This window comes from Oncorhynchus tshawytscha, linkage group LG23, assembly GCF_018296145.1.
Source record: "Oncorhynchus tshawytscha isolate Ot180627B linkage group LG23, Otsh_v2.0, whole genome shotgun sequence".
NCBI classification, from domain to species: Eukaryota; Metazoa; Chordata; class Actinopteri; order Salmoniformes; family Salmonidae; genus Oncorhynchus; species Oncorhynchus tshawytscha.
This window is the reverse complement of record NC_056451.1, coordinates 11,878,881-12,023,059: the sequence shown is the minus strand read 5'-3', so window position 1 is coordinate 12,023,059 and position 144,179 is coordinate 11,878,881. Positions and strand designations below refer to the sequence as shown.

General features: G+C 42.4%; 5 protein-coding genes and 2 long non-coding RNA genes across 18 annotated transcripts in view; 4 read left to right on the top strand and 3 right to left on the bottom strand.

The window, feature by feature from the left end:
- The window catches only part of LOC112222960 (myocyte-specific enhancer factor 2D homolog), a 79,723-nt gene extending 56,226 nt beyond the window's left edge, over window positions 1-23,497 (top strand). For 2 of the 9 annotated variants that reach the window (XM_042304604.1, XM_042304605.1), the window contains exons 5-13: window positions 3,641-3,848; window positions 7,790-7,846; window positions 10,699-10,877; window positions 11,470-11,499; window positions 12,744-12,855; window positions 13,203-13,395; window positions 14,260-14,328; window positions 16,811-16,861; window positions 19,806-23,497. In XM_042304604.1, coding sequence (XP_042160538.1) covers window positions 3,641-3,848; window positions 7,790-7,846; window positions 10,699-10,877; window positions 11,470-11,499; window positions 12,744-12,855; window positions 13,203-13,395; window positions 14,260-14,328; window positions 16,811-16,861; window positions 19,806-20,229 — 1,323 coding nt within the window. In that variant the 3' untranslated portion in view covers window positions 20,230-23,497. The remainder of the gene's footprint in view (window positions 1-3,640; window positions 3,849-7,789; window positions 7,847-10,698; window positions 10,878-11,469; window positions 11,500-12,743; window positions 12,856-13,202; window positions 13,396-14,259; window positions 14,329-16,810; window positions 16,862-19,805) is intronic. The other 7 variants (XM_042304610.1, XM_042304611.1, XM_042304606.1 and 4 more) reach the window with 6 other exon arrangements.
- A 6,633-nt stretch (window positions 23,498-30,130) lies between these two features.
- On the bottom strand, window positions 30,131-39,034 carry nes (nestin). The gene is made up of 6 exons (XM_042304392.1): window positions 38,027-39,034; window positions 37,026-37,150; window positions 35,317-35,390; window positions 32,877-34,649; window positions 31,056-31,280; window positions 30,131-30,606 (listed from the first exon to the last, which is right to left on the bottom strand). Exons 1-6 carry the CDS (start codon window positions 38,840-38,842, stop codon window positions 30,131-30,133), a joined length of 3,489 nt encoding a protein of 1,162 aa, XP_042160326.1. The 5' UTR covers window positions 38,843-39,034.
- Window positions 39,035-43,175: 4,141 nt separating this feature from the next.
- Window positions 43,176-47,377, top strand: LOC112222625 (C-type lectin domain family 9 member A-like). Its single transcript, XM_042304603.1, has 6 exons — window positions 43,176-45,006; window positions 45,355-45,462; window positions 45,549-45,851; window positions 46,210-46,370; window positions 46,676-46,797; window positions 46,901-47,377. The coding sequence occupies exons 1-6, from the start codon at window positions 44,817-44,819 to the stop codon at window positions 47,040-47,042; spliced, it is 1,026 nt and encodes a 341-aa protein (XP_042160537.1). The 5' UTR covers window positions 43,176-44,816; the 3' UTR covers window positions 47,043-47,377.
- Window positions 47,378-50,526: 3,149 nt separating this feature from the next.
- Window positions 50,527-53,548, top strand: LOC112222962. The gene is made up of 5 exons (XR_002949209.2): window positions 50,527-50,630; window positions 50,712-51,017; window positions 51,320-51,492; window positions 52,608-52,735; window positions 52,994-53,548. It is a non-coding gene; the product is annotated as an uncharacterized LOC112222962 (long non-coding RNA).
- A 2,438-nt stretch (window positions 53,549-55,986) lies between these two features.
- Window positions 55,987-61,229, bottom strand: LOC112222963. Of its 3 annotated transcripts, XR_002949214.2 has the most exons (6): window positions 60,913-61,224; window positions 56,940-57,042; window positions 56,795-56,806; window positions 56,451-56,563; window positions 56,256-56,281; window positions 55,987-56,090 (listed from the first exon to the last, which is right to left on the bottom strand). It is a non-coding gene; the product is annotated as an uncharacterized LOC112222963 (long non-coding RNA). The 3 variants fall into 3 exon arrangements; XR_002949212.2 differs by having other exon boundaries at window positions 56,451-56,806; window positions 60,913-61,229; XR_002949213.2 differs by lacking the exon at window positions 56,795-56,806 and having other exon boundaries at window positions 60,913-61,091.
- A 5,688-nt stretch (window positions 61,230-66,917) lies between these two features.
- Window positions 66,918-103,698, top strand: LOC112222964 (platelet endothelial aggregation receptor 1). 2 transcript variants are annotated; one of them, XM_042304602.1, is made up of 24 exons: window positions 66,918-67,132; window positions 70,632-70,718; window positions 91,164-91,274; window positions 91,532-91,633; window positions 91,727-91,827; window positions 92,019-92,111; window positions 95,078-95,324; window positions 96,755-96,860; window positions 97,047-97,183; window positions 97,418-97,630; window positions 97,904-98,078; window positions 98,261-98,381; window positions 98,852-99,015; window positions 99,368-99,470; window positions 99,749-99,895; window positions 100,041-100,172; window positions 100,322-100,450; window positions 100,593-100,718; window positions 100,972-101,181; window positions 101,367-101,473; window positions 101,602-101,725; window positions 101,884-101,946; window positions 102,210-102,413; window positions 102,912-103,698. In XM_042304602.1, the coding sequence occupies exons 3-24, from the start codon at window positions 91,168-91,170 to the stop codon at window positions 103,052-103,054; spliced, it is 3,054 nt and encodes a 1,017-aa protein (XP_042160536.1). In that variant the 5' UTR covers window positions 66,918-67,132; window positions 70,632-70,718; window positions 91,164-91,167; the 3' UTR covers window positions 103,055-103,698. The 2 variants fall into 2 exon arrangements, with proteins under 2 accessions (XP_042160536.1, XP_042160535.1); XM_042304601.1 differs by lacking the exon at window positions 70,632-70,718 and having other exon boundaries at window positions 66,919-67,132.
- A 60-nt stretch (window positions 103,699-103,758) lies between these two features.
- LOC112222965 (lamin-A) lies at window positions 103,759-133,013 on the bottom strand. The gene is made up of 14 exons (XM_024385852.2): window positions 132,845-133,013; window positions 127,659-127,794; window positions 125,219-125,610; window positions 109,706-109,862; window positions 109,146-109,271; window positions 108,666-108,839; window positions 108,305-108,430; window positions 107,890-108,110; window positions 107,392-107,728; window positions 107,070-107,177; window positions 106,759-106,878; window positions 106,506-106,562; window positions 105,949-106,152; window positions 103,759-105,763 (listed from the first exon to the last, which is right to left on the bottom strand). The coding sequence occupies exons 3-14, from the start codon at window positions 125,572-125,574 to the stop codon at window positions 105,728-105,730; spliced, it is 2,022 nt and encodes a 673-aa protein (XP_024241620.1). The 5' UTR covers window positions 125,575-125,610; window positions 127,659-127,794; window positions 132,845-133,013; the 3' UTR covers window positions 103,759-105,727.
- Between the last annotated feature and the right edge of the window lie 11,166 nt (window positions 133,014-144,179).

Here is a 144,179-nt window from a genome sequence, read left to right as displayed (position 1 = left end):
CTCAACAGTCTGATTGAGTGGTCGCAGCCAACCATTTAGGAAGTAATCGTAAAGACTTCATAAACATGACATAACCGGTCTCAGGAGTCATTCATAAGCTATTGGCAGATTTCATAAAGACTACATAAAAGTGCCATAGCAAACGGGGCATAACGCATTCAAAGCAATAGATCTCATTATGCGTTGTCACCCCTTTGTTAGAGTGAGAAGAATCATACAAATTAATGCTTTTCAAGGGTGTTAGTTTTACAGATAAAGTGTGACCATCTAGGTTCGGAAAGGCCGTTCCTCATTTTCCAGGGTGTCAGTCAGACACTCTCCAGGGCTGCCTTATAATTGGCACGCTGCCACGGTTTATCGCCTCTTTTATTCCTCTCTCCGGTGCCAATTTTTTTATGATTCATTATTTTCAACCAGGGCTCAGTAATGTCATTAACGTCAGTTTAATGAGAAGCACTCAATTTACAACCAGGCTTCCTGTCTGATCTGGCCTCCCTATTGGTCACGAGGGATGGGACTTTGGCCCGAGTAGAACTCGATAGACAATGTGAAGGACTTTACTGCTCACAGGATGAGCTGAACTGGAGATATACACACCTATCCCTGATTTAAGCCCTGGTTTCTTAGAATGTATTATACAACATGTACTACAATGTATTGCATAATCTGCATTATGTAGGATATTGTCACTAAAACAAAAAAAAACTATGTTGATGGAAAGGTTTTGTTATCCAAAACTGATAATATTATCACACAACCAACCACTCAGTTACATTGAAGCAGCAGTTCAGCAAAAAAGTTGAATGTCTCTCTATCGAATCAATTCAGTAAATACCGCTCATTTAACCTAAGCCTTATCTCCAACACTTTGATGTTTGTGGTGAGCTGAAATGGCTCCTAAAAGCATTTCTGAGTAGAAAGAAGAAAAATAGAATTCAATCTGCTACCCCCTGGAGAGTGTAGCTCCCGCCCAAGTCGATTGGAAGCAAGCAAGCCCCCATCCCCCACCTTGCCCGGCACACCTTTCACAGGGCGCACTGTTGCAAACGGAAGCATACAGCACCAATCTCCCTCAACAGCATCATAATCCACCAACATAACAGCTAGGGGGCTGGGATATACACGCTTAATCCCACTCGTACTGCAATCCCCAGAGTCAAGTAGAAGGCCCTAGGGAGCTTAGGGAGGCTAGCTATACAGTCTACAGGCATGTACAGAATTATAAGGAAAGACTGGAACTTGCCAATTGGTGACACAGCTGATTTAGCTTTTCAGATTGAAGTGATGTTACTTGATATTGTTTGCAATGTTATGCGTTTCCTGTTGTTTTTTGAAATAGGCTGTCACTGTCAAATTTGTACTAAAAAGAGAGACAAATTTTGTTTATTTCTCCATCTATTGAAGTAATTTTAGAAATGTTTAAAGCACTCGTTTTCCCTCCTGTATTCCAACAATACTAAGATTAAAGCTGAGCATTATTTTTGGTTAACGATTCAATCTAATTGCATTTTACAGAGTATTCACTGGTGAGATCAACATTGTAGTCAAATATCAAGGACCTTTAAAGGTCAACAGAACATTGTTTGAAAGTTGTTTTTGTGGTTTTAATCCATCACTGCTAACAAATAGGATGAGACATTTCCTAAAGTTGAAAGGGAACTTTCAAAGGCTTCTAGGACAAGAGGGAGGGAAGGAAAGTAGGGCATGAGTTTAATTCATTCTGATACCCTCGCATCTAGGAAATACACCAATGTAGCGCTCCGCTGAGAAAAATAGGTTCATTTTTTGTTATGCCGTTGGAGGCCTTGAGCTGCCTTCAACGAACCCACTTAGCCCGAGGAAAAGCTGAATGACTATTATTTATCCAATATGATTCATTTTAATGCCTTTGTAATGCCATGTACTTGACACAATGAATGAGCCACTCTACTCTAATATTAAGATTATGCCCACTGGCAGTTATCTGACCTAATGTAGCAATACCACTGAATAACTTGTTATCCAAGAGACATCTGACCAAATGGCACAGCACAGTTTAGTGTACATCAGTATTTTAATGAGATAAGTGTATGTAGGGAGTGCTGTCCCAGTGCTGTATGCTCCACGTTTCCACACCTCTGCCCCCTCACACTAACCTCACCGCCATCCTTCCATCCCTCCCCCCATCCATTTCTCCCTCCTCTCTGCCTGGCCAGTGTGCAGTGCTGTAACCTTCTGCCTTATATTGTAGACTACCTCCCCAGATTCCAGAACTAGCCACCAGCATGCACAGTAGGTTAACCCATTTGGTCTTTCTCTGTCTTTCTCTTTTTCTCTTTCGCTCTTCTTTTTCTCTCCCCTACCCTCTCTCGTGCTTTCTTTCTTTCTTTCTCTGCCTCTCTCTGTTTCTGGTGCTCTGGGATTTGAGACATCTCTATTATTGTGGAGTCCAAGGCAGATTGGTTTTGTCACCATAGTCCCCTGAACATTGTTGCCATATGCAGCATATTGAGGGAAGTTGTGTACGTGACATGACACCCTCACGGGTCTAATGGGTCAGAGGAGCTACAGCACTAGTGACAGCCCGGATGCCTTTCTGTCTTTACGTTACCTAACACTCTTGTTGTTCGGCACTAGAACAGGATAATGCAGACACAGACTACTATTCAGTATACTAAAATGCTATAAAGAAAGGAAAAGGACACACTCCGTCTCCCCACATTGACAAATGGTTTGTCACAAGAATGACAGGACTCTTATCAGATTAAGTCAGATACAACACAAAGCACACAATACCAAAACAACTTAGTCCTCCCTGCTCCCCTTTCTTCCCCTGTATAACATCACACACACATCCCAGATGTAAACTTGTGGAATAGACTGTAGGCTAACGGGAAGGAAGGTTGATATGATGGACAGAGTAGAGCATCTTCTTTCTCTCTTTTAAACTGGGTCCCACTCAGCACATACAGTACCAGGCCACGCTTGGCCCATATTCTATATATAGAGGCCCTGCCTGCTTTCTGACATGATGAGGAACAGGGTGAAATGGGTTACAGGCAGAAGAGTGGACAACCCTGGCCTGGGTCCTGTCTCTGACTAGGACCTGGTGTTGGGCTGGGTCACACGGCTAGTATTATTTAGCTTACTCGGGACCTGTTCAAAGCTATTTGCTAACTACACTTCTTATACTTTAAGAAAGCACTCCTTGATACTTTAGAGAACGTTTTAGTGGCTAGATATATACATTTTTAAGGGTAAACATTTACTTCCAGGTAAAAGTAAGCAAATTAGCAGTCAACTTCTCAGGTTGAGGCTACATATCAGATACTCAAAGTTCCAAGCTCTGTGCAAAAAAACTTTTTTTTCTCCAATGGTTTCTCTTCAATTATCCCTGCAATTAAAGATACTATATGACATGTCACCAATAACCAATGCAATAACAATCCCATGTAGCTTTTATGATGTACACATAATCTTGCATGTGATCACTTTTTCAGCTTCTTATTTCCACAAGTCAGTTTGCATGCTAACAAATATTGTGTGATAGTATGTGTGTGTTCTTGTGCATGCACATGCTTCTGAGAGTGTGTTTTTAACATTATACATGTGCCAATCGTGCGTTTAAATTTCTAAGCCCCTCTTCCTGTCTCTCCTCCAGTCAGCCGTCCCACAGCCCACTTTCTCCATGCCCGTCACGGTGCCAGTGTCCAATCAGAATGCTCTCCAGTTCAGTAACTCTGGCGGCCTGGTAACCACCTCCTTCGTCACCTCCACCCTCACAGACCCCCGCCTGCTTTCGCCACAGCAACCATCTCTCCAGAGGAACACTGGGTCTCCAGGGTTACCACAGCGACCGGCCAGCGCAGGTAAGGAACAGAGTGGACAGTGGTTAATGGTTGACTTCATCACAAGTTCAAGTTTTATTTGTCACATGCACAAGTACAGTGACATACTTAACTTGCAAGCCCTACACAACAGTGCAGTACATTTGAACTAATAATACAAAATAAAAAACAGGAGAAATAAAAAATAAGAGGAAGCTATATACAGGTGCAGAGCAAGTACAAAATGTGCAGGGATACTGGAGTATTTGAGATGTACTGTACATGTAGGCAGGGATAAGTATGGCATAAGTTGTGTGTGTGCGCAAGAGTGTAAATGAAGGCGTGATAGGAGGTTTATACAAAACATTAATACCACCATCCTCAAACGGAAGGTGGAGGAGTGCAAGGTCTCTGACATCCACCAGCTCCCTGATGTCGTCATGGAGGAGTGGAAGAGGACTCCAGTGGCAACCTGTGAAGCTCTGGTGAACTCCATGCCCAAGAGGGTTAAGGCAGTGCTGGAAAATGATGGTGGCCACATAAAATATTGACATTTTGGGCCCAATTTGGACATTTTAACTTAGGGGTGTACTCACTTTTTTTGCCAGCGGTTTAGTTTAGTTTAATGGCTGTGTGTTGAGTTATTTTGAGGGGGCAGCAAATTTACACTGTTATACAAGCTGTACACTCACTACTTTACATTGTAGCAAAGTGTCATTTCTTCAGTTTTGTCACATGAAAAGATATACTCAAATATTTACAAAAATGTGAGGGGTGTACTCACTTTTGTGATATACTGTGTATTTAGTCAGCCACCACTTGTGCAAGTTCTCCCACTTAAAAAGATGAGAGAGGCCTGTAATTTTCATCATAGGTACACTTCAACAATGACAGACAAATGAGAAAATAAAATCCAGAAAATCACATTGTAGGATTTTTAATGAATTTATTTGCAAATTATGGTGGAAAATAAGTATTTGGTCAATAACAAAAGTTTATCTCAATACTTTGTTATGTACCCTTTGTTGGCAATGACAGAGGTCAAACGTTTTCTGTAAGTCTTCACAAGGTTTTCACACACTGTTGCTGGTATTTTGGCGCATTCCTCCATGCAGATCTCCTCTAGAGCAGTGATGTTTTGGGGCTGTTGCTGGGCAACACAGACTTTCAACTCCCTCCAAAGATTTTCTATGGGGTTGAGATCTAGAGACTGGCTAGGCCACTCCAGGACCTTGAAATGATTCTTACGAAGCCACTCCTTCGTTGCCCGGGCGGTGTGTTTGGGATCATTGTCATGCTGAAAGACCCAGCCACGTTTCATCTTCAATGCCCTTGTTGATGGAAGGAGGTTTTCACTCAAAATCTCACGATATATGGCCCCATTCATTCTTTCCTTTACAAGGATCAGTCGTCCTGGTCCCTTTGCAGAAAAACAGCCCCAAAGCATGATGTTTCCACCCCCATGCTTCACAGTAGGTATGGTGTTCTTTGGATGCAACTCAGCATTCTTTGTCCTCCAAACACGATGAGTTGAGTTTTTACCAAAAAGTTATATTTTGGTTTCATCTGACCATATGACATTCTCCCAATCTTCTTCTGGATCATCCAAATGCTCTCTAGCAAACTTCAGACGGGCCTGGACATGTACTGGCTTAAGCAGGATTTGAGTCCCTGGCGGGGTAGTGTGTTACTGATGGTAGGCTTTGTTACTTTGGTCCCAGCTCTCTGCAGGTCATTCACTAGGTTCCCCCGTGTGATTCTGGGATTTTTGCTCACCATTCTTGTGATCATTTTGACCCCACGGGGTGAGATCTTGCGTGGAGCCCCAGATCGAGGGAGATTATTAGTGGTCTTGTATGTCTTCCATTTCCTAATAATTGCTCCCACAGTTGATTTCTTCAAACCAAGCTGCTTACCTATTGCAGATTCAGTCTTCCCAGCCTTGTGCAGGTCTGCAATTTTGTTTCTGGTGTCCTTTGACAGCTCTTTGGTCTTGGCCATAGTGGAGTTTGGAGTGTGACTTTTTGAGATTGTGGACAGGTGTCTTTTATACTGATAACAAGTCCAAACAGGTGCCATTAATACAGGTAACGAGTGGAGGACAGAGGAGCCTCTTAAAGAAGAAGTTACAGGTCTGTGAGAGCCATAAATCTTGCTTGTTTGTAGGTGACCAAATACTTATTTTCCACCATAATTTGCAAATAAATTCATTAAAAATCCTACGATGTGATTTTCTGGATTTTTTTCCCCCTCATTTTGTCTGTCATAGTTGAAGTGTACCTATGATGAAAATTACAGGCCTCTCATCTTTTTAAGTGGGAGAACTTGCACAATTGGTGGCTGACTAAATACTTTTTTGCCCCATACGAATGGTAATGGCAATCAATAATCAGTGAACAGCAGCGTAGTGGTAGTAATAGATCTAATCAATAATCATTTTAACAGCAGTGTAGGTGTGAGGGGGGGGCAGTAGTTGTTAGCCATTGAACAGTCTTATGGCCAGGGGATATAAGCCTTGGTAATTTTTCAAGCCTTTCTCAAACAGCTCCTAGCATGTACGCCCTGGATGGCTGGGAGCTCACCCCCATTGATGTACTTGGCTGTCTGCACCGTCCTCTGTAGGGCCTTCCTGACGAGGGTGATGCAGTTGCCATACCAGACAGTGATACAACCAGTCAGGATGCTCTCGATGTTGCAGCAGTAAAAGTTCCTAAGGATCAGCTTCTTATGGGCAGGTGGGACGGTAGTGTCCCACTTGGCCAACATCCGGTGAAATTGCAGAGCACGAATTTCAAATTACAGAAATATATATATATTTCACATTCATGAAAATACAAGTATTATACATCAAAATAAAGCTTATCTTCTTGTTAATCCAGCCGCTGTGTCAGATTCCAAAAAGGCTTTATAGCGAAAGCCCACCATACGTTTATCTGAGGACAGCGCCTTGCGTAAAAAAATACGAAAAACATTTATCAACCAGGCAGGTGCGACACAAAAGTCAGAAATAGCGATATAATAAATGCCTTACCTTTGAAGATCTTCTTCTGTTGGCACTTCAAAAGGTCCCAGTTACATCACAAATGGTCCTTTTGTTGGATAAAGTCCTTCTTTATATCCATAAAAACTTCATTCAATAATCCACCGGTTTCCCTCCTTCAAAATGCATACAAAATGAATCCCAAACATTACCAATAAACTTATCCAAACAAGTCAAACAAGTACCCTAATACGTAAATAAACAATAAAATTTAAGACGGAGAATAGTATGTTCATTACCGGAGATGAATAACAAAGAGCGTGCTTTCACCCATGCGCATGGAAACACTACAGCCAAAATGGAAAACTACAACTTCTACCTAATTTTTTCCAAAAACCAGCCTGAAACTCTTTCTAAAGACTGTTGACATCTAGTGGAAGTCATAGGAACTGCAATCTGTGAGAACTTCGCCTCATAATAAACATGAAAGCCATTGGAAACAGTGGAAGGCCGAACATCTTTTTTTTTTGGATGGTTTGTCCTCTGGGTTTTGCCTGCCATAGCAGTTCTGTTATACTCACAGACATCATTTTAACAGTTTCAGAAACTTCAGAGTGTTTTCTATCCGAATCTACCAATTGTATGCTTATCCAAGCTTCTGGGCCTGAGTAACAGGCAGTTTACTTTGGGCACACTTTTCATCCGGACGTGAAAATACTGCCCCCTACCCAAGAGAGGTTAAGTATTGTTGCCTACTCTTACCACCTGGAGTTTACCCGTCAGGAAGTCCAGGATCTAGGGAGGTGTTCAGTCCCAGGTTCCTGAGCTTGGTGGGCGCTATGGTGTTGAACGCTGAGCTGTAGTCGATGAACAGCATCAATGTTATGGACTCAGCATTATTCATGTTCATGTTTTCTTTGCAATTCTTACAATTCACATCAACTCGTATGTTTCAACTTGTCCTTTTCAACATGGCCGCTGTCTTCTGTTCTTCCCTCCACAGGTGCTCTATTAGGAGGTGAACTGAACAACTCCAACGGAGGATGCCCGAGCCCTGTTCGTAAGTGACGTCTACTTCTGCTAAAATACCTAGTTGAGTCGTTTTTACCTAGCAAATAAGATGATACTGTATACACAGTGAACTGCGTCTCTCTGTTGTAGCTGTGACAATAGATCATTAGCTTGTTAGTTTTTACCCTTCATGGCTTTCCTTGACGTGATGGGAGTTGTGGGTTATAGTAAAGCATAAAATGTGTATGGATTACACTTTGGGACAGACTCCACTGTTTGATGGAAGAGAAAAAGATGTCACGATAGCTGGTCGATTGCAATCCCCACAAACACTGACACTGGCACTCATGTACTCAAACACACACACAAACACACCTGTTGGCCAGCGACAGCTGAGGGTCACAGGAAAGCCGCTTGTAAATAGCCCAGGGGGTTGATGGGAAAGAGAATGAAAGACTGAGGAAACGAGGGAGAAAGAGAGGTGTAGAGCGAGACCTGAATGACATGAACACTGACCTAGCATCTTCACTGTCTCCTCACCCCCCCTTCTTCTGTCTCCCCTGACCCCGCTTTCTCCCTCCCTCTCTCTGTCCTTCTCTCCCTCTATCGCAGCTGTTCCCCCATGCCCCCCTTTATATACACACACACACACACACACACACACACACACACACACACACACACACACACACACACACACACACACACACACACACACACACACACACACACACTCCTATCCCCTGTGGTTCAAACTGTACCTTGTCTTGGCAGAGCCATCTCCTCAGAGGTGACTTTGACACCGGCCAGAGCCTCACTTTTAATCTAATTGCTCAAGGCATGCAGTCATCGGTAGATTACAATATTATCAGATATTGTGCTACAACATCTTCCCCAAAAATGAATGGCTGTATTATTATTATGTAGAGCAGAATATGTTTTTCTATTTGTGACTTAAGGCACTAAGCAACAAATCTTAACCTAGATTTTGTGAGCATAGGTTCGGCTTTCACATTGATATCAATGAAAGACTCGTACGACAATGAGTTACACAATCCTATCTCAAGTTTCAGAATCAGACCCAAGTCACAAAGTCATGGAACAGGGACCACAGTAGTCACAATGCCTTTCTCTCTCTAAACCGGAGTTGTCTCAGTAACCCTCCAGTGCAGTAAACAGTGCGGTGGTCCCAAGACGCAGCTCAAGTGACTCACCCTGCTAGCCCGCTGACTCTCTCTCTCTTCCCCCTCCTCCCTCCAAATCCTCCTCCCCCTCGCTCTGTCGTTCTCAGCTGTTGAACACAGACCCAGGCTCTGGGCTCAGGGAATGTCACCATTGACGTCACCCGACATTCCTGAGATTCCCACACCCGGCACTGGGTAATAGGAGTAGAGCCTGGGAGAGCGAGTACACACACACACTCACAGGTATACACTAAAATGCATATGTTGATGCATGCATACATACAACACATAAACACATACATGAACATGTACTTACACAAACACATGCATGGATAAGCATTCACACAGACACATAATGAGTGTGAATTCTTACACACTAGAGCCCTGTTGTTCAAAGAGCCCAGGGCCTGGGGCCAACATCTGACTAACACATGTTCTTTCTCCTCCTTCATCTCCCTCTGTTGCTGGGGTAGATGAGTGAGCGTCCAGTTTCTTAGAGGAAGGACTGAGCGAGTGTCTGTCTGCTAGGTCAGGTACAATGCAAAAATCCACCATCGCCCTGTTCCACTTTTGCCTCGGCTGTGGCTCACACTCACGTGAATTCACATATTCCCATCCCAAAACACCTCATAATAAAGTAACCTTCACTGGCGGCCCAGAGTCCTCTATCCAGTTGTGAATGGCGCGAGCAAAATTATGGCAACTGTTACGCATTTGTATGTTTGATGGAAGTAGTGTGTTATTGATACTGCTGACACAAATGAGTCTGGAGCAAACATCTTTCTCTCCTTGCCACTTGTGTGTGTGTGTGTGTGTCTGAACTGAAGTATGTGTGACTGAGATGAAACGGTGTCACATGCTGGTAGCATCTGGGACACGTCATGGAGCAACTTTTATCTGCTATCGCAGAACCCTGCCCAGCTCTAGGGAGTGTGTGTGTGTGCGCGCGTGTGTAGTTGTGCGTCTGACTGTGTGCATGTCTCTTTGTATATCTCTCTCTCTCTGTTTCTCTCTCTCTGTCTGTGTGTGTCTACTGTCTGTGTTTGCCTGGTTGTGTTCCTGACAGTGCTGGGAAAGTCCCCCGCTCCCCCATCCACACAGTGAGCCTGTCTTTCTTTGAGTCAACTGCTCCTTTTAACCAAGTAAGGGGAAATCAGGCTGAGGGTCTGTCCCATGGCAAGAAGGAATGCTGTTGTCTGAGTAGCTTGATGCTGTCCCAGATTAACACTGCTCACCATTGAGCCGTTCATTGGCTAGACCTTCATAATGAGTGAAACCAAAACGAAGCATACGCTGTTTGATTTGTAAACTAATTAAAATATTAGAGGTATTTATTATTATCTTTTTTTTAATTGTGTCTTATGAGACAACACATTAGGAGGTTGGAATGTCTTGAGTAATAACAAAAGGTTGTTTCTCTTAGGGATGTGTCACATGGCGTAACCGGAAGGGGACTGTCTGAATGTTGACATAGGGATGCCGTAGGGTTGACATAGGAGTGACATTGCTCCTGTAGTGAAAAGCTATGAGGTTTTGTCAGTAGTGTTACAGTGTAATGCGTGAAAGGGTCAAACGAGAAATGTTTACGGATTCATACTAATATTCACAGCGTTACAGTTGTCCTACAGTAAGTGATAGGCATACACACACCACACAAACACTCCTTCCATTCCTTAACACCATATTAATATCTCCTCTCCGTCTCCCTCTCAACCAGCGAACGGCTACATCAGTGCCAGGGCCTCCCCCGGCCTCCTCTCCGTCTCCAACGGCAACAGCCTGGGGAAAGTAGACCTGGCCAAGTCTCCACCTCCGCCCAGCACTCAGATGGTGAACAGCCGCAAGCCTGATCTCCGGGTCATCACCTCCCAGAGCGGCAAGAGCCTGATGCAGCTGGTGAGCCACAGAGAGATTCACTACGGGGAGCCCTACTGGCCCAAACTGAGTCTGTTGTTTTCTCACATTGATAAATGCTTAATTGGTGTCCCGCCAGACACAAAACAATGGGCTGCTGAATCTTTATAAATCTCTATTCCTTCTGAGATAAACATTTAATACCAAAATGAAGCATATGCTGTTTGATTTGTAAACGGTTGAAATAGAGGTATTTATTTTTTATTGTGTCTTGTGACTCAACACATTTTAGGAGGTTGGGATGTAAAGCAATTGTTCAATAAAGCAATTGAACAATTAATAGGACAGCAATTATAATAAGATTAAATTGAAAGGTTGATTTTGGCACGCACTGAGTGCGGCTATAGACTGTGCTAAAGAAGGATTGACTTCAAAATGCATCTCGTCATTGCCGTTCTGAATTTGATATTTTCGTGAGTGTGTGATGAAATATCCCCCCAGAAGCTGATCTGAGTTCAGTTTTGCATTTCCCCTTAATGAGGCCTATGGTTAAGATTAGGAATGGGGCTGATCCTAGATCAGCAGGTTAGTACAGAGCTGTAACCCGTGTTCTCTGTCCTACTGCCCCCTGCAGACCGATGAGGAGCTGGAGTTGGTGAGTGAGGTGAATAGAAACTCCTAGACTTGACTGTGGTTGCTGTGTCAACACTGTGGTCTCACAGGCATGAGTGTCATACTGGTATACTGTCGTACTGGTATATTAGTAGATAATTAGTATACAGTATTTACAGTGTAGTATCAGTCGAATAAGAGCACAGTACAATGTACAGTACCAGTCAAAAGTTTGGACACCTACTCTTTCATGTTTTTTAATTTTTTTTTTACTATTTTCTACATTGTAGAATAATAATGAAGGCATCAAAACTATAAAATTGCACATGGAATCATGTAGTTACCAAAAAAGTGTTAAACAAATCAAAATATATTTATATATAAATATAATATAACAAAGCACACCTGTTAATTGAAATGCATTCCAGGTAACTACATCATAAAGCTGGTTGAGAGAATGCCAAGAGTGTGCAAAGCTGTCATCAAGGAAAAGGGCTGCTTTGAATAATCTCTAATATATTTTGATTTGTTTAAAACTTTTTTGCTCACTACATACTTCCATATGTGTTATTTAATAGTTCTAATGTATTCACTATTATTTTACAATGTAGAAAGTAGTAAAAAATAAACCCTTGAATGAGTAGGTATGTCCAAACTTTTGACTGGTACTGCATGTTATAGAATAGTGTGTATGCATACTATGTGTGGTAAATCCAAAATGGAGGTAAAGCTCTATGTGAATGCATTGTATGTATTTTGGCATGTGCATGTGTCAACTCCATGTGTGTGTGATCCATGTTGGGATGGACAGAAGGTCATTGTGTATAGGCTACAGTACTCTCTGGAGTGTGTGTGTATCCATTGACTAGGACAAACTGTTTACAAGGTGACACCAATGGCACAATGACCTCCACCTCTGGAGAGTCTGAGCCCCGACTCACACACTTATCACCACGCACCAACACACACACAATCACTTTGTCGCTCACTCTGGTTGTTCTGCCCGATGCATGCCTCTCAAGCAATCCGCATGATTCTCAATTTGAGTGGAACACTTCCGAACACCTCCACCAACTGTTCGTTCACGTGGCCGTGAATATTGGTGTTTCCGTGTCATAGAGAAGTCCGTACAGGCCATGAACCGTACAGGCCAGGATGTCCTCACCTTCGTTTCTATTTGATACTGTTAGCGAATGTCATGGTACTGCTTGGGCACAAACCTTCTGGTTTAAAATAAGTCTTTACTTCCTGCGTCCTGATGTTCAAGCGTCTTTCCTGTGTCCTCTGTCCTCCCAGAATGCTCAGAGGTTAGGCGGTTCACAAGGGAACCTGTCCACACCAGTGATTTCCGTGGCGACGCCCAGTCTCCTAGCCCCCTTCTCCTCCATGCAGACGGCCTACAACACCGGTGAGTAAAAGAGGAAAAGGGTACTCGCTGCTCACGGGCAAAGCTTGCAGAATATTGGAATTGCATACACACTGTATGTCTGTGTAGTATGTCTTAAAGCAAGTGTATTATGGCCAGTGGATGACAGAAACACAAGGGTGAATACTTTTGATTAGTTTCTTCAGTTATTTTCTTTTTGTCAGTCTGCTCTGGAATTACCCAAATTGGCAAAGGCAGAAAATAACACAATTTACCACTGTAAGTGAATCGTGTGCATATTCACTTTGATCAATGTGTGAGTATTTCTCCTTCTCTCTCCATTTCTCTCCCTCCCTCTCTTCCCCTCCCTCCCCCTCCCTCCATCTCAGAGTACCAGCTGACAAGTGCAGATCTCACAGCACTCCAGACATTCACACCATCAGGGTTGCTGCCTAGCAACATGTCCACCTGGCAACAGCAACCAGTAGTATCCCAGCAGCAGCAACAACAACAACAGCAGCAGCAACAACAACAGCAGCAACAACAACAACAGATCAGCTTGGCGTCACTCAGTAATTTGGTGTAAGTACACTTCCCCGGTCACCCTATTGTATAAGTGTAGCTAGCTGCATCTTAAACTAGTGGCATTCAAAGTTGGGGTCGCGACCCCTAGTGGGTCCCTCCATATTGTTAATAATAATAATACAATTAAGAGCACAGATTATTGTATGGAACAATATACAAAAACAACAGAAAATGCAATTAATTGACGGTTGTGTCATTCGATTTTAACATTGTGTTGTTAGATTTGGGTTGGGATGGGGGAAATTCATGGGGGGAATGGGGTCCCCTCTGAAAAAGTTTGAATACCCCTGCCCTAAACCGATATCTGCGTTGCTCTCAATTCATGAGTTGTAGTTAAAGGGAATTAACCCAAAACTTTCCCCATACTATGTGACCAATCATTGAGCAGTAACTTCTCACCCATGCCATACAGACTATCCCTCTGTACTTACCTGTTCTTTAGCCCATAGACCCGTAAACACACATGCACTTACTGTCTGCACACAATTCCATCAGCAAGTCTGACTTACTAAAGCCGTGCATCATTGGCATTTGCCATGAAATTAAGCATTTTTCCTCGAGAGAAGCATAGCATGGTTGCTAGCTACAATAAACTGCGACCCAAACTGAACACCTCAGACCGTCACTGGTATCCACTTGCTATAGTATGCATCAGAGGAGTCTGGTGGGAGGAGCTATAGGAGGACAGGCTCATTGTAATGGCTGGAATAACCACCTGCTGTAGGCTAATGCTAGTTAGTGATCTTCATTAGCTCTCAGCTTTGTCTCTTTACTAGCATTGTTAGAGTTAAATTGTGGTGGCTAGGCTAGCCGCGGGGTAGCTGTATGTAACCGCTTGTTTGTTCTCCCCCTTGTCCACAGCATGTGGGGCGCAGAGAAACAGAACGGGGAGATGGCTAACTGCATCTCCAATTTCGCTGCTAACCTGAGGTGAAGGAATTAGCATCTAGCGCTACATGTGTGGTTATCATCATGCATTTACTGTTTGTCGTATCAAATTAAGTTTGTGCGGCTCTCAGGTTGGGTTCAATTCATAAGAACATAATGAAGGTATAACAGTTTAGATTTCATGTAACTTACACTGTAAAACATTATTTATATATTATTACTTTCCCCTTTTCCCCCCCTATTTCATGACATCCAATTGGTAGTTAGTCTTGTCCTATCGCTGCAACTCCCATACAGACTCGGGAGAGGCAAATGTCGCGAACCGTGCGTCCTCTGAAACACAACGCGCCAAGCCACACTGCTTCTTGACACACTGCTTGATAAACCCGGAAGCCAGTCGCACCAATGTGTTGCGGGAAACACCATACACCTGGCGACCGTGTCAGCGTGCATGCGCCCTGCCCGCCACAGGAGTTGCGAGAGCACGATGGGACAAGGACATCCCGGCCGGCCAAACCCACCCCTAACCTGGAGGACACTGGGCCAATTGTACGCCGCTTCATGGGTCTCCCGGTCGCGGCCGGCTGCGACACAGCCATGTATTGAACCCGGATCTGCATCTTTCCTCTTTCTTTTATATCTTGTTTCTGAGGCTTGTTTCTGAGTGTTGGAACCAAAGAGAGAAATATGGCAGCCGCCCAACGCTGTGTACGTCAGTCTCACAGGACCGCATTGACACACACCAAGAATGAGTAGTGTAGTCCTCCTTTTTTGTCTTGAAGCACAGGTCTATTAATCTCTCTCACCTGGATGGCCTGATAGTAAGATCAATAGTCAGATTTCACTCATCCGTACTTCATATGATCAGTGAAACTGCTGCTTCAAAGTAAGGCACTTGATCAAACCGTTCTCATTTTGCCCTGAAGAGCACGTTCCACCCACGATTTGTTCTCTCACACAAGCGTTTGATTACATAGGCTATACGTACAGTCCCACTGTTTTTGTTATTTATTCCCTTGCACAGTAGCTGCAGTGAGCAGACACTTCCAATCAAAGGTGATTGACGGTTTTTCACTGCAAACCTCGCGTTCCCTGTCAGCCCTGGTTACTCGCCGGGGGAAATGATTTCTGCCGGTTTTTTTTTCTCCACTTCCTTCTCTTGCACTGAGTGGCCAATCATTCCAGAGCCTCCTGTAAAGACTCACTGCAACTAGCGTGCACCTGTTGACTAGCACACCAATCTAAATGTTAATGCTGTGTCAAGGGCGTCCCGCTAGCCTTCCCACGGTGACTTGTTTATTGAATCGTTTTCCACACGTCAATTGCTGCCTTCAGCCTTGCAGGATGTGTTGGTCTCTGTGTTTGAGGAACCCAGCTGATGCATTCAGGAGAGAAAGGGTCTGAGTTGAGGAGGTTTAAGGGGTTTTGGAGAAATGCTTCCTGTTTAGGGAACATGTCTGTCTGTCTCTGTCTGTCCTTGCATTAAGGACATGTCCTTTTGCATTGGAGAAATGGTACACACACACACACACAACTCGCTACCTCAGTATGTTGCTATCTGTCTATCACTTAACTCACTCTCTGTCTTTCTCTTCCTTTCAATATCGCTTTCTGTCTGTCTGTCTGTCTGTCTGTCTGTCTGTCTGTCTGTCTGTCTGTCTGTCTGTCTGTCTGTGTCTCTGTGTCTCTGTGTCTCTGTCTGTCTCTCTGTCTGTGTCTCTGTCTGTCTCTCTGTCTCTGTCTGTCTCTCTGTCTCTGTCTCTGTCTCTGTCTCTGTCTCTGTCTCTGTCTCTGTCTCTCTGTCTCTGTCTCTGTCTGTCTCTCTGTCTCTGTCTCTCTGTCTCTGTCTCTGTCTGTCTGTCTCTGTCTCTGTCTGTCTCTCTCTCTGTCTCTGTCTCTGTCTCTCTGTCTCTGTCTCTCTGTCTGTCTCTCTGTCTCTGTCTCTCTGTCTCTGTCTCTGTCTCTCTGTCTCTGTCTGTCTCTCTCTCCAGCTGTTTTGTTCAGGGAAAGGCTTACCTTTATGTGTCTACCTTATGCATGTTTTACAATGTACACAGAAATGAATAGTTGTTTGTGTACACACTGCTGATTTGTGTGCTGTGCACATAATATCCTATTTAGTTCAGAGAAAGCTCCTTTCTCCTCAAGGAATAGTTGTTTGTTTGCACAGGCGACAGGATAGGGAATAATTGTGTCAACACATCCACTCCAGCTTGATTACCCTACATTGCAGGAAAGGGAAAAATAATAGAATCGATAAAATAACATTTATTTAGGGACTACATTGATGTCTTGGTCAATAAATTCAAAATGATGAGTCTATAATGACATTTTATTTAGAAAATGAATACCCAATGTTTGACTAAGTTTGAATGTAGAGTGATTTAGTCATGTTTATAATAAGTATTTTCTAACTCTGACAAGATTTTGGGCTGTCTGTTATGTACATTAATGGAGAGCAGGTTTCTGAATCACCCTCCCTGTGTTAGTTTCTCAAACTTTCTTGTTTACCCTCCCTTTACAGCATGGCCTCTCAATCAAACTTGCTATTTGGCAGGGAAGAGGGTCTCTGCTGGTACTGTATATCTCCTCAGTCAGATGAGGCTAGTGGGATGAGCTATAGGAGGATGGGTTCATTGTAATGGGTGGAATGGAATGAATGGAACAGAGCTTAACATGTGGTTTCCAAATGTTTGACGTGTTTGATACTGTTCCATTCCAGCCATTACAATGAGCCCATCTTCCCATAGCTCCTCCCACCAGCCTCTTCTATCTTCAGTGTATAACTAGCCACACAGCATGGCACTGTTTCCCAAACCTGGTCTTTGAGGACCCCCATGCATGCCGGTTTTCATTTAAAACCAGATCCAATAACTATTCAACAGAAGCTACTGGTAATAATCATCCATGCAACTCACTATCAACTTAGTTTAAGCTCATTTATTGAGAGATTGGTTTAATGTGAAAACTATGCACACAATGGTCCTTCTGGACCAGGTTTTGGGAAATGGCGCTATACTGTACTGTACTGTAACCGTGTGCTTCTGACTGCGCCAGCTGTGTTAGCGCTCTGAGCTAACCTGAAGAGCGAGCCTTCATCACTGTCACCAGCCTGCTGACTCTAACTGTATTATTCTCCATAGCAACAGGACCCTTGTGACACTATAATCCATCAACCTGTACAAGTCCATAATGCCGGGCTTACACTTGATAAAGTGGTACATAGTGGCAGAGTAACACAGTCAAGGGTTTAGGGAGTGAGTGTGCACATGAGCGAGAGTATGTGTGTGTGTTGTAGGGTACAGAATCAAATTCTTGCATCTTTTATTGTGCAATTGTGAATATATAAAATAATATGAATGGGTCATTGTGCCCTATAAGTACACTAGCTTAAAGGCCCAGTGCAGTCAAAAACATGATTTACCTGTTTGTTATGTACAGTGAGCAAAAACAGTATTGGGACAGTGACTCATTTTGTGTTGTTTTGGCTCTTTACTCCAGCACTTTGGATTTGAAATGATACAGTGACAGAATGCAGACTGTCAGCTTTAATTTGAGGGCATTTTCATCCATATCTGGTGAACCGTTTAGAAATGACAGCACTTTTTGTACATAGTCCTACCATTTTATGGGACCAAAAGTATTGGGACAAATTCACTTATGTGTATTAAAGAAGTCAAAAGTTTAGTATTTGGTCTCATATTCCTAGCACGCAATGATTACATCACTGTTTTTGTTGTTTCACCTTATTTTGTGATCAATCATTTTGGAGTCACTTTTAGTGTAAATAAGAATAGAATACGTTTCTAAGCACTTCTACATTAATGGGGATGCTACCATGATTCTGGTTAATTTTGAATGAATCGTGAATAATGATCACTGAGAAAGTTAGACACACAAATATCATACCCCGCGAAAAATGCTAACCTCCCCTGTTATTCTAATGGTGAGAGGTTTGCTTGTCTTGGGGATATGCTATTTGTAACTTTCTCACTCATCATTATTCACGATTCATTCAGGACTATCCGTAATCATGGTAGCATTCACATGAATGTAGGGATGTTTAGAAATACATTCTATTCTTATTTGTGCCTAAAATGGGGGGACAAAAAGTGCTGTAATTTCTAAACGGTTCACCTGATATGGATGAAAATACGCTCAAATCAAAGCTTGACAGTTTAACCTCATAGTATCATTTCAAGTCCAAAGTGCTGGAGTACAGAGCCAAAACAACACAAAATGAGTCACTGTCCCAATACCTTTGGAGCTCACCGTATATTCCCACACTGAGGATGGAATAATACTGTGAAAAGGCCCTTTTAGTGTAGGAGCTGTTTGAAAATACTTTTGGAAAAAAAATGGCTGCTTGTTTTTGTGGGATGAAGTTTTTGCCTGCCTGGTGAATATCTTTTTTATTGGTCTATTCACTAATTTACCACCTGGTGATGTCCAAACCTCTCTGCCAATAACAGCTAGTTTTCAGTTTTCCACTCCACACTCATGAGAAATTGCTCTTTGCTAAAAAGCTATTTTTGTTTATTTTTTGACTATTTTAATTGAAAACAATCACAGTAACATATTTAATTGTTAGCCAGAAATGATTTGATATTGAGATGAAAATGGCTGCATTGGACCTTTTTGAAGGGTGATCTGATTTAAGGGTGAAGTGATTCAAGTGAGTTGGATTTTCCAATCGAGGGGAGTGGTGTGGGAGAGAGGGGGAGGGTGCTTGGGAGTGGTGTGGGAGAGAGGGGGAGGGTGCTGAGGGCTGTGTGAATTTACAGATGGGACTTGTTGGCGGGGTGTGAAGTTGGAGATGTCTGGGTACAATTGCATGACTTATTAATGCTATAGATAAGTGACTGTGGACACATGGCACAAGGCATGGGAGTGGTCTTTCGGAATCCAGAGTCCGTCTGCATGGCTTGTGGACCGTGCACTTCCGTGTGGCCTTTTCATCCAGTCTGTTTGCGCCTCAGTTCTTGTGTCTAACCTCAGTCCATCAACCTATAGTCGCTTTTAAAAGCTACGTCATGACACAGTGTTCCCTAAAACATTTAGCAGTAAAACATTACCTGTCGTTAGCAATTAGCCAAAACATGAGCTGTCAGCCCAGGGTGTGTATGAAGAGTAGGGTGGAACACAGAGCACGGCACATAGAATTGAAGACCTACGTGGTTCATAGAAGGGACACTTATCTACCTTTCCCATAAACAATTACATTCTTTCTCTCTGCAAGGTTCTGTTTGTTTTTCTGCTACTCAATTTGCTGACACATTTGTCATCTAGGATCCTCCCCCCCCCTCCACCTATTGTGTGGAGGTGTTGACTCTATGTTCCATCAGCGCTTACTACACTGTGTGCTGGTTAGCAGGTCCCTCTCTGGGATCCTGTATTTAAAGTGATGTTCGTGGTGATGTTGATATGTGTGTTTGTAAGTAGTGTTGCAGTTACCCAGGCTGACCAGCAGATGTCAGCACACATCTCACCATTTCTCTCTCTTTTCTCGGTCCCTCCAGGCCGGTGGGCCACTTACCTCAGGGCACCATGCTGACGATTAACACCAACCCCAACATCAGCATCAAGTCAGAGCCCGTGTCGCCCAACCGCGACCGCAGCACCCCATGCTCAACAGCTGGGGGTGGCGGAGGAGGGGGCCTAGTGACCATCACAGGGGCCCCTTTGTCAGGCCAGTACCCAGGGGCCCTGCGCCTGGAGCCGTCCACCCTGCAGGGCCGCTCACCCGTCGGCAGCCTGAGCAGCAACGGCAGCTCCTACGAGGGTGACCGGGACAATGGGGCCCAGGGGCAGGCCCAGGACTTCCACCACCAGGGAGGGGCCTCCTCGGCCATGGGGCTCCTGAGGCCCTCGTCCACTCAGGAGCAGCAGGAGCAGGAGGGGGCCAACGTGAAAAGAATGAGACTGGACACCTGGGTCACATAGATGTGTAGAACAAGAGAGTGAAGGGGAGAGATGCCCCATCCCACACCCTTTTACCGTATGTACAGTAAATGCTGACCTCACACCCATGCCTCCACAACACACAAACACACACACATGCACCGGACACGCCCATTTGCGCATGCTCTTATACTCTTGCACACACTCTTTCTCTCACAAATGTATGCGTTGACACAGAAGCTGCATACTGTTTTACACTATATTGTACTACACACACACACTTATACAAACACCCTCTATAGGGGCAGATTTACCGAACCAGGGATTACATGTCAACATAGTGTGTTGGACAAGATTAGGATTGGAATGAATGAGTTCTCTTTTGATCAAGCAGGCTCGGCCTCCTTTTCGTTTTGAAGGGACAGAGAGCAGCTACAAAACTGACTGACTATTGACTGACTAATGACATTGCTGGGTTTTCTCTTCACCCTCTACATCACATAATACACACCTGGTATCCTCCTGTCTTTTATCCACAGTAGGTCTCTAGTCCAGCTGCACTGCTCTGTTGAGAAACAGTAGAACAACCAAAATGAATCCACTTCTTTGTATCTGCCCAGTGGCACTGTTATATCCAGCTGTTGGTGTTTTTGTAAAGAGTATGAGATTGGTGAATGAGATTTTAACTTTTTTTTAAATATATTGCGTCCTCTCTCTGTCTGACTGTTGTCCATCAACCATCTTTAAATTTCTATTAACATTTCTGTTTTAGATTTGAGAACCCAAAATTCACTGAGTCAATCTGATCAGCTATCCATTTTATAAAACAGGATTTACTCTTCTAAAGTGGACGATCCTTGTTTTGTTTAGTTTTAGCCAGGTATTTAATCTGAAACATCGATACCTTATCTAGGTCAAATACTGTTTTATCAGGGAAGGGCTGCACTAGCTCTATGACACATGCTACAGATACCTACCGATCAACTTCAGATGCTGCGTGTGTTTCCTGTTCTGTGATATTTATTTCAAATGCTCTTTTTGTGTTTTTTTTACTACCTTCTTGACTTTTCGATTTTCACCACGCTCAAATCCATCCACACTCACACAAAAATATTTTTGTTAAACAATGCCTGTGTTTCAGAAGGCTCTGAATAGGAGATGTAAACTGGGAGAAAAAGTGAAGAACTGTGTATATAAACAATTTGTTCTGTTTCCTTCTGTATGGCTTTTGTATAGCAGGGACATCATTTTTTGAGGGTAAACATATAGAGCATATAAATATATATTTAAACAGCAGCGATAGCAGATTTTGAGAGTAAGTGATGAACTGCATACGATGCAGAGAAAACGATAGATGACAGGGATTGTATATAGAAATATATGTTCACATATGTTCAGCAGGATATCCCTAAAAGCTAATGTGTTGATTCTCAGTGGATCGGGTCTTTCTATTTATGTGTGTACATAAGTGTACTAGGTTGCAAAGCCAGGTGAGGGTGCTAGAGGGACAGAAAAGGAAGTAGCAGTGGATTGGACTGTTTGAGTAAGCAGTGGTTAGTACTCTGATGGAGCGCACTTTAACCCCTTCCTCCCCCCAAGCCCCCAAAATGCCCCCTCTCTTTAAAAGCCAGGTGTCCTCCAGAAAGGGACAGTCATGTCTGCATGTCCTCAGGCAAAGGCACATCAAACTCATTCAACACACACACAAACACATTTTCACACATTAGCCAGACAAGTATCCCCTGTGCTTTCTGTTAGAGGAGAGTTCCCTGGCCACATGAATTAATTACAGCATTTCACTCATTGAACCGTGGTGTAAACTCGACCGCTCCCTACCAGTGACTTAAGACAAGTCCATCTCACGCTCATTTGACCCCTGCCACTATCAATTTTCTGCCAAAACGCCTCATTGCTCCACACACACAAACACCATACTCGCATATACTCTGCACTCCGTCCAGAACAGGGTCAAATGACCTCCCATTGGCTCTTTATCGTTTTATATCGTTGTAGTTGTTGCCATAGGGATTGTGCAGCCTGACTCGTCAGGAGTCTAGACGATCGTCTAGAGGTGGATGGCAGAGAGAGAGAGTGATCACGCCTGCCGGTATATTCACACACCCTTAGACTGTAAGACTGTTGTGTCCTGAGCTTTGAACAAAACGTTGACCCTGATGTTTTTTAAGTTTTTTTATAATAATGGTAGCCATGTCTTGAATAGGGCCACATGCCATGAAGCGATGTTTCATACCTAGACTAAATGGTGACAGGCGGAAGCAGATGATGGGGTTGGTTAGTACTATGGACGCTGGCCAATCGAGGTGTTGTATAAAGCCCTGACATTATCCCAGAACAACACTAAGGGTCACTGTAATCACAAATGAAAACACAATCGTCATGACAATAGTTAACCTGCGCCCCCATATTCCCCATATATAATGAATGATGTTTAGAGAATCTCACTTTCCAGTGTTAATTTGTGCTGGTGACAGTTCTATTGTCTGTTTTTATTAATTGTTCTATGATAATTGCTATTATTACTGTTAATATTATCATTATTGTGACCATCGATGGTAATTGTAATGATGATATAGAAAAGGCCATTTTATTTTTTGCGGTTTTGTGTAGGTTAGGAATCTTGTTTTATTTGAATTTTATTTTATTATATATTAAAATATTTTTGTTTTGTTTTCATTTGTTGTTTAGTTTTTTCTTCAAAGGGTGTACTAAAATTGCACGATTTATGACGTAAAACAAAACGGCTGTAGTAATATTAGTACATGTGAGATCATGGAAGGTGGTAAACAAGTTTAATATAATAACCAGTTCAATGCTGCAATTTTTTTGTCAAATGTACAAAACTTAGTCTACAGATAGTAAAGTGAGGACAAGACACATTTAATTTATTTCTGACCAGACACAAAGATGTCAATGCATGGGCATAACACAAACAGAATGAATCCTATTATAGGAAATGCATATGAAATGTAATATTAATAAGAATATACATCACACAGAAATAAAATAGAAATTGAAGAAAAAAGTACAATTATAGCTAATATATTGTGTTCGGCTAGTCTGCTTTTTGTTGTAAACAAAATGAACTTTTTTGTTGTTTTTGGAGAATGATATACAATTTGTGTATATTTTCATAAATAAAGTATGCACTGATGTTATTACAAATTCTATACTGCTTTTACAAAAAGTGTTTGTTATTGTACCAAAGTATCCATTTGTCCCTTCTTACCCTCCCCTTTTTGCGTATGTTTTATGGTATTTTATATATTAAATAGACAAGTTGACCTACAAAAAGGTTTGGTTTGTTATTATGATTTACATTAGAATGTGCATTTGTGTTGTTCACCATCAAAACATATGATAATTTATCAATACAAACTTGTTTTCTGAAAAAAGTTTTCTGAAACGTGATTTATCAGCTATATTTGGTAAGTGACAGAAAATATGGGACTGTTGAGAGAGTAGTTTAATAACTGCCAGAGATCTGTGAAGTGGAATGATGTATTTTCACCATAAGATGTCATCACATGTGCTGGTAATGCTTTGGGCATCATTATCATGTGTTCAGATCTACTGAATTATTTTAAGCCTAAACCTAAACCAAATTTGTTCTGGTTTTCCTTAGTTTTATGAAATGGAAATGTTTCTAGAAATAATTTACTATTTCGAGTCACATTTAAAGCATTCCATTTTTCGCAAGCAAAGTGATAAACTTAATTGACTTAAACTGCATGTTATGTGAGACACTATGCCACGGTATTTGAATGACATAACTAAGATTAATACAAATAAAACTAATGTTGATATAAAATTCTTCTGTTTCTAAATCATAACTGTCATGGAAGGGAAAGAGAAAAAAAAAAGAGAAAGTCAAATGAACTTGGAAGGAGAGACTTGGTGGAGTTCTAATGGAGAAATGTTGTATTGAGGCATCTATTCACTGCATGATAACTTTTCACTTTTTAACTTTTCCACTGACATAATCGCTACTTATTTAAAGAAGTGCAAGATTTCAGTTTATAAATGTATCATTGGACATTTAAATTGCACAGTAAACAAATAGTTAATAAATAAGACCCTGTTTAGTCCCAATTTTCTGAATGAGAGAGAGATGAAGTAACGAGACAAGAGGATTGGAGCGATGCGGTGGGGGTGTAGTTTCCCTTCCTCCAGACAGTTGACCATAGTGTCAGCTGGAAGTGGCAGCTGTTCTGTCCTGTGTGGCCCATGAGCACATGTCTCAGACACACACTTCTGTCTCCAGTGGCAATGGCCAACTAATAATCATGTCTAATCCAGACCACTCAGTCTGTGGCAGTATACCTTGCAGGTTAGCGTTTTTTGTCATGAATCTTATTCTGGAGGCAGCTCTGCAGAGTGTAATACAAAGTAATACAATCTGATTTGAAACCTAACCTTAACCACACTGCTAACCCTAATGCCTAACCTTAAATGAAGACCAAAAATATCATTGTTGTTATTACAATTTAGCCAATTTTGACTTTGCAGCAAATCACTCAGTTCTGCCTCCAGGACCAGACTCATGACAATAAATGCCAACCTACTTGTATATCATCCTTTTATCACTATTTACAGAGAGCAAGCTACGTTGTGTGTGTGTGTGTGTCACGTGGCCAGCGATGAGCCAGGGTGTGGCTCCACTATTGCAATCAAGGTCATTGGCTGGACGTGTGTGATTATTTCTGTTACCCAGTTGCTGATTGCCAGACATGACCTTATCTCATCATAAGGGGACCTTTTTCTGTGAGAATGATTCACACATTCTTTGGAGCAGCTGATGTGGTTGTGAGAGAGCAGCTGGAGCCAAACCCTGTCAGATGCGGCTCTGTCTAAAGTGCTTTGTCGTTTGTCCTTGGTAAGTGGCACTTGTCCTTAGTGATGTATTCATACAATTATTTGAGTCTAACAGAACGAGTACATACTGTATATGCATCAGGTTGCACTGATTGAATATATCTTTCTATTCTGTTTACAACATGGCACATATAACATTTATTTTCCTTATAGCCCATTGTTTGCAAGGGGTGGGCCAGTTGAAACTTTAGAACAGAGAAAAGAAAGGCCAGCTAAGGAGCCACCCCTTCCTCCGTCTGATTTTACAGGTCTTCCGTCACATGGAGTAAATCAACAGAATGGGAATAATGGATGATAGATGGTTGTCGAAGGAGAGCACTCTACTCCCTGTAGAGATCTGGTATAGTTTTACATCCCTCCTGTGTCAAATCCACATACACACACCAGCCCTGCAGCTGAGCCCCTCCCCCCAGGTTAGCCAGAATGGCCCAGCTGAAATGGCGCCTCTGGTCGCAGCCGGACATAGTGACCAAGCACTTTCAGCCTCTTGCATCAGATATGGTCATCCTGGCTGTTTGTCAGGAAACTATTCTTCTATTAATAGCACTGGGCATGTGTTCCTGGGATAGACATAGCTTGTCCATCCACAACATCTCTTTCTATAAGTATTGTTATTTCATATACTGTAGATCATCTGGTGCCTATATAACCTAGTTAGTTTATTCTTATTCCCTGAACTGAATATATAAAGTTGTATTACCATAGCTAGTTATAAGGCTGACTATGAGCCATAGACATTAGAGAATAAGAGCATGCCAGACAGCTGCCGTAATGCCATTCCAGCACCCAGCCTTTCTCTCTGTGAATGGCTGTGGTTTCCCCCTTTATTCAATCAGTCATTGCACAGACTTGGGCAGTGAGCAGGCAACCGGCAGTTAAAATAGCCAACATTGTTCTGAAGACTGACTAATGAATGACAAAAAAAGGGGGAAAGAAGGCCGTGAGGCGGGAAGAGGAGGTGGTGAGGGGAGGTCATCCATTGTTCCTTTTGCCCATTTTATCCCTCGGTCTTCCCATGGGATGGTTGTTTGTTATGGAGGGCCCAGTGCGGCTTTGTTAGCTAGCCTGCTTTGAGTTCAGTAAAGCTGGGATGGTGCCAAATCTCACCTCCCACACCGCCCCCGGGTCTCACTCACTTTAATGTAATACACAGAGGAAACAGATCGATGCTGAGGGAGAAGCCAGCTGTTTTCTTGGCCTGGTCTAAGGGTATACTTTCCTCTGAGCTTCATCCAGATTTCAACACACTGGATAATTATTCTCAGAACCCGTTGTGCGCTGGTCTTTCCTCTATCAGAAGAGACACATACCCTGGATAATAGACCGTCCTTGTAAAATAACTGACAGTTTCTTAACTGACTTGTTTAGTTAAATAAACATTAAATAAAACAAAAAAAATGGACCGTGGTGTGTTTGTTTGTTTATATTTCTGTTTTTCTCCCTTAATTTTTCAAAAGCTTTTTGTAAATATTTCAATGTAGAGTAATATCAAATGTGCATCATGAAAAAAGTCTGACACAGTTCTTAAGCAAAAAATAAAATGTATAAACATATTTGTCAATTTGTTTTATTTTTCCATGTATGTTTTTTTTGTGTGCATTTCTAGAGAGAACACTAGCCAAAGAACAACACAAGTTTATTTTTGCTGTAATCGTGAACAAAGCATAACTAATATGGTACCATGGTGTTTCATTGTATGTTAGTTATACGTTGTGACACTGTGTTGTGAAACGCTTTCATAAAAGGAAGGCAAACTGTTCTTCTGGGATTTCAAACCATGCACTGCTGAACATCTAGTCAAATGGCTACCCAGACTATTCACATCCCCCCCCCCTCCACACCACTGCCACTCTCTGTTGTCATCTATGCATAATCACTTTAATAACTCTACCTACATGTACATACTACCTCAACTAACCGGTGCCCCTGCACATTGACTCTGTACCGGCATCCCCCTGTATATATTGTTATTTTTTTACTGTTCCTCTTTAATTACTTGTTACTTTTATCTCTTATTCTTATCTGTATTTTTTTAAACAGGCACTGTCGGTTAGGGGCTCGTAAGTAAGCATTTCACTGTAAGGTCTACTACACCTGTTGTATTCGGCGCATGTGACTAATACAATTTGATTTGATTTGCTGCTTAGTGTGTGAGTTAAAATATCAAATGATAAATCATAAATAACACTATTCAATGGAGTAAGTCAAGGGGTATGAATACTTTCTGAAGGCACAGCTGGAGTCCTTATCAAATGGACTTAAGATGTTAAGGTAACAGTTGCTGCTAGAAAAAACAAGCTTGCAGGTCTTGTGCAGTGAAATACCTTGGTTCTCACTTTGATTTCCTTCAATCAGTGCAATCAAATCAACTATCAATTAATGCCAGTTCAGAATGCTTTGACTTTCAAATGTCCTTTCTTTGGTTTTTAATTAAGTTACTTTTGTTCTTCGGGGGGAATAAACAAATGCTATTCAAACATCAATTTGTAAAACTTACAAAAAATGGCCCTCAATGTCTTGAAATGGAGTAGGTACACTGGTGGTTAGTGCCAGCAGGGTGTGCACCAAAGCACAACTTTTTGGTTTTTGAAAACAGCATAAATATTTGACGGTCTGTGCTATCTCGCATCCTTGGGAATCCCATTGAAGTTGACATTTTAAATGGTGTAGGTAAGAATTATGGTTATAGTTAGGGTTTAGGGTAGGGACATCCCAAGGATCCCGGAGAGCACTGAATTGTCATGACATTCTGTGACATAGTACATTCATGTTTGGATGAAATTATCATTTCATTTACTTTCCACTGTGAGGCTCAATGTGAATCAATGCTCAAATTCAAAGCCTGTAAAATGTAAATAGTTTTACACTCTCAGTAACACTTGTTACTTCTACTTTACTCCTTTATAAAAACCATGCTGAAATTGTTCCTATTCTTCCCCAGATGACCAGGAGTCTCCATCTTCAGAACCTTCAGAAGTAACATTCACACCCTCTACCACATCTTTACAAACCAGCTGCTTCACCTGTGAGGGCATCTGTTTGTCCTCTTCTTCAAGGGTGGAAGCTTTAGGTGTGTCGCTGTCCATCTTTGTGTTCCAATTAGTTGCCTGTGGATTCTCCAAATCCACCCAGGATAGGTTGTTAGCCAAGGCTAGGTTCTGATTGGGTAGCTCGGTCACATGGTCATATGGCTCATCCGGTTGATAGGGGGCTCCTGTCTCCAGATTGGAACCCCAGAAGTTGTTGTGTACACCAGAGCTGAGGAAGCTGTGGAGGTCCCGGGCTTCGCTGTCAGTTTTGGATGATCTCTCAGAGTATCTCTTGTGACCTGCAAAAGGATCTCCAGATTCCAGGTGTTTGTTTGGACTTTCTAAGACTTCCCATTCATCTGTCTGAAGACATTCATTACTTGCCTGATAGCTAGTGACCTCTTCTGCAGAATGTTCAATAAGAGTATTGCAATCCTCATAGTGAGAGACTGCCACATCTAACAAGTCTTCCTGATCTGCAGTTAGATTTGCTTTGGTGACAGGTTGCAAATACTGGCTTGCATTTGGCGACTCATCATCTGTGCTGTTGGACTCTTCTATATCCAAGTTGTTCTTGTCGGTTTGACTCTCAGGCCTGCTGTTTAAACTGCTGTAGATAGAATGGCTTTCAGTGAAGTCTGCATGAGTCGACATATAAAGGTTCTGGTCATCCTGTCCTTCTATTTTGTCTGGTACAGCTTCAGTTCCCAGTCCCCCACTGAATACCTTACCTTGAGCCAAATATTCTTCTTGGGATATTTCTACTGAACCTTCTCTAAGAGATGTGTGATCAGATGTCATTAGAATCCTAGAGTGCACCGAATACATAACCTCTGAGGAAATACACTCTTGCTCAGACTGATTCAGTTTCTCTGCACCTGGAGGTATACACTCTTGCTCAGACTGATTCAGTTTCTCTCCACCTGAAGGTATACACTCTTGCTCAGACTGATTCAGTTTCTCTGCACCTGTAGGTATACACTCTTGCTCAGACTGATTCAGTTTCTCTGCACCTGAAGGTATACACTCTTGCTCAGACTGATTCAGTTTCTCTGCACCTGAAGGTATACACTCTTGCTCAGACTGATTCAGTTTCTCTGCACCTGAAGGTATACACTCTTGCTCAGACTGATTCAGTGTCTCTGCACCTGAAGGTATATACTCGGGATCGGATTGATTCATTTTCTCTCTGTCTGAGGGTATGTGTTCTTGCTCACATATATCCAGTTTCTCTCCGCCTGAAATTATGTACTCTGGCTCGAATTGATTCAGTTTCTGTCCACCTAAAGGTATATTCTCTTGTTCAGATTGATTCAGTTTCTCTCTGTCTGAGGGTATGTGTTCTTGCACATATAGATTCAGTTTCTCTCCGCCTGAAGTTATATCCTCTTGTTCAGATTGATTCAGTTTCTGTCCTGTCTAAAGGTATGTGTTCTTGTTCATATAGATTCAGTTTCTCTCCGCCTGAAATTATATACTCTGGCTCGAATTGATTCAGTTTCTGTCCACCTAAAGGTATATTTTCTTGCTCGAATTGATTCAGTTTTTCTCCACCTAAAGGTATATTTTCTTGCTCGGATTGATTCATTTTCTCTCTGTCTGAGGGTATGTGTTCTTGCACATATAGATTCAGTTTCTCTCCGCCTGAAGTTATGTACTCTGGCTCGGATTGATTCAGTTTCTCTCCACCTGAAGGTATATACTCTGACTCGGATTGATTCATTTTCTCTCCGTCTGTTGGTATGTGTTCTTGTGCATTTACGTTCTGTTTCTCTCCGCCTGAAGTTATGTACTCTGACTCAGATTGATTCAGTTTCTCTCCGCCTGAAATTATATACTCTGGCTCAGATTGATTCAGTTTCTCTCCTCCTGAAATTATATACTCTGGCTCGAGATTCAGTTTCTGTCCACCTAAAGGTATATTTTCTTGCTCGAATTGATTCAGTTTTTCTCCACCTAAAGGTATATTTTCTTGCTCGGATTGATTCATTTTCTCTCTGTCTGAGGGTATATGTTCTTGCTCACATATATCCAGTGTCTCGCCGCCTGAAGTTATATCCTTTTTGTTCAGATTGATTCAGTTTCTCTCCGCCTGAAATTATATACTCTGGCTCAGATTGATTCAGTTTCTCTCCTCCTGAAGGTATCTTCTCTTGTTCAGATTGATTCCGTTTCTCTCCACCTAAAGGTATATTCTCTTGCTCGGATTGATTCCGTTTCTCTCCGCCTGAAGTTATGTACTCTGGCTCGGATTGATTCCGTTTCTCTCCGCCTGAAGTTATATCCTCTTGTTCAGATTGATTCAGTTCCTCTCTGTCTGAGGGTATGTGTTCTTGCACATATAGATTCAGTTTCTCTCCGCCTGAAGTTATGTACTCTGGCTCGGATTGATTCAGTTTCTCTCCACCTGAAGGTATATACTCTGACTCGGATTGATTCATTTTCTCTCCGTCTGTTGGTATGTGTTCTTGTGCATTTACGTTCTGTTTCTCTCCGCCTGAAGTTATGTACTCTGGCTCGGATTGATTCAGTTTTTCTCCACCTAAAGGTATATGTTCTTGTTCAGATTGATTCATTTTCTCTCCGCCTGAAATTATATACTCTGGCTCGAATTGATTCAGTTTCTGTCCACCTAAAGGTATATTTTCTTGCTCGGATTGATTCAGTTTCTCTCCGCCTGAAGTTATGTACTCTGGCTCGAATTGATTCAGTTTCTGTCCACCTAAAGGTATATTTTCTTGCTCGATTGATTCAGTTTTTCTCCACCTAAAGGTATATTTTCTTGCTCGGATTGATTCATTTTCTCTCTGTCTGAGGGTATATGTTCTTGCTCACATATATCCAGTGTCTCTCCGCCTGAAGTTATATCCTCTTGTTCAGATTGATTCAGTTTCTCTCCGCCTGAAATTATATACTCTGGCTCAGATTGATTCAGTTTCTCTCCGCCTGAAGTTATGTACTCTGGCTCGAATTGATTCAGTTTCTGTCCACCTAAAGGTATATTCTCTTGTTCAGACTGATTCAGTTTCTGTCCACCTAAAGGTATATTCTCTTGTTCAGACTGATTCAGTTTCTGTCCACCTAAAGGTATATTCTCTTGTTCAGATTGATTCAGTTCCTCTCTGTCTGAGGGTATGTGTTCTTGCACATATAGATTCAGTTTCTCTCCGCCTGAAGTTATGTACTCTGGCTCGAATTGATTCAGTTTCTGTCCACCTAAAGGTATATTCTCTTGTTCAGATTGATTCAGTTTCTCTCCGCCTGAAATTATATACTCTGGCTCGAATTGATTCAGTTTCTGTCCACCTAAAGGTATATTTTCTTGCTCGAATTGATTCAGTTTTTCTCCACCTAAAGGTATATTTTCTTGCTCGGATTGATTCATTTTCTCTCTGTCTGAGGGTATATGTTCTTGCTCACATATATCCAGTGTCTCGCCGCCTGAAGTTATATCCTCTTGTTCAGATTGATTCAGTTTCTCTCCGCCTGAAATTATATACTCTGGCTCAGATTGATTCAGTTTCTCTCCTCCTGAAGGTATCTTCTCTTGTTCAGATTGATTCCGTTTCTCTCCACCTAAAGGTATATTCTCTTGCTCGGATTGATTCCGTTTCTCTCCGCCTGAAGTTATGTACTCTGGCTCGGATTGATTCAGTTTCTCTCCGTCTGTTGGTATGTTTTCTTGTGCATTTACGTTCTGTTTCTCTCCGCCTGAAGGTATATGCTCTTGCTCATATTGATTCAGTTTCTCTCCGCCTGAAGGTATCTTCTCTTGTTCAGATTGATTCATTTTCTCTCCATCTGAGGGTATGTTTTCTTGCACATATAGATTCAGTTTCTCTCTGCCTGAGGGTATATACTCTTGTTCAGATTGATTCAGATTCTCTCCATCTGTGGGTATGTGTTCTTGTGCATTTAGATTCAGTTTCTCTCCTCCTGAAGGTATATACTCTTGTTCAGATTGATTCAGTCTCTCTGAGTGTATATACTCTTGCTCAGGTTGATTCAGTCTCTCTGAGTGTATATACTTTTGCTCAGTTTGATTCAGTCTCTCTGAGTGTATCTGCTCTACCTCCTCACTGTATAATATGTCTTGTGTCTGGGAAAGTTCAGTGTGAGACTCAATTTGAAGACTCAGTACTGACTCGCTCTCAATCATCTGCCCAGTAAAGTGTTCACTGTAACTGGATATAGATAAATTCTCTAGCTCTTGCTCCACCAATCTATCAATTCTTTCTTCATTATAGTCCTCATCAGAGCACACCATGGAGTACTCTCCAGGTTCTGTAAGTTCCTCATAGGATTGCTCCTCTTCTGCCTCCTGAATCAACTGATCTACAGCATTCTCCTCATCGTTCTCCTGTGTAGCATGCTCCTTTGTTTGGCTAGCATCCACGTCGCCTTGGTGAGTGGAGCCCATGTGACGTTCCTGATCTATGACATCTCCTTCTGACTCTTCATACAGATCCTCCATGGTGTCAAACTGTTTGGACTTGCCTTCGCCCCAGGTGTCTGTTCCTGTCTGGCAAACCTCCCTGTCCTCTTCACCATCACTGGAGTCGCTCTCGCCCATGTGTGAAGCCAGAGTGTTGACATCCGTCTCGTCACTCTTGTAACGGATCAAGGGGTGTGTGTCGGCTAGTGTGTTGTCCTGAGCATAGCTGTCGCCTTCTAGCTCAGCCCTCCATGAAACAGAATTATTTTGACAGTAGTTTGCCTCATCATGATCCTCTTTGTCATTGTCGGATATATTCAGTTTATCTCCGCCTGAAGTTATGTACTCTGGCTCGGATTGATTCAGTTTCTCTCCACCTGAAGGTATATACTCTGACTCGGATTGATTCATTTTCTCTCCGTCTGTTGTTATGTGTTCTTGTGCATTTACGTTCTGTTTCTCTCCGCCTGAAGTTATGTACTCTGGCTCGGATTGATTCAGTTTCTCTCCGCCTGAAGGTATATGTTCTTGCTCAGATTGATTCAGTTTCTCTCCGTTTGAATTGATATACCTTTGCTCAGACTGATTCAGTTTCTCTCTGCCTGAAGGTATTTGCTCTTGCTCGAATAGATTTTGTTTCTCTTCATTTGAAGGTATATACTCTTGATCAGACCGATTGGGTTGGGCTTCTCTGTTATTCCACATCTCTTCCTCTTTCACATGATACTTTGCTTCTTTCCAATCATCCATTCTTTCTCCAATTCCATTCTCTTCATTGTACCCTGCCACTCGATCCCATTCATCCTTTACATCCCCATTGGGGTTCAGTGCATGTTGTTCCTCACGTTTGTTAGACATATCATTTTCATCATCCACTTTTGTGAAATTTATGTCACCTTCCTCCACTCTTTCAACATGGTGAAATACCTCTTCTGACCAGTGAGAAGCTTGAGCAGATTCATATGAGATAATCTCCTCTTGGTTGAACTTATCGATTCTTTCTGTCATGTCATTTTCCTTAATGAATCCTCCCAATCTTTCACAATCATCGTTACCATACCCATAGGGGTGCAATTCATCTTCCAATTGCTCCTCATGTTTGTTAGACATATCATTTTCATCCTCTTTTGGGAGATGAATAACATCTTCCTCCAGTCTTTTAACATGGCGAAATGCCTCTTCTGAACCGTGGGAGGCTTGAGTGGATTCATATGACATATTGTCCTCTTGGTTGAACTCTATTGGCTTGTTGTAACTTTTCCCCGCCCCATACTCAAAAGCTTGACTGCTTGTGAAGGTTTCAAATGCTTGCTCTAGCACTGATGCAGTTTCAGATTCCAAGCCTTCGTTTCTCGCCCATTCAGCATCTTTCTTTGCTGTTTCAAGCTCTCTTTCCTCCGATGCATTCATGGGACCGTAAGGCATATCTAGTAGAGGTTCCTCTTTTTCAAAATACATTTCAAAAGGTACATCATTATCATCATTCGCTGAGAAAGCAGAATGTGCCCCTGTCACCGAACCTGCTCTCTCATAGCTCACTGAAGGGCTGTAGAGCTCTTGAGCATCAGTGCTGAACACAGTTGGCATACTGAAGCTGGTCTCGACCCGGTGACTCATGGCAGATTCCAGAACGGGTTTCTCTTCAGCAAACCAGGTTCTGACTATGTTCTGATCCTCTTCCTCCTTTTCCATATCCCACATGGATTGTTCCTTGTGGTCAGATCCAAGCAAAGATACAACATCAGCTCCTGCCTCTTCAGTGGGAGGTGAGAGAGGCTCAGCATAGTTGACTTCTATATGGACATCTTGGGGTCTGAAGTGGTGGACTGAAATTCCGTCCTGTGGTACTTTGAGGTAAGGCGTTGAACAACTTACCTGGTGGTTGGACCCTACGCCAAAGTCGATATGCTCTTCTGTCTTTCGACAACTCTCAGGTGTTTCATTCAGGGTTACCCGATTTTGAGTCCAGATTGGTGATGCGGACATCATTGTCACATTGGATCGTGGACTTGCTCTATGGATGGTAGAGATGGGCCTGATCATGTGACTGGTAGCCAGCTGTGTCTGGAAGCTTTGCTTAACCCCTCGGGAGCTGGGCACTCCAACTGTGAATGACATAGGAAGATTATTGAATAGGTACACCATACATAATGGTACTGGGTAGGCCACAGGCCAGGGACTATTGTAGATAGACATCAATAAGGTTGAAATGACACTGACAATAATCTTAACAATACCAGGAAACATTCACCAATGCTTTGATTGTAAGACAAAAAGCAATCTCTGTCTATTCCAAAATGTCTTCAGTTGTATCTTAGGTTGACAGAGATCTCGAAACCCCATCCCAAAGGCAATATTAGGAGACATGTTCTCCTGAACAGAGGTTAGACAGTAATGGAGAGATATTGATCATGACTTCCTTCCCCTCCAGTCTGAATTACCGGAAAGCAAAGCCATATGGCTCAATGACCTTTGGGGACCCTCTTAGGTAGCTTGTGTTACAGAGCACAAAGCGTCTAGCTCAGCCCCCTAACCAACCCACACCATCCCCCACTCGTTTTGGTCTAATGTGAATATATACACTGTACAGTACAGAGTCAGGACTCGCCCACCTTAAGTATGAGGAAGATTCCTTTTGGTTTACAGTACAATTATACAGTAACAGGAGTACATGTCATGGAGGTGTTGGCTTTGACACCTATCAATATCATGTTGTACTACAACACAGTCACTGATCTAACTGGCAGATTCCTGTATGAAGTGATCATTTACCAGAGATGTAGGTACTCCTTAGCTGATTTGTTGAAGAGAAATCCCCCTTCAGACTTTCATTGTCCAGTAAAGCGCTGAAGGAAAAGAGCAGACACAGACAAACGAGAGAAGGATTCATAAAGGGAAAGTGATGTAACATTTTTTTGCAACACTATCCAGAAAATCTTATATCCTGGTTAGAAGCAGCTTGAATACTAATGTGACGAATAACCAAAATAATTTGTACTTTGGCCACACTAGGGGGTATTCTGAAATGATGTGTCATAGGGTGGGGTGAGAGGAGTGAAATGGGAGGGCTTTTGTTGCCAACATGAGATCTGTTGTTATGGAAATGTGGGGACGACATTGTCATTTGACGAGCCATCTGCTGTGCATACCACTGCCATCAATTCCCCCTCTCACATACTCACAGCCTAAAATACAGGCATGCACGCCCTGACATTCTGATTAGCCCAAGCAGAACTAATACCATTTGTATTCACAGATGTGGACCATGCCCATTCCAACACACATTCAAACCAGCATCTCTAATGAAACAATACTTAGAAATACTTATAAACTGGTGCATATGTATATCCCAATATGATCCCAGAATCACATTCCAAGTGTTGCTCAATGTGTTCTATTGCGCGTTGGGATGTACTGTATAGGTTCCGATAATATGAATTTGATGCATTTACGAAATCTCTTTTGAGACTTGCTGTCTGCTTCTCCCCCTGCCTCTTATTCCTGTTCCTCTAGACTCCCATAGCTCATACGTTGGTCATTCCCTGCTGATACCTTGGGGTCACTATGGAGGGGGAAGAGACCAAGGGAAAGAGAAAGGCGCCACTATAGAGGCCCATATAAAGTTACCCTGCTCAAGACAGCTGAGACTGGCCTTTTCAAGGGGATGACCTTTTGGGCCAGACGGCTGAGCCCTATTGGACAACAGGCCTTGGGCATCTACATATTGTTCCACATTCTCACAGGGGGAGGGGTGATGGGGCTCAGTCTGAACTTCCAGTTGAAAAGCCATCTTTGAATGTGATAAACTAGACGTCTAAATCAGCATGGACATGGGGGCTAATAATGACGGCTTTCTCACAAATCGGTAGAAAAGTAAAAAGAAAAAGAACATGTTTGGAAAATAACTATTGGAAAAGAAGAGGAAGATCGTAGTGAAGATGGGATGATTGCGACATTTGCCTCAATTTTCATATTCTGATGGACAGGCTTTTTTGCAGACATCAAACATGCTTGGGCTTAGTGTCGCTTTTTCAGCCGTTGCCGCCTTCATCAGAGTTCAAACCAACTTGAGGTGACACTTTTATTTGAACATTCCCACGTCTCTCTTACATAAAAAAATGACACTACCTCTTATCACCTTTGGCTGTGTGCCAATAGTCTTTCATGGCTTCCTCCCCGTGTCTCCTTTCCCTCTACAGTTGATAAGTAAAATAGCTGGATGGATGGCCATCAACATACTTTCATCTGTCATGGTCTATCCGATCAGTGGTTGTGAAGATAAACAAGTTAGTTAAGACTGAAGTCCAACTTGAGATCGTTGTCTACAAGTAATGTTTTCAAGCAAAGCTCCAATTGACATCAATGCATGATTTACTAGTTATCCTTTAGCATTTGGCCCAAAATGTCTATAGTTTCGTGCTAAAGATATGATGAGAGCGGTACTGTAGCTTCTGATATATGTACTGTGACATGTACCGTACCTGTATGTGGCCACCTCCATGCCCAGAGACATCTTCAGCTGCAGCAGACCCCTACTTTCTGTCAGGAGAGTGTCAATCTGATTTCCCAGCGCCCCCTTCTCCATCTCCAACACATCCAGATGGGCCTGTGGAACAGGAAAAGGGAAGAGAATTGATTGGAAATGGCATTGATGTCATCCAACCATAGCACATGAACAGGTATTGAAGGCACCGAATTATGGTTCCTGGTCCCATGGCAAGAGCCTATGACCAGCATAGAACATAGATGCAGGGAACACAACATTGAACATTCTAATGGTTGGGCCCCAGTGTGGATTTTTGACCTTTCTGGACAAATAATGACCTGGAACTAATTCCCAGAGCCCCAGCCTAGGCCGAGTCCAACATGCTGTTTCTGTCCAAACATTTCATTAGCATTTCAAATGAAAGGGAGCACAATATAAGCCTTCTCAGAAATACTGTGTTGCTATGTTTCTACGTCATAGATATCATCAGACACCTAGTTTTCATAAAATTACCATATTGTTCCTGTTTTTATTTTGGGCCATGTCCATTTGAAAAACGTTCTGTTATGACTGACATTTGAAACACTTTGTTTTGCCCTGGTTTGCTCAACGGGACGCAGCTTTAGCCGTCTCGATTAACTGGCAAGATACACAATGAAGCACATTGTCATTTGTCTTTGGACTGAAATCATTTGAAGGTCCTAAATCCCAGACAGCAGTCACATTCAGACAACACACTCAAGATGTTTTAAACAATGCATGATTATTATAGCATAACTCGAAATGGAATTTAATAGTATGGTTAGGAATCTCACTTATATGGCTCAGTTCAGGTTCAGGAGAACAGGAGTTCTAAATAATCTAATTGACACTGTTTTATGATTGAATTGGCAAATGACACTGTTAACAAAGTTATGAGATATTGACATGAATAAACCCACACCCATAAATATGCCCACACCAAAGACCAGGGTCGGCTACTTTAACTGTTCTTACCTGCAGGTTTTGTATCTCTTGCCTCTGCATGTCTCTCTGTTTGGCCACACTCCTCTCCAGACACTGCCTTCTATCCTGGGCTGATTGCAGCTCATTCTCCAGGGCCTGAAGTTTCAGCTGGCTCTCATTCTTCTCCTGGCCCACCTGGGCCAACCGGGTTCTGGCCTGGTTTAGAGACTCGTCCAGGCTGTCCACCTGGCCCTGAAACACCATGGCCGCCTCATGCCACGCCCTGACTGCCATCTGGGAGTACTCCTCACCCAGCTCCTGGAGGCTGGGCAGCTGGGTGCCCGTTTGGGGTGGAGGGGGTGGCAGTGCAGGTCTGACATGGATTAGTGTAGCCTGGAAGCCGGCAACATCTTCCTGGTGGGTTTTTATCTGGAACTGGATTTGTTTCTCTAGCTGGCTCACCTTCTCTCCTAACCAGATCTGAGCCCTCCTCTCCTCCTCCATCTGCTTCCTGCTGTCTGCCAGCTTCTTCTTCACTTCCCCATGGGCGTCCGCCTCCCACTGTCTCTGCAGCCCCAGGACGTGGAGTTCTTCACCCAGGCTCCCTAGCTCCAGCTCCACCCGATCCTTCTCCCTCCAGACTTCCTCTACCTCTTGCCTGGCCAGGCTCAGCTTGTCATCCAGGCCCATCCGCCCCCCCTGGCCGCTGCCCCTCAGGGCCTGGATCTCCTGGCATAGTAGCTTGTTCTCCTCCTCCAGCAGCCTCACTCGGCCCAGGTAGGTCTCCAGGCGCTGGTTGAGGTTCAGCATCTGGAGCTTGTCGTCAGTCCGGTGGCTGTGGTGGTGTCGGAGGCTGTGGAGCTCCATGTCAGAGAGAGAGGACAGATAGTAATGCAGGTTGAGTAATTCAAAAAAATGTAAGTAAAGAATTCCTCACCCTGGAGTGAGCAGGTTCTGGCAATGTGTGTGAGGTGCTGATTCGGTCTCTCTCTCTCTCTCCCTCTCTCTCCAAGCCTGTGTGTGATGGTCAGAATGTGCTGTGAGGCTGCTTGCCTCCTGGAGTGTGACCGCTGGTGAGACACTCTCCTTTCATACTGGAATTAATGCAGGGGGAGGGCAGAGGGGAAGAAAGGGGAGGAGGGATGGAGAGGAGGGAAGAGAGGGAGGTGGGAGTGAGCGGTGATGTCATTTGGGGGTTAACTCTAGCTCTGCTGGGAATGTCTTTTTCTTATTCACTGGGAGAAATTCACATTTTGATTGAATGATTTCTGTTATCTCTCTACAAGTACATATTCAGTTGTAATTTATGAAATTATGTATTTCTTTAGACCATTTCTTTTTCTGATAAAAAAACATTGTGTAATTGTTAGACTACTGCATTTCGCTACACTCGCATTAACATCTGCTAACCATGTGTATGTGTCAAATAAAATTTGATTTGATTTGACTGAATGTAATATGTAAGGCTAAATGTCATAGCACGAATACCATACTCTAATACGGCACTGTAAATGAAGAGACTTGCCAGGAAGCCTAGAGGAAACATTTGTAGTTGGATTAAGACAACTCTGATTGTCACACGTGTTTAGAAACTATAGGCTAAATCAATCTAATTGGATAGTTTTTTGATAAAAAAAATTGTGATGTATCGACTTCTCAGATCCATTTTGACCTCACTACTACCCTCTGGTGACAGTATTTCAACATTGCAGCAGCCCCACGTCCATACAGTATCAAGTCCACTTCCATTCAAACTTGATCTTATGGTTGGGAAAGGGGGGTACTTAATCAATTGTGCATCTGAATGCCAACAACTGAAATGTGTCTTCTGCATTTAACCCAACCCCTCTGGCTTAATAGTGTCCTGAAGATCTATTGCAGACATATGGGAAATGAATTACAGACAAATGAGAAACACATTACGACATGTTCTGAAGTCTTAGCAAGCCAGGGTATTCCCTTTAACTTGTAAGCCAGTCAACCACAATGTGAATTGGCCAACTTCTCAAACTTCTCAAGCAACCACTGACAGGAGGGTATGGCATGTCTTCAGAGGTGTCCTCATGCTAAAACAAGTGAGCATAGAATGAGATACACTATGTACAAAACTACTTCTGTTTTCCATGCACAGTTGTCTGCCTATTGTTTCCATACAGTTTTTCATATTGAGTACAGGTGAATTGACAATGGTACGTCAACATGACTTCCTCTTCTCAGTCAGGTGAAATTGTTGTCTGACATGAGTAATGCATACCAGAGTCTAAGCAGAAGTACTAATACAGGTCCTAATTGGAGCCATCACCACTCGTATAGATCAATACTGGGTAAGGTTTCTCTGTACTTGTATCTCTAAGAAACACACTGTTGACAACTAAAGGATGTCAGAAGAGCTGCTTTATTCTACAGTGGTTTTCAAGAATCCCATATTTTTTTTGCTGGAAGGTGAGTCTTGGCCTTTCTTTCTCATCTCTTCATCAATGTCACTCACTTTTATTTAATTTCTTTCAGTTTCAAAAAATGTCAATTCCAGACTGAAGACTATAACAATCACAGTTGTTTGTGAATATTCCAAGTAAAGGGTCCATAAATCAAGTGAGCCAGATATGGCTGCTACAGTATGCTGAATCACGTTCATGTTTTTCTACTCTGACATTATGTTTTAATCAAGTACAAATTAAATTCTTAACCCAGGTAATCTCATGGGTCACAATAGCAAGAATATATTTTTTGTACTTTACAGGCTCTGGAGAAGTTAAAGTTGTATTTCTAATCAATGTTTCCACCTTACCAACAAATGTCTGTCCTGCTAGAGCTGCCCCGGTCAATTAAGTCCTGTTATTGTGAAGTGGAAACAATGAGGAGCAACAACAGCTCACAGAACAGAACCACCTAGTGATGAAGTGCATACCGCGTAAATATCGCCTGTTCTCAGTTGCAACACTCACTACTGAGTTCCAAATTGCCTCTGGAAGCAATGTCAGCACAAGAACTGTTCGTCAGGAGCTTCATGAAATGGGTTTCCATGGCCGAGCAGCGCACACAAGCCTAAGATCACCATGTGCAATGCCAAGTGTAGGCTGCAGTGGTGTAAAGCTCACTGCTATTGGACTCTTGAGCAGTGGAAACTCGTTCTCTGGAGTGATGAATCACGCTTCCCCATCTGGCGGTCCGATGGATGATTCTGGGTTTGGCGGATGCCAGGAGAACACTACCTGCCCCAATGCATAGTGCCGACTGTAAAGTTTGGTGGAGGAGGAATAATGGTCTGGGGCTGTTTTTCATGGTTCAGATTAGGCCCCTTAGTTCCAGTGAAGGGAAATCTTAACACTACAGCATACAATGACATTTTAGATGATTCTGTGCTTCCAACTTTGTGGCAACCTTTTAGGGAAGGTCCTTTCCTGTTTTAGCATGACAATGCCCCCATGCACAAAGCAAGGTCCATACAGAAATGGTTTGTCGAGATCGGTGTGGAAGAACTTGACTGGCCTGCACAGAGCCCTGACCTCAACTCATCGAACACCTTTGGAATTAATTGGGATGCCGACTGAGAGCCAGGCCTAATCGCCCAACATCAGTGCCCAACCTCACTCATGCTCTTGTGGCTGAATGGAAGTAAGTCACCGCAGCAATGTTCCAACATCTAGTTTAAAGCCTTCTCAGAATAGTAGAGGCTGTTATTACAGCAAAAGTGGGAGCAACTCCATATTAATACCCATGACTTTGGAATGAGATGTGTCCACACACTTGTGGACAATACATTGAATCCATGATACTCGAGGTAAATTAATTAATACAGAGTCTCTAATTTATAAAATACAGTACCAGTCAAAAGTTTGGACACACATACTCATTCAATTTATTTTATTTGATATTTTTTACTATTTTCTACATTGCAGCATAATAGTGAAGACATCAAAACTATGAAATAACACATATGGAATCACGTAGTAACCAAAAAAGTATTAAACAAATCCAAATATATTTCATACCTAATATTATTCAAAGTAGCCACCCTTTGCCTTGATGACAGCTTTGTACACTCTTGTCATTCTCTTAACCAGATTCATGAGGAATGCTTTTCCAACAGTATTGAAGGAGTTCCCACATATGCTGGGCACTTGTTGGCTGCTTTTCCTTCACTCTGAGGTCCCCAAACCATCTCAATTGGGTTGAGGTCAGGTGATTGTGGAGGCCAGGTCATCTGATGCAGCACTCCTCCACTCTCCTTGATGAAATGGGGGCGGCAGGGTAGCCTAGTGGTTAGAGTGTTGGACTAGTAACCGAAAGGTTGCAAGTTCTAATCCCAGAGCTGACAAGGTACAAATCTGTTGTTCTGCCCCTGAACAGGCAGTTAACCCACTGTTCCTAGGCCGTCATTGAAAATAAGAATTTGTTCTTAACTGACTTGCCTAGTAAAATAAAGGTCAAATTAAACATTTAAAAAAATAGTCCTTCCACAGCCTGGAGGTGTGTTTTGGGTCATTGTCCTATTGAAAAATGTATTATTGTCCCACTTAAGCGCAAACCATATGGGATGGCGTATCGTTGCAGAATGCTGTGGTAGCCATGCTGGTTAATTGTGCCTTGAATTCTAAATAAGTCACAGACAGTGTCACCAGCAAAGCACCATCACACCTCCTCCATACTTCACGATGGGAACCACACATGCGGAGATCATCTGTTCACCTACTCTGTCTCTCACAAAGCCACGGCAGTTGGAACCAAAAATCTCAAATTTGGACTAATCTGACCAAAGGACAGATTTCCACCGGTCTAATGTCCATTGCTAATTTCTTTGGGCCCAAGCAAGTCTCTTCTTCTTATTGATGTCCTTTAGAAGTGGTTTCTTTGCAGCAATTTGACCATGAAGGCCTGATTCACGTATTCTCCTCTGAACAGTTGATGTTGAGATGTGTCTGTTACTTGAACTCTGTGAAGCATTTTATTTGGGCTGCAATCTGAGGTGCAGTTAAATGCCGATGTCTGAGGCTGGTAATGCTAATGAACTCTGGCTCTTGATGGCCTGTCGTTTCTCTTTGCCTATTTGAGCTATTCTTGCCATAATATGGACTTGGTCTTTTACCAAATTGGGCTATCTTCTGTATACCACCCCTACCTTGTCACAACACAACTAGCAACTGCAAGCTAGCTAGCTAAATTGCCATGAATGTTTAATGCTTTTCAACCTGCCCCCAAATTAAGATAATTGGTTCAGAGTTTGTTTAGATATTTCAACCTGTGTGTTGTGATTGCGTTTGGTGTGTGGGACCAAATCAATTTGTGCGTGTCCGGTTTGGGCATGGTGTTTTGGAGGAAACGGCACACGCAGGGATGAGACGCCATACACCTCGTTCAATTCTCCCTTGTGCCGATAGGGTGAACTGGAGATAAGCCAACCTGTATGCTCTGCAAACAAAATTATAAGAAATGTTAGTCTGATACCGAAACTAAATCACAATGTATTTACAATGAGCACGCCCCATTATTGGTTAGAGAATGAGATTTCATGAATCATGATGCTGTCTGCGATTCGAACTCCTGTCGTCTAATCTAAATGTAAATGTGTTACCAACTTGGCAAACAGAGCTGATGATAAACATCATTATAAAATACTGAACACCTACCCACTACTGATATTAACCTTAAGCAATGTATAATCAAGCTAAATTTGACCAATAATTTAACTGGCATATCAGCTGCTGACTGGTCGAGTAACCTCTTCTGCCAGGAAGTCCTTCATATGGATTAGTGACACGTCCAATAAATACATTCCAGACAGACTGACAGGAACTTCTGACTGCATAATACAGCCACCATCCGCTGGGATATTGTGCTGTATCGCTACCATCTCTCTACAACACACACACTCCTACTCTAGCCATTACCTGGCAGCATCCCCACTCACACCAGTTTGTGTTTGCCCTCTAGCTGAGGTGTTTCAGGCGGCATATCTGTGTTGTTACTGCTACGAGAAGAAACTCTTTGATCTGGGGCAACGATCGGCTCAAACATGAACGGCTTCAGTAGGTTTATTGGCTCCCTAACTAACAATTATGTCATTCTCTGTAATAAACTCATTCTCAGACTTGGAGCTACTCTGTAAATTCAGACATTTTGGGGAATTCCAAAATGCTCTCTCCTGCCAGTGACGCAACAATGCCAATATGGTGATTTACAATTACAGTTAGATGGCATTCTTAATCATAGTGTTTCCATTTCCCTTTAATGATTTTCAAACTCCTCATATATCTTCTTACGAATCTTCTCATGTTTGGTCTGATGTCTGGTGCTAGGCAACCAATTTAGCTAGCTATCTAGCTAGCAATGGCAATCATGTTAGCATATTTCCTACTGAGATTACTGTTCTAAAATATGTACTTTGGTTTAAAATAATCAACACTGAAACTTTAATTTGACGTTTGAGTGGATTAAACATGTTCAATTGCTTATTCGTTTAAGACAAGGGTTTAGCTATCATGGAATTAAGAACAAATCCAATAACTTTATTTTCAAGAATCTAATTTCTTGTACACTTTTTGCTTAAGGAGAAACATAAGAAATAGTGCAATAACCTTTCCAATAACCTTTTTGAGGAATAGCAACTTTGCTTAACTTTCTTTAAGTCAATAATACATTTTTTCTTAAGACGATTTTGTGAATCTGGACCCAGGTGACTACCTCATGAAGCTGGTTGAGAGAATGACAAGAGTGTGCAAAACTGTCATCAAGGCAAAGGGTGGCTACTTTGAAGAATAGGAAAGCAACAGGGATGAGGAGTTTTGACAAAGAAACTGGGGTCTATGAGTAACAAATAGGAACATTTAAGGGTAGGATATGGATGTATCAGTACTTGATTGTTTCAATATTAGGGTATGGGGCATGTCTGGGAAAATGTAGGAACAAATGGGTTAATACTATTGAATATGTATGTGTCCCCTTTCTCTTCTCCACAGAGAAAAAAGAGGAAGAAACAGGATATGCTGAAGTTAAGGGAATTGCAGTCACTCAACGGAAACCTGCCACAGCAGGTACATTTGAGAGATACCGAACTGCGGAAGATCTGCATTATTGTGCAATTAGTCTCTCTAGATATCTGGGTTGCCTCCAACAATTAAAAAATGTTTCGCTTTAACATCGTCTGAACGGCAATTTGGCATAGAGGAATTATGTCACTGCCTATGCAAGTACCTTATCCGCTTGAATAAAATAAGAAATAGTAAAAAGCTAAATGTAGATATATTTCCTCAAATTATCTACCATTTACTGTTCAATTATTAGATTTCAACAAATTATGGAATAACGCTTACCATTAAATGTATACACTTATGCTAACAAGTTGGCTATAATAACATTAATCTTATTTTTGCTATTCCTAGTGGATGAGAGGCCTGCTCTCCACTCTCAACCCTTTCGAGGAGTGGCAGTGTGTTTGGGTGTTCTTTGTGTCCTCTTGGTTTCAGCCATTATAGGCCTCTATGTGTACTGTGAGTATGTGGATCATAACATAATATGGATTGTGGAGTGGTGCAGGATGACATCATAGAGTAAACATGTCCTTCTCTCTCCATAGTCAGCACTGCCCTGTCAGAGCACAACACAAAGTTGGTGAGGGAACTGGAGCAACTAACAGATGTGCGTGCATTCCTACTGGCGGCCAATCAGGACCTTACGAACCTCAACAGCAATCTGAGTACAGCCAATCACATTTTGCGGTGTGATTATAGCAAAGTAAGCACTGCAAACCAACGTTTAGCGGCTGAGAAAGAAGCATTGTCAAGAGAGAGGGATAGACTGAACTGGAATCTTAAGTACATATATCAGTTTGAAAAATTTCCAGTCAATCAGTATTGTTCACCAAAGGATGAGGTAGGAAGTAAGCCCCCTTCCTGTTGGCCTTGTTTTCATCATAGTGTACACCACGTGTCAAACTCCTCCCACGGAGGGCCAAGTGTCTGCAGGTTTTCGCTCCACCCTTGTACTTGATTGATGATTTAAGGTCACTAATTAGTAAGGAACTCCCCTCACCTGGTTGTCTAGGTCTTAATAGAAGGACAAAACTAAAACCTGAAGACACTCGGCCCTCCACGGAATGAGTTTGACACCCTTAGTGTACACTAAAGACAAACTTTACACTTTCTATCTTACTCTGTAATATTGATAACACGTATGTAGTACAATTACCTAATAATTACCAACTAATAATTATTACCTGTAATTCTTCATTGTTGCAGAGAGAAAGTGTAACCCTTGTCGAAGTGGGTGGATGTTGTTCCAATCTAGTTGTTACCAGATTTTATACCATTCCAGTCCCTGGAAGACCTGGGAACAAAGCAGAGAGAATTGCAAAAAAAATAATTCTGATCTGCTTGTCATAGGAAGTCAAACGGAACAGGTGGGACAATGCTACAGACTAGAGTTTTGAGGGACAGATTCATTTCACATTTAAAGTGGATCTCCAAAAAGTGAAATGGGAACTATATTATAATGTAGATATGAGCTCAAGGTAAACCAGTTGTTACTGAAAAACAAAAGCACAAAGGTCATTATACTGCTGCTACCTGTTATGCCTTTTGTTATTCTCGCTCATTTGGACCTGATTAGATACATTTATTCATAACGTTTAGACACTCTCTCCTGAAACTGTGGATTACCATATAAAAATGTTTTTACTTGTGGTTTCATTCATTTCACATTCAGGAATTCATTCATAACCACACTCAATACTACTTTGATATTCATCATGGATACTGGATCGGTTTGACTGACATAGCTAATGTCAACCAATGGCTCTGGGTTAATGGAAGTCACCAGACTGATGGGTAAGGACCTTTCATTCAATGTAAATACAACAAAGACGCATTATTAAATCATTATTTGACTCAGTCATTTCTTTTCATTCATGGCGGTGTTCTCTTTTCACAGGTTTTGGAAGAGACAAACTGGGGGGGGTAATTGCGTGTTAACTGTCCCAAATAATGCGCCTTTGGCTAATTGGAATGCTGAATCATGTAGCATGCAGAACCGTTGGATCTGTGAGAGTAGAGCCTTACCATGGTCAGATTAAGTTGCAGGGACACTCTTTTAAGAGGTATTCTCACATACTGAACTCATATATTATTGCATCTCCACTTGAGAATTACATTGAGTTTTATTCTTCTAATTTAAGGACCCCTGCATCTGTCTGTTGTGGTCAATTCGAATTCACTCAATTCAGGAAGTGATTTTAATTTAAAATTTACAACGGAAAACCTTCATTAGCTGACTTCAATTTGAATTGACCCCAATCTGGTTCTGTTTGTATGTTTTGAATCAAGGATCTGTAGTAATGTAGCTATAGAGAAGTTAAAAAATGTTCCGTTTTGACCTTTCATTATAAATCAGGCATATTTTCTTTAATGTCAATCATTTCACTTTGACAATAAATGTATGTTCTTCTATTGTCTTACTGTATTATGTTCGTAGTGTTTTAGAATAACATTTGTTTTGGCCTTTTCATAGATCAGAAATCATATCATATTCAGTTTACAAAGCAAAGCAGGACTTGTCTTCCAAGATTGTCTTCTTTTGATTTTGAAAGATCTTACTTAGTATATGAAGTACAAGTTTAATAGATGGAATGGAAGTTAAGTTAATGAAATCACTGTTTTATAAACTATACAATACTTCTAAATCAGCAGCTTTAGACACTTGATTAAATCTTTATTTAAAGCAGCAATCAGGAGTTGAAACCGTAACAAAGTACATCCCCACCCCTGTTTTGGTAAAAAAGAAAGGCTGAGGGATATGGCTGGAGAAATGTTACCACTGTCAAATTCATAGAAGGAGCCATGGATGCAATGCCTGACCATCCATGATATCAACATTATAGTTTTAACCGTGCTATGAGGCTATGTAGTGTTTGTTTCCATGTATTTTGATGACAAACATGCTTATATTTTTGGTTCTGATGGAGAATCACAGTTGAACGAAGCTCATGAGGCATTTATAAGTTATTCTTTAAGAATCAATGGGTACATATCATTCATTTAAGTCCAAAATTGATTCCTCTTTAAGCATCATGCAAATGTGTCACATCAGAGAGTAGTAAGGAAAGCTCATTGAGCAAAAGACGGGCTCCAATCCTTTATTCAGCCCATCAATTATCCAATAAGATGAATTTGATAAGATTACTACATTTTTTTACACAAAATAGTCTCAATCTTTATCAGATAAACTAAAAACCATTGTCCATATTTAATTAAATAATTGCAAATGTATATGCAGAGACGGTCTTCTACAAAACAGTATTGTCAATCAAATCATGAATTTCTCCAAGTGACTGACTCAGACACGAATATCAAAAATAAGAAGTCGTCCAAGAACCAAGAAGATTCAGCGGAGATAGTGTGTTCTAATGTAGAGAAACCAACCAATCAGAAACTGCGGTGGACTCTCCTCCGAAAAAGAAATTGGATGCAGCAAGAGGAGAGAGAGATGAAGGGAGAACCGTGGAGGAGGAACCTAAAATAAAAGGTAAAAACAAAAAATGCAAAGAGGACAAGCAGACAGTAGAGGACAGGTAACATGAGTCCATACCTCTAAAAAATAAATAAAATGGAACAAGATTGATGAGGACTTGCCTAAGATTGTTGGAGAGGCAAATAAGTCAGGCATTTAGGAGCTTGTGGTCAGAGCTCCAATGTTCACTTCATCTCAGACACATGAAACCACCATATGAAACACAGTATATTTGAATCTGACATTATTGCAAAACCATGAAAAAAGGATGCTTTGTTTCCTGTCAACAATCTACTTCATAGTGGAATGGATATTAGAAAGAATTGTGTGCATCAACTGGTGTTTATATACCGCTTCTTGTATGGTGGTCCTGTATTGTTAATATTCTCAACCTGGATGTTTTGAACAATGCTACATCAGATAAAAGGTTGCTAGATATGAGCATAGTAGTGTCCATGTTTATTTGGAATAAACAAATGGCGTAGCTATTTTCTCAGATCCATTTTGACCTCAGTACTACCCTCTGGTGACAGTATTCAACATTGCAACAGCCCCACATCCATATTGTACAGTAGCAACCCCGCTTCCATTCAACCTCCTAGGGTTGGCTCAATAGTGTACTGAAGATCTACTGCATTCATATGGGAAATTACTTAATATCTATTGCAGACAAATTGGAAAACTGATACATTTTTTGACATCTTAGCAAGTCAGGGAATTTCCTTGAACTTGTAACCAGTCAATGTGGCTCGATCTACTTATTTTTTAAGAATCAATCAGTGACTGGAGGGTATGGCAAGTCTTCAGAGATATGTTCACCCTAAAACAAGAGAGGAATGAAAGACAATCGTATTTCTGTTTCCCACAGCTATAGAGCTTTCCATATTGAGTACCACACAGCAATGTTACCATCATGACACGTAAACATACATTCCCCTTTTGAGTCAGATGTGTGAATCTGTACAGTGAAATGTCTGTCTGTGAAGTAACCTCATCGCCAGGCTCAATTGCTACAGTGACAGAGAGCCGGCTGGGTGGAGATTATCTGTGAGTAATTAATGCAGACGAGTCAACCCAGAAGTACTTATACAGATCCTATTGGGGATAACAACAGTAGTCGCACTTGTAGAAATAAAGCGTATCGAATCACGCTTCAGACCAGCTTGAACAAAAAAGGGAATCCCAAAAAGCCTTCCTCATCCCAGGACACTTCAACAGGTAAATAAATACCTTTAAATAAACTGAAAAATAAAGAAAAGGCGCTTATGAAGGCGTCCAATGACGAAACATAAGCCTGTTTGCTTTAAATGAAACAGATCAATGCAGACAGAGAGCTATTTTTCTTTATTTTCCTGATAGTCACCTGTTGAAAAGTCCTGGAGTAAGGAATGCTTTTTAACAGTAGTCGCACATGTATTTCAGACAATGTTGGTTATGGTTTTATTTGTATCTGAAGGATGCCAGAAGAGCTGCATTACTCTACAGTGGTTTTAAAAAATTAAAAAATGTCTTCACCAAAAGGTGAGTCTTAGCATTCTTTCTCTCTTCATCTATCTTACTCTCTTATAGTGCATTTCTACCAATTCAGCTAATTCTCACTGCCAGACCTAGCAATAAAACGGTTTTACTTAAATTGCCATGTTTTTAAATGTTCAAATTGATGGATGCTTAAAGCAAGCAAGCCAGTTATGGCAGCTATTTATTCCAGATTATTTGAATGTTTTACCAATTCTGTGTTGGAGAACATTGATGCCAAATTAATTGTAAATTAAGGTTTAATCAAGTACCTCTCTGTAAAATGTAATGAATAATCTCCCTCTCCCATGAAATAAAAGAGGAAAAGAAAGAACATATGCCATATATTGAAGTAAAGGCAAGGTGCACCCAGTCAACCGGGTCCTGCCACAGCATGTGTTAAATAAGAGCTCAATATCCACCACTTATTGTTCAATTATTTGACTCCTTCAAATAATAGCATACTGTCAGATTCACTAATGAAGTATATTAAAATGTAGCTATAATGCACTCCTATCTTTGCTATTCCTAGTGGAGGAGGGCCCTGCTCCCCACTCTCAAACCTTTGGAGGAGTGGCATTGTGTTTGGGGGTTCTTTGTGTCCTGTTGGTGTCAACCATTTTACCTCTCTGTGTCTACTGTGAGTATGTGCATCATAAAGACATAATAATATGGAATTTGGAGAGGTGCAGGTTGAGTAAACATGTCCTTCTCTCCACAGTCAGCACTGCCCTCTCAGAGCACAACACAAATTTGGTGAGGGAACTGGAGCAGCTAACAGATGAGCATATATCCCTACTGGCAGCCAATCAGGACCTAATGAATCTCTACTGCAAGCTGAGTGTAGCCAATCACATTTTGCAGAGCGATTACATCAAAGTGTCTACTGAAAACCAGCAATTGAAGGCAGAGAGGATGAACTTGTCAAGAGACCGGGATGGGCTCAACTGGACTCTTGGGGTCATATTTCAGTTGAAGAATTTCCCAGTTGATAACTACTGCCCATATGAAGATGCCAACACCAAAGGTAAAGTTTCCATCCTTGTTAATATTTCCTCATTCATTTGAATTGTTTCATATGCTGATGGTCTAGAATGTGTCAGTGATACTTTGTTACTTTAAATGTCAAAAACACTATGTAGCTGGTCGTAGTGGTCCTCTGTTGCCCAGTTGATAGAGCATGGCAATGCCAGGATAGTGGGTTTGATTCCCAGGACCACTCGTAGAACAAATGTATGCACGCATGACTAAGTCGCTTTGGACAAAAGCATCTGCTAAATGGTATATATTAATATTATTATATTACTTTGCATGTTTCATGTTGCACAGATAGAGCATGCAAACCTTGTCAAGTTGGCTGGGTGCTGTTCCAATCCAGTTGTTACCTGTTTCTGCACATTAAAGTCCCCTTCGGTCACCTTTGGAGGACCTGGCAAGGAAGCAGACAGCACTGCAAAAACAACAATGCCGATTTGGTTGACATAGGCAGTCAAGAGGAACAGGTAGGACACTACTACAGGTAAATGCTTTAAGGGAGATTCACACAGCCTTTAAAGGGTTGCTCAAGCAAATGTACAAAAAGTAGGAATAGGAACCATATTAAAATGTGATATATAGCTACTGAATGTTCATGGAAACACCCTCATAACATGAAGTTCATTAACACTGCTACAACTGTGCTCCTTGTTATACAGTATGAAAGTGGTACTTCCTGTTGTCTCGTTTTGTAGGCTAAGAATGGGCTTCAAATAAGACTTTTCTAACTTTTGGCAATGTGTCGTACTTCTTGAGCATCAAATATTTTGATAAAAGGAATCGGCTATGAGCTAATCAACATGAATATGAATAGAATTGTGTATATATATGTAATATATATGCAATACACTGAGTGTACAAAACATTAGGAACACCTTCCAAATATTAAGTTGCACCCCATTTTGCCCTCAGAACAGCCTCTTATTTGTCAGGGACTCTACAAGGACTCTACAAGGTGTTCGAAAGCGTTCAACAGGGATTCAGACCCATGTGGACAATTCTTCCCACAGTTGTGTCAAGTTGGCTGGATGTCCTTGGGGTGGTGGACTATTTTTGATAAACACAAGAAACTGTTGAGTATTAAAAAAAACAGTAGCCTTGCAGTTCTTGACACACTCAAACTGGTACACCTGGCACCTACCACCATACCCCATTCAAAGGCACTTCAGAAAATCTTGCCCATTCACCCTCTGAATGGCACACACGGTCCATGTCTCTAGGCCTAAAATCCTTCTTTAACCTGTCTACTCACCTTCAACTACAATGATTAAAGTGGATTTAACAAGTGACATCAATAAGGGATCATAGCTTTTCACCTGGTCAGTCTGTCATGGAAAGAGCACGTGTTCCTAATGTGCACTCAGTGTATTTAATTATATAAGCTTGAAGCCCATTCAAAAAAGCAGGGGACTGACAACAGAAAGTACTTTCATACTGTATTATCTTTCATTTGCACCAGATAAGGTACATTTATCCATAACGTTTAGACACGGTCACACTGCCTCACAAAACTGTGGATTACTGTTAAATGTATCCTATAATTATTTTTATCTACTTGTGGTTTCCTTAATTTCGTATTCAGGAATTCATTCTCAACAACACTCAAGCCTACTATGATGAAGATCATGGGTACTGGATCGGCCTGACTGACATAGCAGAAGACGGTCAATGGCTTTGGGTTGATGGACGTAATCAGAATCTGACTGATGGGTAAGGACATTCCAAAGAAGCATGATGCCTGAAACAATTCTTCACTAAGGGCTGGATTCAATTGGTATCGCAAAATTTTAAATCAATGTTCCCACGTTCGCAGACTGCATTCATGGTCAACGCTGCATGCCGGCCCAATTGGAAACCATTACCTTTAAATCTTAACGTGGCTCTTCCACGATACAGATTGAATCCAGCCTTAAATCATTATTTTTGGGGGTTATGTTTTTTCATTCATTGTAGGATTTCTTTTCACAGGTTTTGGAAGAATCAACCTGTATGGGGTCGCGATTGTGCTTTAACTAACCCAAACAATGAACCTTTGGCTAATTGGAATGCTGCATCATGTGGCCAGAGAAACCGATGGATCTGTGAGAGTAAAGCATTAATATGGTCAGGATAAATTGAGCCACGTTCACAGTCAAAAAAGCTATTGTATAGCAGTGTATAACCATTTTTAAATAGAACACTTGTGTAGGGCTTTTAGGTTCCGTTTTTTAATATATAAAAAAAAGCAGTTTTATAGCGATGCAACACTCTAAATCAGCAGCTTTAATCGTCACTTCATGTAAATGTACCTCAGAGTAGTTAGGAAAGTTAATTGAGCAAAGAAAATGCATTACTGTGCTCATATGTAGCAACCTCATATCTGATGTTGATATCACATTGTTTAAAACAGCCATGTTGAGAATATTAATACAAGACCACTAGACAAGTATAAAAACACCAGTTGACGCTAAAATACACTGCTCAAAAAAATAAAGGGAACACTTAAACAACACAATGTAACCCCAAGTCAATCATACTTCTGTGAAATCAAACTGTCCACTTAGGAAGCAACACTGATTGACAATAAATTTCACATGCTGTTGTGCAAATGGAATAGACAACAGGTGGAAATTATAAGCAATTAGCAAGACACCTCCAATAAAGGAGTGGTTCTGCAGGTGATAACCACAGACCACTTCTCAGTTCCTATGCTTCCTGGCTGATGTTTTGGTCACTTGTGAATGCTGGCGGTGCTTTCACTCTAGTGGTAGCATGAGACTGAGTCTACAACCCACACAAGTGGCTCAGTTAGTGCAGCTCATCCAGGATGGCACATCAATGCGAGCTGTGGCAAGAAGGGTTGCGGTGTCTGTCAGCGTAGTGTCCAGAGCATGGAGGCGCTACCAGGAGACAGGCCAGTGCATCAGGAGACGTGGAGGAGGCCAACAACCCAGCAGCAGGACCGCTACCTCCGCCTTTGTGCAAGGAGGAGCACTGCCAGAGCCCTGCAAAATGACCTCCAGCAGGCCACAAATGTGCATGTATCTGCTCAAACGGTCAGAAACAGACTCCATGAAGGTGGTATGAGGGCCTGACGTCCACAGGTGGGGGTTGCGCTTACAGCCCAACACCGTGCAGGACGTTTGGCATTTGCCAGAGAACACCAAGATTGGCAAATTCGCCACTGGCGCCCTTCACAGATGAAAGCAGGTTCACACTGAGCACGTGACAGACGTGACAGTATGGAGACGCCGTGGAGAACGTTCTGCTGCCTGCAACATCCTCCAGCATGACCGTTTTGGCGGTGGGTCAGTCATGGTGTGGGGTGGCATTTCTTTGGGGGGCCGCACAGCCCTCCATGTGCTTGCCAGAGGTAGCCTGACTGCCATTAGGTACCGAGATGAGATCCTCAGACCCCTTGTGAGACCATATGCTGGTGCGGTTGGCCCTGGGTTCCTCCTAATGCAAGACAATGCTAGACCTCATGTGGCTGGAGTGTGTCAGCAGTTCCTGCAAGAGGAAGGCATTGATGCTATGGACTGGCCCGCCCGTTCCCCAGACCTGAATCCAATTGAGCACATCTGGGACATCATGTCTCGCTCCATCCACCAATGCCACGTTGCACCACAGACTGTCCAGGAGTTGGCGGATGCTTTAGTCTAGGTCTGGGAGGAGATCCCTCAGGGGACCATCCGCCACCTCATCAGGAGCATGCCCAGGCGTTGTAGGGAGGTCATACAGGCACGTGGAGGCCACACACAATACTGAGCCTCATTTTGACTTGTTTTAAGGACATTACATCAAAGTTGGATCTGCCTGTAGTGTGGTTTTCCACTTTAATTTTGAGTGTGACTCCAAATCCAGACCTCCATGGGTTGATAAATTTGATTTCCATTGATAGTTTTTGTGTGATTTTGTTGTCAGCCATTCAACTATGTAAAGCAAAAAGTATTTAATAAGAATATTTCATTCATTCAGATCTAGGATGTGTTATTTTAGTGTTCCCTTTATTTTTTGAGCAGTGTATATATTTTCTTATACAGTCTGTAGCTGAATTTTTCCATACAAATAAATATGTTGACAAGAAACAAAACATCCTTTTTGCATGGTGTTGCAATAATGGCCATTGAGCGGTAATTAGAAATATACGTAATTTCATTAGATGGTTTCATGTGTCTTTGAGACGTATTAGAGCGCTGACCCAAATCCCTGACCCGTTTCCTCTCCAACTAGTCCTCATCAATCTGGTTCCTGTTGTTTAGCTTTCTTCTATTTTTTAGAGGTATGGAGTCCGATACATCATGCAACCTGTCCTCTACTGTCTGCTTGTCCTCTTTGCATTTTTTCTTTTTACCTTTTATTTTAGGTTCCTCCTACACCGTTCTCACTTCCTCTATTGCTCCATCCCGTTTCTTTTTCTCTTTTGGAGGGGAGTCCACCAGGTTCCGGTTGGTTGGTTTCTCTACCAGAGTGTTCCATCTCCCCAGCCACCATAGCCACCTCTGTTCTTGGAGGACTTCTTCTTGGTAGTAGTGTCTGATTCAGTCTGTTGCTGAGTGGCACCTTCTCCCTCTGAAGCCTCTTCACAGCCGCCTCCGGCTTAAGTCCCTATAGAAATAACAGCAGTTTCACACCTCTCCATTTAGATGACAGCTCTCGCCCTCTTCCAACACCTTCCTCTGTTTTGAACGTTTCATCTTGGTTGGCTGAGCGTTGTCTGAGCGTTGTCTGCTGTATTATCTTCCACAGAAGATAATAGTTCTTCCTCTACAGGAACCACTGCCACCTCTCGTGTTCTCCTTTGAACTTCCATTTATTTCCATGTTGGTACTTCTGGAGACAACAGCAGAATCAGCATTCTCTTCAGCCACATTCTCACGGGTATCCTCTGTGATTCCCCCCCCCCCGGGTCTCATCCGTCAGTTCATCCTCTGGGATCTGGGCAGCTGGCTGGGTAATGGTGGTGACGCTATCTGGTGTTGCAGCCGTTAGTTGGTTTTTCTTGCCATACTTTGCCATGAACTCTTGCTCCTGCTGCTCCAGTCTGGCTAGCTTGGCACTCATGGTAAGGCCATATCTGGCTCCTCTGTGGCGAACAGGAATAGGGACAAACAATGTTTAGCTTCCTTATTAAGACATGCAAGACCAGGTTCAAGCCCTTCACTAACAGCATGCACCAAGATAGAATACACATTCATGTGATTTGTTTATGGTTTATTACAAACTTATTGGTGACAAGCAAAATACTTACTTGTGAGCGGTGCGTCCTCCACAAGCCTTCACCAGGTCAGCGTCAAAGGGAGAGGGAAATAACATTTATTATTTAAACCTGTGAGTACATAAACCCACTGTCGTTAATCTTCACATTGATATGAAAACAAATAACCTTCAAACTTATATTAATCCCTGTATGGTGGTGGATGGTATTGGGCAGTGAGGTTCTTACTTGGTGGTGCTGGAGAGTTCCAGTCTCTGGTCCTCATCGTCAGAGCTGCTGCCGTCATCTGTACTGGAAGACTTCTACTCTGGCTGCTCCAGTCCTGCCAGGAGGGTGGCAGACTAGGAGGAAGATAAATACAACCGTTCCAGTCCATATCATTAGCCTAAGTGCAGTATATTTCTGTACTAATCAAGAGAGCTCATTGGCACAGATATGGAAGTGTATTCCAGTTAGATTTGTTTATCTGTAGCTTCACAAAGCATCCATAAAGTTTCTCTTCCCAGCATGGCTTTCATTGGCTGCTGGTTGGAAATCATTCCTTCCTCTTCCTCCTCAACCAACTTCCTCACCTGCACACCATTCTACAACAGAAAGGTGGAGATGTAGCCTAGGCCCAATGTAAGTGTGTGTGTGTGTGTGTGTGTGTGTGTGTGTGTGTGTGTGTGTGTGTGGTAAAATACTCTTTCATTTCACACACCCCTTCTGAGGACTTACCTCTCCAAATTCCACTTCCAGTCTAGAAGATGTCCCACCCCTCCCTTGCCACATTCACTATGATAGCATCACATACAATTCTTCTGCCGACCAAGACCTTTATCTGTGAACAGTGAGGGGTCTTCTATTAGTGGTAGACTAAGAACATTAGACCTAGTTACCATTCATAACACAGAATTAGATACAACTGGCAACTACTACTAGTAGGGACAGCAAACATTCCGTCTACTGCACAGACAGAGGCTTTACTCTAGAACGCCCGGTGTAATTGTTTGAGAGCATTTTTTTAACACTAAATCATTAAATTAGTGAGAAAGAGATGTCATTGTTGCAATAGTTTGACACAATCATCTTAAATAGACATGTTTCATTATTTTGCCATATTGAATATTGCGCTCATTTCCCTAATGTGGACATTTTGTTAATACCTTACAAGCTTGCATTTTCAACCCATGATAAACTCGGCAAAAAAAAGAAAAGTCCTCTGTCAACTGCGTTCATTTTGAGTAAACTTAACATGTGTAAATATTTGTATGAACATAACAAGATTCAACAACTGAGACAAACTGAACAAGTTCCACAGAAATTGAATAATGTGTCCCTGAACAGAAGGGGGGTTAAAATCAAAAGTAACAGTCAGTATCTGGTGTGGCCACCAGCTGCATTAAGTACTGCAGTGAATCTCCTCCTCGTGGACTGCACCAGATTTGCCAGGTCTTGCTGTGAGATGTTACCCCACTCTTCCACCAAGTCACCTGCAAGTTCCCGGACATTTCTGGGGGGGGCTCTAGCCCTCACCCTCCCATCCGGTCCAACAGGTCCCAGACGTGCTCAATGGGATTGAGATCCGGGCTCTTCGCTGGCCATGGCAGAACACTAACATTCCTGTCTTGCAGGAAATCACGTACAGAACGAGTAGTATGGCTGGTGGCATTGTCATGCTGAAGGGTCATGTCAGGATGAGCCTGCAGGAAGGGTACCACATGAGGGAGGATGACATCTTTCCCTTTAACGCACAGCATTGAGATTGCCTACAATGACGACAAGCTCAGTCCAATGATGCTGACACACCATCTGCCCCAGACCACGAAGGACCCTCCACCTCCAAATTGTAACGCTCATTCCTTTGACGATAAATGTGAATCCGATCACCACCCCCGAAGAGACAAAACCACAACTCGTCAGTGAAGAGCAATTTTCGCCAGTCCTGTCTGGTCCAGCAACGGTGGGTTTGCGCCCATAGGCGACGTTGTTGCCAGTGATGTCTGGTGAGGACCTGCCTTACAACAGGCCTACAAGCCCTCAGTCCAGCCTCTCTCAGCCTATTGTGGACAGTCTGAGCACTGATAAAGGGATTGTGCATTCCTGGTGTAACTCGGGCAGTTGTTGTTGCCATCCTGTACCTGTCCCGCAGGTGTGATGTTCGGATGTACCGATCCTGTGCAGGTGTTGTTACACGTGGTCTGCCACTGCGAGGACGATCAGCTGTCCGTCCTGTCTCCCTGTAGCGCTGTCTTAGGCTTCTCACAGTACGGACATTGCAATTTATTGCCCTGCCCACATCTGCAGTCCTCATGCCTCCTTGCAGCATGCCTAAGGCACGTTCATGCAGATGAGCAGGGACCCTGGGCATCTTTCTTTTGGTGTTTTTCCAGAGTCAGTAGAAAGGCCTCTTTAGTGTCCTAAGTTTTCATAACTGTGACCTTAATTGCCTACCGTCTATAAGCTGTTTGGGTCTTAATTAATGACCGTTCCAAAGGTGCATGTTCATTAATTGTTTATGGTTCATTGAACAAGCATGGGAAACCATGTTTAAACCCTTTCCAATGAAGATCTGTGAAGTTATTTGGATTTTTACAAATCATCTTTGAAAGACAAGGGTCCTGAAAAAGGGACTTCTCTTTTTTTGCTGAGTTTATTTAGTGGAATTACATATCCTTTTACCTCAGATTGGTGATGTTAGTATAAAAGAATATAGTCATCACGATGACATAAGATTGATTACTTAAAACTGATCAATATATTTGGTTTTGTACTCACGTTTTGTACACACGTGCTGGGATGCGCAGAACGCGGCGTTAATTAAATGGCACGAAAAATTTGGGTCAGTCTCTCTGTAAAAGTTTCTAGCCACACCAATGGATTTGACAATCAAACTATCACTTAAATATCAGCCAACTGTCGTCACTGTTGATATCCTATGTGTCGTGATAACTTAAACAAATCACAACATTTGGGTTAACAGAAAGTGGTTTGTTCCCTTTTTTGTGATGCAGCTTCGGGAAATCAACGTCAGACATTCCAAAATATAGATATCAGCCTTCTACAAGTTCTCATCTAACCAACCATATACAGGTTATTCCAAGATTCTGTGTGGCCTTTGAATAGTGTTAGTTTAAACAGCGCTACACTCCAAACGTTTGCCCCCTGTTCAACACTTGTTTACCCCCCCTGTTCAACAAATGTAGCTAGCAGTCTCCTACAAATTGTCCTCAGTGATGTACACATTATTCCATGTGATTTTCGATATGAGTGATTGACAAATGTGTTGGGTTTCTTTTTCTGTTTAGGCAACCCTCAAATCAAAATGCATCACCCCAATGTAGCCCACTGTCTTCTACAGGTGATGTAAAAATATCTCCAGTGTTTTTAGTTTCAACAGGGCGTACCCGATTTTCTCCCCTAATCGATATCAGTGATTTATTGCCACCAGTCAAAACAGGGTTTTTGGTGCATAGAAAAATGCAAGTAATATGATTACTAATTGTTGCACATGTATGATAGTACATTTTATGTTTAGGTTTTCAAGATACACTGTTTCTGCATATTGGGTATTGATTTGGACATGTTAAAACTGTTTTGACATTGGGCTATTTATCCAAATGGCTTGTGGAAAGGAAGCAGTGCCAGCATCATTTAACACAAGTTTTAGGAATATAAATTTAACTTTCAACATTACATTCCAATGGTATTGTACTTAAATCTGGTTAAAAAAAACTGCTGAATGAGTCCAAAAACGTGTTGTGATGGATTTATTTTGATGATATACCATAAAATCACCAAAATCGCCCTGCCTACTAATGTAATTTACAAGCTGACATATGTATAACGTTACACTTGATATATTATCATTGCTACTGTTATTTTCACTGTTGTTTTTATTTCTTTACTTACCTATTGTTCACCTAATACCTTTTTTAACTTAGAAATTGCACTGTAAGTAAGCATTTCACTGTAAGGTTGTATTCGGCGCACGTGACAAATAAACTTTGATTTGAGAAACTCCTGCACGTAATCGATGTTCATTAGCTAACAGATTGTCTATCATTAATTGACTATACTGTTACTAAATACATTTCTGAAAATCTAACATTAACGTTATCTTGTTCCCAGCCACGACGCAGTAGTTGTTACCGAGTCTAGTTGATAGGTATTCGACTAGCCGGACTGTTCCCCGGACTCCATGTGTAGGGATTTGTACAATGCACAAACAAGTCTGTTGAACTTGACATTGGTGTCTGTCTTTATTCCTTTATCCAACATATCATACTGAAACAGTAGTTGTTGCTCTGCAAACTTCAGTCCACGGCTCTTTTCCTTAACAGTTTCTGCCATTTACTTCCAAAGAAATTAACATGTTAGCTATATTACACTGCATTTGGCAGGTCTTCAGTCTCAGGTGTCAACATTTATGTATTAATTAGATAGTGTATTCTTTGTGCATTACTGTTCAACTATTTTCTCAAATATAATATACAAATTCCCGTTTGGAAGTCTGCAAAAAAATAAAAAATACTACTCAGTCAAAGTTCAGTTTGGGTTTAGCTAACGTAATCTAACAATAGTAACGTTAGCTAGGTAGTTTTAAGAGAACATTTACACTTGAATGCAAGTCATTAACGTTACTGTGCTAATAAGGGCTGGAAATGAAATCATAAACAACGACCGGAGTAATGGAACTAATTACTTTTACCTCGTCTGGTTATCTAGACTCACATCGTTGTTCAAAAGAGATAAATACAAACGTTTTCACAGTTCCATTGAAACCACGAGATAAATTCAGCACGCTGACACGACACCGGAAAATACTAAACTTCTTGTTCTTCTTCGACGAGGTTTAACGGCAGTTGGCATCCAATAAATGTTCCATTACCGCCACCTACGAGACTGGAGTATAACTCCCTTATACTTTGCTTGTAAATTCAAAATAAAAACAAATCACCAAATACCCTACCATTTTAACCCTACATTCACCACCCTACTCCACTATTTAAATCTATCTAGGCTACCTCAGGCCAACAGCCTGAAAGGACAGGTCACCACCACTCAATACACCCTGTAACTCTTCTGACGTTAAGTCTCATACACCCAAATATCTCTCTGTAGCATCCACCACAACTTTTCTGCAACTTACAGTCCATCCCTGCAGTACAGTTGAAAATCATTGCTATAAATGCAAAAACTCCAATCTGACTGAAGCATACAGTACCTGTCGAAAGTTTGAACACACCTACTCATGCAAGGGTTTTTATTTTTACTATTTTCTACATAATAATGGTGTCAGGTAACCTAGTGGTTAGAGTGTTGGACTAGTAACCGAAAGATTGCAAGATCAAATCCTCGAGCTGACAAGGTAAAAATCTGTCGTTCTGCCCCTGAACAAGGCAGTTAACCCACTGTTCCAAGGCCATCATTAAAAATAAGAATTTGTTCTTAACTGACTTGCCTAGTTAAATAAAGGTAAAATAAAAACATCAAAGCTATGAACACATATGGAATCATGTAGTAACCAAAAAAGTGTTAAACAAATCTAAATATATTTTATCTTAACCAGCTTCACCTGGAATGCTTTTCCAACAGTCTTGAAGGAGTTCCCACATATGCTGAGCACTTGTTGGATGCTTTTCCTTCACTCTGCGGTCCAACTCATCCCAAACCATCTCAACTGGGTTGAGGTCGGGTGATTGTGGAGGCCAGGTTATCTGATGCAGCACTCCATCACTCTCCTTCTTTGTGGTCAAATAGTCCTTACACAACCTGGAGGTGTGTTTTGGGTCATTGTCCTGTTGAAAAGCAAATGATAGTGGGACTAAGCGCAAACCAGATGGGATGGTGTATTGCTGCAGAATACTGTGGTAGCCATGCTGTTTAAGTGTGGCTTGAATTCTGAATAAATCACAGACAGTGTCACAAGCAAAGTACTCCCACACCATCACACCTCCTCGTCCATGCTTCACGGTGGGAACCACACATATATGGGAACTAGCGTCCCACCTGGCCAAAAGCCAGAGAAAATGCAGAGCGTCAAATTCAAATAAATTACTATAAAAATCAAACTTTCATGAAATCACACATGTAAGACACCAAATTAAAGCTACACGTTGTGAATCCAGGCAAAATGTCAGATTTCAAAAAGGCTTTTCGGCGAAAGCAAACAATGCTATTATCTGAAAGTAGCACCTCCGTAAACAAAGAGAGAAAACATATTTCAACCCTGCAGGCGCGACACAAAACGCAGAAAGAAAAATATAAATCATGCCTTACCTTTGACGAGCTTCTTCTGTAGGCACTCCAATATGTCCCATAAACATCACAAATGGTCCTTTTGTTCGATTATTTCCAGCAATATATATCCAAAATGTATTTATTTGGCGTGTTTGATCCAGAAAAACACTGGTTCCAACTTGCGCAACGTGACTACAAAATATCTCAAAAGTCACCTGTAAACTGTGCCAAAACATTTCAAACTCCTTTGTAATACAACTTTAGGTATTTTCTAAAGTAAATAATTGATCAAATTGAAGACGGGATGATCTGTGTTCAATACAGGAAGAAAACAAACTGACACTACCTTTCTGGTCACGCGGCTCTAACAAACAGTACACTTGAAGTGACCCTCGTTTTGAACAGGACTACTTCTTCATTACACAAAGGAAAAACCTCAACCAATTTCTAAAGACTGGTGACATCCAGTGGAAGTGGTAGGAACTGCAAGAAGGTCCCTTAAAAATCTGGATTCCCAATGAAAAAAAAAGAAAGTGACCTAAAAAACAACAACATCTGAATGGTTTTTCCTCAGGGTTTCGCCTGCTACATAAGTTATGTTATACTCACAGACATGATTCAAACAGTTCTAGAAACTTCAGAGTTTCTATCTTATCTTCTGGGGATGAGTAGCAGGCAGTTGAATTTGGGCATGCATTTCATCCGGACATGAAAATACTGCCCCCTGTCACCAAGTAGTTAATTGAAATGCAAACCAGGTGACTACCTCATGAAGCTTGTTGAGAGAATGCCAAGAGTGCTGTCATCAAGGCAAAGGGTGGCTATTTTGAAGAATCTCAAATGTATATTTTTAACACTTTTTTGGTTACTACATGATTCCATATGTGTTATTTCATAGTTTTGATGTCTTCACTATTATTCTACAATGTATAAAATAGTAAAAATAAAGAAAATTAGTAGGAATGAGTAGGTGTATCCAAACTATTGACTGGTACTGTTTATCACTGGTTGGCCTATCCCTCTGTACTGGTACAGCTCTACTACGGTACTCACACCACTCCTCTCAAAGTCCCTCCCCCTTGACCCATCTTTCTCTACTTTCTTCACTGCCTCAGCATATGATAACTTCTGCACTCTAGCCCTGAAAACCTCAACCTGCCTCTTTCGCACTGCACATTTCTGATCCACAGTCCCATGGGCACCCCTACAATTAACACATATCCTGTGGTGTAAAGTAGTTAAGTAAAAATACTTGAAAGTACTACTTAAGTTTTTCAGGGTATCTGTACTTTACTTTGCTATTTTTGACAACTTTTACTTCACTACATTCCTAAAGATTTTTAAAAACTTTTTACTCCATACATTTTCCCGGACACCCAAAAGTACTCGTTACATTTTGATTGCTTAGCAGGACAGGAAAATGGTCCAATTTAGACACTTGCCAAGAGAACATCCCGGGTCACCCTACTGCCTCTGATCTGGCGGACTCACTAAACACACATGCATCGTCTGTAAATTATGTCAGTGTTGGGAGTGTGCCACTGGCTATCCGTACATTAAAATAACAAGAAAATGGTGTCGCCTGGTTTGCTTAATATAAGGACTTTTACATTTTAATTTACCTTTTGATACTTATGTATATGTTAGCAATTACATTTACTTTTGATACTTAAGTATATTTAAAACCAAAATAACTTTAGACTTTTACTCAAGTAGTATTTTACTGAGTGACTTTCACTTTTACTTGAGTAAGTTTCTATTTAAAGGTATCTTTATTTGTACTCAAGTATGACAATTTGGTACTTTTTCCACCATTGCACATATCCCTACTTTCCCCAATGCTACACATTCCTTTGTCTCATGCCCTTATGCACAATTCTCACACCTAGGAACCTCCCTCCTACACACTGCTGCCACCTGCCCAAAGGCTTGACACGTGTAACAACGTAAGGCACAAAAGCTCATACGGGATAACTAACATCACTTTGTCGTGCAAAGACTCAACATCAAAACTCAAAAGAACAGACAACGACTTCTGTTTCACCACTCATGCCACCCTGTCTGCGTTGCACCAAGTGACTAAACACTGTGGTGTATTCTTTACGTTTCTGAAACAGAAGCAAACAGAATGCAACGGGGAGAGACCTAGCGGAATTTGTCCAATAGTAACTCTGATTTGGACCACAGGAGGTTGGTGGCACCTCAATTGGGGAAGACGGTCTCGTGGTAATGGCTGGAGTGGAATTAGTGGAATGGTATCAAATAAATCAAACACATGGTTTCCATATGCTTGATGCAATTCCATTTACTTCGTTCCTGACATTATTATGAGCCATCCTCCCGTCAGCAGCCTCCACTGGTTTGGACTAATGATTACACCCTCAACGTGCAGAATCGGCAACGTTCTGAACTTGTTTCCGGTTTTAGTTGATAGTGGTTTTGAACTTGCAAATAATCATTATTTAATTGGTAAATTTTGTACTTGTCAGCCAAACTGAACAGAGAATGTGTTGCATTGCCATTCCAATACCAACCCTTACCCAATACATATGTGAAACTCACAGAAGGCTGCTGAGGGGAAGACGGCTCATAACAAAGGCTGGAACAGAGCTAATGTAATGGCATCAAACACATGGAAAACATGTGTTTGATGTATTTGATACCATTACACCTATTCTGTTCCAGTCCTTACCACAAGGCCATCCTCCCCAATTAAGATGCCACAAACCTCCTGTTTTGAAACTACAGTCATTTGAAATGAATGTGCCCTATATCCTTCCAACAGTGGACTCTTGATTAGCCTGTCACAGTTCTGACAGTGGGCCTACCTGCCCCCTTGTTCTTGCAAACCTGCCTCCTAGGGCCCCAATGGAGAAACCCCATGTTGGGGCTCCAGAGAAAATTGCATTGTGATAACGTTTTCCTCAACAGCTGTTTTCCCAACATTTCCAACTTATACCCATCCTGTTTGTAAAAATGTTGCATGTTTCTTGTAATTATGGATCCTATGGGAAGACATTGTAATTGTTTTACTTATCATGCTTTGAAAATGTCAATGATTCATAATTAATATAATATTTTATCACAATATTTTAAACCAGCAGCTTGTCACATGAGTAAGTCTTTCATAACCCACAAGGGGTCATATGAGATAGAGAGAGAGAGCAATCTGAAAATCAACAGATGGGCCATGATCAAGTACATCTTTACATAATATGTAATTTGTCTTATTCCATTAATTTCTGCATGACATGAGCTCAATTGATTTTAATTTAGCTTTTGAGTTTGTGTAGAGACATAGGCTACAGTTCCATTCTAACTGCGCCCCCTGGCTCAATTAGTGCATGTCTGGCAGGTGGACATGATTAGTTCCATCCTACAGGAGTCCACTCAGGCTTTGCCTCACAGGGCCCTGGTTGGGCACTCCAGCCTACAGGAAACCATTTTATTTTTTCCTTGGGCTCTTGGTTTCCTCACGACAAGGATGTGTGCACCGTTAACCCACCATGCTGTGCTGTTTATCTATGTGAACACTCGGCGGTAGGAAAAACCCACGTCCTGAAGTCCCCAGTTATCATCACCAGCGTACTGTTTACCAGGAAACTCTTCTCTTGCTGCCGTACAGTCCCTATATACCACCCAGACACACGGTTAGCACAGCAGTCGCAACATATATTGTGAGCCAGAAATACCCAATGTCAATAAGACGTGTGTCCACTGTCTGGTCATGTTTAACATTCCTGTCCTGAAACTCAGTGCCCTACTGAGGAGGGGAAAACCCCAGGGGGAAAGAAAGAAGAGGACAAGAAGGTATAATGTGCAGTGTGCATATTGTCATTTTTCAACAGGAGTACATTTACATGACTAAACCTTTACAACACCAGGCCTACTATGTTGAATTATTGGTTCTGTACAGTGGTGAAAAATTATTTAAAGATGCCTTCATCAAACACTGCGTCTACATGATGTCACGGATGCACTCGGTCTGTCCTCCATATGAGCCAGTCGTAGCAAACTGATGCTCTGTCTACCTAGCATGCAATGAGTTATTTAGTTTCCCATCGAGTATTCATTGCCGATTGGTCCTTACTTACAATCTGAACCACAAATTATTGATCATATCTCCTCATCCACCTCTTCAGATCGTAAAACTAGCCTACAGTAATGAATAGCGATCATGTAGGACAAAGAATTGAATAAAACTCCAATGTGCACTTTGACGTGATCACCTACTGTATTAGTTCAATCCCACTGAAAATGTACTAACCATATACTTTAGGCCTTCAACAAGATAATAAATCAATTTGCCAATTTCGTTTTTGTTTATTGTGAAAAGTCTAATTGCAATCAAATGTTTACTATTCTATACTTGCATCTCTCTTTCTCTTTCTCTCTCTCTCTCTTTCTCTTTCTCTCTCTCTCTTCTCTCGTTCTTCTTTCCTGTCACAGTTTTTCAATTCGCTACTTGCCTCTCCTCCTCTCAATCCACAATCTGCGACGACAGACCCTCCCCCGATGGATGCGGCTGAAACCAATGCACTGAAGTTGTGAAGTTATACTACTGCTCTTTCTTCACTGACTTCATCTGGAACTCATTTTTCACCGCTGGAAATTTGTTATAATATCTTGAGGTAGCCTACTTTGAGATCGCAAATACAGTGGATTAACAACAAATGATTTTCACCCAGGTGAGTACAGAAAACATATGCGTTTAGAAAACAAACGATAAAGTCTCTATTGTAAAACCAAGATTATGATTATGCCTGATTATTTGCAGATTATTCAAACTGTAGCGGTCATATTTAGATCTGTATGATTTTTTAAATTCTCTCCCATACTGTTGTCTTGCTCTTTTCACTGAAGTACAGCATATACAGTAAGTAGTACATCCTGACATGCCTGCGTATTACCATGTATATTAGTAGATAGAAAATAACACGTGAATACTGAACATTTGTATTTGGAGTGCCGATTTTGTGAGTATTTCTTGTCATTAATGTTTGCTGGGGGCATAGCCATATCCTCAGTCTTCATAACTAAACCGGATCAATTCATATTTTGTTAAAAGGATTAGCCTATAGTCTTGTATGCAAAGCATGATCTGACTATCATAGAGTGCCATTTTAATGGGTATTTTTTGATCAGGCTTGCAGTTGATTGGTTTAGCGTTCAAGTTGTTTCAAAGAGGGTGCCACTTTTCATTTTATTAAGTGCCTCTGGGGTATTCCAAGATCTTAATTGACCTTGAGGCCTATGTTGTGGCAAGGCAAGAGTCATGACTAATGGCAATGAAACGTGGAGATGAGGTGGTTGTCACTTCTAGCAGTGTGCCGACACATTGTGACACGGCCTGAGTGACTGAGTCAACTTTCAACTCTTCCATGTGTAGTCTGTCAAGTTGGAAACATACCAAATAGGACAATCATAGGGCAACGAAACGTGGAGATGGATCTGGCGGATCTGTCTCACCCAGTGGCTTTCATATCTATGTGGAGCACATTTCCTCTTTAGATGACACATATAAAGTTGAAGTCGTAAGTTTACATACACTTAGGTTGGAGTCATTAAAACGCGTTTTTCAACCACTCCACAAATTTCTTGTTAGCAAACTATAGTTTTGGCAAGTTGGTTAGGACATCTACTTTGTGCATGACACAAGTAATGTTTCCAACAATTGTTTACAGACAGATTATTTAGTTTATAATTCACTGAATTACAATTCCAGTGGGTCAGAAGTTTACATACACTAAGTTGACTGTGCCTTTAAACAGCTTGGAAAATTTCAGAAAAAGATGTCATGGTTTTAGAAGCTTCTGATAGGCTATTTGACATCATTTGAGTCTATTGGAGGCGTACCTGTGGATGTATTTCAAGGCCTACCTTCAAACTCAGTGCCTCTTTGCTTGACATCACAGGAAAATCAAAAGAAATCGGCCAAGACCTTAAACCTCCACAAGTCTGGTTCATCCTTGGGAGCAATTTCCAAATGCCTGAAGGTACCACATTCATCTGTACAAACAATAGTACGCAAGTATAAACACCATGGGACCACGCGGACGTCATACCGCTCAGGAAGGAGACGCATTCTGTCTCCTAGAGATGAATGTACTTTGGTGCGAAAATCCCAGAACAACAGAAAAGGACCTTGTGAAGATGCTGGAGGAAACAGGTACAAAAGTATCTATATCCACAGTAAAACGAGTCCTATATTGACATAACCTGAAAAGCCGCTCAGCAAGGAAGAAGCCACTGCTCCAAAACAGCCAGACTACGGTTTGCAACAGCACATGGGGACAAAGAACATCCTTTTTGGAGAAATGTCCTTTGGTCTGATGAAATAAAAAATATAGCTGTTTGGCCATAATGACCATCATTATGTTTGGAGGAAAAAGGGGGAGGCCTGCAAGCTGAAGAACACCATCCCAACCGTGAAGCACGGGGGTGGCAGCATCATGTTGTGGGGGTGCTTTGCTGCAGGAGGGACTGATGCACTTCACAAAATAGATGGCTTCATGAGGAAGAAAAATTATGTGGATATATTGAAGCAACATCTAAAGACATCAGTCAGGAAGTTAAAGCTTGGTTGCAAATGGGTCTTCCAAACAGACAATGACCCCAAGCAAATTTGAAAGCATAGTTGTGGCAAAATGGCTTAAGGACAACAAAGTCAAGGTATTGGAGTGGCCATCACAAAGACCTGACCTCAATCCTCTAGAAAATTTGTGGGCAGACCTGAAAAAGCGTGTGCGAGCAAGGAGGCTTACAAACCTGACTCAGTTACACCATCTCTGTCAGGAGGAATGGGCCAATATTCACCCAACTTATTGAGGGAAGCTTGTGGAAGACTACCCAAAACATTTGACCCAAGTTAAACAAGTTAAAGGCAATGCTACCAAATACTAATTGAGTGTATGTAAATTTCTGACCAACTGGGAATGTGATGAAAGAAATAAAAGCTGAAATAAATCATTCTCTCTACTATTATTCTGACATTTCACATTATTAAAATAAGTGGTGCTCCTAACTGACCTAAGACAGGTAATTTTTACTTGGATTAAATGTCAGGAATTGTGGAAAAACTGTATTTAAATGTAATTGGCTAAGGTATATGTAAACTTCCGACTTCAACTGTACTCTTTGTATGGCTATTTCTTAATGCTATAAAGGTAAGCTATATGTCTTTGTTTTTCACCCAGCTTTACCTTAGGACTGCGAACTGGCCTAAAATCCTCCAGTGTAGTACCCAAAGAGATCTTGTGAATGGAGGCTCTTGGGAGAACCTGGCGCTGTTGCACATAGAAACACTTTAACACTCAACACCTGGAAAGGAAAGATATGATATGTGATTTACACAGTAAGCCGCTGCCACCTGGACCTGACAGCACCTAAACTCCCATCTACTGCGGACTTTAAGACAGCTCACCAAAATTCTCAGGAAAACACATTGATATTTGTCTGTAGTATGCTGACCTCTTTACAAAAGTAGATACCCACTGGGCACAGACGTCAATTGAACATCTATTCCACGCTGGTTCAATACCATTTCATTGAAATTTGATTGTATTATTTTTTATATTTTTTATTTCACCTTTATTTAACCAGGTAGGCTAGTTGAGAACAAGTTCTCATTTACAACTGCGACCTGGCCAAGATGAAGCATAGCAGTGTGAACAGACAACAACACAGAGTTACACATGGAGTAAACAATAAACAGTAGAAAGAAAAAAGCAGTCTATATACATTGTGTACAAAAGGCATGAGGAGGTAGGCAGATAGTTACAATTTTGCAGATTAACACTGGAGTGATAAACGATCAGATGGTCATGTGCAGGTAGAGATACTGGTGTGCAAAAGAGCAGAAAAGTACATAAATATAAACAGTATGGGGATGAGGTAGGTAAATTGGGTGGGCTATTTACCGATGGACTATGTACAGCTGCAGCGATCGGTTAGCTGCTCAGATAGCAGATGTTTGACGTGGAAACATAATTAATTCAACCAGCGTGTGCCCAGTGGATAAATCGAGATTCCGTGTGGATTTTTCTGTCTGATGTCCATACATACTGCTCTGCATATTTACAGTACACCTCTTGGACACGTGTCTGTTTGTCTATAGACTGTTACTGACATCAGTCAGTACTGTATGAAGATTTGGTGATCTCTTTTCTGTCTGTGGTCTAACTACAGATTCCTCTCTTCAATCAAACAGCTGGAGTTTCTCCATTGCTCTCCTCAGACTGGCCTTCTATGACCATCTGTTTCTCCATCCAAGAGGTGAAGTATGGAGGTCTGGTGAGCCATCGGATATGTTTTGATTTGGGATGACACTGGCCAGACACACCAGAGCCGAGGTAGAAATAGGACAAGTAGAGATGAGGTAGTTACAGTATATTTACTTCACGTTAATTTGATCTTCCAAATGGCAGAAACCCTCTGTTTATAAAGGTTTATTGTAACACCACAGAGTACACTGGGTCTCTATGTGTTTTCTTTTGAAAGCTAGGGCTTTTCATGAAAGGTTTATACCAGGCCACACACCATTTGTGTGTTGTTATTGAGTTGAGATTGTAGTTGTGGATCCTTGCTTGTTTTTTATCCAAACATGTCACTTTATGGACTCAAAACATTGTTTATATAGAAGGTGGATTAATGGTTGTACTGTACAGAGGGCCTGGTAGGTTCTTACGAGGTTGTTTGACATCGTTGTCTGGCAGATTTAATGTTGTCAAATCTACACAGCAAACTCCCAGTTGATTCATAAACCTCCCAAGGATTTCTTTCCCTGCCAAAGTGATTGTCAATATTAAAATTAGTACTCGACTTGATTTGATGATTGGTCAATCTTGTCTTTTCAGTCTTTTGTGCAGATAAATCATCGTAAAGGAAAACAGCAAAAAGCAATGGCACGTTCAAAAGAAGGTGACAGAGATGTAATACTCCTACGACATGGTTGTATAAGTCTCAACTCCATATGCTCTGCAGCCGTGCAGATCATTTGGAGCAGATACGACTGCAGCCATGCAAGACGTGGTTTTGGACCGGTTTTGCTGTGGAACATGGACAGTTACTATAGGCTCTGGCTCAAATAAACTTTCATAAAGAACAGTTGGATAGAGGATCGGGGGGGGAGGGGACTGGAAAGGGCTAATGGAGTGACCACAGAGTACTTGTACTGTGGGGAGTGTCTTTGAAGCTGCTTGTGTTGTTGGTTGGTTGAGTGGGTGGGTGATGTTGGGTAGGGAGGGTGGTATTGTGGAGGGGGTGGTGGAGACGTGTAATTAAGATTTGGGGGCCTGTTCTGGTGCCTCTCGTTTCATGCGGTGTCTATAGAGGAAGGCTGTAGCAAACAGAAACCTGAGCTGTGGAGGGAGGGAGGAAATGTATTCCCTTTAACGTCTCATTGCTTTCTCAGGCCGTCTTGAGAAAATGGCTGTGCTTTTTCCACTCTTCGTTTCTTTCAGCAGCTGGTGTGAGGTCATTTATGTAAATGAAGCAAGAGCCATTTCTTTTCTCAACTGTTGGATAAGATGTCATATTTATAATATAATGTGAATTCTGAATGCTAAAATAAAGAACTGTTATGTCATGCTTGGCACCCCAGTGACATGAATTGGTAGAGCCCCACTTGATGTTTTTCCCAGTTCCTGACCTACAGCCAACCCAGTCGTCCACCAGCTGTGTGGAGCAGTGACTCCATGGCTCTCCGTCATGCATTTTATGAGATCCCCTCCGCTCACAAACATTTCCATTATTCAGGTCAGGTAATAAAAGGGAGAGTTAGTCACAGAGAAATGCAGAATGAGAGAGTATCCCTCGTCAACATCACCATTATTCAAAACAACAGACAATGTTAGCGTCCCAATGGATTTGCTCTTGGAAATTCTGGGTACACCAATGCCAGGATGGGTATGATGGTGTTGGTAGAGGATTGTTTTTGTTTTACCCGCCAGAATCCCTCCTCAGTTGTATATACTTGTCAGAGGAAGGGAAGGTTGGGATGCAGACCTGGGTTTACAGGCAAGATGTTTCCTATCTGCTTCCTATTGTTTGTCCTAGTTCTGTCTCCCTGCGCTCCACAGCGATGAGCGAGGGAAAGAGCTATGAGAATGTGGACTTGTGGGGGTTTGGGAGACTGGGGATGTTTTAACTTCGTTTTCTTTTTGCACCCTGGCAGATAAACAGAGCAGAACAAACAAACTATTTGCGTGAAGAGACAGCTTGGCCCCTGTGTTTTATAAGAGGTGAGCGAACACATGAGTTAGTAGAGTCCATATTGAGCCATCTTTTTTCAAATGGTAGAATGACCTATATGATCAAGATGACCCCATTTAAAGGATGCTTTTGAAGTAGTGCTGAAGGAAAGGAAGAAGTAGTAACACTTACTTTTACAGTGTGTTAACTACAAGGAAATTACTTGGTACCTACTCACAGCTATAGCCATTTATAGTTATTAGTTGTTAGGCCGCCATTAGTGCATGCTGCTTTTCCACTTCAACTTATTTTTTTAATATTTTTTTTACATAAGTTCAGATCTCTACTGATTAGTTCCCACTTTGCACACAGAAAAATAAAGTGTTACATTTGTTTGCCGTGTCCTTGATTGGCTAAGATCATACCCAAAGAGGAAGGGATGCTCCTGGCCCCTCTCCTTCCTTGCCTGCCCCCCGCGTTATTTACCCAGGACGTCCTTTGTGGTGGCGGTGGTGTGCATCTGGCCCTTGTTTCCAGGTCGCCCCCTGCCTTCCTGTTCTGTCGAGCAGACCTGCAGGTGTGACACAAAGCATTTGTTTTACCATATGATTACATTTTGCATAATGACCTCATGGCTGTATTTTCCTCTTACTCTTTGCTGAATGTATCGCTTTTATGTTTTGGAGCCGAAGTGAAAAAAGTAATGCTGCCACCTATAGGTCTCGAAATAGGTTACAGCACCACAGCTGTGAAAAGCATAGTCGCAAAGACAAAGGATAGGAACATTTCTAAGGGTTCACCTTCAGGGTAGCACACGTGGCTCAAGTTCTAAAGTGACAAAATACAAAAATGAGTTTGGTCTTTTACTTCCAAATGCTCAGAATGAGGGATATATTTTGGTTCTGTGAAGAAAAAGCTGTGATAAAAGGATCACATTAATAAGGAGCAGATTTCCTCCTCATCCTCCAAAGGCAGTGCACCGAAGGCCAGAGGCAGGCCAGTAAATCTATTGGGTTTAACTGAGAGGAATTTATTGGCCCAGACTGAACTTCCTGGAAAAACAGAGAGGTAGTAGAGATAGAGAAAGAAAGAGACAAGTACCTTATGATATGCATCCCACTCTTAGTTCTTTCCCTGGTTACTGTCCCATTGAGTTATTTTTGCTAGCATGTCACAGTACCTTTCTGATGTGCAGTCATTCAGCCATAATGCAGACAGAGGGACGAGTCTGTAGATGCACATCTGCCTGCATGTGTTTAGGTCTATGTCTCTTCATGCATTATGCATAATGACCTAACCATGAGGTAAATAAATGCCCAGATGGGACACCATTATTACTCCCCAAACAGGAAATGATGCCCAGAACTCATCCTGTAAATTTAAAGAAGATGAAAAATAACAACAGCAACAGAGAAAAGATATACCAACAGCTACTCAAATGGGTTCCAGCTCGCGCCTGTCTTACTGACTGCAAATAAACTTTCCAGCCAGTTACATTAGAAGTGTTGTCTTAATCGAAAGCAGATGCTGCGTGGTCATATTCTGTTATCGTAAATTGCTCTCAGTTTCATGGAACTGTGAAGTAAAAAAAAAAAATGTGAAGGCCCAGTGCAGTCAAACTTTTGTTTTGTATCATATTGTACAAGAGCTGATGAAACGAACAATGTAAAAGTATGAACAAATGTGATCAGTGGTATTTCCTGATAGTTGCTGGTTGAAAATACAATATACACAGGACCTTCTAATTAGCAGGTTTGCATGGGAGGGAGTTTGGACTTTCCATGGCGACATGGGGTAAATTGGTTAATAGACTAATAACAAAGAGAGTTCTAAACCTCTCTGCCAATAACAGCTAGTTTTCAGTTTTCCCCTTCCCACTCTGAGCATTCCCAGACAGTCCTAGCAAATGTTTTGCTTGAGAGATAGTTTTTTGCTTAAATACAATTTTGCCCATTTGAATGGAAATCTATTACAGTAAGGTACTTAATTGTTACCAAGAAATTATTTAATATTGATATAAAACGGCTTCATTAGGCCTTTAAAGCTAAATGCCCATGGCATGAAATGTGTGGTGCTTGAACCATGTGTTATTGAAGTGGACACTGAATCAGATACTCAACCATGGGATTCTGGAGGATCAGTGTATGTTACACTAAATGTGGAAAATCTTTGTTTATTCCTTGGGATGTCTTTAGTTTTTCTAAAGATCTGCATTGCACCGAAACCTATATATTAGGAATTACAATGTCTGTATTGTAGAAATACTTAAACTAAGGTATATTGAAACATCCAAATCTGTGTTACTGTACCTATCAGGGCCGCTGTGTGTCCTGTTGAGACCATGGTTCCGTTTGCTTAGCCAAGGCAGAGGGGGGTTGCTACCACACCTTGCCACTGGAGAGGGGACTGCAGCAAACATCTGGGACTAGTAGTATGAAATCTGCATGGGATTCAACCAAGGGAAAGGTGATAGTGGATAGAGATGGAAAGTGTGCGTGCACACACTTGTTGTGAGGGAGGGCATGTGAGGCCCTCCATGAAGTCACTGATGGTCTCTGTGTGTGCACATCTGTGTTTATGTGGAAGTTTGATGCAAGGTTTCTTTGATGGCCAGGCAATATTTGCTCTCCACATCAGTTCAGCATTTCCTTTTGTTAGAGTACATTATGCTTGGCTGTTTCCCTTAGTGAGAAAATACAGAACAAAACATTATTGGAATACTGTATCAGTGCTGCTCTACGGCCAACGATTAATTGGGTATTGATTGACAGACAGCAAAATTGAGGAAGTAGGAGAGGCAGAGAGTGTTTTTGAATATGCCACCTCCAGTGTAGTAAATCCAGATGTGCACAGTTTCAGACTACGGTGTGGTCATAGAACAGGCATGACTTTTCTAGACTTGGGTGATCATAAGGAGGAGAATTGATTTCGTAACAGGACTTCTATGGTCCTCAAACATCATTTGAGGACCATAGAAGCAGGTCCAGATAACATTATTGCTTTCTTTTGGTTTTGTTATCTTTTGACATAAAGGTTGAACTTGTGGCTAGTTGATGAACTTAGACACAAGTGCTTTTGCCAGATGTTTTTTGTTTTCTGATGGTCCACTTCAAATTTCAAAGGCTTGTGACCTCTTGGTCTTGTTGTGTATGTTGGAAGAACCCAGAAGAAAACAAAAATGGATGACAAGCTGAGTGTTATGTCTGGCAGTGTCATGAGAAGTTCAGCCGAGGACGATACACATCATCTAGAATACTTCACTCAAGAGGTTCCCACAATACTTTGGTCCCAAAGCAAGACAGAAGTTGAGTTAAAGAGACAACATGAAGATAAAGAACATGGAGAATCAAATAATGATTGAGGAAATTAGATTGATGTTGTCGTGTAAATGTTGGAAAAATAGACATGACGTGGGACACATCAGAGTGGTAGAGGATATTTTTGAAGAATAATGAAAGACTGCAATCTGCAGTGTCAAACTCAAATTGGCGGTGGTCATAGTAGCTATATTATTGTTGTCACTGGCTGTCCATCCAGTGTATTTGTGTAAGTATGTTAAGCTGTTATTTGTCTATGCTTGACATCCAGCCTTGTGTACAGTCGTGGCCAAAAGTTTTGAGAATGACACAAATATTAATTTTCACAAAGTCTCAGTTTGTATGATGGCAATTTGCAATACTCCAGAATATTATGATGAGTGATCAGATGAATTGAAATGAATTGCAAAGTCCCTCTTTGCCATGCAAATTAACTGAATCCCCCAAAACAATTTCCACTGCATTTCAGCCCTGCCACAAAAGGACCAGCTGACATCATGTCAGTGATTCTCTCGTTAACACAGGTATGAGTATTGACGAGGACAAGGCTGGAGATCACTCTGTCATGCTGATTGAGTTCGAATAACAGACTGGAAGCTTCAAAAGGAGGGTGGTGCTTGGAATCATTCTTCTTCCTCTGTCAAACATGATTACCTGCAAGGAAACATGTGCCGTCATCATTGTCAACCATTTATCGGCTCATTAAGAAGTTCAAGGAGAGAGGTTCAATTGTTGTGAAAAAGGCTTCAGGGCGCCCAAGAAAGTCCAGCAAGTGCCAGGACCGTCTCCTAAAGTTGATTCAGCTGCGGGATCGGGGCACCACCAGTACAGCGCTTGCTCAGGAATGGCAGCAGGCAGGTGTGAGTGCATCTGCACACACAGTTAGGCAAAGACTTTTGGAGGATGGCCTGGTGTCAAGAAGGGCAGCAAAGAAGCCACTTCTCTCCAGGAAAAACATCAGGGACAGACTGATATTCTGCAAAAGGTACAGGGATTGGACTGCTGAGGACTGGGGTAAAGTCATTTTCTCTGATGAATCCCCTTTCCGATTGTTTGGGGCATCAGGAAAAAAAGCTTGTCTGGAGAAGACAAGGTGAGCGCTACCATCAGTCCTGTGTCAAGCCAACAGTAAAGCCTCCTGAGACCATTCATGTGTGGGGTTGCTTTTCAGCCAAGGGAGTGGGCTCACTCACAATTTTGCCTAAGGACACAGCCATGAATAAAGAATGGTACCAACACATCCTCAGAGAGCAACTTCTCCCAACCATCCAGGAACAGTTTGGTGACGAACAATGCCTTTTCCAGCATGATGGAGCACCTTGCCATAAGGCAAAAGTGATAACTAAGCGGCTCGGGGAACAAAACATCGATATTTTGGGTCCATGGCCAGGAAACTCTCCAGACCTTAATCCCATTGAGAACTTGTGGTCAATCCTCAAGAGGCGGGTGGACAAACAAAACCCCACAAATTCATCAGTCAGGATGTGGCCCAGAAGTTAATTGACAGCATGCCAGGGCAGATTGCAGAGGTCTTGAAAAGAAGGGTCAACACTGCAAATATTGACTCATTGCATCAACTTCATGTAATTGTCAATAAAAGCCTTTGACACTTATGAAATGCTTGTAATTATACTTCAGTATTCCATAGTAACATCTGATAAATATATATAAAGACACTGAAGCAGCAAACTTTGTGAAAATGTATACTTGTGTCATTCTCAAAACCTTTGGCCGCGACTGTATATGATAATCACTTTATAAAGTACCATATGCATTCTTTATGATGAAGTCCACTTTTGTTTATGGAATTACATACATTTATACACTACCGTTCAAAAGTTTGGGGTCACTTATAAATGTTCTTGTTTTTGAAAGAAAAGCTATTTTTTTGTCCATTAAAATAACATCAAATTGATCAGAAATACAGTGTAGACATTGTTCATGTTGTGAAACAAGAAACACAAACAACGCACAGACAGGAAACAATGATACCTGGGGAAGGAACTAAAGGGAGTGACATATATAGGGCAGGTAATCAAGGAAGTGAGTCCAGGTGAGTGATGATGCGCAGGTGTGTGTTACAATGGTGACAGATGTGCGCCATAACGAGCAGCCTGGTGACCTAGAGGCTGGAGGGGGAGCACAAGTGACAATTAGAAAACCCTTTTGCAATTATGTTAGCACAGCTGAAAAACTGTTGTTCTGATTAAAGAAGCAAAAAAATGTACCTTTAGACTAGTTGAGAATCTGTAGTATCAGCATTTGTGGGTTTGATTACAGGCTCAAAATGGTCAGAAACAAAGCACTTTCTTCTGAAACTCATCAGTCTATTCTTGTTCTGAGAAATGAAGGCTATTCCATGCGAGAAATTGCTGAAGAGAAACTGAAGATCTCGTACAGTACTGTGTACTACTCCCTTCACAGAACAGTGCAAACTGGCCCTAACCAGAATAGAAAGAGGAGTGGGAGGCCCCGGTGCACAACTGAGCAAGAGGACAAGTACATTACAGTGTTTAGTTTGAGAAACAGACCCCTCTGAAGTTCTCAACTGGCAGCTTCATTAAATAGTACCCGCAAAACACCAGTCTCAACGTCAACAGTAAGAGGCAACTCCGGGATGCTGGCCTTCTAGGCAGAGTTGCAAAGAAAAGCCATATCTCAGACTGGCCAATAATAAGAAAAGATTAAGATGGGCCAAAGAACACAGACACTGGACAGAGGAACTCTGCCTATAAGGCCAGCACCCCGGAGTCGCCTCTTCACTGTTGACGTTGAGACTGGTGTTTTGTGGGTACTTTTAGTGCTTCTTTAATCAGCACAAAAGTTTTCAGCTGTGCTAACATAATTGCAAAAGGTTTTTCTAATGATCAATTAGCCTTTTAAAATGATAAACTTGGATTAGCTAACACAACGTGCCATTGGAACACAGGAGTGATGGTTGCTGATAATGGGCCTCTGTACGCCTATGTAGATATTCCATAAAAAAACAGCTACAATAGTCATTTACAACATGAACAATGACTACACTCAATTTGATGTTATTTTAATGGACCAAAAATGTGCTTTTCTTTCAGAAACAAGGACATTTCTAAGTGAACCCAAACTTTTGAACGGGAGTGCATGTGTAGCCCGACATTATGAGGAGAGTGTTGTGTAGAGGTTTGACTGATATCCGAGGTTATAACCCCTTTTTCTCGTTCTCAAAAAAAAACTTCACACCTTACAGACTCATAACTCTTCACTGTCAGGCGCCAAGGCCTTTTTTGATCATGGCATCATGTGTGAAGTGACTCAACGGGTAGTATAACAATAGGCTTGTGGGGTCCAGGGCACCACAGAGACCTTCAGACTATAGGGAACGTCCTGTTGTAATGTCACCACCATATTGTAGTAGGAGAGGGGATTTTACTACGGGGTATGGCAGGAAGAGCAAAGGAAGGGGTAGTTCTGAACAAGCAAGCTACTGATGATGATTCATGCTGTCACAGCAGAAAAATCAACATTCCTGTGAATGTTTCAATGGTTATGATTATCAGGATGTCTAGAAGTCATAACACAAATTGTGTAATTGTGAAAATCTCAAATGATGTAGATATTTATTGTTTCGTTATTCAAGACCTGTATGTCAGGAAGCTACAGTATTTCTTGAGGATAATTATGGTAAATATTAATCTACAGTGGAGGATTCGGTTATGAATGGGGTTATACCATTAGTGGATTGTTCTTTTATACCAACTAAACTGTACTAAACACCTTGTCTCCAGCATGGAGGTTCATTCACTATGAAAGCTCACTGTAGACGCATGGGGTCTCTAGAATAATACCACTTGATTCTATGGTAATTTCATATGGTCTCTAAAATAATACCACTTGATTCTATGGTAATTACATGTTCAGAATCCTGAACTGTTACTGGAGCCTTCTAAGCGATGGTCTCACGATAATGCCAACGGTGTGGTCTTTCTACCGTGTTCTTCAAGCCTGTGTTTTCTGGTTATGGTTTGTGGAAAGCCTTTTTTATTTACAAGAAGCCCAAGTGTCTCTGCATACATTATGATCCCAGTACATTACGGCGCATATAATTACTGCTCTGTATGGTCATGTCCCTCCAAAACCTCAGCCAGGGCCTCCATTTTAGGTTTTCCACCATTTCATATAGTTAAGTTTGCATAGAAAATACTATTTATACCCTGAACAGTGCTTTTTTAATCTGAGGTGAGTGTTTTGGGGTGTACTGAACATGTGCATGTGTTTTTATTCTGGCTAGAGTACTCCGGAGTGTTTGTGTTTGTGAGGACCCCTACACTTTCTCTGACCAACGAAACCACAGTCACTCTGCCTGTGGTTATGGTCTGGAGTGTGCCGGCCCTAGAGGTAGTTTACATTATGTGGCTAGCTGGTTGCAGACGAGAACACACAAGCCCTCACTGTGGAGCAATGCCGCAGGGATGTACTCAACTTGGAGAGAGAGGCCTCAACTTGGCGAAATGCCCAACACAACAAGAGAGAATATGTTCCCAGAGTGTCAGTACAACACGTTTCAGTTGGCCAGGCATTGATACCAACCTTATCTATAAGATGACGCCGAAGAGGATGACTGACGTTTTACATGGACATCAGAACAGCGATTACTCACCACAAACTGGAAGAAGCTTTTTCCTTTAACGAGTCCGATGAGAAGGATATACTGCTTTCCCGGGGGGAACAGGCCCAAATCCCAGTCATTTGCGTAAAGAAAAGACAGAGAAAAAGAGGGCGCAGGCTGGGCTGCCTTCTGAGAATCCGTAGGTGGGTGAGTAAACTCCCACTGCCATCCGTTCTACTTGCTAACATGCAATCATTTGAAAATAAAATTGATGACCTATGATTATGATTATCCTACCAACAGGACATTAAAAACTGTAATATCTTAATGTTTCACCGAGTCGTAACTGAACAGCGTCACAGATAATATAGAGCTGGCGGGATTTTCCATGCACCGGCAGAACAGAGAAGAAGCTACGTCTGGTAAGACGAGGGGTGGGGGTGCGTGACTTTTTGTCAATAACAGCTGGTGCGCGATGTCTAATATTAAAGAAGTCTTGAGGTATTACTCGCCTGAGATAGAGTACCTTATGATAAGCTGTAGACCATACTATCTTCCAAGAGAGTTCTCATCTATATTATTCGTAGCCGTCTATTTACCACCACAGACCGATGCTGGCACTAAGACCGCACTCAACCAACTCTATAAGGCCATAAGCAAACAAGAAAATGCTCATCCAGAAGCGGCGCTCCTATTGGCCGGGGAATTTAATGCATTTAATTTAATTTAAAACATTTTGTGCAACCAGAGGAATAGAAACTGTAGACCACCTTTTCTCCACACACAGAGATGAATACGAAGCTCTTCCCCGCCCTCCATTTGGCAAATCTGAGCGTAATTCTATCCTCCTGATTCCTACTTACAAACAAAAACTTAAGCAGGAAGTACCAGTGACTCGGTCAATACGGAAGTGGTCAGATAACGCGGATGCTACACTACAGGACTGTTTTTCTAGCACAGACGGGAATATGTTCATCCAATGGCATTGAGGAGTATATCACCTCAGTCATCGGCTTCATCAAAAAGCGCATCGAGAACGTCGTCCCCACAGTGACCGTACTTATATATCCCAACTAGAAGCCATGGATTACAGGCAACATCTGCATCGAGCTAAAGGCTAGAGCTGCCACTTTCAAGGAGCAGGACACTAATCTGGACGCTTTTAAGAAATCCCGCTATGCCCTCAGACGAACCATCAAACAAGCAAAATGTCAATACAGGATTAAGATTGAATCCTACTACACTGGCTCTGACGCTCGTCAGATGTGGCAGGGCTTGAAAACTATTACGGACTACAAAGGGAATCCCAGAAGCGAGCTGCACAGTGATGCGAGCCTACCAGACGAGCTAAATGCCTTTTATGCTCGCATCGAGGCAAGCAACACTGACGCATGCACAAGAGCACCAGCTGTTCTGGATGACTGTGTGATAACACTCTCGGTAGCCAATGTGAGCAAGACCTTTAAAAAGTTTAACATTCACAAAGCCATGGGGCCAGATGGATTACCAGTAAGTGTACTCAAAACATGCGGGGACCAACTGGCAAGTGTCTTCACTGACATGTTCAACCTCTCCCTGACCAAGTCTGTAATACCTACATGTTTCAAGCAGAGCGCCATAGTCCCTGTGCACAAGGAGGCGAAGGTAACCTGCCTAAATGATTACCGCCCTGTAGCACTCACGTCGGTAACCATGAGGTGCTTTGAAAGGCTGGTCATGGCTCACATCAACAGCATCCTCCCAGATACCCTAGACCCACTCCAATTCGCATACAGCCTAAACAGATCCACAGATGACGCAATCTCAATCACACTCCACACTGCCTTTTCCCACCTGGACAAAAGGAACACCTATGTGAGAATACTGTTCATTGACTACAGCTCAGCGTTCAACACCACAAACCTCATCACTAAGCTAAGGACCCTGGGACTAAACACCTCCCTCTGCAACTGGATTCTGAACTTCCTGACAGGGTGGTGCGTACGGCCCAGTACATCACTGTTGCCAAGCTTCCTGCCATCCAGGACCTATATAATAGGGGGTGTCAGAGGAAAGCCCATAAAATTGTCAAAGACTCCAGTCACCCAAGTCATAGACTGTTTTCTCTGCTACCGCATGGCAAGCGGTACCGGAGCGCCAAGTCTAGCGCATCCATTTGTTTTGTACATTGCTGCTACTCGCTGTTTATTATCTATGCATAGTCACTTCACCCCTACCTACTGTACATGTACAAATTACCTCAACTAACCTGTACTCCCACACACTCTGACTCGGTACCGGTACCCACTGTATATAGCCTCGTTATTGTTATTTTATTGTGTTACTTTGTATTATTTTAAATGTTTTACTTTAGTTCATTTGGTAAATATTTTCTTAACTCTTCTTGAACTGCGCTGTTGGTTAAGGGCTTCTAAGTAAGCATTTCACTGCAAGCTCTACACTTGTTGTATTCAGTGCATGTGACAAATAAAGTTTGATTTAGATAGCATATGTTAGCAATATGTGTGCCCTGCATGCCCGTTCGGTAATCCGGCCCTGCTCACACACAGGCCATGGGCCCGTTGCCTGACAAAAAATTATATGGTGCATGTCCCTCCTTTCCCCTAGATAGCATAGGATAGCAAAATGTGTAGAATTGCTGGAAATTAGCTTTAAAACTGCTAAATGTTCTCTCAGCCTTATGACAGAATGTGTAGAATAGTATTATAAAACTGCACATTGTTCTCTCTGCACCATGGCTTATTTCCCCTTATTTCCCCTGGAGGTCGGTGGCCCAGGGCCCCAAATGCAGTATGTGTATGCGGTATCTCACTGTATGTGAGGCAGAAGAAGAAAAGTGTGAGGCAATAGAGTTGACATACAGACGTAGGTTCTGTTTTATTTTTCCATAGCAACTACTCTGATTTAACAAAGCGTTAGAGAAGTGTTTTATGACTCAAACCGTGGCATAGATTGGCAGACATCATTAAGTATACAGAATGTTACGGTATTGAAGAGGCTGTTGCTGAGAAGGGTTGTGTTGAATCATATCCAAAAGGCTGACCGAATCAAACAGATTTCCTGAGGTTCAATAACGTTTTTAAAGAAACAGACACCCAAAAGTGATATATCAAAAGTTAAGAACAGGTCAAGTTCAATAAATTATTTTTGGTCTTTTATCTTTTGCCATAAAAGTTGAACTAGTGGCCAGTTGATAAACTTTAAACCAGGAATGGGCAACTGTGATGGGGCTGGGGGCCACCATCTGAACTCATCATGAGGGGCCGCAGTGGCTCGCGGGTCTGCGTACCCACATCCATACTCACACACGCAGTCAGAGCCAGCCCTAGCCTTTTGGCGGCTCTAAGTGACATTTTGTTGGGGCCCTAAGTGACATGTTTAGCTGTAGGGTGGAGAGAAATGTTTGCCGTTTTTTAATATGATATCAGAGTGAGAGTGACTCCCCCCGACTGAGTTTAAAATATACATGTTTTATTTATTTTTAGGTTGCTCCGTGGGTCTACAAAAACGGGCCACTAGTTGCCCATCCCTGACTTAGACACGAATGCTTTTGTCAGTTGTTAATCATTGGTCATCACAGTGTTTAACTGGGGTTGTTTTTGTTTTCTGATGGTCCACAACATTTTTCAAAGACTCGTGACCTCTTGGCCTTGTTGTGTATGTGTAAAAGCTGAGTGTTATGTCTGGCAGTGTCATGAGAAGATCAGCCGAGGACGATACACAATCATCTAGAATACTTCACTCAAGTAGAGGTTCCCACAATACTCTGGTCCCAAAGCAAGACAGAAGTTGAGTTGAAGAGTCATGAAGAAAATAAGAAGTACAACATTATGATTGAGGAAATTAGACATAGGGATGACATACAGTTGACATAGGGACCATTTGATTTGCTTTTCAATAGCTTTGCGTTGAATCTCATCCAAAATGTTTACGTCTATGCTTTTTCGAGAACATTCAGCGAAACAAAAGCATCAAACAGATCTGCTGAGATACAATAACAATTCTGTAAAAGGAAGACAAAAGAAGCAGACACCCAAAAGTTAAAGGTGTCTTTTTTTCCCTCCGGGTCAAAGGTCAAAGTTCAAGAACTCATAGTTCATTCGCATGAATCCTACAGAAGACAGCACACTCTGCAGCTCCAAGCTCACTCAGCAAAATACAGCCTTCCGAAAAGTAACTTCCCTAAAGACGAAACCCTCCTCTTTCCCTCCATGTCATCCCTTTGTCACGCAAATCCTACGACAACCATCAACAGCATATGAGCTGCCAGGACAAGACTTTCCACTCAGAATGTTCCAGTGTGTGGGGGGTGAGACTTGTGGTCCGGTACCACCCTTAATGTACAAAGCCTCACTGTGAATACCCCCAAAATGTGTCATGTTCAAGAAACAATAAAAGATGTAATGGATAAATGCAAGAAATTTACCAAATCAACAGTTACGCACCACATATATTTCTGATTTGCAAAAAACGTTCATGTTTCAGAAAGTATGAATTTGAAAGATTGGTTGTGGGGTGGGATGTAGTTGTTCCGTCAAGTCCCCATTCTCCCAAAGGGTTGGTTGGTGCCTACTCCCTTTGCCCCCACACCCGCCCACCTAACATGTGGCATTACAGCGACTAGGGAGTGTGTGCCAGCCTACCCGTGGTCGAAGGAGCCGAATTTCTCATGCACGTCATGAAGAAATTCCAGATGCAAAGGATTATGGGATGATATATCTAGTTTACAGTAACTGTGTTTTAATGGAGGGTATAGGGGGGAAAGGGGGTGGGGGTTAATGCTGCAGAGTCGGGACTATAGACTGTGGTTAGAGTGACACATCAAGCTCTCCATCTTATTCACTCCAACTGGCAATACCTGTCAGCTTGAGAGCACTTTTATGGATTTGTTCTTACAGTTCATATGTAAATTGATGACACAAAGTCTAAAGCTTGAAATGGTTATATTTGTCCTAAAAAGGCTCTTGATACCACTAATCAGGGGAATTGACATTCAGAAGCGTTCAGCTAATTATATCATGTTGACAAGTTTTGGTTGTTACATTACCTAAGTGATATGTATTGAAAATCATATATGATTTAGCTCAAGCTTTTTGAATAATATTTTCTGTATCATGTTCAACTATAATGTTCAACTATAGTGTATAATGTTCAGCTTCTGAATGTCATCTATTATGAAAATAGTGCAGCTGGTGACATTGACCTTTGATTGGTTGTTGTTACCTTATAAGTATCATAGAATCATATATAGGAGTTGGCTGTTGAATGGATATCAACCTCATTACAAAGTGTTGACTCTTAGCCCATCGTTTTTGCGCAGTGCAGACGTGGCGAATGCAATACTGAAGTGAATAAACTGTTTTCCTGTGTAATTTTCTCTCTTTGGCTTCAATAATTTGGGACATTTGGACATTTAGAAATGGCATTCATATTATTGATCATGTAACATTATTATAGCATTTTACAATGCCAGGAGATTCCCAAGAGTAACTTTGAGAAATGACTGTGAACTTGAGACTTCATAGTGTGTAGTTTAGTTTCTTAGTCTGGCTTAGATATTGCACCCCTCTATATGAAAATCGAGTTGTTATTGGCGTCCCTCTCTCCTCCCTCCTTTCCTCCCTCTCTCTTTCCTCCCTCTCTCTTTTCTCTCTTTCTCTCTCTCTCTCTCTCTCTCTCTCTCTCTCTCTCTCTATCTCTATCTATCTCTCTCTCTCTCTCTCTCTCTCTCTCTCTCTCTCTCTCTCTCTCTATCTATCTATCTCTCTCTTTCTCTCTTTCTCTCGCTCTCTCTCTCTTTCTCTCGCTCTCTCTCTCTCTCTCTCTCTCTCTCTCTCGCTGTCTCTCTCTCTCGCTGTCTCTCTCTCTCTCCCTCTCTTTCTCTCTCTCTCTCGCTGTCTCTCTCTCTCCGCTGTCTCTCGCTCTCTCTCGCTCTCTCGCTGTCTCTCTCTCTCGCTCTCTCTCTCTCTCTCTCTCTCTCTCTCTCTCTCTCTCTCTCTCTCTCACTGTCTCTCACACTGTCTCTCTCACTGTCTCTATCTTTCTCTGTCTCTCTCTCTCTCTCTCTCTCTCTCTCTCAATCGCTGTCTCTCTCTCTCTCCCCTCTCGCTCTCTCTCTCTCTCCCCCTCTCGCTCTCTCTCTCTCTCTCTCTGTCTGTCTGTCTGTCTCTCTCTCTCTCTCTCTCTCTGTCTCTCACACTGTCTCTCTCTCTCTGTCTCTCTGTCTCTCTCTCTCTCTCTCTCTCTCTCTCGCTGTCTCTCTCTCTCTCTATTCTCCTTTTCTATTTTCTCTTTCTCACTCGACCTGTCACCAATCCACAGCCAATGTTTTTCTCTCAATTTTATTTTCCTTTGCGACACTCTGTTCCAAAGAGTGACTAATATTTTCTACCTCTATTAACATTTCAACCCCAAAGAGAGAGAGGAGTAGAGGGGAAGGAAAAGGGCAAGCAACATTTGAAGAGTGCCATGTGCAGTGTCTAGAATTTCACCATATACTGACAGTATAAAAACAACTCTCTACTCTAAAGAACAGTTGAATGACACTAAGTGGCAGTGTTTTTACAACTAATGCCGGTTTGCCTGAGGCTGATGCCGTGCAGGTGTTTGTACACATGCATATACACACACTCTCATTCAAATAAACACATACAAGAACACACACATACATGTAATAGTGCCAGACATGCACATAAACATATACAGTTCACATTGCTGTTGTGATTTTAGTCGTCCTTGATGTCCTTTGTTTGTTTTTTTAGATTTTTTTTTTGCCTTGTTGTTTGCTGTTTTCTTCTGTCTTGTGCTTTTTTCTCTTTAGTCCATTTTCTTGGTTGTTGGTGCATTGGGGGGGTTCTTGGGGGTGGGGAATGGAATTAATTGTATTTAAAAAATACATAAAAAAATATTCCTTGGGGGGGACTGTGGAAGGGGTCTCGAATGGTTGAGGGACAACTATTAGGGAACTGTGGGGGGGATCTTGGAGGGTTCGGGTTCACGTTTTTGGCCTGGTGGTAGATCGGTCAATTTGCCCTTGAGCAGGGCATTGACTCTGGTTGCTTCTGTGTGTCGCTTTGAATGGGAATCTATTGGATGACTAGTATGATGTAGTTGTTGAGCAGCTTCACTGCAAGTATATTGTATGTTTCGAATATTCAATAAATAATAAATAAATAATATAAAATTAAATTTAAAAAACTCTCTACTCTTATTTAAGGAGCATGTTATCCAATAGCGACCATTAAGACCCCACCCCACTCAGGACTGGATTGTCTTGGAAGACAAGATGCTTTAGGATGCTCAGTAAATGTGAATGAATCACTATTGCATGAATATTTCATGGTTCAAATGATGGTAAAGATGAAATAATAAATATGTGTGAGTAGCCTCCTGAGCTGTCATTAAATGAAAACTGTGAACGCAATCTGTGTGAAACCAAATCAAATATTTTTCCTTAGTCTCATTTCTGAGGCTTTTGCAAGAGTCATGACTGAAATTGAATGGTAATAACATGCATAAGAGTGTCTCGGTCTTGCAAGATTAATGTGACACGAGTACATCTGTTTTCATTTGGGCCTTGTTTCCATTGAAGTCCCTGTGCAGTTCTGGAAAGAGCATTGTGGGGCCCTTTTAAACATTAGGACATTCTCCAGTTGGTACGATCGGCACACGCCTGGGCCACTTGTTTAGATCTGTGACGCTTGACATTGTGAGCCAAGACGAGTCCAATGAATTAGTGAATATACTCAGATACTATAAATAGTCTCTCTGTACTCGTTTCAATGTATGGGACTCATTTTGTGCATGGAACGTTTAAAGAACATGAAAAACAAATGAGCTGTCGATGAAACTATTAGAAAGTGTGTGCGTGCGTTGTGCTGTGTATTCCTAGCCTCTTTTTTTTATTGGGCCACATGAAAGTCCAATTGAGATGGTCTGCTTTGCTCATTGAAACTAAACTAAAAAGCCTTCGAGTGCAGGCTGCTGCATTAGAGGTCCAGAACCACCTCTGTACCATTCAAGGCACATAGAGACGTACCTCTGGTCCAGACTACACCCCGGACCTAATAGATAAGTAGAGCCAAATCTTGTGCCCATCTGCACTTTTAACATAATAAATAATAATAATAAATATATTTTGCCATCTGTGTATGTTTTTATCTTATGTTGATTACATGAAGCAACACAGAAGAATAATCTTGATTTTTATAAAAGACGATGGAAAAAAAGACGATGAGGATTAAGCTAATAACTGTAAGTTGAATTTTATAAGAGTGTGCTCTCAGCGGCAAAGGTTTGGGCAGGAATCAGTAATCAACCCACATGTATGGGTGGAGTTGCAAATAAAAGACTACTTTTTTTTGGGGGGGGGACCTGAACCGTTTTACCCTCTCTGAGCAGGGGTCTGCTACCTACTTACCAGTTATGTCTACCGACCTACCGTTCAATTGAAAGGTAACCCAAACATGTCATGTGAACTGCGCTGTCTTTACTTTCAGCCAGAGCTGTCTCTCTTCACGTCTGCACTCATTAAACCTACGTTCTCTTTCTCGGCACTTAAGCATTCCCATGCGGTTTCAAGACTTTGTCTAATGAAGATCAATTAAAAAGAAAAAAGCTAATGAAAAATATTTACTCCAGTCCAATGAAGTGGCTGCTGAAGTCGATTGCTCCTCTTAATAAAAACCATATGCCTGTTCTTATAAAATTCTGTTTTTGTGGTGCAGCTTTTTAAGGCGTTAGAGTGTGTGCCAGAATGTGTATTATCTCCTGACACAGAGGACAGGAGGGTTGTGAAGGGTGATATATCAAAAGCAGTAGATCAGTGAATGAACATGATTTATGTTACAGGGAGAATTGTGCCAAATCAACTCATAGCTACAGCTGTAGGTTTAGTGTGACTGCTGTGGTGTGGCTACAGTTTGTTTGTTACTCTGATTAGGAGAATGCTTAGGCTGAAGCCCCTAAAAGGGATCCCAGCATGGCATTGTTGAAGAACCACACCCTTACATTGTGGGGGGAGAAAGAGACCTTGTGAAGGGCTAGACCTAGACTTATTGAAGTGGCTTGTTGTTCCTCTCTTTGCTTGACTGAACAAAAATGCTAAATATCTCATTTGGAATAACCATAGAAATAGCTGAATACCCCTTGACCAATTTTATGTCAACATGAGTCCATCCTCCTTTTCCCAAGATGAGGGGACTGGCCCTTCAGTCGACACCCATGCTATAGTGCTCCTGAACTTCCCAAAATGTCCATGGGAGTTTTTGGGGGAAAAGACCACTTTCTCTGTGCCGGCCTCCCTACCGCACCTTGAGAACCTTCTCCGGTCCCCATCACTGGGCGTTGCCCTGGGTCTGCGTTTTGATTGGATCCAGATGGTGTGAGTGTGGAAGGGGACATGGCAGAAGAGTGTGGAGTCTTCTCTCCAGCTCTGATTGATAATAGCTAGCTAGGATGGTAGCTGGAGTCGTATTCCTCCCCCCAAATCCATTTCTGTCTCGCTCGCTCACTTGCTCTTTCTCGCTCTCTCACAGATTCAGTGGTGGAAAAAGTATCCAATTGTCATACTTGAGTAAAAGTAAAGATTCCTTCACAGAAAATGTCTCTAGAAAAATTGAAAGTCACTCAGTAAAATACTACTTGAGTAAAAGTCTAAATGTATTTGGTTTTAAATATGCTTAAGTATCAAAAGTAAATGTAAATGGTTAAACATACAATCATTTCAAATTCCTTATATTAAGCAAACCAGACAGCACAATGTTTTTTTTACGGATAGACAGCGGCACACTCCCAACACTGGCAAAATTTACAAACTAAGCGTTTGTGTTTAGTGAGTCCGCCAGATCAGAGGCAGTAGGGATGACCAGGGATCTTGATTCATGTGTGAATTGGACAATTTTCCTGTCCTGCTAAGCATTCAAAATGTAAGTACTTTTCGGGGTGAGGGAAAATGTATGGAGTAAAAAGTACACAATTGTCTTTAGGAACGTAATGAAGTAAAAGTAAAAGTAGTCAAAAATATAAATAGTGTAGTACAGAAAATGACTTAAGTTGTACCTTAAAGTATTTTTACTTAAGTACTCTACACCACTGCTCAGATTCCTCTGTTCTAAGTTGCCATATGGGGAGAGTAGGGAGCGCGATGGGGAGGGTTTTGGTACGCGGCTCAATGCTGGCCCGCTGCCTTACCTCTGCTTAGTGTTTAATGAACTCTTTTACAAGGGGTAATGCTTACCATGCTTTATAGGTGCTGAAAATATCATTAGATTCCCCTTGGAGTGAAACTACAGGAAGGTTTCAGATAAATGTTCATATTCTTTACATTGTGAAGTGTTTGATATCTTTGTAATTCAGATGGCGGGCTAAAAGCAGTGCCAAACAAAAAACAGACAAGTATCAGTTTATCAAAGTCAGTATGATTTGATTTGCTGTTTAATGAGAGAAAAAAAGATAGGTATTTGCTTATCCCCTTTCCTGCTAATAACCTGATCCTTAATAACTAACCCTCTCCTCAAATGTTGGTCCTCATGCTTTCGAACTGTAGCCTATTATCACTGCTTTTGCTCCCATAGACAGGCATTATAAATATCCTCCATAACCTTTTTCCTCCCTTTCTCTCCTCAGGACCATGCAGTCACTGCAGACCTGTACCGTCCTGCTGGTTCTGAGCGTTCTGATTGGCCTGTCCTGGTCTCTGAACCCCAGGGACCCCAACGTGTGTAGCCTATGGGAGAGGTAAGTCAGTGTAGCTCATCTCATGTCATTGTACCAGAATAGAAGGGAGCACGTTTTTTGTTTATACTGTTTAGTTTGTGATAAAGAAATAGAAGTAGCAGCAGGTTTCATTGTAGATAACTTGTTGTTCGTTGTTGCACTTATCCTTGAAGATGTAGCACAAAATATCAACTTCAGGTTGTCTCAACTCTAGACCATGATGGGTCCGTTCTGTCAATGTATTATTATGTCTGAGTATATTTTGTCCTTTCATGCAGCTTCACAACCTCAGTGAAGGAGTCATATGCCCACCCTTATGACCAGGTGACAGAGGAACCTTGCTCTGAGCCACGCACCTCCTACAGATGCACCCGTCACAGGTAACACAGTCTGCTTCATGTTTACTTCCTGGTTGTGTCCATGAGGTCAGAGGGTAACAGGAAGTATTCTCTATTTGACTTTGTGTTGGCCAGGATCACCTATAAGACAGCATACAGACAGGCGGTGAAGATGGACTACCGCCGGAGGTACCAGTGTTGCCCTGGCTACTACGAGAGCAGAGACAAATGTGTCCGTAAGTTTAACGCCTTGGCTTTTCTTTATTAGCATATCAAAACAAACTTAGAAAATTCATCCAGATTTGTGCTTGGTTGCTGAGTTGGTTACATAATGCAGAGTTGACATGCATGGCTTACATAATATATATACTCTCCACAAACCTTCTAGTCTAGTAAGAGTGTGTTTGTGTGTGTTTTTCATCACTAGCCCGCTGTACTAAGGAGTGTGTCCATGGGAGATGTGTTGCTCCAGACCGCTGCCAGTGTGAGGGAGGGTGGCGTGGCGACGACTGCTCCAGTGGTGCGTTACATCAACACACACACCACACACACACACACACACACACACACACACACACACACACACACACACACACACACACACACACACACACACACACACACACACACACACACACACACACACACACACACACACACACACACACACACACACACACTGCAGGAAAGGACAAATGACCATTACTCAAAAACTGATCCTCACACACAACACTCAATCACACATAGGGCTTTCCAATGGAAACAGCAAGGGACCAAATAGAGAGTGATGCGTCATTGAAGTAAGCCACAGTCCAGAAAACAGTTTATTAGACCAGGAGGACACTATGTCCCACTGCCTTCCCTTCCTTTCACCTGCCATTTTATGCTACATCAAGTATATAACATCCCCAAAGCTAATACTGCATGCTTAGACCCAGGGCCCGGGATGGAAAATCAATATTTTCCCTATTCTGCAAGTATACACTTTTGGAATCCTATGCTAAAAAATGTATAGTTTAAAAAAAGCTTTATCTCAGCACAGGATTAATGTTTTGCATTTTATTTATCCCAGAAACATTTTATTAACCCAGAAACTTCTAGTTAATCAATGCCAGTGTTCTTCTGAACTCAACCAGGTCACTAGTACAGTGCTGAATGGAGGGCTTAACTTAAGCTGGTGGTGTGTGATGCCTTCAGAGGGGATGATGGGAAGGGGAAATGGAAAATGTTACCCCTTTCCCACTTTGTCTCTCTCTCCTTCTCTCTCTGGGCAAACAAGTGCTGGCCTCGGGCCCCATACTGCTGAGTCCTATAATAAAGCCCACTGGCAGAAAGAGAGCTGACACTTCCTGGAATAGATTCTTGTGTGTTGAGCTAGCTGTGGGAAATGAGAGAGAAAGGCTGAGGTTTAGCACAGGGAGCTGAGAGAAAAACAGAGGAAGAGGGAGGGAGAGAGACCAAGAGAGAGGGGGAGAAGGGGCGGCAGAGGCAGCCAGAGAGAGTGCGAGAGAAAGAAGTGGACAAAGAGAACGAAAGAGGAAGAAAGAGAGAGAAATAAATGTAGTTTAATAAGAGATTGTTTTGGGAAGAGCGATTGTGATGGAATAATACATATTTGGTGAGGTCGGGGGGTTTGGATACAGAAAAAGAAGACTGGTTGAGTTTTGATACTTAAGAATAGAGTGATATACTCTAGAAGAGTGTGTGAGAAAGAAGGGTATGGGGAAAAGAAGGACTGGATGTGGTTCAGTTAGATAGGTGGGAGATAATGCTGTGGTTGGATGCAGACGTGACCTCCACCACCACTTGGACAATACACTTTGGGAAAGAAGATAAGTGTCCCACCTTATCTTAATGCATTCCATTTACAGTACAATGGAGACTTGCCATTTTTAAAGAGCGCATCAATCGAAAAAATGTAACTTTTGAACCCTGATCAGATGTAAACAAACATATGACAATCTCCCTGAGAACAGGTCTGGGTTCTGTTATAAGTTGAGTAAGTGCAGAGGCTTGGGCACAGCCAGCTGGTCCTAGCACAGCTCTTCAAAGCATAGGTGTCCAATCCATCATGTTTCACTCACCCACATGGCTGGCCTTGTCAGGCCTGGACTATGATAGCAGATAGTAGAAGGCCTAGTACCCTGCAGGTCCTAAATCTCCATTGGCGTCCTGGAGAATGCCTGTGCAAACATTATTGCTGCTCCAGCTGAGCTTCCCATAACTCAATGTGTCACACACTCCAACTGCAGCCTCTCAGCGTCTCTGCCCACACAGGGAATGAGTAAACGTTTGATTCATTTAAACAAAGAAAGGAGAAAAGGGTCTTGTTCTGAGTTAGAGTAATAAACATTTCTCTGCTATGTGGTAGTTTACGCTCCAAACCCTAATTTGGCCATACTGTCCCCTCCATTTAATTGTCAAAGAAGTCCTGCTTGAAACTGTGACACAGTACATACTGTATGTGACTGAAGGAAAGAGAGGTGGGTGGAAGATCTCACGATAAACTACATAGAAAAGATACCGTTCCTGTAGAAAATGTGTGTGCTTGCTTCAGCTGTCTAAAAGTATTTTTCTCATAGTGGAAGAAGTAGTAGTAGTTTTTACTGCAATAGTAGTTGTGACTGAAGCAAGCACACTAGAATCCATTTAGAACCCTATGATTTGTTTGTGATCATTCCCCAATAACCTCAATGAGACAAGTATCAATCTATCATTGAATGGTTGTCATCATGATAGTTAGTGAGATCATCACTTGTGTGCAAAGCATCAGTTACATCACCTGTATTGGATATCTTTTTTTCCATTGAATAGGGTTTGTACCGCAGTCCGTCTGCATTATTGATGAGACATTGGAGGAGTCAGTGTGTGTCCATGTGGGATCCTGGTTCTCATGGAATCAGGAATGATCCCTCCCTGACGCTCCTTAACTCTGATTGAAATCCAAACCCTGTGCGAATCACCGGTTGGCGATAGCCGCCGGAGCCATCCCAAAAGGCCACTGTCAAATTCTCAATTTTAACCTCATCCATCTTGTTGGCTCCATGCAAATCGCCCTGTCAATCGTGATTCACAAGTCTGTAACATAAGATTCTGGAGCTATTAGGGCTAGAGTTGGACATAGACTATGTCTCTGTTTGTTGGAAATTCATGACTATACATGTATAGATTTATTGTCCCTGGGGGAGTGATCTTTACCATTGTCTTCTACTCAGGTTCCTGTGCTGTTGTTGTTGGGATGAAACATGACAGTCCCAATGGTCCAAATGGAATTTCATTGAATTTGTTTTTGTTAATGTGCATTGCAATGACATCACATATAGTATACAGTGTAACACCATACAACTACATCAGGTTAAGTTAATATATAGAAAACCTTTTCAGAGATATCAGATGGAAAACATTGTACACTGGCCCACCAGTCCACTGTATGGGGTTTCTTTTTTTACATGTCTGTTATCGTCTGTGTCTGTATGTGTTTTCCAGCCTGCGATGACCAACACTGGGGTCCAGGTTGTGGTCAGCTGTGTAAGTGTGAGAACGGTGGCCTGTGCAATCCTGTGACCGGTACCTGCCAGTGTCCTCCAGGCTACATTGGGCGCCGCTGTGAGGACCCCTGCCCACCAGGCACCTTTGGCAAGGGCTGTCTTCAGAAGTGCCAGTGTGGAACTGGGGGTTCCTGCAATAAAGTGACCGGAGAGTGCCTGTGTCGAGAAAAATTCACTGGGACATTGTGAGTTGTAGAACTAACGCTCTCTCAAATAGACCTTCAGCAGTATGTACCAATATAAAGTAAATAGAATGTTAAGGTTGGAAAGACAAAATGCAGAGGCAGTAGACTAATTGTTATACCATATCCTATGGCCTTATTCCATCCTACCAATGCAGGAAAAGAGCCCCTCTTGAAACACTAGGTTAGAGCATGAGTCATTAGTTACAACCTGTGTTTTAGATGCCCCTGAGGATGAGTCATTAGTTACAACCTGTGTTTTAGATGCCTCTGAGGATGAGTAGAGAACCACTAGGAATTAGTGGGAACTGTTTATATGAGGCAGCTGCCAACGTCAGAAATCAACACAGCACTCTAATAGTCCAAGGTCCACCTTCAAAAAATGTGTTGATCCATGACCCAGGAAACAAAACTGCAAAATGTCAGCAACTAGGTAGATAATCTTGTGATATGAACACTGTGTGATTCAAAACTTGTAAAAGTTGCATATTAATTTGTTTAAATTTTTTAAAGTTATGTCTTTAGCATCAAAATCATAGCGCATCTTGGATAATATCCCTAGCAACGCTCCTAGCAACGTTCTGGATAATATCCCTAGCAATATCCCTAGCAACGATAATATATCCCTAGCAACGTTCCTAGCAATGTACCGGTCCTTCACTGATCCAGATGAACCCGTATACGATGTTTTGTCAGCTGTATTTAACTTACAAGGGCCATCATTGCTTTTGCCTTCTAGCCAAACTAAAGACAGCACATTTGCCAGCTAACACAGCTCTCAAAACATTCAAGGTCCCGACAGCTACATAATGCGATGTTCTGAAATCTGATACAAAAATCTATTTAGCACCTTTCAACAGCTTCTGATCTTGTATTATTTTGGGATTTCTCCGGTCCGGTACATAAGTTGCTTTCTGCAAGCGTGGACAACGGAAAGTGTGTAACAAATGTAACCAAGGTGTAGCATGCCAACCTCATTATGTTGCTAGGGGAAATGACCCAAAATGCTATGATTTTGAAATTGTATCTTTGATTTGTAATATTTAAGCAATGTGCAACGTTTACAAGTTTTGAAACACACAGTCCTCATACTCATAAAATGATCTGCGTAATGATGTTTGTTTCCTGGGTCACGGAATGCCTTTTCTGAAGCCTTTTTTTGGTGGGAGGCCCTTTGACAATAAGCACTAGTAGAAGTGTTTGGCAATGTACCACTATTGATGAATTCTACTGTGTACAGTTGAGTATTTGTTGCAAGTGCAGTAATTTTATTTGTCCTTGAACAACTTTCTCTGTATGCTTATGCACTGGATCGCAAAGAGGTTCCACTAAATTGAAAAAGATAGGAACTCGTTAACTTGTACCCTACATTTCCATCTCTACACAATCTGAGTTGAGCTGCCACTCAGAGTTCTTTCCTCCATGTTCCTCAGCTGTGAGAAGTCTTGCCCAAGGAGTCCATGCCCACTGCGATGCCCGTGCCAGAATGGGGGAATCTGCCAGGGGAAGGGGATCTGTGCGTGCCCCCCTGGGTGGACGGTATGTTTCCTGATCCCTACATTGACTCAAACACAGCATCAGTGGGTCAACGTGGAAATCTTTGCCTTTTGAGGTTATCAAATCAGATCCCTCTTTTAATGTCATCGTACCATGTACACTCTCTCTCTTTCTCTCTTTGTCTCCTCTCTCTTTCTCTCTTTCTCTGTCTTTCTCTCTCTTCCTCAGGGTGAGGTGTGTACAGAGCGCTGTGCAGAGGGCAGGTTTGGTCCTAACTGTGCCCACGAGTGTGTGTGTCACAACCGGGGCCACTGCAACCCTGAGACAGGCCATTGCCAGTGTGCTGAAGGCTTCACTGGAAACAGGTGTGTGTTTATCTAACTCTCTGCAGTAGAGACAGATACATGTGCCGTATACTCAACCTGCGCCCATGGTTGGGTAGAAGTTGTTTATATCATACAGTTCATGTATCTGTCATACTGGATATTAAATAGGGTACAAACAGAATAGTTTCTGATTCAGTTTGAGCCAGATATATGTTATTCCACTTTGGTTGCGGAGCTTGTCCTGATTTGTGTGTATGTGTGGTATCTCCACAGGTGCAGCGAGGAGTGCCGGGTGGGTAGTTACGGGCGGGACTGTAAGGGTGTGTGCGACTGTGCCAACGGGTCTCGCTGCTATAACATAGACGGAGGCTGTCTGTGTGAGCCTGGCTTCAGTGGACCCCAGTGCAGAGAGAGGATGTGTAGGCACGGCACCTACGGCCTTCAATGTGAACGCACCTGTCGCTGCCACGACACACACACACTCAGGTATGGATCAAGAAAGGGTACACACACACACACTGCCACAAATAACAATTCACACACTCACACACACACACACACACACACACACACACACACACACACACACACACACACACACACACACACACACACACACACACACACACACACACACACACACACACAAGCCCATAATAGTTTTTACATTATTTTGTTGTTTATAATTCTTAAATTTGTTCAATTCTGTATTAATTGTGCTCACCCATGTGACCATGTTCTCCTCTGTCCATTGGCTAGCTGTCACCCACTGAAAGGCGAGTGCACGTGCCAGCCTGGCTGGGCGGGGCTTTACTGCAACGAGACCTGCGCCCGTGGTTACTATGGCCATGGTTGCCTGGAGCCCTGCCTGTGTGTCAACGGAGGGGTGTGTGACAGTGTGAGCGGGGGCTGCCACTGTGCCCCTGGGTACACGGTGAGTGAGGAGGACAGGCAACACTGGGGCACAGAATAGCACTGACAATAACTAAAGCTACATTTATTTGGATTATTTACGTAAGGTAATAAACATGCATGCAGAAATGTATACTCATATTGCATATATTCTGCTTTTCTGATGTTGTGAGCTGTTATAACCTGCTTATGTCTGTTGCGTAGGGTGCTCACTGTGAGAGTCCCTGTAAGAGTGGTACCTATGGGAAGGACTGTTCTCTGGAGTGCCCCTGCTCCAACTCAGTGTACTGCTCTCCCATTGATGGGACCTGCTTCTGCAAAGAGGGTGAGTCACTGATAAGAGACAGTCTGACTGAGCGAGAATAGTCATAATATCTCTACTCCGATGGGACAAACAAACACGCAGACATACTCAACGGTGTGAGTGTGTCTGTGGCTACCTTAATGTGTGAACCAGTCAGTTAGAACGCGATTCCATCTGTGTCGCTGAAGCGTTACAGATTGGGCAATCTAAATGTAAACAGGACTTCCTTTTGAGCCGACGTATGCAGCGTTTACCGTGAACGCAGTCACCGCTAGCTAACGTGGGAACATTGCCTTTAAAGTTCAATCACGCTGTAACCTTGAACCTCCGCGACACCGTTTGAATCCAGCCATAGGTATCAGAAGCAGACCTGTGTTTTGTTCCAAAATAGCTGCTCCTCTTTACAGAAAGACATTTAGACAAACATACAGGCTGACAGACACAGACATGTATGATTCCTTTACAAAATGTCCCTCTCTGTCTCTCTCCAGGCTGGCGAGGGCGGTACTGCTCCATGCCCTGTTCTAAGGGTACCTGGGGCCCGGGTTGCAACGCCACGTGCCAGTGTGCCAATGGGGCATTGTGTAACCCAGCAGACGGATCCTGCACTTGCTCTCCAGGCTGGCAGGGGCCCCTGTGCGACCAACCATGTCCCGTAAGTGCCAGTATGATACTGTAGCTGTAACGTTTGTTAAAAGGAAACATAATCTTAACGTAACTTGGGCCTGATGTGATTTTTTTTCATTGCATATATTAATAATGTTACTCATACTATAATCCCTGTCTTTATCTCTTTACTGTAACTCATTCTGTGCATCCATAAGCCTATATTCTGGACTTCCCCTTATCTTGTCCTCCTTTTCCTCAATGAGGAAAATCTGCCAACTATGATGTATTTACAGTGTATCTTGCCAAAGTACAGTTTGCTTGACTCTGACTGTGCTGGCCAAATGGTTCAGGGATTCCCTTGACGATGCTTTCGTGGTTGGCATGTGTTTGCTGTACAGATGGGCACGTTCGGGCCAGGCTGCCTGAAGAGGTGTGACTGCCTAAACGCAGACGGCTGCCAGGGTGCCAGCGGGCAGTGCCAGTGTCTGCCAGGGTGGACTGGTAAGCACCGACGCCCCCGTTGAGTTTGTGTCAGCTTGGGATGGACCTGGAAATTAGTCAGTCCAATGTGATCTACAGGTTTTAACCTCTCTTTGTGTCTTTCTCGCTCTGTGTCTGTCTCTCTGTGTCTCTCTCTCGCTCTCTGTCTCTCTCTCTGTCTCTCTGTCTCTCCCTCTCTCTGTCTCTCTCTGTGTCTCTCTCTCTCTGTGTCTCTCTCTGTCTCTCTCTCTGTGTCTCTCTGTCTCTCTGTCTGTCTTGTGTGTGCTTTTCTCTCCTAGGTGCCCGCTGTGCCCAGACATGCCCAGAGGATACATGGGGACGTCACTGTAACCAGAGCTGCTTCTGTCAGAACAGCGCCACCTGTCTGCCACACAGCGGTGCCTGCGTTTGTCTCCCTGGTTACTGGGGACCCACCTGTCAACAAAGTGAGTACAGAAAATGCTTGATATTGATGCTTGTATAAATAAGTAGAAAATGTCACTCTATCACCATCAATCTCATTCATATGCTAAGTTGTGTGTCAAGTTGCTAAATTGTTATGAATCACCATAATCTCTCTCTTTCTCTCAGTGTGCAGTGCAGGTGTGTATGGTGACCAGTGCAGTATAACATGCCCTTCCTGTGCCCACTCCTCCTCCTGCCACCATGTCACAGGCCAGTGTGTGTGTACCCCCGGGTACACTGGAGCCCTTTGTGAACAAGGTCAGCACTAAATCATATCTCACCTATAGTCAAACTAGCGTACATATTGAAGACCCGCAGCATCTTGGCATACTTTAGCGCTTTACATGGTCATTTTTTTAAGTGTGTATTATATTTGACCTTGACGTGTGTTTTGGTGTAATTCCTAGCCTGTCCAGGGGGTCTCTATGGTAAGCAATGTACTGGAGTGTGTAGATGTGCCCACAACTCATCGTGCCACCATCAGGATGGGTCCTGCCTCTGCCCCCCAGGATGGACAGGCCCTGACTGTACTCTACGTAAGTCTGGCTCAATTGATTTTTTACTGTATCACAACATATGCCCAACTTGACCTTTGCTGATTGAAATCAATGCCATTTTTAAAAAAATTAAGAGTTCAAATTCACGAGTCATACTTTGAATATCTGCATGTGCCTCTAGAATGCCACCATGGGATGTTTGGCCTTAACTGTGCCCAAGTCTGCTCCTGCCCACCCAACTTCTACTGCGACCCACAGACAGGGGAGTGTGTGTGTGAATCAGGACCAGGGATCGACTGCAAAAAAGGTATGGTCTCCCCTTCACCCAAATGAACAGTTACTAACCATACATCAGTTTACAAGCTAGTAAATGACATACTGTTGCCCATAGCTACCAGACTATAATAGTTGTCTATTGAATCTGCTACAATCCAGTTAAATAAGACGGTAATGAAACTTTGGTTATTATCTACCTAAGGCTATTCAGCATTAAGTATTGTGACGGTGATGACTGGAGGGCCTGTGACGGTGATGACCCTTGTTCTCTGTGCTCCACACAGAACGCTTTGTGAGTATGATGGTGCCCGTGTCCCCGGGGGAGAGGGACTCGTGGGGGGCCATCGCAGGCATCGTGGTGCTGGTCATGCTGGTGGTGCTGCTGCTGGCCCTGCTACTGCTCTACCGCCGCCGGCAGAAAGACAAGCAAGCCAACACACCAACAGTCTCCTTCTCCACCTCACGCACCGTCAACTCCGAATACGCAATACCAGGTACTGTATTGATACAGCGTTGGTGTAAAAGATTACGTTAAAAAACAAATGTTTGCGAATAGTTTGACCACATAATGTATCCATACTGTAGCGCTGGCTAGGTTACAGTTTTGGTTAGGATTCATACACAGTAATGTATTTTATACACAGTGCTGGTTATTGATGTCATGTCCCTTCTTGCTCAGATGTTCCTCACAGCTACCACCACTACTACAACCCCAGCTATCACACATTGACTTGGAGCAGACCCCCTCTACCACACGTCCCCAACAACCAGGACCGCGCCATCAAGGCAAGTGTCATTACCGTCACCTCCGTCTCGAGTCAACTCTGTTACACCCGTGTCCTTTATACAGGATATGCTTGTTTGAGAGGAGCTGTATGATTTCCGATTGGTTAATATTGGTGTCTTTCAAACAGAACACCAATAACCAGCTCTTCTGTGATGTGAAGAACATGGAGAGGGAGAGAGGCCTGTTCGGGGTGGAGAGCAATGCCACTTTGCCTGCAGACTGGAAACACCACGAGGCTCGCAAAGAACCAGGTCCGTCTTTTTTACTGCCTGTTTCAAACTGCCCGTTCTTCGCCAACTTTCATCCTCCATTTCATCACCTGATATTGATTTAATACCAAGACAGGATATTTGTCTTTTATGAGTTTGCTATAAATAAATAGATAATGCTAAATGTTTCATGTTTACAGGAGCTTTCAGCATTGACCGCAGTTATAGCTACAGTGCCAGCCTTGGGAAATATTACAACAAAGGTAGTTTTCCATGCTTCCTATATATCCCTTTTCTCCTTCATTTCCAGCAACTCCAAGTTAACGTGAAATATGCTTGCTTTTCTCTAGAACTACTCTAGGCAACATGTCCATCAATCCATTTTCACACATGCCTTCCTTCTGAACATTTAACATAAAACATGCCTGAACTGTCAACCCATCACCAGATGACAAACTACATGTGACCTGGCTGACCCAGAGCCAGTCAGCTCCTCTGTTAACTTTTACACTCTGCCCCTTGTTAGTGACAGAACTAAAGGACACTGGGGTTGCAGCTAGCAGCAGTTCTCTGAACAGTGAGAACCCCTACGCCACCATTAAAGACCTGCCCGGCCTTCCCTTCGTCCCTCCTGAGAGCAGCTACATGGAGATGAGGACGGCCGTGCCCAATGACAGGTCCTACACCGAGATCAGCCCTCCACCATTCAGCACAGCAACATTACGCAGAGGTGGGTTAATATACTGTTGTTCAAGACCCTTCCAATTTATGTCAGTAGTATACACGGAATATCTGGCTATGCTAGCATGTACAACAACAAAACAGACCATTCTCTATCACTATGTAAAACGTTTAGGTTTCACATAGCATACTCAGAAAAAAAATAAAGAATAAATATTAGACTGTGCAAATAGACAACTGAGATGGATGGGTTTCCGTAACACATGGTTGAATGGGCAGTAGTGTTTTCATGGAAATGAAAGGAGGTCATGTGAGGAAAGGGAGAGGGGAGGAAACCACAGGAATGGATTGGAAAGACTCAGTATGAGGGCTGGAGAAAGGGTTGACCATAGCAATAACCTCATTCCTAGGCCAGGAGAATCATACCGTATATTTCATATTATGATCCTTAATTTACCATTCACATTATTTGAGTAAACAAAGAAAATCAGAAATATAAACTCCAGTAGACAGATGACAATTACAATGTTTATTTCAAAATTTTCAGAGCGCAGTTCCCTTGGGCAGGTCCCAGAGCAGGAGCCCCATAATCACTATGACCTACCTGTGAACAGCCACATCCCAGGACACTATGACCTGCCACCTGTCCGACGCCCACCCTCTCCCGTACGCAGGAGACTGCCCCAATGACACCAGCCCTACCCTGAACATCACAACTCAGAAGAACTACTTTTAAATGTTACTGCCATTCAAAAACATTGGTAGGAAGTTGTCTTGGGGTTATTCAAGGCTACAAAACAGTCAGTTGCAGCAGTGACAGTCAGTGCAACCTGACAAAGACAGCAGATTATGCCGATGCTTCTGTCAGTAGGTTTACATAGTAACACTGCCCCCTGGTGGATTAAGGTGGCATTTTATCCACCGTTACACTCTTGTGATCCAGACTCAAGGGCCAAGGCATGTGGGGATAGGCTTTGAGAATGCCAGTATCGCAGTTTGAGGACATACATGCATGCATTCGAGTTTGACCAAACTTGGGATTCCTTCAAATGTTATTTTCACACTGCAGATGAAGGGACTTGGCTTTTGGAGCACATGATTTGGCATACAAGCCTTTTGACCAGAATGACATAAAAATGTCTTTCAATTGCCGTCCCGGTTTATATCTCCATGATGTCAGTAGTTTAGTATGATGTCCTCTCAAGCCCCTTTTCCCCTCCCATATAGACAATAGAATGTCAGCTTCCAATTAGGGGAAATCCAGAGCACAGAATGTTTTTCAATGTAATCATGCAATATGTTGTATATAATGTACATTAAATGGCTTAACATTGTATGCACTTGTTCAGAAGCATTTTGTGCTCAGGTAGCTACTCTAATATCACACATCAAACCACAGATGACATTTTATTAAGAAGTCAACCACAAGACAGCATTTGTTGGGAAAATAGTTTTCATTATGTCTTCTTGAACAGAAAAGGCTGGTAAATCATCACTAATTCATTCTCCCTGATTAGGTATAATCATTTCTTACAAATTCAATTGAGCATTATGTACAAGGGCAATTTCCGTACAAATATGCAACATACTGTGTAAATCTATAAATTCCATTGTCTTTAAAGACAAAATATCGCATATCTTTGGAATTGACACCTCATAATGCAAAAAGAATACATAATTTCCAATGATCACTAGCAGGTATCAATAAGGCACTTGAGACATGATGAGAAAAGAAATGCTGAAAAGTGACAAAAGTAATTATATATCTATAAGTAAAAAATATTATTGAGCTTCTCTAAGGTATGTCTGGGGCAGTGAGAATAATCACATTTTCTCCAAATTGGTAGTGATAGAAATGTGTATGAAGTACAAAAAAAGCTTAAATGTTTCATAAAGTATCAAGTATTCTCAGAAACTCTTCACTGCTTATACATCCTATAAAAAGGCTGCCAGACTACTGTACATGCCCCTATTAATATATTCAGTGGATAAATCTTTGTAGATGATTGTAGCTCATTTTTGATATACCGGTAATTGTAAAGAAATTAGACGCGCGCACCGCTCAGGCTTACTTGTCCAAGGTTTACTTTCTATCTGTACCCATTCTTTCTGACACTACACCTGATACTAAGTTACAGAATGTACACATTGTTGCACTGCTGTCACGAGAAGGTAAGCATTGTACTTTCATTTAAAATCAACACACTTCCAACTCAGACAATTTCTGTCTTTAGAGTCTGACAAACCAGAACATCTATTTCTCAAGCTGCCACATTCCCTCAAACCTAAAAATGGAAGGTCAATATTACAAGGTTACAGTAACATTACTATAATCCATCTGGCAATTATCTCAGATTCAAAAAGCAAAATAATCCATACAAATCATATTTTTGTTGTCTAGATCTGGATGAGTTGCCCTACAGTATAACTGCGTAAACAAAAAAGCGTGGCATAACTGTTTTGTCATACAAGACAAAGGTGAGGTCAGACAATAATTATCAACCTCTAAGAGGAAACTATTTCTGGAGTTCAGAGGTCATGTCAAGACCGTACTCAACTTTACAATACAGTACTACTTGGTCTTCCCCATGTCTGTGTGCTCATCTCGTTTTGGTATCCTTTCTTTAACAACTACATACCTCTTTCAAGCCTGTGAAAACAAGTCACAATTTGGAACCTATATCCATATTACCATAGTTGTCTGATTGTTTCATGAGTAATAATATAGATGTCATTCCATAAAAAACTACTGTCTTGTGTTCAGAAATATAAACCACTTGATGGCAGTGTCAAGTTTGAGCTCCTCTTTGTAACTATGGCTTTAGAATGACCAATCCCATCGCTCAGTCTAATACAAACCCCCATAATCCTCTAGCGGTCAGAGGGGGTTCAATCCATCTCCATTTAGTGACATTCAGGACATTCTATGGTAGTGTATTTGAAATACCAGGCCAGAGATCCCTGGTTCCAGCCCCATATCCACTGATTCATAGCAGGGTTTGCTGCTGTGCGTGTTTAGTGTTGTGACAGTTTAGACATGACGCAAAAGCCCACTATGGATCAAAGTCCACTGTAATGGTTAAAGGTGCTTTCTGTGCCTCTCTCCCTAGATATGGCCCTAAACAGTGAAAGCATCTGCCCAGCCCACATGCAATAACTAGAATATACAAGCTCATATATCTGAAGTGAATACACAACTTTTGCCAAACACCAAAGGCAATCTAACCTGCAGATTATGTCATACAAAATAAGACAGATCATACATCAAACAAAGGAAATAAAAAAGTAATTAAAAAAAAGGCATCTCCCATCCATGTGTGGTGTGGGGGGTACTTGTCCAGGTAAGTTGGTGCCTGCCTGGCTTTACATGATGGAGCAGTTCTCCGGTCTGGGACCTCCCTGAGAAAGACAGGAAGTGACATGGGGTGTTAGAGGAAGTGAGGGGACAGGAAGGGGCTGTTGTCATAACAGCAGGAGACACAGGAAAACTGGGATAACAGTGTTGCTGTGCACATGCATGAGAGAGCGAGAGAGAGAATGAGGGGTGTTAAAACAATATACATGATCAAACAGTCCTACAGTACCTGTCTGGGTGAGTTGCTACCCATTATAAAGAGGGGAGACATCAGGCCCTCAGGCAGACCTCCTCCACTGCTGATGGAGCAGGAGCCACTGGACACCCCTGAGGTGGCACAGCTCTTATCAGACGGCTGGCCACATGAGCCACAGACCACCGTGCGGCTCCGCAGGTTGTAGTCACTGTCCACACCGCACGCACTGTGGTTGCCCTGCAGAGGGAGACAGAGAACAGAAGGTCCCAACATTACTGGTAAATACTAACTGTAGCCACTGTGAGGCAGTGGTTCCTACACTTTTTAGCACGGAGACCCAGTAATGGTAAATAAAAAAGTATTTTCATTTTTCTTGTCACCCTTTAGAGAAGTATTTAAGTGTATCATCGCACACCCCTGGCCTTGTTCAGTGACTAAATAAGTACTCTACATAAATTAACCTATTTTCATCTGAAACAGGGGATCATGAACAACGTTTTGGCTCAATAGCCTTCCTCACAGTGCAAGTATAGTTTGAGTAATTTATTTATCATCCTGAGCCTGTGTCTTTCATAAAACGTGAGACTCACATCATCGTCATCATCTTCCTGGAACAGGGTGCGTGTAACCTTCCTCTGTGCCATTTCCTATGGGAAAGAGAGGCGCAGAACAGTCAGTTTGTCAACCGGCTATGACATGAGTAAGGTTTTTTACCAAATCTCACATGTATTCAAATATGTAGGATAGGAAGTGGGATGATGTTGCCAAGAGAAAGACTGAACAGTCAACGGGACAATGGGAAGGTACAACTACAATCAGGTGCATGAAACGTGTGCCTCTCACCTCTCCATTGGCGCTGACCAAGATGGTTTGGAACAGGTCTCCGCTGCCCCATGAGTTCTGGGTCTTCCACACCAGGTCTGAGGGGGGGTTGTGGGTGCCGCCTGCTCCTGAAGCCCAAATCTACAGAGGGAAGAGGTACAGGACTGTCTGTTATGACCTGATCACATACTATAGATGGTTTACACAAAGGCCCACATTGTGACAAACATTCTGCTCTCTGTTAGAATACACACTTCTCTCAACATGGTGTACTAAAAACTGAACACAAGCATAGTTGATGACAGTGCAGACATGATGAAGGTTTTACTCACTGTGACGGTCTGTCCTGCCTTGAGGTTGAATTTGGGGGGGAACTTGTAGACGATGGGGGTGCTGGTGCCCACCTGTCTCTTCACCTGCCAGTGGCCCAGAAGCTGGTCCTGAAGGAGAACAGACAAGCATCAAGTGTGTTTCAGCCAACGTCAACTAAAAATCACTAAGTAGAAAAATTGTCCTTTTACAACATCAGCCTAACATTTGTTTTTACTACAGTAGCTTCCTTACAAAACCTGTGCATTTGACCATAACAGAAAGAATGCGACAATGGGTGCTTTCTGCTACGATGCATGTCAAGCTGACCGATGAACTCCATACCTCGTTGGCCTTGTTGCTGAGGCGGACATACTTCCCCTCCAGGTCCACCTCGTCCACGGTGACGCGGCCGCTAGCGGAGGCCTGCTGGGCAATGCGTGTACGCGTCACGGCGCCCCCCGCCAGGCTGGAGGTCTCGCTGTCGTTGTCATTGAGCCGTCTCTTCTTGGCGCTAGCCGTGCCTGAGGAGTTGCGGCTGCCGCTGGTGGACTGGACCACTCGGGCGCTGTGGCTATGTCCTGAGCCCGAGGTACGGGTGGTATGGGTGTGTGCTGAGCCCGAGCCGGTGGTACGGGACACGGTGACTCGGGTTGGGGGAGGGCTGGGAGACAGACGCAGTCTGGGGGGGTGGCAGAGAAGAAGATTGTTGATACAAATCTAGTGTGGGTGTGTAGGTTACATGAGTTTATTTACTTCAGTCTGTGTGTAAATGTCTGTGTGTGGCTTTCAGTGCTCGTGTATGCATGATGTGTATTGTGCATATCTGTCATGTCTCCTCACCTCTCCTCCTCTCCCTCCAGCAGTTTACGATAGGCGCTGATCTCCATGTCCAGGGCCAGTTTGATGTCCAGCAGCTCCTGGTATTCATCCAGCTGTTGCTGCATTCGCATGCGCATGTCCCCCATCTCCCTCTCCTTGTCCTCCAGGCGCCGGCGCATCGTGTCCCGCTCCCGGGACAGAGACTCCTCCAGCTCACGCACCCTGGCCTCCCTCGCCGCCAGCTAACACACAGAGGGTTGATACCCCAGTTAGACCAACCAAAAGGGCCATATTTGACAGAGACGAGATGAACTGTGCTAATACTTTGCATTAGAGCCAACACTAGAGCTAAGATAACAGCTGTCAGAGCTCCACAGTACGGACATGTACGGTAATAGACTTCTGTGATTGCACCCTGTCCACCTGTCAGCCGTACCTGTTTCTGCAGCTGGCTGAGCTGGGAGGACATGCCCTCCATCCGCACGCGGGTCTGCTGCAGCTCCTCGTGAGCCGCCCCCACCAGGGTACTGTTCCTGTCTGCGGAGTGACGGGCGTTCTCCAGCTGAGACACACACACAGGGCCAGAGAGGTCAGAACGAAACCACACTACATGTGTCTGTGCTAGGTTGGCACTGGGCCAGTGAAAGGATGTTGAATGATGCATGGACAATACTACCGATTTCAACTGGATGGACAGCTTAGTGAAATTAAAAAGAAATAACACTATCGATTTGAACTGATTTACTTCTAGTCCACGTTTGAGCTGGCAGTGTGGACCAGTGGGTTGTGCTCTCTACCTTGGAGGTGTAGGTCTTCTCGATCTCCTCCTTATAGATGCGGACCTGCTCCTCGTGCTGGGCTCTCAGCTCCATCAGGGCCTCAGCCAGCTTACTCTCATAATCCTGCTTTGTTCCTGCACTGTCAATCTCCACCATGCGAGACTCGTGCCTGCGCTTGGACTCCCTCAGCTCCTGCAGGGAGATAGACGGTACAGGCATACTTGAGTTATAGAAGAGGGGGTGAAGAGGTAACCTCATAAAACAGACTGATCTCGGTGTTCCATCAGTCTAGTTTGTAAGGCTAGTGAAGAGGGCAAATGAGGAAACAAAAAGGGAGAGAAAAAAAAGAGTGAGATAGATAAGGAGGAGCAGATCAGAGGGAGAAAAAGAGAAAAAAGAAAGTCTGAGGTAAAAAGAGAGAGAGAGGTCAAGGGGGAAAAGGAGCGCTAGTAGTTTAAGAGTGTAAGGTAAAAGAGGGAGAGAGAGAGAGAGCCTCACCTCTCCGTAGATGTTCTTCTGGAACTGCAGTTCTTCCTTGAGGGTCTGCAGGCGGTTCTCAGCGTCCACTCTCCTCAGCATCTCATCCTGAAGCTGCTTCTTAGCATCGCTCAGACCGGTCTCCAGCTAAAGGGACAGAGTTTAAAGTTTGATGTTCACCTTTAGGGTTCTGTTAGATTCGATCAATAATTTGTTGATCTGAAATCGCTAGAGTTATCAAAATCGATTTAGCGAAGAGGAATAGAGGAGCTGCATGTAAGATGTCAAAGCATGACTGGGTAAAACGATAGTTCAATTATGAGACCAGAAGGTGGCGTAGGAATATTATTCATTTCAGAGTTCATTGAGAACGATCCATGGTGATGCACTGACCTTGTTACAGCACTAACCCAAAAGTCATATTCACAGTTGTTACTTTTTAAAGAACTGTTTTTCTTTATATACACTGGAAGATTATAAAACATGTTTTTTCAATCATATGCAGTTTGAACCCTGTACCTGAGGAGAGAGTATATAGTATGTGTAGAATTCAGAGTTGGCCTTTACCACTAGTCTCTTACCTTGGCTAGCTGGGCCTTTAGGTCCCTGACCTCAGCATCTAGAGAGCGTTTCTCCCCCAGGGCAGTGGACAAAGAGGCATCTTTAGAGTTCAACAGAGCCTCTAGATCCCTCAGCCGGGCCAGAGCTGCCTCTAGGTCTGACTCCTTCTTCCCATTTCTGTTGAGACATAGGTAGACAAATATATCAGTTTCCTGTTTCACTAACACGGTCTGTGTTTGAGCAACTTGTGTCTAATGCAGTATGATTACAATAAAGGCTGTTATGCATTTAGGCTCTTACAAAAAGAGTCAAACTGTTTAGTAACCTCTGTACATGAACTTCCCATTGACCAACATTATCCACATAGGTTCCAATTCTGGGATAACGTACTCACTACCACTACCTATGAAAGACTCATGAATGCCTTGAGCTGTCCTTAACTGAACTCCCATCCTATTGAATAAATTAATTGACAGGGACATAATTGAATCAAGCTCAAGTGTTCTAAATAAAAGGCCAACAGGCACTCCTGAGGGAATCTCAGTTAAATCATACACTGGCTGCAGAGATCCAACTTTTCCCTCAGCACATATCCTGACCACATTCTGCGCATGTGTTTACCTCTTCTTTACACTCACATTTTTGTGGTGTGATAATTCTTCAAGTGTTAATGCTGAAACGCCCATGCAGCATCTGTATTTCAACCATTTGAGCTCAATTCAGTTAAATGTTTACATTTTAGTCATTTAGCAGATATTCCTATCCAGAGCAATTAGGGTTAAGTGCCTTACTCAAAGGCCATCAACAGATTTTTAACCTAGGTCCGCTCAGGGATTCGAAACAGCTATCTTTCGGTTATTGGCCCAACGTACTTTATGGGGATATGCAATTAGATCTTGAGTTACGAAGTTGTCTACAGTGTTGTTTTGAATGATAAACAGTGAGCAGATTCAAGAGCAGATGGTGTTAAAAAAAACTGTAGCAGAGCCTACTTGTGTATTTTGCCTAGTGGCGCACGCTTTTGAGTTTTGGCCACGAGAGAAAAATGTGGTGGTGTTTTGTCCTTACAGTAACGTTAAACTATGCTATTATATTCGGTTATGTAGAATACGATCATTATGTGATCTTGCAGCCATTGATTCAGTTTTGGTCTAACTTTATTAAAACGAGCACTATCCGCCAAAGTAGCCTGTTCTCTACGATTAGAGCAGAGATATGCGCGAAAAGTTGAAAATAAACATGCGCAGAAGCTTCGAGGCTTTCCGGAAATTTGGACCGCAGCCACGGCCTAAATCAAAAACGTTAACATTTGTTGTTTGCATGTGTGTGGTTTTTTTGTGTCAGACCTCTAAAGCAGGCATCAATTTGCCGTAGTGGTAAAAAAAAAAAACTTGGTCCCGGACCGTGGAAAAACTATGTAGCCAAACAGAAGAGGATGGGAAAGTGGTAGCTTGAGCATCATACCAGTTTGGCAAAGGCGCTCATTGAAAGCCGAGCAGGAAATAGATTCCCCGTTATTACATTTGGCCCTTGCATTTCAATGTTCATGATCACTAATGACGCCCATCTGCTTGGGAGATGGCTTCCAGACGGCTAACCCACCACACTCATGCTCCCCCAGCCACTGCCAGCCTACAATAATCCCCTCTCCTTCCAAATGTATGCATGAATTCAATAAAAAGACACAAAATCAGAACCATATGTATACGCCAATATAGCCTACACCAGTACAAGAACACACAAAGTATACAATGGAGTAGAAATATGCTCTGCCACATACAGACTAGCCCTTGTCCAATCTCAGATTTCACAAAGGCCCAGAGAGCACTAATGTTCAGCGGGATGAGTGATTGATGGACTAACAGTTGGCATCCAACCACATTTACCGGCACCGGCCACCCACACAGCCCCCACCATTTGCATGAAAACAAAGACCCAACACAGCATCCTTCATGCACAGGAACACAAACACCCATACATATATTACAGTGATAATGGACAAGATCCAGCAATTAAAATGTAGAGGCATATTAATCTGAAGGGTCCATTTAAAAACATAGTCTGCATATTTAATCAATAATAGCTTAGCTATACATGTTGCAGTAAACTGCCTACTCTGATCTGAATTAATTCAACCATTATTCTTGATTTCTAGAGGCTTAAAGAAACTCTACCCTGGTCTAGATTTGATTTGATCTAGATTTGATTACTCGTTAGACTTTATGACAGACACTGGGGTCATATTTAGCTTATTTTCCACCTGTGTGGATGGAGAGGACCAGTCTAACAGCTTGTACTGATAAGCCTGACTGACAGAGAAACACAGGAGAGCTCAGTGGGATGGAAACAAGGAGTCATGTGAGGAATGTGCTGGTACTGTTGCTGGTCAAGGCCAGGCAGAAGTGAGGAGAGATGGAAGGGGGGGTTCCTGGAAGAGAGGGATAAGAAGAAAGGAATTATTTCCGGTCAGCTCCTGTGCTGAAATATTTCCACTGAACTGCAAAAAGTGTCACTGTTTTAGATAGCATCTGTGACATAAGAGCTAGGCCTCACACATACACAGGCCCTCATACACCCAGCTACTTGGAGGGCATGAGACAAGGTAGTGTGAAGACATGTCCCACTAAAGAGCAACCTCTCAACCAAAAACAAGCAAATCAAGGTGGACAGCTTAGTGACTGGGGACAAATGAAACAGCAGTTACTCTACTGTTATTGTCTTTTTTACAACCTACGTTCAACTATATTTGTTACGTTTAACCACCTTTGGTGGGGCCAAGTTCCCTCTGGCTTATAGCCTAACTGTGGCCTTAATGAAGTTCTCACTGTTCCAATGGTTGGGAGGGTGTGTGTGTGGAATATTTTATCATAGTAATTTTAATATAATAGACATGGGAGAACCCAGAATAACCCAACGTACGGCTGTTAGTCCTGTGTTATGAGGCATGTGTGTGAGTTTGTGTGTCGGCATGTGTGTTTAGCCCAACTTGCACACTGAGTTGGAACAGTAAAGCACTTGTGTCCAGACATTCAGTGTTTAAATAAGACATGTAAACATTTCATGTTGGGGCTACATTAATGCCTCCAGAACTGTAGCTTGTGTGTGGGTGGTGGGCCACTTATTATGACTAAATGGGCTATGTGGATCAGCTCTGGTACTGAACCTATGGTGATATAGAATGTAAATAATAAGCATGTATATGATATTCTCTCGTGAATGGCTGGTAGCTCCCGAGTGGCGCAGCGGTCTATGGCACTGCATCTCCGTGCTAGAGGAGTCACTACAGACCCTGGTTCGATTCCAGGCTGTATCACAATCCGGTTGTGATTGGGAGTCCCATAGGGCGGCGCACAATTGGCACAGCGTCGTCTGGGTTAGGGTTTGGCCGTCATTGTATATAAGAATTTGTTCTTAACTGGCTTGCCTAGTTAAATTTTAAAAAATTTAATAAAAAAAAGGTAACATCGAATGGCTATAAGACGATATAGGACATAGTAATACAGGCAGCCTGGCTGTGATGACATAGAATGTGAATGACCTGAGTATGGCAATATTGGATGTGATGTGTGTCAGTAACATTGTTCATCAGCTGTAGTGCTGAGGACATAGGTGATAATGAATATGAATGGCATTGTTGATCTGCTCTAGTGTTGAGGATATGGAAGCCTGTGTATCCATAACTGCCAGTAAGCCTGCAATGCGTTTGTTTGCTCCAGGATGTCGACTTAACGGAATGCATGACCTGGCTGAACGTCATGCCTGAGAGCGTGAATGTGTGTGTGCAAACTGAATACATTTGTAGAGCAAAATGTACTTCGAATAAAGTTTACATTTGAATCCATCCAAATTTGGACCACACCTCAGAAACCGGTGTGGATGGAAGTCTGTTTATCAAAACAGCATGTGTTGGATGTGGACAGTTTATGCAACTGAATTTTAGGGGATAAAAGAACCAAACCGGTGTACTGTATTTATAGCATATGATGTGTTTAATTGTCACAATTACTCATAGGACATTGATCCGGGCATCTAGATACCATGTAAAGAAAAGAAGTTAAGGAAGCCTACAGTTAACGGTCTATTTAGAAAAAGTAGATGATGACGCTTCAAAACACACAGTAGCCCGACTGTTTCTCCTGTGCACATTACGGTTGTGATAATCTTGGTTACTCAGAAGTAAAATTCTCTTGCGAAAGTTGGCCAATTCCTGTTTTACTACTGGGGGGGGGAATGGCGATAACAATTGTGATTATCTTTGTGCAAAGGAAGGAAGCAAAGTTTCCTCCCTCGGAAATGGAAACTCTCGGCCAAACCCCTGCCTTCCGCTAATTCCCCCAATGTTAATCATGGCCAAAATGCACATTTTATATTTCATGAATTTTTACAGAGACACAATTTGACTTTGTGGCTGTGTAATCTAGTGGAAACCGTTTATCATCCACACATGGGCTTGAAAAAAAATAAAAAAATAAAATATTTAAAAAAAATCGCCCACACCAGTTTAAGCACCGCCGTCACCCAATCCTGATTCGTCCAAGTAATCAACGACGAAAACCATAAACCAGGAACTGCTGCTGCTCGTAATCAAATAATTCTGTGAGCCTTGACAGATTCCTACCGTTTCATCTGTCCACCAGAATCTGTCCACGAGAGATTACTGTTGTGACAACAGTGTTATATCAAAGCTCACACAACTTTAAAAAAGGGCAAAGGACAAAGAGCTGTCTCAAAACGTTTTCCAGTATACATAGTGAGCAGCAGAGCTACTGCCGAATGACAGTTTAGTGCGTGTGAGAGAGAGGGAGACAGAAAGGTGAGGAGAGAGAGAAAAGGGGAGGAATAATAAAATGGAGGAATGTGTTGGTTCAGCCTCCACTCTTGGGTGACTCACTGCTATCTTTGTCCACCTCATTCCTCCACTCTTGGGTGACTCACTGCTATCTTTGTCCACCTCATTGACGACAATGGAGCGAGCCCACCCTCAAAAAAAAAAAACTACGGAAAACCCACAATCCTGGCTATTTTGCTGTGATGTTGCTATCTAAGTATTTCCCCACATTTTGGATATAATGGATAAACACGTAGAATTTCACTGCCGATGCTTACTTTGAGCATATTTCAGAGGTAAACTCAATCGAAAAAGTTTCCTCCCTCATAGGCCTATTTCGAAAAGCTTTCCTGTTAGGCTCCTGGTGGAAAATCTAGCCTATAATTACTACAATATGACAGATGCTTCATGCGGGAATACCCACAAAGTCTTAAAGTATTTTAATGTCCTGGCAGCAGTAATACCTAAATAATGATTCACTATGAAGACCAGCCAGAAACCAGAGACCATATCTGTTTCCCATGAAGTTGATGTTAAACAGATCATTCATTGCATGTACTCTATATCATATTTTAAAGGGTAGGAAGCATATGAACAATACTAGACACTTCATTTTAACCAGGGATACATATAGTTCACATCCAAATGACTTTTTACACAACTACTACAGCGGCATGATTATAGACAACTATGAACGCTCCTATACCCTGTGTGTGCGTGTGTGTGTGTCCGCACCCATCCTCTGGTCCCCTCATACTACCACACCCACTTTGACTCTCTCACACACACAGTAAATTACTTGCCCAGTTCCCCGACCTTGTAAACATAGCCATTTCCCTATCAGTGCAGGCTAACAGTGCACTGTAGTGAGGCAGTCAATGCTAAATCACCCCACTAATGGGAAAGGCCAAATCTCAATGGAGTCACACAGTCAATCAGGCAGTGCAAAAGGCCCTCGGGCCTCCCTGTGCTATTAGGGGGTCTGTTAGGAATGAGAATGTAATCCCCCCCCCCCCGTGTTACTACACAGTCTTCCACTGCACAGAGTTGTAATGGTTGATTGATCTTATTGGTACGGTGCGCAACTAAGGAACGACACCCCGCCCGTCTGGCTGGCATGTGTGAACACGTGTGGGTGGGTTTCCTTGGAAGTTGGAAATTACCAGGAGTCCTCCGTCCCTAAAGACGATCTTTGGGCTCCCATCCCTATTAATAGCTATCCTTCACAATCCCATTTTCCCAATACCAACGTGGTAAGTTTAGGACACAGAGAGCCAAGAGGGGAAAAGGCTGTTGAATAATGGAGTCTTAGTGCAAACAAGGTCCAGAAATAGCAGTAGATAGTTTCTCCAAGACCAACAGCCAGACTACACAATGTGTCAGAGTTTCAGGAGAATGCTTAAAACAGCATTGATTAAATAAAAATGTGCGGTTCATATTTAAAGTTAAGTATTCAGACCATGGATTGGTTCAACTTACTTCTGTACTGATTCAACAAAATGTTTAAGTATGTCATGTATTATTTAAACAACCTTTTAGTTGATGTGAACATCATTTAGAAGCACTGTTAAGAGTGTTAAGAGACATGGAGATCTCTGACATTAAAAGAAAATAATATAATCCAAAGTACAGGCTGGCACATGATCATGTCTCTTCTGGGAATAAAACACAATGGAAAGGATTGTTTTCATTCCGTGTGTGTGTGTGTGTGAGAGAGAGAGAGAGAAAGAGAGATAAATCACAAGGGGAAAACAACCCAGCCATAGCCAGAAGCCACCCACTCACCACATCCATATGGGCAGATGGGAATAGAGTTCCTAGTGTTTCACCACCAGCATCATGGTGCTCAAGACTGCTATCTTCCTATGTGTTTCAAATAGACAAGCAGGGGGGCGTACAGAGGGGAGGCCATAAACAGCCTACACATGGGTCATGCTCAGTAGGTACAAAAAGTTTTGAAACAGAAAACTAACCCCCACCACCACTTCAAAATGTTTTTTTTCCCCTTGTCATGTCTATTGAACATGACCCTGCTTTTTGCCTCCCATAATATCCCCATTCAAACACATGGCCAGCAATGACCAAAAGAAAGCATCTCTCCCACAGATAAAGCTTTTTATGTAGCTCTGGCTCTGTGTGTACATGACACAGGCCTGGTTCCACTTTTAATGATTAGTTAGTGATTCACCATGACATGAGTCAGAAGCCTGGTGCCCTTTCATTCAGCATGTTGGCATAAAAGCTAGCTATTGTTTGATTGTCTAGCCCCGATAAGGTAGAGAACACAGGTTAGCCAGTTTGTCCTTGTCTTTCACCACTTGTAACACTCGTTTTATAATACTTCAAATGTCAGGAGCGTTACCTACACACAGAAAGTGATGTAGCTATGTAAATCAATTCTTACAGCTCTAAATGTATTTTAAACCTGTAGGAGCCTGTATCACCTATGAGCTTTAGTCAAATTTCAGACGATAACACTAATGAAATGAATTGAGATTGTCAGTATGCAGTAGTTTGATTCCAAGCAAAGTTTAAATACATTTTAACCTTGGTAGAACATACGCTCCATGTAGATGAACAGCAAACAGTGTGTGACTGGCTTTGACAGAGCAAACAGAGTCAGTGGGGACAGAGCTTAACTGATCTGAGGCCAAGTGGGGTCCCCCCCCCCCACCGAAATCTGGTTGGCCACTCCAATGGCCCCCTCAGAGATCTGATCGGTCTTTTCCACTCCAATGGCCCCCTCAGAGATCTGATCGGACAGCACCCCTCTGTCTTAGTATGTGTAGCCCATGTATCTGATCTTGTCTGGCCAAAAAGAGTATGACATGTCCATACAGCATCAGACACATGGGCTACAGATACGAAGACAGAGGGGTGCTGTTCGCCTCGCTTTCGATGCTTTCTCTGGTGAATTGAAGGAAAATTATGAAAGACCGTTAGACACAAATGAGAAATCATTTTATAAGTGTGTCTTTTTATTGTTCATTTTTGGAGACTTTGTAGGCTGAATGTCATTACACTTATGGCGTTTGTAATATCCCTTTCCATTCAAATGGTGGCGGCACAGTGCACTGTTCGGATGCTGGACTTTGGAGTAGACAAACATGTGCAGGTAACCTACTTGACCTACTTTTTGATGTGATTTGTTTACCAATCAGGTGATAACATCAGACTGGTTGTGTTCATGACACATTAAAAGGGAATATTTCTACAGTTAATTTACTATAAAGCCGATAAAAATACATTTGTGCACGCACAAGCAGACATAGGTCGCTTAAGAAAAACGACACCCCACTGAATGTCACGGTATAAATTTGCTCTCTGGATGTCACTTTCAAGTGAATTTACTGCTGTATGCTGCTCTTCTATAAAATCCTGACCTCAAATGCAAACACTTTTGGAATTGATTTATTTGAACAGGGAAATGTACCAAACTTAAGCATTTAATATGTGTTGAACCATTATAATTGAAATTTGTACAAACCCCCCCCCAGAGAAAAAAAATATATATACACAAATCAGGTTCAAAATGGTATGATCCCCCTAAACTGGGTCTGTGTCCCACCTTGGCCACCCCATTCAAAATGTTCTGGGCACGCCACTGAACAGATTCAGAGCTTAACTTATCTGAGGCCAATTACCCCATGCAGCTGCATTGAGTTACAATGAAAGCTCTGCTGTGGTGCCATGTGAATAGATGGGGAGTGGTGCTAACGTTAGCATTATGGAACTAATACAGCAGACTGTGTGGCGCCTAATAGGAGGAGCAGTGTTAGCTTTAACATTCTTTAGCCTATTCTAGCCAATGGGAATATGTCTGTAACAGCACCCAACTGTTAGATGCACTATGCAGAAATCGCGCCACCATTTCCTGGTTGCTAAAATTCTAATAGTTCGCTTAATTTCAGTTTGTGACAAAACAAGCAAGTATAGTGTAGAGAATCATTGTACCATCTAAATTGCTGTGAAATATATTTTTCATAACCAAAAATATTGTATTTTCAGCTGTTGGAAGCTGGTGTGCAAAACCAAAAAGTAAACAATGCAAAAACTAAACTTAAGAACAGGAAGCATAGAAGTAGTGCATAGAACAGATCTACCGCTTCTTAGACTTACTTTCAACGAGAATGACAGATCTATAACCCACATTTATATGTGAATTTGGTCAAGTCGCCCAAAAAGTTACATAATCCATCTTTAATAGGTTAAGATTAGTTCCCTTCTGCATTATGGTATATAAACGTCAGTAAACATTTCCTTAGTGAACACTTGCATTTGGGGAGTAGTCTATAACAGTGCATAACTAATGTCTGAGTCTTTAAAGGAAATTAAGTTCATGTATATATAATTTGATATACATAACTGTCTTATGATTTATATTATCTTGTTTGATATTGTAAATGTAATTGACCTGGCCTGCACCTGGTTAAACATCACAATGATCCTTTTAAAGCTTGGCTTGTATAGGCGCCAGTAAACAAGAGTGATGTTTAGTGACACAAAATGATAAACATCTGGAGGTCTTCCTGAATGTTCAAAATGTTCCATGCAAACAAACTCTGTTGAAGGAAATGAAAACGCTTCAGATATATTGATCATTCAGAGTTGTGGTAATCCACTGGCAGTTACATTACTGATCAGATAAGAACATTTGGGGTGGGGGTCGCATCCACTTCATCCACTACCAAATGGGAACTTCTCAGTGTGTTGTGTGTGTGTGTGTGTTTAACTTACTTTCAGGTTATTGTGTGTTTTAATTTGGGTACATGCAATGTGTGTCTCTAAGTATGATGTGTGTTCGTGTGGAGTGAGTATGTGTGCAGAGGCCCAGCATCTTAAAGTGATTTACCCTGTTAGAGAGCGGATGACTCATTCAGCTTGGCTGGGTCTTGAAAAGAATCAAAGTGCTATGGAAACTCTTATCCACACACACACACACACACACACACACACTCGTTCCAGCCCGCCAATGCCTTCTCCGAACACAGTACTGGTCTACTGAAAGGCCAAACACTACTCTTTAATTATCAAAACTCAGCCCAACAAAGAGAGCTCTATATAGCAGACATCACATGTACAGTCTTAGCATGTGTTTTCCATTGCCATGTACTTTGTTAGGGCCAGTGGAGCGAGTAGCCACGAGACTAGGCTAGGTATACTCCCACTTGCCCCACTCACACCTTTGGAGACCCCTAGAGCCTAGGGAACACTAAGTTGAAAGACAAAACAATGTATGAGAATAGCAATCAATTGTAGAACCTTCATATCTGACTTACTATTAACAACATTCCATGTTTTATAACTACAGCCACTGGAACAGTCAGCCTTCAAGCTCCCTATTCATTACTAATCAATAAACTAGTTGAACAGCTGCTGAACTAACTACTAATGACACAGTAAACACTTGTATAATGCTCTCAATGGGGCGGCAGGATAGCCTAGTGGTTAGAGCGTTGGGCCAGTAACCAAAGGTTTGCTGGATCGAATCCCCAACCTGACAACTGTCGTTCTGCCCCTGAACAAGGCAGTTAACCCACTGTTCCTAGGCCGTCATTGAAAATAAGAATTTGTTCTTAACTGACTTGCCTAGTTAATTAAAAAGGTGCAATTTTATTAATAAAAATAGTCAACGACATGAAAACTGGCTGTTCATTTATTTATTTTACCTAGGCAAGTCAGTTAAGAACAAATTCTTATTTTCAATGACGGCCTAGGAACAGTGGGTTAACTGCCTATTCAGGGGCAGAACGACAGACTTGCCAGCTCGGGAGTTTCCGGTTGCTAGTCCAACACTCTAACCACTAGGCTAGCCTGCCACCCCAAAATGAAGACAAACAATGTTTCTATAACACATTTTTTAAATATACTTAAACATTTCAATAAGCCTGAACCGGTCTCTCTAATAGCAGGTCACAGAACAGGTTTCATTTGTGGCCTACACACAGTGTTGTGGCTAAAATAAAGTGTGTCCCCCAAATCCAGGGAGCCTGTGGTCCAGACAGACTTGGTTCTGTATAACTTGAGAAGGTCACACTGTCACATGATACAGGCTGAGGTCATGCTGGTAGAATGACGCTGCCCTCAAGGGAGTTTTCCGAGAGAATAGAGATCCAAACCTCCTGGGAGGAGCTGTAGTATAATAAACTGTCATGGTACACATTTGGTCCCCGAGGAAAACGAGTGGGGAAAAGGCTGCACACACTGCTGAGTTTCTATCTGTTCCATGAAGAGCGAGCGCTTTAGAAACCAAATATTGATTCTTTGTGCCTCACGAACTGTAGCAAAGATGGATTCTATGTTGAATAAGACATTTTTCTTCTTATATTCAATTCAAGTTATGTTCTGCACAATTAAGGATGGGCACCAACTATTGCTTTCTCTGAGGTGTACTTCTATTGTGAACTTTAGACATTCATATCCGGAGGGATTGAGCCAAAAGCCTTTATTGAGAGGTTGTTTGAGTGCAGAACCACAGAGTATTTGAACAGCTTTGATACATCATCATTCATTGGTGGGGAGAGGATGTTTGCTCCTGTCCATTTTAAAGGGAGAGTGACTTAATTCAAACACTTTAGCATAACAAATGGACTTCAATGGGTTCCTCCTGTTGTCCAGCTGTGTGTCAGCCCGGCAGAACATTCACATGATTAAATGGAAGTCGAGTGCAGTAGACGTCAGCGAATTGTTTAGAGCTTCCCTAAGCTAAAAGTAGCAGTACAGCCCTTGGTTACTAGTGGTAACCAAACTATGTGTTTATAAAATATTTGGGCCTACAAATAGACCACTTAGCCTCCTTGTATTACCATCCTTGTGGGTACCGGAAATCCCCAAAAGGACAGTAAAACAAGGAAATTCTCCCCACCAGGACAAAGGCTATTTGAAGCTTATGGGTTAGGTTTAGGGTTGCGGGTTAAGGTTAGGTTTAGAGAAAATAGGATTTTGGATGGAAATCCATTTTAGGTCCCCACAAATATAGTAAAACATACGCTGTGTGTGCGAGCACAAGCGCAGAAATGAAAATGAGACAAAAACTCTCTTAATGAAGGAAATGTGTTCATGCTATATGATAAATGTACTTCCTGCTGTGTTCTCTGATAGCCCCAAAGTGCTACAAGTTGGCATGGCAGCCACTCCAACACAAAATACATTACAGTACATAAAGAAGCCAAACGACTTCATATCAGATTTTCCATCATTCAGGTCATGGGAAACTTCACACTGCAACCATATTAATTCTAATGAACATTTATCCTGCATACCGTACCCTCAATAAACAGACAAAACATCTACGTGTGTTAGAAGATGTTCTGTCCTGTCCTGGCCCACCATTAGCTACACTTATCTGTTACTCTTTGCCAACAGGTGTTACACACAGCAACCTTTGAAAAAGAGTCTGGAAATGGGAGTGGGTATTGACTTTTGAAGTCCCTCAATGATCTAGCCCATTCCACCACCTTTGATCCCGAATGCCTACAACTCCGACCATAAAAATAATTGTTCTACAGTTTGCAATAGATTAGCGAACCATCTTTACTTCCAGGGAGTGAAAGTCAAAAAGCAATAGGTTTTGACAATATAATTCAAAGTGGCATTTTTCAACAGGTGAACCAACAATAAGCTCTAGAAAGAACACCGTATCTGCAGAGCTTTCATGGGTCTCCCTGTATATTGTCAACACAAAGCAGCCTATTCATCGTCTGGATGGGGAGACAAGGGATTGTCCTGCCAATGACGACCAGGAGCAGGTTCCCCCACACATGCTCCTATTTCACAGCCACAGATGGAAGGCACTGTGGCATGAGACTAGCGTCCGCCGCCCCTCTTAGGTTCCAGAGGAGGAGCATCCACAGTGGATAACTAGATCTTGACGAATGTGGGAGTGGGCCAAGCCTTGGGGCTCATGTTGAAGCTTAGCAAATCATATTGCAGCATAGCAGCGTCTTAGGTGGGTAGTCAATATTTTTAGGCTAGCCCGCGTGTGTTCTAGCCTAGCGATTCTTACTCTATCCTAATAGTGGAACATGCTTTAGCCAAATAAGGTTTGTTTTTATCCCCCCTGGCAAATCATTTACAAGCTAGACTGGGTTGTAGACGAGCAGTTTACATCCTAGTAGCCCAATGGCGATGGTCTGTCCTCAGGGGAGTTGCATGCGTCTGTTGCGACAAAGACGACTGTGTGGCGTGGCCCAATGGCATGTCTAAGAACAGGTGTGTATAGTCACAGGCCGTGGTAAGTGACAGTTACATCTGCTGCAGCACACTACAAAACAGGGCTAGGCACTGTATAATGTAGGGCCTACAGTAATGGGTTATTATAATATTTGAATGACTAAGAATATTGCTGAAAGGGACATGCACACTTTATTTGTTGGGACGGTATACTGCTCTGTCTCTGATAAGAAAGTTACATTTACTTGCAAGTCCTCATAGGGCACCAGCCAAAAGGTAATAACATGGTGTTGATAGGGAACTAGATGATACGTATGAACTATTAATAAAGATGGCTCGCTGCTCTGCCCCAGAGATCCAGACCTAAAGAAAGGCCACAGCCAGCAGCTCCCTTCCCACAATCAAGGCCCTGAAAAACCTCTGAGTCACCACCCTGTCACACGCCCATGCCAAGACTCCCCAGCTGCCATGGCAACCAAACACTGGCAAACACACCGGCTGCAGCGTAAGAGACCGAGGCTGCCCACGCAGGCCTGAGTGATACATTTCCACCACACGTTTAACAAATGATTGGTTTCCAACGGAAGTTATAGGCGCTGTTGCTATTCTTCACTCAGCTAGGGACCTTACGGCACAATGGGAAAGAGAATTTAAGTGAACTGTAAAATTCCATTCACTCACCAAACAGACTTGGTTTTTAAAGAGAGTCACTACTCCTCAGACAGCCCAACTCACTCAACACACTCAAGTCAAGACCCAGAAGTCCACACCCTGACCAAGGTCGGCACTCAAACACAAACCCACCCCAGAGCCACACCCTCACCTGCAACGTTGGGCACACCAAACACTGTACATTCCATCTTGACAGATACACTGCAAAATTAATTGAAACATTAACCCAGTGAAAACACAATGGCACTATGGTTGAACAAGTAAGACTCCACCCTCACGTCTCTGTACAGACACCACTGCAATTGCACGGTGTTGAAAACCAGAGTCATGCCAATGAGAAGCTGTTGAAGACAGTGTTTGCATAGCTTAAAATATTCCTATTCTCTGTTTGCTACTCCCTGCGCAGGGAAGCCCCATGCATAAACGAGGGTACGTTAAGTTTAAAAAAAAAGTAAAATAACAAGTAAATACAACTAACACTTTCAACTGTCTTTCATTTTCTCAGACACACTGCAACCTGATTTGCACTTTGCCAAGACATTCAAACATTCCTGTGGAGTCATTGCAGGCCGTTGCCTGCTAGTAGGAGAGAGAGAGAGAGCGAGAGATGTGAGCTATTGTCTAGTCTGTGGGCACATTTACCCACTTAACTCTGGTAGACAGATCCCTTTAACATTCTCCCAAAGGTCTAAGTCTAACCTACCCAGCCAGTTCCGATGGCTCAGTTGGTTGGAGAATGGTGCCAACACCAGAGTTTGGATTAAAGCATATTTTATCTTAACCTGGAAACCTGCTTACAGGCTGATTGAAATGCGCTGTGTAATAATGCATTGCATGCATGGGATTGTGGGAGTGTTGACTGTCATTACACTCGTAAGTCAAGCTAAACAGAGCGAGCTGTTTGTCAGGGCGTGGCCCCGTGGCTGGGCCCTTTGTCATTACCATGTAGGGGAATGCTAAACCTGCTGAAAACCACCAGGAATGTACACAACTAATGTCAGGCATGTCGCTCTCCACACCTCTAAAGGATTTTAGAAGTCGGAGTTTAAGGTAGTGTGCATTCTGGTGCAAAATGGATGTTGCATCACCCAGGTGTGGATTAGAAGCACTACCACTCACATCCTCAGTGGCAAACTGCCTTGGAATTAAAGGTTGCAATGGGTTAAATTCAATTATTTATTAGTAAAGGCTTATCTGACCAACGCTCTGACAAATGTGCCAGCATACTAGGTATCCAGTCCAGGGTGAAAATGGTTTCAGGGCTGGTGTACTTATGGTTTGGAAGAGAAAGAGGAACATGATGTAGTAGTGGAAATCTACTTCATTGAGAATGACTGTAGTGAAGGACTGGAGTAAGAGCAGTCCTGCACTGGTTGATGAGTCAGAGCCAGTACAGGGAAATAACGTCACCACAAATTAGGTATAATGAAATGAGATGGTGTCTCGCCCTCTGGTTTGAATATGCCCCTCCCTATCATTATATAGGAGGTTGTAGGCAGTTAAATGTGTGTCAGTGAGATTACATGCTGAATCACAATCACTTTCAAATTTAGACTAAATTAATTAGCCACTTGGCCAAAACCCAATGTGTCCCTCGGCCAGAAACTTACAACAGGGAGCATGGCAATAGACTAACTTTATGACACCACAATTTGATACAGGATTACCCATAAACCTCCTGCCTTTCTGTCCCCATCCCAGGGTTTCCCCTAATAATACTCCTGCAAACCCATCTTTGCTAGCTCTCTAGCCCCCCACCTAGAACATTTGGCCTCAATTCAACTGAACATTTGTTTTTGCAGCCTTTGCATGCTGCCTACAAAAAAAATGACCTAAACCCTGCCAACCCAATGTGTCCTACCTGACTTTGAGCTCCTTGTAATCCTCCTTGACTTTGCCTAGCTCCAGCTGCAGTCGGGCGCGCTCCTTGGCCACCGAGTCGAGGGTCTTGCGGGCGTCGGCAAGCTCCGTCTCATAGGCCACCTTCATGCCCGTCACCTCACGGCTGATCTCGGTCTCGGACTCTGTGATACGCAGCCGCAGCCCAGCATTCTCTATCTCCAGCGAGCGCACCTTGTCGATGTAGACGGCCAGCCGGTCGTTGAGGTTGCACAGGTCGTCCTTCTCCTGCAGGCGAGAGATGCGGGTTGGGGAGAGTGGGGTGGCAGTCCCACCGCGGCTGGCTCGTTTCTGACCTGGAGATTCCATAGTGGACATCCAGCAGGTGGTTCAGGTGGTTGGCTGGGAGACAGGCTGTGGAGGGAAGGATTAATTAATTAATCAACATCTGATACAGCAAATGTTAGAACAAGTATAGCGAAGCCTGAGGGAGGAGCCATGTGAGTTAGCATGTGCCAAAATAGAAAATAGTAAAGGAGGGGGTTGGGGCTTAGGCGTATAACAGCTACGCATCTCTCTCACCATCAGAGAAGCCCTACTAAAAATGCTATTTGGCTGGTTTATCAACTTTAGCTCTCTCCTGAGCAAGTCTAATTCCCACCGTCTGGTGTCTGCAGTGAACAGGCAATTAGACCATTTTGATAACACACAAAATATGTATTCAAGAACTACAGAAGCATACAAAACAATGAATAAACATTACACAAGCAAAGAATATCTGCATCATCTCCCTTGTCCGCCAACTGCTTGTTGAGACAGAGTGAAGAAGTACTAACAGCCTGCTAATTATGCCAGAGTCACTAATTCTGAGAAATCTGTCCGATGGTTGTCTCCCTCCACTTACATTCGGCTTGCCTAAATCTCAGTCATTACACCATGGCCTTGACTCACTACATAAACAAACACAGCAGGATGCCCTGATTAGGAGATGAAGAACCACTTTCTCAATGTTTAGATGAGCAGAGGCAGCAGTGAAATGACTGTCAGAAAGTACTGGATGAAAGGCTTTCGAAGCCCAAAAAACTAGCAGAGATTCCACTCTGGAACTTTGATATCGCAGTAGAGTAAATTATGTTTACACAATATATTGACAATTAGCAATACAAAAAATATATATTTTCAATATCCATGTTTATATTTTTCAATATTAAAAAATTTATGTTAAAAATAAATATTGAAATCTAAATACTACTCCTATTACAGAGCAAGCTGTAAAGCTTCTTATGCCACCAATTCTTGCTTTGTAGCATCTACAGATGAAACATTATGGAGTCTTAAAGGAGGCCTTGGTATGCCCGAAATGTCATAAATATGTCAACTTTGACTAATTATTTCTCAATTATGCTTTTAGATACACATTTTAAATACACACTGAATGTACCAAACATTAGGAACACCTTCCTAATATGCCACCCCCTTTAGCCCTCAGAACAGCCTCAAATCATCGGGCCAGACTCTGCAAGGTGTTGAAAGCGTTCCACAGGGATGCTGGCCCATGTCGACTCCAATGGTGCCGATAGTTGAGTCAAGTTGGCTGGATGTCCTTTGGTTGGTGGGCCGTTCTTGATACACACGGGAAACTTCAGAGTGAAAAGCCCAGCAGCGTTGCAGTTTGACACACACAAACCGGTGCGCCTGGCACCTACTACCATACCCTATTCAAAGGAACTTAAATAATGCTCTTGCCTATTCACCCTCTGAATGGCACACATACACAATCCATACCTCAATTGTCTCTAGGCTTAAAAATCCTTCTTTAACTCGTCTTCTCCCCTTCAACTGCCCTGATTGAAGTGGATTTAACAGGTTTCATCAATAATGGATTATAGCTTTCACCTGGTCAGTCGGTCATGGAAAGGGCAGGTGTTCCTAATGTTTTGTACACTCATTGTACATTTAACAATCCTTCTTCCAAAGGACTGTTGTATGAATTTCATTCTGAGAAAATCCCCAAAAGCATGGTCTTTTTTGTCTGGGTTTTGTGAGGAATCACTCAGATGTAATCTATTTCATTACTCGTGCAATGATACAGCATATATGATAAATAAGTAACTGATGAATGTGAACACCTTAGCACTACATATAATGTACATGTGTCAAGCCCTTTCCATAGATAATGAGGTACTTTTGGAAAGAGTAACTACTACATTACTTTCCCCAATAACCATGCATTAGAGTAACTTACACTGAATGACTTATATACTTTGAAAAGGTCACAGCCGAGTTGTTAACCTACACCCCCAACCGGTCAACAACGAAAGTGAAATGAAATTTGAACTGTACACTGTAGCCGTCAAGATCAAAGTACAAGCAGGAACCTATTCTCACATCTCTGTTAGTGTGGGCTGACATTCACAACTGTCAGTCAAAGTGCAACCAGAGCCAAAACGTCTTTACCTTACCTTAGTGAGAGTGTGAGGTTGTGAGTGGAAGCCTCCTGGTGGAGCAGTGTGTGTGTCTGCACAGCCGGACCTCTCTGGAAGTTCAGCTGCCGCTGTGTGTTGTAGATAGGTGTTCTTCTCTGGGTCTGAGGTGCCCCTGTGGAGTATAGGGAGGAGGATCAGTGCTGTCTGTGTGCCTTTGGCTCACGCTCTGGAATGGCTGCGTCACAGTCTCTCCCTGCACATGTATCGCTGAAGAGAGAAAGAGAGCGGGAAGTAGGGAGAGGGTGGGGCAAGGAGGAGCCAGGCTGGACTAATACAGATAGAGCCCACACACAGCACAGCAACTACTCAGCTCCCTGGTGTCTCGATCTTACTCGCTTTTCCTTTCTCTTTCATTCACAGTGGGCTCACAGACACAGTGATCCCAACTGCTTGGACATGTGGCCTGTCAGTAAAAGCTCCACTTTCAAGTGCAAACAGACAGAAAAATGGTTGGATGGAAAATCCACCCTGATCCATTCTTTAACTATACGGAGCTGTACAAATTAGTCTAGTCTGTAATTGCATATCATCACCTTACTGTCAGCTCACATAAAAAAGATTTAGTTTGCACCATTTTTTTTAATCAAAAGACCAAAAATCCCAAAGAAAAAAAAAAGAGTCTGTTACTGCTATATTTCCAATGAAGGGTACAGCACAGTACACCAATACAGTAATTCCCATAGGTCATCTTCAAGCTCCCAGGTCTCTTTATCATCTCTGCTCGAAGATGGATCTTGTATTTATTGCCTCGGGGTGGAGTTAATGAAAGAACAGGTCCAATCAAGTCCAATGTCAGGAGAGGATGGTTATTCTGGTGTGGGTGTGTGTGTGTGTGTGTACTGTTGATGGAGTATGGGCATGGCTTTGGACAGGCCCAGTAGCAATGGGAGTACCCTGGCGAAGCTCTAGCAGTGGAAAGGGCCTGTAATTTTGTGGCCTTCTCTCTGAGTCACATATCCCAGCACAAACAGCTCACTGTGTTCAGCGCTGCCCCCTTTTTTTACCCCTCCCTCTCTCCCATTTCTCTCCCTCCCTCCCGCTCACTGTTCTTGCTCCTTAGGCATTCCCCCTAAAAGTGGTGGAAAAAGTACCCAATTGTCATACTTGAGTACTATATAAATAGTAAAGTAATGTAAAGACACTCCAAAAAACTACTTAAGTAGTACTTAAAAGTATGTTTACTTATGTACTTTACACCACTTCCCCTAACAAACAAGCTTGTTCCAAATGAAGTATTTAGCCCAAACTCTTATACTGGACATTGGACTATACTAAAAAAGCAGCAAACAGCCAACTCTTTGGGTGGACTGCATCTGTGCCTGAACCATAGAGGACTCAAAAAACATAGTACTAAGAAGCTACTACTGGGTTTGCTTCAAATTGAGGCGGCAGGTAGCCTAGTGGTTTTAGCGTTGGGCCAGTAACCGAAAGGTTGCTAGAGCGAATCCCCGAACTGACAAGGTAAAAATCTGTCGTTCTGCCCCTGAACAACTGACGGCCTGTTCCTAGGCCGTCATTGTAAATAAGAATTTGTTCTTAACGGACTTGCCAAGTCAAATAAAAGGTTACATAAAAATTCACTTCATGTTGGTACCTGCACAAATAACATAACCATATAACCCTTTGGGTTAACAATAGTAGGACCGAGACAATACCAGAATCACAATACTCATTAGTATCGTGGCAAGGAAACCAAACACAAAATGGATTTTACGTCTTTAGGAAAACAGCCCTAATTTCAGAAACAAACATTATGTCATCCAGAGAAACATTTATTTATTTTCCAAACTATAGCACATAATATTTTACATACAGTTGAAGTTGGAAGTTAACATACACTTAGGTTGGAGTCATTAAAACTCATTTTTCAACCACTCCACAAATGTCTTGTTAACAAACTATAGTTTTGGAAAGTCGGTTAGGACATCTACTTTGTGCATGACACAAGTAATTTTTCCAACAATTGTTTACACACAGATTATTTCAGTTATAACTCACTGTATCACAATTCCAATGGGTCAGAAGTTTACATACACTATGTTGACTGTGCCTTTAAACAGCTTGGAAAATTACAGAAAATGATGTCATGGCTTTAGAAGCTTCTGATAGGCTATTTGACATAATTCGAGTAGATTGGAGGTCTACCTGTGGATGTATTTCAAGGCCTACCTTCAAACTCAGTGTCTCTTTGCTTGACATCATGGGAAAATCAAAAGAAATTGGCCAAGACCTCAGAAAGAAAATTGTAGACGTCCACAAGTCTGGTTCATCCTTGGGAGCAATTTCCAAACACCTGAAGGTACCACGTTCATCTGTACAAACAATAGTACGCAAGTATAAACACCATGGGACCACGCAGCTGTCATACCGCTCAGGAAGGAGACGCGCCATCTCAACCATGAAGCACAGGGGTGGCAGCCTCATGTTGTGGGGTGATTTGCTGCAGGAGGGACTGGTGCACTTCACAAAATAAGTGGCACCATGAGGGAGGGAAATTATGTGGATATATTGAAGCAACGTCTCAAGATATCAGTCAGGAAGTTAAAGCTTGGTTGCAAATTGGTCTTCCAAATGGACAATGACCACAAGCATACTTCCAAAGTTGTGGCTTAAAATGGCTTAAGGACAACAAAGTCAAGGTATGGGAGTGGCCATCACAAAGCCCTGACCTCAATCCTATAGAATGTTTGTGGGCAGAACTGAAAAGGTGTGAGCGAGCAAGGAGGCCTACAAACCTGACTCAGTTACACCAGCTCTGTCAGGAGGAATGGGCCAAAATTCACCCAACTTATTGTGGGAAGCTTGTGGTAGGCTACCCGAAACATTTGACTCAAGTTAAACAATTTAAAAGGCAATGCTACCAAATACTAATTGAGTGTGTGTAAACTTCTGAACCACTGGGAATGTGATGAAAGAAATACAAGCGGAAATAAATCATTCTCTCTATTATTCTGACATTTCACATTCGTAAAATAAAGTGGTGATCCTAACTGACCTAAAACAGGTAATTTTTACTAGGATTAAATGTCAGGAATTGTGAAAAACGGAGTTTAAAATGTACATGGCTAAGGCGTATGTAAACTTCCGACTTCAACTGTAGATCAGGTTTTAAAGGACCAAAGACTGTTCTGCTTCGTGTTCTCATTTTTGCCATGTAAAAAAAAAAATATGATACTGGTATCCTCACAGCCCTAAACAGAGAGATCAGACTTTTGGATGAAGGCTGTTGCTTGATGTAAAACCAACACACAAGCGGGTCCGCTGAAATCCAGGGTCAGGAGTGAATGCTCTAACTCTCTGAGGCACTCATCCAGTCAACAGGCAGGAACAGGAATGACAGCCTGTGATGCAACGTACTGGACATGACAGGCAACATGTGGCATGTTAACTCTGCAGTCAGCCCTTTCTTTCTGTTTCATTCTCTTTCCATTCCCCTATAGCATTCCAAGAGGGCAGCAAAAAACAAGACACTGTTGTGCAATCTAAATGTTTTCTTTTTTACGAATGAGATACTCTATTGAATGCTGATGCACTACGTACAGGATGTGGCTGGGGTTATAGCATCAATTTAGACAAGTGTGTCTGGGTAAGCTTCATCTAATATTTTAAAAATATTTTTATCTGGACACTTTGTTTTCCTGGAACTTTTCCTTATTGTAGGCTACTACCACTTTTAGTCTTAATCTTTACTACACTACTCACTGTTTAGCACATGACCTCATGTGAATCCTTAAAGAGATGGGTGGGCCTGGCTTAAGAGGATGTGAACAATACTGAATGGATGTAGACAAAGGAAAGCTCTCTAGTAGGTACCAAAACATTCAAAGGCCCTTTTCTCAAAAGTGATTTTACAAGCGTATAACATTCAAAGCAGAATTACTTTCCCATAGTTCCTAAAAAAAAATGCTGTGCATGATATATAATTTTGTAGCTTCGAGTCTCTACTTTTATCCAAAGTAAAAAACACAATTTCAAATTTTGCTACATAAGACCGAATCCAGGTAGTGAGTCACATATCATCGAAGGCCACAGTAAAACTGCAACTAGTAATCAAAGTATGGAATATTCACCCTTAACAGTAGTATCACTTGTTACATTTCTCACTGCAAGGCATATCCTAGTTTATTTCATACTTCCACCTTGGTTTATTTTGTGTTAGCTTCTAAAATAAACAAATGGCTACAGAAAATAATTTGACATGCAGCTGAGACAGGTTGCTATAGGCTGTTTGCTCTGGTGTAATTTTTGTGACCAGGATCAATCTCTACAAAGTTCAACAAAAATAAATGTAAAGATACATTAGCCTACTTTGTATTAAAGTTTCAGTGTATGCTAAAATGGTTTATACTCTGTTGTATGAATGGCTTTTGATGCATTGTCTGACTAGTATTAACTGTAAATCCTTTACCCTCAGGGGAAGAATGGCAGGCTTCACTTCAGATGCTCTACTCTTCTGCTGCTGATTTACAAAATGTGTCAGCAGAGTACAGTAGGACTACATTGGCAGACGATGTGCTAACTTTGTTTTGTACAGGCATCCTCCCTTTGGGTGGGTCCAAAAGATACAGGACCACAAGGGACAAAGGATCAAGCCCAAGGTCCCATTTAGCATAATTAGGAACATGATGTGATTATGAAGTGTCCCATAGGAACAGATAAAGAGGGTATAGGGCTCAAAATGGAAAAGAGCTCCAATGTGCCTCTTCCTAATCCTAACCACTTGTTTTAATGGCTGGCTGAATATCTAGTGAATGACTACTGAGGCTGATGAGCAGGCCCAAAATATGGGTTGGGAATTCAATGTAATTCATCTCTCATAATTCGCAAAAAAGTAATTCATCTCATTCCATTCGTCTGGAATGGACATTTTGGTAGGTAGTACTTGACGTTTGAGAGACACGTGGCCGCGCCCCCTGCCTTCTGTTATCCATCCAGTCAAGACAATTATTCCTCCTTCAGTAAACACAGGCAGAAACAAAGGCATAGGCGCCACCCACCGGCCAACTGTTGATGAGAACTCTGACTGACGTGAAGTGCAGGAATTACATTTTAGGAAACATATTATAGAAGGAAAAATTGTGACGGAAACATGCTGATTGAAAACAGCAAACCATTTCACCTCAACAGAATATGACCAGATTGGCTTCTATGATAAAACTTACCACAACCAGTTGGGGACTTTTTGGTTTGTTGACTGATGAAAGAAAGTCACTTCAAAAACATACGCATTTGTCACCCGTAAGTGAAATGTAAGTAGCCTACAATTTGTTTGAAATACTGATGTAGCCTAATTGTAAACTACTTGGCATACGGTGTTACAGCCATCTGCAAATTTGATTAATTACGTTGCTGCGCCCGCTAACGTCTTCTTCTTTGGTATCATGGCGTTTGCTCATTTTGTTTGTGCATGCCGCCACCTGCTGTGCGGTAGTGTGGTCAATCACGTTATATTCATTTTGTGACACAAAAATAAAAAAGGGGGAAAAGGAAAAAAAATGTCACCACGAACCCTGCACCTATAAACATGTGTGTAGTGCTGAGGAAGCTTTTTCATTTTGATAATAGACAGGAAATTAATTCTTATCAATTCTGAATCAATTATATTCAATTACCACAAAAATTCCATGAAAAATAATAGAGTGACAAACCAAATAGAGATCCACAGTGGAGGTGTGGAAATCTTGGTTTCAAACAGGGAAATAGTTCCAATAGTTTTTTCAGCGTAAATTTTTCCCACAGGGAATTTTAGAAACACTTAAAAAGGGGATTTATTTTGTGTAGTCTTACCCTGGCGTGAATTTTTGATAACCATGTAAATCTCTCTCAGACAAGGTGATGTTTACCAATATTTTCAGCTCTATTTACTATCAGATTCAAAAATGCTAATTAGCATCAAAGTAGACATCATGCAATTTACATGGTTACACATATTTACACAGTTATCAAAACCGCTGAAAAACATTCCCACTGCATGATGCTGCCACCACCATGCTTCACCGTAGGGATGGTGCCAGGTTCCCTTCACACATGATGCTTGGCATTCAGGCCAAAGAATCTGGTTTCTCATGGTCTGAGAGTTCTTTAGGTTCCTTTTGGCAAACTCCAAGCGGGCTGTTATGTGCCTTTTACTGATGAGTGGCTTCCGTCTGGCCACTCTACCAAAAGGCCTGATTGGTGGAGTGTTGCAGAGATGGATGTCCTTCTGGAAGGTTCTCCACAGAGGAATTGTGGAGCTCCCTAACCAAGGCCCTTCTCCACCGATTGCTCTGTTTTGCCAGGCAACCAGCTCAAGGAAGAATCTTGGTGGTTCCAAACATCTTCCATTTAAGAATGATGGAGGCCACTGGGTTCTTTGGGACCTTCAATGCTGCAGACATTTTTTTGGTACCCTTCCCCAGATCTGTGCCTCGACACAATTCTGTCTCGGAGCTCTACGGACAATTCCTTCAACCTCATGGCTTGTTTTTTTTGCTCTGACATGCACTGTGGAACCTTATATAGACAGGTGTGTGCCTTTCCAAATCATGTCAAATTAATTGAATTTACCACAGGTGTACTCCAATCAAGATGTAGAAACATCTCAAGGATGATCAATGGAAACAGGATGTACCTGAGCTCAATTTCGAGTCTCATAGCAAAGGGTCTAAATACTTATGTAAATCAGGTATTTCTGTTTGTTATTTTTAATAAATTAGCTCAAATAAAAAATAAAACCGTTTTCACTTTGTCATTATGGGATATTGTGTGTAGATTAATGAGATTTTTTTTTTTTTTTTAACTATTTAGAATAAGGCTGTAACGTAACAAAATGTGGAAAAAGGGAAGGGGTCTGAATAATTCTCAAATGCACTGTAAATATGTAGGCTACAGCGGGCTAGGTAGTGTAAATTATGGTTTCTTCCCTGTCTTCTCTCGGTGGTGAGAATGATGAAAAACTGTAGGCTACATGTGTGTACTGCGAAGGCCCGTTGAAAAAAAATCTTAATTCAACTTTGATGTTCAATAAAACTCCAAGACCCCCTCTTGTGCAGGGCCTGTTCTAGCTTGGTATGTCAGGGTGGGAAATTGGAAATGTGAATCGGGCCAAGATGGAGGTAATAATGGATTTAGATTATAGTCCAATGAGATGCATGAATAGGCTACACCACACCAAAAGCTTGATTTTATGGTTGTTTTAAAATGAATTGCCTGCAAATTATGTTGATGATTAAATCTATGCAAATAAATTCTATGAATTGATAATTGACCTCTGTTTTATTTTATTCTGTAATAGGGTATATTGTAACCATGTGTTCAAGCTAATTAAATCAAAGTTCATTTAGCGCTGTCCTTTTAGAACTACCAAAGGTGCTCCAATCATTTAAAATCACAATCATCATTATCTGTTGGCTATACCTAATAGTCCTGCTCATCACTTATTATATTATTACGAATAGAAGATTATCACTTTTCACAATGGTGCTCGTTTAGTAAAGTTAGGTCAAAGCTGAATCAATGTCTCTCAAGATCACATAACAGAACCAAATATAATAGCATAGCATGTCTACAACGTTACTGTTACACCAAAAACACCTCCTTATTTCAAACTAGATTTTAGGATGTTTAGCTGAAGCTAACCATCCTAACCATCAACAAAATATCCTAAGCCAAAACTCAACAGAGCCACTAGGAAGGATATATGCTTTCATTGAAACAAAATACAAGAAAGGCTAATAGTTTGATGACACCATCTACTCTAATTCACTCACGAAACAGTAATTCAAGAAGATCGAAATGCATAGGTAATTCCCATGAAACTGGTTGAGATCAATCAAATGATTGACATGCAGATGCAGTTTCACCAGTAAAACGTGAAGATTAATCATCTAACTGATCCTACACCGGGCCAATGGCCAGGTAGGACGGGACTCTTACGTTCAACAAACCTTGTAACTCTTCTGCAGTAAAACCTTGTACACCCAAGTACTTCTCTGCAGCTGCCACCACAACATATATTTTCTGTGATTTACGTTCCATTTCTGCAGTACAGTTGATAACCATGGCAATGAACACTAAGAAGCCAACCTTACTGAAGCACAAATTCGTATCACTCTGTATTGACTCTAGGCCTACTACTCACACTTGACCCATCATCCTCTACTCTTTTCACTGTCTCAGCATACAACACTTTCTGTTCTACTCTAACCCTGGCAACCTCAACCTGTCTTTCTCGCACCGGGCACATCTGATCCCCAGCAACATGGGCACCCCGACAATTGACACAAAGTTTTTTACACCGATACTACACATTCCTTTGTCCCATGCCCTCCTACACACTTCTCACATCTTGGAATCCCCTTCCTACATACTGCTGCAACATGATCATAAGTTTGGCATCTCAAACACCTTAATGTGTTCGGCACAAAAGCTCTCACTGGATAACTACATATCTTTACATTATTTTATCAGGTCTGCTTCAAAACTCAAAAGGACAGACAATGTAATGTCTTCTCAGTTTCAAGGACTGCATCTCACAAAAATGGCGGGCATCACAGAAACAGGGAATTTTCTATTTCAGTTGTCTAATCTCAACAATTAATGCCACCCCAGTAATCACTCCTTTCAAAGGTGTACTGCTCCGGAGAGCAAAGCAAGTCACAGGTCTTGTCCCTAGTCACGTGACGTGAAGAGTCTGCTTCCTCTGGACGGAAGAAACACAGAAAATCGTCACGTCCACTTCGAGCTACCTTCTGTCATGTCTGCTCCCGCTCCCCTCTCTGGCGCTCGAGGGTGCCAGGCGGCCCATCATTACACACACCTGTCACCATCGTTACGCGCATCAGCACTTCATGGGACTCACCTGGACTCTATTACTTTATTGATTGCCTCCCCTATATCTGTCACTTCCTCAGTTTCTTCCCTGTGTCTGCATTAATGTTGTTTTGTTCCCCCTGTCCAGACACGGTTCTTATTTTGTTCTATGTCCGTTTGTCCATAAAATATTCACTCCCTGTACTTGCTTCTCGTCTCCCAGCGTCTGTCCACACAGAATGCAGAAACCAATATTGCAAGCATCAGGGAGTTTAAATTTTTTTTGGGGGGGGGGTTGGTGACGTCGGGTCCGGGTGCCACTGCCGAAGGAACCAGGGTTGCCTCAGTTGGCTCGTCAGGCTTCCATGCCTTAGCTGGCTCTAGAGGTTTCCTTGCCTCGGTTGGCTCGGCAGGCTCCCATCCCACGTCATGCCTCAGCCGGCTCATCGGGCTCCCACGCCTCAGCCGGCTCATCAGGCTCCCATCCCACATCATGTCTCAGCTGGCTCGTCGGGCTCCCACGCCTCAGCAGGCACGTCAGGCTCCCATGCCTCAGCCGGCTCATCGGGCTCCCAAGCCTCAGCTGGCTCGTCGGGCTTCCACACTGCAGGCAAGCCCGTCAGGCTCACCCAGGTGGGACGTCGGGTACTGACACGCCTGCTCCTGTTCTCCTCTCTGGCGCTCGAGGGCACCATGTCGCCCATCATCACGCACACCTGTAACCATCGGTAGGCGCATCAGCACTTCATGGGACTCACCTGGACTCTATTACTTTATTGATTGCCTCCCCTATATCTGTCACTTCCACAGTTTCTTCCCCATGTCTGCATTAATGTCATTTTGTTCCCGGTCCAGACGCTGTTCTTGTTTAGTTATATGTCCGTTAATCCATTAAATCTTCACTTCATGTACTTGCTTCTCATCTCCCACATCTGTCCTCACACCTTCACCTATTTAAAAGTACCCAACTTATTTTCTACCCAGCCTAAGGCTACATATGGATCAGCCAAAAGGCAGGGATCCACTTTCTCCAAAAACTTTCCTCCCACGGGTCCCTGAAGTGGCAGGTAGTAGATTACGTAAAAATACTTTGTAACTAGTTCAAATTCCAATTCAAGAGGAATGACTGAATTGCACCCTGACTGAATTGTCGATAATTTCACAGTAAAACAGTTTGTTTTTAATAGAAAATGGGGTTAAATATAAGGCAGATTATCTGTAGGCAAGCTCTGTGTGTTTCTTAGTTTAAATTGAGACTTTTCTTAAATTATCAGCCAACGTAGTAGGCTACGGGATCTGGGTTCGGTTTCTGATCTGGGCCCGAAATCCCATGGTAGATCTGGGCCCGGTTTCCAAAGAGCATCTTAAGGCTAAGTTCATTGTTAGAACCATAAGATCCTATGATTCTAAGATGAATTTAGCCGGGCCCATATCACCATGGGTCAAGGGCAAGGCCAGACAGAGGAGGTGAGATGACATTTTCACTTTTTCCCATTGCACTGATCAATTAGCATATAACAGCATTTGGTGTCATCAGATTTCCATAAATGCAATAACTGAAATCTATCCATAATGTTGTTTGAAACAAGGGTCTGGATTATTTAATATACCTAATCTAAATGCCAGAAAATAATGACCATGCTCATAGAATTGAAAGAAAAAATGTATGAATACAGAATCTGCATTAATATTGATACTGTAGGCTACATTGATTACTTTATTACCTACATTTATCTGTGGTTTTCTTTCGTTTTCGTAACGGGTCGCTAAACAACCTATGGGAACTCCACACGATGTGTAATATGTGCAGGGTCACAAAGCCTTGGCACACACATCCATGGTCTCACATCACCTCTCCGAGTTGGGACTAACAATTCACTCGGAAAATAGTTATCTAGTCCCCACTCAATGTGTGCACTTTCTGGGCTTGACATTGGACAATCAAATCTTTCGAGAACACTCTCCAGAAAGAGTGGTATCTTTGACAAATTGTCTTTCAACATTCAAACTGAGAAAACAGGTGCCAGCGCTAGAGAGTCAGAGGCTCCTAGGACGCCTAGCTGCTGCAGTCCATTTTATACCATTAGGCTTGCTCCACATGCGGCCAATACAGCGTTGGTATGACAGAAGGGACAAACACAAAACGCTGGCAATTTCAATGAGTTGCTGGAGAGCAATACAATGGTGGCCCCTACATTTCAAACTCCAAGTGGAGTTCTCCTAGGTGCAGTTCACAACCAGATGTGACATAGACGCAGGGAGTCAGGAAGCAGGTGCAGTCGGTGAGTTTAACCAGAATGAACATAAAGAGAATACAAAAACAGGAGAAGCATCTGAACGTGAAAACAGAAACAATACTGCCTGATGGGTGATACAACGGAGTGCAGATTAAGTGGAAGTAATCAGGGTAGTGATGAAGTCCAGGTGTGCCTAATGATGGGGCACAGGTGTGCCTAATGATGAGTTGCCAGGACCGGTAGTTAGTAGACCGGCGATGTCGAGTGCCGGAGCGGGGGAGCGGGAGTAGACATGACACCGGGTTACTATGACCACAGATGCCTCCCTACAGGGATGAGAAGGAGTCTTGAACCAGTCAGTGGTCCATGATGTATGGTCAGCACCATGGACAATGCCTCACATCAACGTACTGGAGCTCAATGCGGTTCACCTTGCATTCTGGCACTTCCTCCCAGTACTGAGAGGACAATATGTACTGATATGGACAGACAACACATCCGTGGTTGCACACATCAACCACCGGGGCGGACTGAGGTCGATGGCACTGCACCAGATAACAAAGGTGATACACCTGCCAGGGGTGGAGAATCAGGCAGCAGACCTTCTCTCCAGAGGAGGCCCTCTTCCTTCAGACTAGAGGATACATCCCACAGTAGTAGAGAAGATCTGGGTGCGTTTCGGAAGGGCCATCGTCGATCTGCTCGCATCGCAAGACTCAACCTATTGTCCTATTTGGTTCTCAACAAAGGGTCAATCAGGCCGCCTCGGCCACACAGATGGCCAAGGGGGCTGCTATATGCGTTTCCACCAATTCTCTTACTCCCTCAGGTCTTGAGAAAGATCAGTCTCATGAGCGAGTCAGTTCTACTTGTTGCTCCACATTGGTGACAGCAGCACTGGTTTTCAGACCTTGTATAGCTGACAACCTCCCAACCATGGGAACTCCCTCTTCGAGCGGACCTCCTGTCACAAGTGAACGGCAAGCTTTGGCACCCCAAACCCAGCATACTGAAGTTGTGGGTGTGGCCTCCAAACGTGACCGCCTTGTAGCTGCAGTGTTGCCCTCCTTGGTAATTGATACAATTCAGGCAGCCAGAGCATCCTCTATGCCAAGCCTAGGCAAATTCAGTCCTTGGGGGCCTGATTGGTGTCACACTTTTACCCCAGCCCCAACTAACACACCTGACTCCAATAATCAACTAATCATGATCTTCAGTTAAAAATTAAATTAGTTTAAATCAGCTGTGTTTGCTAGGGATGGGGGAAAAGTGTAACACCAATCAGGCCTCTGAAGGACTGGAATTGCCCAGGCCTGCTCTACGTGAACCCTATATTCCTAAAAGTGGAACGTGTTCAGGAGGTGATGTGTCGACCACACAGAATCGCCATCTTCCTGACCAATTTCTGTCATTTTGACTTTCCTCCAGGAGCTTATGACTGCAGGGAAGTCCCCATCTACATTGAAGGTGTATATGGAAGCCATCTCTATGGGTCATGACCAGATTGCGGTTGCATCATCATGGGCACACCCTCTAGTATCGCAATTCATGAAAGGTGCCCACAGGCTACGGCCCCCCAAGGCTCCTTCAGTACCCTCATGGGAGTCAGGTGTTGTGCTATTATCACTTATGAGCCCACCATTTGAGCCACTCTTCACTTGAGCTATGTGAGCTCTCAGTCAAGACTGACAAAACCAGTATTATGTCCTAATGTGCTTTCATCATCACATGCTAACCAGCCCTTAATCATAGCAGCATTTCACCCACCTCCCCACTTCTCACAGGAGAGTTGTGAGTTGCATTCACTTTGCCTGGTTAGGGCATTGAGTGCCTATCTTGCTGCAACAAAAACTGTTTGTCAAACAGAACAGCTTTTTGTGTGTTAGGGGGCTAACACCAAAGGGGAAGCAGAGACTGGTACATTGGATTACCAATGCAGTGTCAAAATCACACGCTGCAGCAAGTAGACCAATTCCAGACAGCCACTTCATGGGCACTGTTTAGAGGGGCTTCACTGGACTCTATATGTGCTGCTGCAAGTTGGGCAACAACCATGACTTTCATGAGGAACTAAAGACTCAATGTTATGTCCACACCATCAGTGGCGTCTGTGGTTCTGGACACTGCACGCTCTTTGAACACAGATAAGTGAACATACAGTGAACCTTGTACTTATCAACCATCATTGAGAAAATGAATACAGAGGTCGTCTAGTCTTGGTGCTGTTGCACCCAATTGAAGCATCATGTTGTAAGTTCTAGCTTTCAGCTTGCGTGTGTATACGGTTGTATACCACAGTTGAAATTTTGTGTTACCCTGTTGAGTAATTATATTATGTTGCATCCTGTGGGGGATATAAGGACATCTCAGGGACTCATCTGGAATAAGTTAAATGGTGAGTCATCCCTCTCTGTTGTTCGAAAGATCTCTTTGGTACAGCCTTTCCCATAGGTCGTTTGGTGACCAGTTACGAAAATGAAAGAGAACAGTGGATTATGGATGTAACCTTGGTTCTCTGAGTAGAGTAATGGGTCACCAAGCTTTCATGTCATTCCTCCACCTCCGTGGAGTTCAAGTGATGTAATAGACAGTATGTCACACTGCCTTTTATAGTGACAGGTCACGTAGGTACAGTAAGGGTGTGGCGTGACTTTAGATGTCTACATATTTGATATTAAGCATCTAAATCACATCCCGTGAAGGGGAAGGAGTTCCCATAGGTCATTTGGCGGCCCCTTATTCTACTCAGAGAACCAAAGTTACATCTGTAACCCAACTTTCTATGTATGTACACTGCTTTGTTAGGCATTATGACTTTGTTCACCTAGAAAAAACACACAAAAAGACCAGAAAAAGTACAATAGGTTAAAGTAACTGTCAGTGGTGTAAAGTACTTAAGTACAAATAGTTTAAAGTACAACTTAAGCAGTTTCTGTACTTTACTATTTATATTTTTCACTACTTTTACTTCACTACATTCCTGAAGACAATATTGTACTTTTTACTCCATACATTTTCCTTGACACCCAAAAGTACTCTTTACATTTTGAATGCTTAGCAGGACAGGAAAATAGTCCAATTCACGCCCTTATCAACCGAACATACTATGTCATCCCTACTGCCTCTGATCTGGCGGACTCACTAAACCAACATGCTTTGTTTGTAAATGATGTCTTGGAGTGTTGGAGTGTTGGAGTGTCTTGAGTGTTGGAATGTGGTTTGCTTAATATAAAGAATTTGAAATTATTTATACTTTTACTTTCAATACTTAAGTATATTTTAAACCAAATACTTTTAGACTTTTACTCAAGTACAATTTTACTGGGTGACTTTTACTTTTACTTGATTCATTTTCTATTAAGGTATCTTTCACTTTTACTCAAGTATGACTGTTGGGTATTTTTTCCACCACTGGTGTCACGCCCTGACCTTAGAGAGCCGTTTTATTTCTCTATTTGGTTAGGTCAGGGTGTGTGGTGGGGTGGGGCGGGCATTCTATGTTCGATTTTCTATGTTTTTGTTTTTGTTTATTTTGGCCGGGTATGGTTCTCAATCAGGGACAGCTGTCTATCGTTGTCTCTGATTGGGAACCATACTTAGGTAACCCTTTTTCCCACCTGTCTTTGTGGGTAGTTTACTTTGTTAGAGGCATCATAGCCTAAGTTAAACTTCACGGTCATTTCTGTGTTTTGTTGGCGACATTTACCTAATTAACAGAAATGTATGCTCACCACGCTGCACCGTGGTCTCCTTCTTACGACGCCTGTGACAACTGGTAACTGTCCAGTGAAAGTCTCCATTTAAATTTTTTATATTCTGTTAACTCATAACCCCAAATAATGAAAGCATAAAGTGGGAAAAAACACTTGTATCTCAAACAGACCATTTAAAAAAATGATTGCTAGTTCCTCATAGAGAATGATGTCATCCTCAGCTGGCCAATCAGCGGTCTACTGTCAATAATATTCTTTATGATCAGTATATGCCCACACCATTCTGTTGTTGAGGTACTCCCGAAACATTTCAAATCTAATCAAATTGTATTTGTCACAAGAGCCGAATAGAACATGTGTAGACTTTACTGTGAAATGCTTATTTACGAGCCCTTTCCCAACCATGCAGTGTTAAAAGTAAGAAAAATGTATAAGTAATAATAAAAATGTGCTAAATAAAACAAGGAAAATAGTAACACAATAAAACAACAATAACGAGTCTATATGCAAGGAGTACCGGTACTGAGTCAATGTGCAGGGGTATGAGGTAGTTGAGGTAATATGTACATGTAGGTAGGGATAAAAGTGAATCGGCAATCAGGATAGATAATAAACAGAGTAGCAGCAGCGCATGTGAGGAGTGTAAAGAGTATAAAAAACTGTCTGCGTGTGTGTTTGGCATCAATGTGGATGTGTGTGTGTGTGTGTGTGTGTGTGTTGGAGTGTCAGTGTAGTATGTGTGGTGAGTGTGTCAGTAGAGTCTGGTGAGTGTGCATATGGCCAGTGAAAAAAATATGTATACAAAAAACACAGAAAAACTTATTTTTAACATATTTCATTACTGTTTTTTGAAAGGAAAACTATTTTACACATTGTAATTCATTATAGGCCATATTTGATATCAATCTGACTTCAGTCTCTTATGGGTGATGTCATTAGAGAGCGGAAAACATGAGGTGAGGTGAACCGTACTCATCACTAGGTGTGTCACTACCTGCTGAGCATCGATGTGATCAGTTTGCTAAGAGAGAGAGGGGGGTGACCTAATACCCAAGAAAAGCGATGAAGTCATAGCCACCTGACTCATATTCCCAGCTGAGACCAGTTTTCCCAATCTCCATAAGCCTGTGTGTGTGTGTGTGTGTGTGTGTGTGTGTGTGTGTGTGTGTGTGTGTGTGTGTGTGTGTGTGTGTGTGTGTGTGTGTGTGTGTGTGTGTGTGTGCAAGAGAGAAAGTGAGTGAGTGTATGCCTGTCCAGGGAGTTGTTGGGGAGGATCATGCCTTTAATAGCGAAAGAGGGTGTTGAATAAACCTTGGTGTGGATATGTTTGTCACACCAATCCTACCACTCTCCTGTTAAACACATTCCCTCACATACAGTAAATGGAGCTTGCCTTGTAGTGAGAGAAACACATTAACAGCCTCACTTACAGAGAAGGTTTATGGGGCTGTATTTATGGATTGCCGTTCATTGAGAAAATGCTGCCGTTTCATTGACAACTTCTAGAGTGTTCAGGGAAAAAACACAATCATGTGGATAAAGTCAAAGAGGCAAATAAAACCAGTAAGGACCAGGTTTAAGTGAATAACATATTGATAAGTGTCATGTTTGTCTAAGTCAAGATAACTGATTATGGTTTATGTGAAATAATCTGCAATATTAAACTGATCTTCTTACAGAGGATTCTATTGCCGTCTTGTCTGCACAAAGCTGATGCAATGCAGGGCATTTTAGGCTATATTCAGCTTAGAATGAGA

What these genes read in the sequence shown, in the direction of transcription:
- LOC112222965 (XM_024385852.2), bottom strand. Translation starts at nt 125,574, where the DNA reads ATGTCCACTATGGAATCTCCAGGTCAGAAACGAGCCAGCCGCGGTGGG. An exon ending in TACAAGGAGCTCAAAGTCAG is followed by an intron (nt 109,863 to 125,218) that starts GTAGGACACATT and finishes ATGTCTCAACAG; the next exon opens with AAATGGGAAGAAGGAGTCAG. An exon ending in AGAAGACCTACACCTCCAAG is followed by an intron (nt 108,431 to 108,665) that starts GTAGAGAGCACA and finishes TGTGTGTCTCAG; the next exon opens with CTGGAGAACGCCCGTCACTC.
- nes (XM_042304392.1), bottom strand. Translation starts at nt 38,842, where the DNA reads ATGGAGCTCCACAGCCTCCGACACCACCACAGCCACCGGACTGACGAC. An exon ending in AAGGAGTACCTACATCTCTG is followed by an intron (nt 34,650 to 35,316) that starts GTAAATGATCAC and finishes TGTCATTCACAG; the next exon opens with TTGGAGTGCCCAGCTCCCGA. An exon ending in GCCAGAGTACATAACTTCAG is followed by an intron (nt 30,607 to 31,055) that starts GCGGAGAGAAAC and finishes ACATAACTTCAG; the next exon opens with GCGGAGAGAAACAGAACGTA.
- LOC112222964 (XM_042304602.1), top strand. Translation starts at nt 91,168, where the DNA reads ATGCAGTCACTGCAGACCTGTACCGTCCTGCTGGTTCTGAGCGTTCTG. An exon ending in TGGCGACGACTGCTCCAGTG is followed by an intron (nt 92,112 to 95,077) that starts GTGCGTTACATC and finishes TGTGTTTTCCAG; the next exon opens with CCTGCGATGACCAACACTGG. An exon ending in GTGTCTGCCAGGGTGGACTG is followed by an intron (nt 99,471 to 99,748) that starts GTAAGCACCGAC and finishes TTTCTCTCCTAG; the next exon opens with GTGCCCGCTGTGCCCAGACA.
- LOC112222625 (XM_042304603.1), top strand. Translation starts at nt 44,817, where the DNA reads ATGTATCAGTACTTGATTGTTTCAATATTAGGGTATGGGGCATGTCTG. An exon ending in ACCAAAGGATGAGGTAGGAA is followed by an intron (nt 45,852 to 46,209) that starts GTAAGCCCCCTT and finishes TCATTGTTGCAG; the next exon opens with AGAGAAAGTGTAACCCTTGT. An exon ending in GGAAGTCACCAGACTGATGG is followed by an intron (nt 46,798 to 46,900) that starts GTAAGGACCTTT and finishes CTCTTTTCACAG; the next exon opens with GTTTTGGAAGAGACAAACTG.